Source organism: Leuciscus leuciscus (genome assembly GCF_965113295.1).
Source record: "Leuciscus leuciscus genome assembly, chromosome: 15".
In the NCBI taxonomy this organism is placed as follows: Eukaryota; Metazoa; Chordata; class Actinopteri; order Cypriniformes; family Leuciscidae; genus Leuciscus; species Leuciscus leuciscus.
Genome location: NC_138739.1, coordinates 26,878,697 through 27,000,592, shown reverse-complemented (window position 1 = coordinate 27,000,592; position 121,896 = coordinate 26,878,697). Strand labels below are relative to the sequence as shown.

General features: G+C 36.0%; 9 protein-coding genes and 1 long non-coding RNA gene across 31 annotated transcripts in view; 5 read left to right on the top strand and 5 right to left on the bottom strand.

Annotated features, from left to right (window-relative positions):
• Positions 1 to 4,114: 4,114 nt before the first annotated feature.
• kiaa1614 (KIAA1614 ortholog) lies at positions 4,115 to 20,096 on the bottom strand. 2 transcript variants are annotated; one of them, XM_082137689.1, is made up of 10 exons: positions 19,701 to 20,096; positions 16,189 to 19,284; positions 14,619 to 14,688; positions 13,207 to 13,347; positions 10,242 to 11,431; positions 8,074 to 8,221; positions 7,436 to 7,694; positions 7,143 to 7,267; positions 5,280 to 5,452; positions 4,115 to 5,201 (listed from the first exon to the last, which is right to left on the bottom strand). In XM_082137689.1, the coding sequence occupies exons 2-10, from the start codon at positions 17,060 to 17,062 to the stop codon at positions 5,008 to 5,010; spliced, it is 3,174 nt and encodes a 1,057-aa protein (XP_081993815.1). In that variant the 5' UTR covers positions 17,063 to 19,284; positions 19,701 to 20,096; the 3' UTR covers positions 4,115 to 5,007. The 2 variants fall into 2 exon arrangements, with proteins under 2 accessions (XP_081993815.1, XP_081993814.1); XM_082137688.1 differs by having other exon boundaries at positions 16,189 to 17,096; positions 19,701 to 20,095.
• A 4,601-nt stretch (positions 20,097 to 24,697) lies between these two features.
• Positions 24,698 to 29,432, top strand: plekhb2 (pleckstrin homology domain containing, family B (evectins) member 2). Of its 2 annotated transcripts, XM_082139681.1 has the most exons (9): positions 24,698 to 24,780; positions 25,080 to 25,130; positions 25,484 to 25,520; positions 26,349 to 26,501; positions 26,658 to 26,760; positions 26,845 to 26,884; positions 26,965 to 27,051; positions 27,609 to 27,726; positions 27,805 to 29,432. In XM_082139681.1, the coding sequence occupies exons 4-9, from the start codon at positions 26,438 to 26,440 to the stop codon at positions 27,936 to 27,938; spliced, it is 546 nt and encodes a 181-aa protein (XP_081995807.1). In that variant the 5' UTR covers positions 24,698 to 24,780; positions 25,080 to 25,130; positions 25,484 to 25,520; positions 26,349 to 26,437; the 3' UTR covers positions 27,939 to 29,432. The 2 variants fall into 2 exon arrangements, with proteins under 2 accessions (XP_081995807.1, XP_081995806.1); XM_082139680.1 differs by lacking the exon at positions 25,484 to 25,520 and having other exon boundaries at positions 24,722 to 24,780; positions 25,081 to 25,130.
• Positions 29,433 to 30,078: 646 nt separating this feature from the next.
• LOC309475476 (vacuolar protein sorting-associated protein 4B-like) lies at positions 30,079 to 35,494 on the bottom strand. Its single transcript, XM_082138264.1, has 11 exons — positions 35,336 to 35,494; positions 34,398 to 34,509; positions 33,083 to 33,233; positions 32,943 to 32,998; positions 32,738 to 32,857; positions 32,509 to 32,665; positions 31,634 to 31,782; positions 31,353 to 31,434; positions 31,051 to 31,270; positions 30,833 to 30,973; positions 30,079 to 30,757 (listed from the first exon to the last, which is right to left on the bottom strand). Exons 1-11 carry the CDS (start codon positions 35,354 to 35,356, stop codon positions 30,656 to 30,658), a joined length of 1,311 nt encoding a protein of 436 aa, XP_081994390.1. The 5' UTR covers positions 35,357 to 35,494; the 3' UTR covers positions 30,079 to 30,655.
• A 1,765-nt stretch (positions 35,495 to 37,259) lies between these two features.
• ankrd29 (ankyrin repeat domain 29) lies at positions 37,260 to 44,742 on the bottom strand. 2 transcript variants are annotated; one of them, XM_082138393.1, is made up of 10 exons: positions 44,483 to 44,742; positions 43,581 to 43,691; positions 43,404 to 43,505; positions 42,023 to 42,121; positions 41,845 to 41,943; positions 41,484 to 41,582; positions 41,267 to 41,365; positions 40,579 to 40,674; positions 40,344 to 40,442; positions 37,260 to 38,560 (listed from the first exon to the last, which is right to left on the bottom strand). In XM_082138393.1, the coding sequence occupies exons 1-10, from the start codon at positions 44,492 to 44,494 to the stop codon at positions 38,477 to 38,479; spliced, it is 900 nt and encodes a 299-aa protein (XP_081994519.1). In that variant the 5' UTR covers positions 44,495 to 44,742; the 3' UTR covers positions 37,260 to 38,476. The 2 variants fall into 2 exon arrangements, with proteins under 2 accessions (XP_081994519.1, XP_081994520.1); XM_082138394.1 differs by having other exon boundaries at positions 43,404 to 43,502; positions 44,483 to 44,740.
• A 3,654-nt stretch (positions 44,743 to 48,396) lies between these two features.
• Positions 48,397 to 51,267, top strand: cts12 (cathepsin 12). Its single transcript, XM_082138046.1, has 7 exons — positions 48,397 to 48,523; positions 48,867 to 48,989; positions 49,171 to 49,335; positions 49,742 to 49,963; positions 50,063 to 50,231; positions 50,694 to 50,799; positions 51,030 to 51,267. Exons 1-7 carry the CDS (start codon positions 48,425 to 48,427, stop codon positions 51,127 to 51,129), a joined length of 984 nt encoding a protein of 327 aa, XP_081994172.1. The 5' UTR covers positions 48,397 to 48,424; the 3' UTR covers positions 51,130 to 51,267.
• A 3,237-nt stretch (positions 51,268 to 54,504) lies between these two features.
• On the top strand, positions 54,505 to 65,166 carry LOC309475087 (uncharacterized protein). Of its 5 annotated transcripts, none has more exons than XM_082137703.1 (10): positions 54,505 to 54,900; positions 55,000 to 55,153; positions 56,855 to 56,975; positions 57,187 to 57,420; positions 57,513 to 57,690; positions 63,589 to 63,753; positions 63,891 to 64,050; positions 64,244 to 64,367; positions 64,537 to 64,746; positions 64,839 to 65,161. In XM_082137703.1, the coding sequence occupies exons 1-10, from the start codon at positions 54,846 to 54,848 to the stop codon at positions 65,064 to 65,066; spliced, it is 1,629 nt and encodes a 542-aa protein (XP_081993829.1). In that variant the 5' UTR covers positions 54,505 to 54,845; the 3' UTR covers positions 65,067 to 65,161. The 5 variants fall into 5 exon arrangements, with proteins under 5 accessions (XP_081993829.1, XP_081993826.1, XP_081993827.1 ...); XM_082137700.1 differs by lacking the exons at positions 54,505 to 54,900; positions 55,000 to 55,153; positions 56,855 to 56,975; positions 57,187 to 57,420; positions 57,513 to 57,690 and adding exons at positions 59,666 to 60,785; positions 60,877 to 61,030; positions 61,467 to 61,587; positions 61,799 to 62,032; positions 62,125 to 62,299 and having other exon boundaries at positions 63,460 to 63,753; positions 64,839 to 65,166; XM_082137701.1 differs by lacking the exons at positions 54,505 to 54,900; positions 55,000 to 55,153; positions 56,855 to 56,975; positions 57,187 to 57,420; positions 57,513 to 57,690 and adding exons at positions 59,666 to 61,030; positions 61,467 to 61,587; positions 61,799 to 62,032; positions 62,125 to 62,299 and having other exon boundaries at positions 63,493 to 63,753; positions 64,839 to 65,166.
• A 3,542-nt stretch (positions 65,167 to 68,708) lies between these two features.
• On the top strand, positions 68,709 to 84,093 carry lama3 (laminin, alpha 3). Of its 3 annotated transcripts, none has more exons than XM_082139946.1 (38): positions 68,709 to 69,055; positions 71,471 to 71,584; positions 72,310 to 72,428; positions 72,608 to 72,688; positions 72,779 to 72,876; positions 73,068 to 73,109; positions 73,315 to 73,466; positions 73,568 to 73,678; positions 73,762 to 73,873; positions 73,986 to 74,147; positions 74,439 to 74,635; positions 74,770 to 74,886; positions 74,956 to 75,110; positions 75,191 to 75,332; positions 75,581 to 75,680; positions 76,171 to 76,287; positions 76,382 to 76,552; positions 76,697 to 76,842; positions 76,925 to 77,110; positions 77,344 to 77,492; positions 77,592 to 77,754; positions 77,915 to 78,042; positions 78,138 to 78,276; positions 78,432 to 78,536; positions 78,628 to 78,776; positions 79,204 to 79,318; positions 79,641 to 79,784; positions 80,054 to 80,184; positions 80,260 to 80,391; positions 80,473 to 80,611; positions 81,407 to 81,516; positions 81,588 to 81,765; positions 81,844 to 81,993; positions 82,084 to 82,246; positions 82,330 to 82,460; positions 83,298 to 83,388; positions 83,486 to 83,608; positions 83,682 to 84,093. In XM_082139946.1, exons 1-38 carry the CDS (start codon positions 68,852 to 68,854, stop codon positions 83,840 to 83,842), a joined length of 5,127 nt encoding a protein of 1,708 aa, XP_081996072.1. In that variant the 5' UTR covers positions 68,709 to 68,851; the 3' UTR covers positions 83,843 to 84,093. The 3 variants fall into 3 exon arrangements, with proteins under 3 accessions (XP_081996072.1, XP_081996074.1, XP_081996073.1); XM_082139947.1 differs by having other exon boundaries at positions 68,710 to 69,055; positions 83,703 to 84,093; XM_082139948.1 differs by lacking the exons at positions 81,407 to 81,516; positions 81,588 to 81,765.
• Positions 84,094 to 86,089: 1,996 nt separating this feature from the next.
• ttc39c (tetratricopeptide repeat domain 39C) lies at positions 86,090 to 104,214 on the top strand. 4 transcript variants are annotated; one of them, XM_082138653.1, is made up of 15 exons: positions 86,090 to 86,419; positions 86,566 to 86,717; positions 89,354 to 89,402; positions 91,790 to 91,918; positions 92,023 to 92,134; positions 92,784 to 93,150; positions 94,649 to 94,817; positions 96,023 to 96,116; positions 96,324 to 96,431; positions 96,517 to 96,626; positions 97,474 to 97,597; positions 97,702 to 97,799; positions 98,110 to 98,214; positions 102,170 to 102,208; positions 102,291 to 104,214. In XM_082138653.1, the coding sequence occupies exons 2-15, from the start codon at positions 86,581 to 86,583 to the stop codon at positions 102,378 to 102,380; spliced, it is 1,731 nt and encodes a 576-aa protein (XP_081994779.1). In that variant the 5' UTR covers positions 86,090 to 86,419; positions 86,566 to 86,580; the 3' UTR covers positions 102,381 to 104,214. The 4 variants fall into 4 exon arrangements, with proteins under 4 accessions (XP_081994779.1, XP_081994778.1, XP_081994776.1 ...); XM_082138652.1 differs by having other exon boundaries at positions 86,091 to 86,419; positions 86,541 to 86,717; XM_082138650.1 differs by having other exon boundaries at positions 86,091 to 86,419; positions 86,538 to 86,717.
• LOC309475772 lies at positions 98,241 to 102,163 on the bottom strand. 8 transcript variants are annotated; one of them, XR_014197845.1, is made up of 3 exons: positions 99,617 to 100,172; positions 98,848 to 99,493; positions 98,241 to 98,706 (listed from the first exon to the last, which is right to left on the bottom strand). It is a non-coding gene; the product is annotated as an uncharacterized lncRNA (long non-coding RNA). The 8 variants fall into 8 exon arrangements; XR_014197844.1 differs by lacking the exon at positions 98,241 to 98,706 and adding an exon at positions 101,785 to 102,163 and having other exon boundaries at positions 98,711 to 99,493; positions 99,617 to 99,956; XR_014197847.1 differs by lacking the exon at positions 98,241 to 98,706 and adding an exon at positions 98,711 to 98,749 and having other exon boundaries at positions 98,855 to 99,493.
• Positions 104,215 to 107,211: 2,997 nt separating the features above from the next.
• The window catches only part of osbpl1a (oxysterol binding protein-like 1A), an 18,955-nt gene continuing 4,270 nt past the window's right edge, over positions 107,212 to 121,896 (bottom strand). The window contains exons 7-29 of one of the 3 annotated variants that reach the window (XM_082138388.1): positions 121,692 to 121,836; positions 121,382 to 121,449; positions 121,139 to 121,183; positions 120,635 to 120,708; positions 120,404 to 120,467; positions 120,208 to 120,309; positions 120,004 to 120,126; positions 118,828 to 118,909; positions 118,627 to 118,733; positions 117,901 to 118,063; positions 114,875 to 115,067; positions 113,894 to 113,969; positions 113,664 to 113,798; positions 112,715 to 112,812; positions 112,093 to 112,275; positions 111,519 to 111,626; positions 111,287 to 111,376; positions 111,083 to 111,209; positions 110,840 to 110,956; positions 110,255 to 110,378; positions 110,034 to 110,124; positions 109,298 to 109,318; positions 107,212 to 108,620 (exon numbers count right to left, since the gene is read on the bottom strand). In XM_082138388.1, coding sequence (XP_081994514.1) covers positions 108,518 to 108,620; positions 109,298 to 109,318; positions 110,034 to 110,124; positions 110,255 to 110,378; positions 110,840 to 110,956; positions 111,083 to 111,209; positions 111,287 to 111,376; positions 111,519 to 111,626; positions 112,093 to 112,275; positions 112,715 to 112,812; positions 113,664 to 113,798; positions 113,894 to 113,969; positions 114,875 to 115,067; positions 117,901 to 118,063; positions 118,627 to 118,733; positions 118,828 to 118,909; positions 120,004 to 120,126; positions 120,208 to 120,309; positions 120,404 to 120,467; positions 120,635 to 120,708; positions 121,139 to 121,183; positions 121,382 to 121,449; positions 121,692 to 121,836 — 2,439 coding nt within the window. In that variant the 3' untranslated portion in view covers positions 107,212 to 108,517. Of the gene's footprint in view, positions 108,621 to 109,297; positions 109,319 to 110,012; positions 110,125 to 110,254; positions 110,379 to 110,839; positions 110,957 to 111,082; positions 111,210 to 111,286; positions 111,377 to 111,518; positions 111,627 to 112,092; positions 112,276 to 112,714; positions 112,813 to 113,663; positions 113,799 to 113,893; positions 113,970 to 114,874; positions 115,068 to 117,900; positions 118,064 to 118,626; positions 118,734 to 118,827; positions 118,910 to 120,003; positions 120,127 to 120,207; positions 120,310 to 120,403; positions 120,468 to 120,634; positions 120,709 to 121,138; positions 121,184 to 121,381; positions 121,450 to 121,691; positions 121,837 to 121,896 lie in introns of all 3 variants that reach the window. The other 2 variants (XM_082138389.1, XM_082138390.1) reach the window with 2 other exon arrangements.

The following is a 121,896-nucleotide window of genomic DNA, read 5'->3' as shown; positions in this document are numbered from 1 at the left end:
TATATATTATTACTATTTTCTTATTATATTTATTCTATATGATCTAGTTATACATATACATACGCTAAAATAATACAATCAAAATATTTTATAAATGCATATAGTAGAGCATTACAGGATTATACATTATAAAATGTTTATATTGCTAAACCTTATATTTGGTGTTAAATATGGACTGCCCATTTATAATAATAATATGTTCACGTGTGTATATAGTGTGTGTATATAGTATAATGTTATGATTAATATGACAACATTAATATTTTGTTTGTGTTTTGCATATTATTTAATATTATTTTAATAATATACAAATATTTAGTCAATTATTATGTTACAAAAATATTTCATTTATTATAATACATTTTATATATGTTTATTATTTTGTTATAATATATTTTATTTTAATATTATCAGGGATAATTAATATCTATAAAATGTGTTTGTGTATAGTAAAGCTTTAAAGGATTAATATGGACTCATTTATTAATTAAAAATGTTGTTGTATTATTTTATATTGAATTAATACTAATATTTGCCATAAAATATTTACTGCAGTTTTTATTTTAATAATAGCCAAGGAGAGCTCTAGAATTTTGAGCTCCGAATAGTGGTGATATTTGTGGGTTTGCATAGCTGGAGTGGTTCTAATGATGGATTTAGAGAGTGTGTGTGTGTGTGTGTGTGTGTGGCAGGGAGGCAGCAGGTGCAGGATGCAGGTTCAGCGTTGGGCTTCTTTATCCCGCAGTAAGTGGACAGGACAGCTGAGCCCTCGTACCCGTGGGGAGGTGGGGGCAGGGCTTAGACGTACCCCTCTGCCAGCTGAGCTCATTAGCATCGCTACACACAACACAAACCTGCACTTGAGAGCAGCGATCATGTTTAGAAGGGTGTAGAAAGCCTATAAATCTACCCAGAGTCCTTTTAAACAGATGTCATGGACAATCTTACAGTTATCAGTGACACAGCTATGAATATTGGGTAATGAAGGGTATAATTGCTTAAAAGTGAAGCCTATAAATTCGTATAATGCGTAATGAGTTTGTTCCGCTTGTTTGGAAGAGGTTTGTTAAGTGTTTTGACTTACAATTTTTGTCTTGTGTACAATAAAACAGAGAAAAATGTATCTAGGGAACAGAATTTGATAAGAGACTTGGATGTGGGATCTTTTGACCACCCAGAATACACTCACAACCACTTGGAACACATATCACATGTCATTGCTTCTGTAAATGTAAATGCATCTTCTTTGTTTTTTCGTGTGTGTTTTTGTGTATGTGTGTGTGATGAATGTCGGTGACCAGGATGGAATCAATCATTGTCTAATCAATAAGGAAGGACAGGCGCACACACCTCCAACCTGACAGCTGGAGGAACCAAGACCCCCTTAGCGGCCGATCACACAGAACATGTTTTTCCATTCCGCTTTTCCATTGTTTTTCAGTGTAAACACGCGACAGACAGGCGCCTTTGACCATTGCGTTCGAGTCTTTTGCAGCATCTCACGCGGCATTCAGTGCTGAAGTTAAACTTTTAAAAATCCGTCTCTAGACCTTGCGTTTTTTAACAGCAGAATGTGTTGTGTGAACCAAACACGTTTTTCCATTCCATTTGCGCTACTTTTTCATTGTTTTTCAATGAAAACACACGGACGTCTTTAACCGTTGTGCTCACAACTCATTTCTTTTGCAGCGTCACGCGCATATTAACTCTTTCCCCGCCATTGACGGAAATTTCCAGTAGCACCTCACTGCAGTACACGAGATCCAGGAGGGCGGAGTTGGATCCAGATCTAAGGGGTGGAGATGGGTAGGTTTAGGGGTGGGTTTAGGGATCAGGGGGTGGAGATGGGAAGGTTTAGGGATCAGGGGGTGGAGATGGGTGGGTTTAGGGATCAGGGGGTGGAGATGGGTAGGTTTAGGGGTGGGTTTAGGGATCAGGGGGTGGAGATGGGTGGGTTTAGGGATCAGGGGGTGGAGATGGGTAGGTTTAGGGGTGGGTTTAGGGATCAGGGGGTGGAGATGGGTAGGTTTAGGGGTGGGTTTAGGGATCAGAGGGTAGAGATGGGTAGGTTTAGGGGTGGGTTTAGGGATCAGGGGGTGGAGATGGATAGGTTTAGGGGTGGGTTTAGGGATCAGGGGGTGGAGATGGGTAGGTTTAGGGGTGGGTTTAGGGATCAGGGGGTGGAGATGGATAGGTTTAGGGGTGGGTTTAGGGATCAGGGGGTGGAGATGGGTAGGTTTAGGGGTGGGTTTAGGGATCAGGGGGTGGAGATGGATAGGTTTAGGGGTGGGTTTAGGGATCAGGGGGTGGAGATGGGTGGGTTTAGGGATCAGGGGGTGGAGATGGGTAGGTTTAGGGTGGGTTTAGGGATCAGGGGGTGGAGATGGATAGGTTTAGGGGTGGGTTTAGGGATCAGGGGGTGGAGATGGGTGGGTTTAGGGATCAGGGGGTGGAGATGGGTAGGTTTAGGGGTGGGTTTAGGGATCAGGGGGTGGAGATGGATAGGTTTAGGGGTGGGTTTAGGGATCAGGGGGTGGAGATGGGTGGGTTTAGGGATCAGGGGGTGGAGATGGGTAGGTTTAGGGGTGGGTTTAGGGATCAGGGGGTGGAGATGGGTAGGTTTAGGGGTGGGTTTAGGGATCAGAGGGTAGAGATGGGTAGGTTTAGGGGTGGGTTTAGGGATCAGGGGGTGGAGATGGATAGGTTTAGGGGTGGGTTTAGGGATCAGGGGGTGGAGATGGGTGGGTTTAGGGATCAGGGGGTGGAGATGGGTAGGTTTAGGGTGGGTTTAGGGATCAGGGGGTGGAGATGGATAGGTTTAGGGGTGGGTTTAGGGATCAGGGGGTGGAGATGGGTGGGTTTAGGGATCAGGGGGTGGAGATGGGTAGGTTTAGGGGTGGGTTTAGGGATCAGGGGGTGGAGATGGGTGGGTTTAGGGATCAGGGGGTGGAGATGGGTAGGTTTAGGGGTGGGTTTAGGGATCAGGGGGTGGAGATGGGTAGGTTCAGGTTATATGTAAGGTGGGAGGAGTTGGGTTAGGGTTAGAGAGTTAGGGTTAGTTAGAGTTAGGGTTAGGGTTACAACTCCTCCCCCTGAATTTCGTGTTCTGCAGTGAGGACCATCTCGAAATTTCCGTCATTTGTGAGGGTGCTATTACACCTCTTCTGAACGATTACTGAATCTCCTGATCAACACACAGGCGAAGAAGAAGCAAGCGATAGCATATGTGAGGATATGCATGTTTAAAAAACATGTTTTTGTCAAAGACTACATCCAGATCGGATTCAGAACGATGATCAAAACGCAGATGGAGTAGATTGAGTCGATCAACACCCCCCACAGTCCTATAGCTCGTCCTGGGTCGACATTTCATTCAGTAACATTAGGCAGTTTTGATTTATGTGCAGTTATGCTGTCTAATGATAGCACTTATAACACTTATTTTTAACACTTATTAAACAAATACTGAATGCATTTTTTGCGGATAAATTGCGAATGAAAAGGAAGGTCTAGAAATGTATTTTTTAGCGTTACCTTGTAGCAAACATCGACATCAGGTTTATATAGGAAAAACTATGGAAAAGCAGCGCAGTGGAATGAAAAAAAAAAACGGTCCCTACAAGTTACCGTCTTGTTTTTTATGGAATATTGCAGTATTTATTATAAATAATTTTTTTATGCCCTCGTAATCTTTAATCCAAATAACTTCCCCTCCCTCTTGCAGCGACATCTCTTCTCTTCTCTGGTGACGTTTACTGGTGCGTGGGCGGGACAACCTGTCACTCACATGAGATTGACCAATTGCAATCCACAATCATCCAATCAATTCCCAATGGACAAAATCAAGTCCCGCCCTATATTTTGTCTTGTTCGAGTAGCCCTTTCACTCAGATATAGATCCCAATAGTGAAGAAAAGACAATCGCAACTTCCGTTTCATGTCGACTTTAAAGGGTTATTTCTGGTTCAGTACAAGTTAATCTGAATCCACAGCATTTGAACCACAAAAGTTAATTTCCACTTGCCTCTCGTTTTTTGACAGAGTTACAAACAATGGTTTAAAGTTTATGGTCCTGCTAAAATACTAACAGTATATGAAGGAAAAAAACAAGCTGTCCCACAAAAGCCAGTTGTTTTATTTCATAGGAACACATATAAATAAATGTAACAAAATACATTAGGTTGGTAGCTTTTTGCGCAGCACGTACCATAATACTGATATCCTTCAGGACAGCACGCTAATGGTGTCAGGTTGCACTGTAGAGGCATACCAATGTGCTGCCTCATGGAGAAATATCGAATCAATTTACTAAAGAGCATTTAGAGCTGATGATCAATGCGACTGCAGCGTGTGCACTGAGTTCTAAGAGAGCATATAAGCCTTTTTTTGACCGTGTGCAATATAGATCTGTGTACTTGTTAGCAGCATGGAGAAGGTTTTGTACTAGAACCGACAGTCTGAATGCGAAAACGACGGAGGCTTTGAATGAAACAAAATGTTCAGAAGAAGAATAAACATTGATGTTCATTGGTCTTTTTTGGCAAACACATTTAGACTGTCCTTCATTACAATAATACTTGAGTTTAACTTGCAGTACGTGAAATATCCTTGTCCTTCATACATAATTGTGCCACAGATATATATATAATATTCTGTTACTATACAGTTCAATAGTACCATTCTGATAGGACACAACGATCCAATGAATGTGACTGAATATGGTATTTTTTCGAGGTACCACTGTAAATTAGCCATAACAGAGGCTTTAGGGATGAGTTTGCCCAAAAAATGAAATGGGATTGGAACAAAATACATGAAAAACCTTCATTTTTGGGTAACTATCCCTATAATATGGACCGTCACACCATCATTGCTTAACAGCCCAAAAAAACGTAATGCTGCCGTTTACACAAACTCATCCCTGACTTCATTTCTGACGCTCTTTAGCATAGTGTTCGACTGAAACAAAACGCCATCAGAGTCATTCTGGCTCAGTCTGGTCTTCAGTTAGCGCTGTATGCGTCTATGTCGTAGTACGCGGATTGAAGCCGTACTTTTTTGAGTCATTAAACGGGTCACCAGGTCCAGACTATGTCCAGCCACCTTCTCGCCGTTCACCTCTAAGATCTCGTCCCCGACCCCGAGCAGCCCCGCGTAGAGTTTCTCCATATTGCTGTCGCCCATTTCTTCAACGTACACCCCTTAAACATAAAGCGAGTTAGTCTTAAACGTTTCGATTGCGTCAGAAGGCATGAAAACGAGAGCGAGAGGTCACTCACCTGAGTCTGGCCTGCCTTTTCCTCGTGCGATGAGAAAGCCGAAGGGGCCGTTGGGGGGTCTGGAGAGCTCCAGTAAGATGGTGCCGTCAGGGAAGGCCTGAGCCACGCGTCCCACCGGGCGCACCGCACTGGGCCGCCCCACGTCCTCTACACTCAAGGCACGGTGAAGACCCCTAAAACACACACAGATTTATCAAAACAACCTAAAACAACCTAAGAAATGCAGAAGAAATTTAACTGCCAGATTTTATGGTGAGTTTCTTATTATTTAATAATTATATTATCATTTTGAATTATGCTCATTCAAGCAGTTGGCATATAACAGTGCTAGAACTTATTTTCTTGTGAGTGTTTCTCGATCATTAAAGTTGGATATATTTTTTAATTATATTTATATAATTCATTTTAATTACATTTATATGTTTATTTTTAAATATACTTTTATCTGTAAATATGTAATTTTATATATTAAAATAATATATTAAATATATTATATTAGTAATTATTTTTGATAATCATATTTATAATATAAAAAATGTTTTGACACCCTTATCTGATATTGGGCTATATATCATGGCAGTATCCCATCGAATTCCAAAGAATACCATGTATTTTCAACTGTGAAGGCTGAATTAAACAGGATACAACCAGAACAGATCTATCCTTACTGGCTCTCAAGCAAGATGATGTAAGCTGCAGCTCAGCTCCAGTCACTAAGGCTGGAATTTCCTCTCTGGCTATCTCTCCTTCCCTCAGACACACATTCACACGCTCATAAACACCACACACGCTCACAGGCACTATCGCATCACATCGCAACGCCACTGACACAAACACACTATCTGGCACTGTGAACAACCCAAACACACTTAAAGGGCAGCGTCTAGTAATACACGCAAGAGGCTGAATATAGCAGCAGCATGTAGACAGGTGATCATTCCCGGGATTCCATGTCTTTCTTTGGCAAACACACACCTCTATTTTTATCCTCCCTCCCTCCCTCTTTTTATTGCTGCTGCTGACCCAGTCAATGGAAAATACTAATCCTGTTGCACAACACGACAGCTGTCTGAACATTACAAGAACATGATGCATGCTCCGCAGAACATGTCATGCTTGAAATTGCCATCGTTCATTACACTACAAGGTTACAAAGAGGTAAATGGGATGATTTAATAAGACCAAGCGGTGTACATGTGCATGAAATATTGCTTACAAAATATTACAGGGATGGTATCAGATTTTTTGTGTGTAAATTATTATGGAATTATTTATTTAAAAAATTGTATATTGTTTGTGTGATTTTTTTAATATTTTTATTTTTTCATATTTAGTATATATTAATATATTATGTTTAAATATTATAATAGTAATATTATTATTATATTAATATTAAATGAATATTATAATATAAAACATATTATAAAATGTATATATTATAAATATTAAATGAATATTATATATAATATAAAATAATATATAAAATGTATATATTTTAAATATTATAAAATAACTTTATATATATATTTATATGTGTTATAATTATTTAATATAGTAATATTGTTTTAAATAAAATTGTATATATTGCATATATCAACCCCATATTTTTAAAATAATACAAGTTATGCAATCTTTAAAAAACGTTTCAATATTCATGTCTCGATAATTGCAATATTAGCAAAAGATTTTAACATTTAAAAAAAAAAAATGTTATGAAAATAAACGTCAATACAACAATTACATTTCTTGGAAATTGCATTATTATATCATATAATATTATTATATTATATATTGTTTGGTGTAATTTAAAGTGATGCTTCATATTAGTATGTTATTAATTAGTATATTGTGTAAATGTTGTACCTGGTTAATACAGGGCTGCAGGGCTGTTCTCCTGGAGTGTACGCAGAGGAGCGGTCTGATTTCTTTTTGGGTATTTGGAGATTTTGAGCGGATGAAGATCTCCTCAGCTGGAGAAACGGAGACCCCTAATGGTGAGAAACGATACAGTCAGTGCCACTCACTATATTATCACTTTGAAATTTAAATTTATATCCAAATATCCATTTTTAAGAAACATTTTATTTCTTTAAAACAGTTATAGATGTTTTTGAGGGACTTCTAAAGGTTGTCATACAATAACAAAAGATGCTAACCAGACGTATAGTCTGCAGTGAGGGGGCTTTCTTTAGCTGGTGGTGGTGTCTGTGTGTGGGGCTGGGGGAGGTGGAGGGTGATGTTGACCGAAGGTTTTGGTTCGAGTTTGAGTTGGGTTTGGGGTGCAGGCTGAGCTGATCCATGCTGCTGGATCGTCCCTTTCCCAGCAACCCCACACTGTTCAGCCCCATGGCAGAGAAGAACCGCCGCAGGGAGAGTTTGGGTCGACCCTCCCGATGCTCCGCATCCATCCCCGCTCTAAAAATCAAGTCATAACAGGTCATTTATACATATATGCATACTTTTGTATACGTTTTGTAATGTCTGTATGAATGATTATGCAATTGTGATTCTCAGTCAGTAGGTGGCAGTATTGTAGTAGACAAACATGGAGTCATAAGTAAGTCTGGACCACATCTCTCCTGACCTACTTTGAGCATGAATTGCCAAAGCAATCTGTATGATTCTTGCCCCGGAAATTAAATTGTTCAGCGAAAGGATTGAACATTTTAGTAAAGAATCTGGTTTGATAAAGTCCTAACCAAAAAAGGGGATTACAGAAAAGAGATGTAGCCGTGGGTAAGGGCATAGGGATGATACTCATCATTTCCACCTCATTCTTTCCCCCTTTACTCACTGGGAAAAGTTTGGGCTAGTTGCCCTGTGATGCACTGGTCTGATTGGCCCTCTGACGTGTCCATCAGTGAGATGAGTCTGGGTTGATTCAGCACTGCTGGATGTTGCATCAGATCCTAGTAGTCCTGTAGTCTGGTGCAGTTCCACATCTGAGTAAGAACAGAAAACGTGGCAGTACATATCAAAGGACGATGGATGAAACATTCTGTGTAAATTGTTAAATATTATGATGATTATGTATTATGTTATTTATAACAATATAACATAGTGAAACATCTCATGTTACTGAAACGTAAGTGTCAGAATGCATTTTCAAGTAGCGTCACACAAGATGGAAAAAAGACTGATCGCACTAGCAACTGGCCCACTGTGGGATTACTCCACTAGGACAGTATGGATGTGCTGATCTGGACAATCCCCAGTGGGACAGGAACGCAGTGAAGAGAAGCGCACACACCCAAAGGTGACACCTCGCTGACTGGAGCAGAGCTCACAGGTCTACCTGGAATTGCCACTTCATTCTGGGAAAAGCTTTGATTAATTTTTAGATTACATTACGTAAGCGTGCATCTGCAATGCTAAATATTAGTTTTATCCTTATTGGCGTGAAGCTCAGATATGTAGTAAAAAAAATATTAGATCTATTACAGCTAGTGCTATTAGTGTTTTACTAATTGTAGACTTCATGCTATTATTTATTTTTATGAAAAACGCATTTTTAGCTAAGTGGTTAAAGCTCAGTGCTAGTAACCAGAAGGTTGCAGGTTTGAGTCTGTCAAAGGGCGATAATTATTGTTCACTTAAACATGGCACTTCCTCAATGTTTCTTTTGGGGGCTTTGTATGTGTATGGCAGAGGTGTCTAATACTGCTCCTGGAGAGCCACTGTCTTGCAGACTTTAGATTGAACCCCAATTAGGGTGACCAGATGAGATTGGCTGAAAATCGGGACGGGACAGGACGGGGTGGGGGGGTGGGGTTTGGGGAGGTTTTGGGGTAGTCCTACTATGATATTAGACTACATAGCCTATTATTAAAGATAATGAATTTCAAACCAAATTTTTATTCAAAGATCAACAGTCTGTCATTAGTCTTTAGTCTGCCACAAAAAAACAACATTAAAATCATGAACTCAAATGTCATTGTAAAAAAAAAAAAAGACTGTTGTAACAGTGCGTAAAACAGTGTGTAAACATTTCAGGCACTGAAATTACGACTAAATTGTCGGTAATTAAATAAGAAATAAGAAATAAGAAAACTAAATAATTGTGTAGATGATTTGCTTTGTGTAACCCGACATCAGACTTTAGGCCGAAGTATTTTTTTTGCACACAGTGCCCGCGACCAATCAATCACTCCTTTACGACTGGCACATTCACTGTACTCGCGGCTGCGGCAACTTGCGCTCGCTTATCAATGCATTTAAATTCGCGCCTACAGTATCCTTGTAGAACTTCAAAAAAAGAAAAAAAGATGCTGCAGCCAATGAGCAGCCGGTGGGGGCTGGCTGCAGGATGACTCAACCTCCACGGACAGTTTTTAATGTTTTATCAGACAATAACTACTCAAGAATTTGCTTTAGTATACATTTCGGGACAATTAGGGCCGGATTCGGGATTCGGGACAACAGCTCAGATTTGGGGACTGTCCCGAATTTTTCGGGACGTCTGGTCACCCTAACCTCAATTAAGCATACCTGAACCATCTAGAAATTTCCAAGCAGGCAGTTGTGTTGGGGGGCTTTCGCATCGGAACGTATTTCTTGAAACTAGCCACCAGGGTGGTTCCCCGAGAACTAATGGTTCCCTTAGGAAAATTTTCCTGTTTGCATTTTATTTTGACGGTTTATTTTGGTGTTTCGCGAGCGTTCGGCCAATCAGCGTAAACTAACGTCACTGGTAGTTCCTATAGTGCTGGTTTAGACCCTGCTCTGAAGTAGGAGCTAAATTAGTTCCTCTAAAAGGAGTTCCTAGAACTAAAATCGTTCCTAGGAACTATGAAAAGGTTCCTCCAGTGCGAAAGCCCCTTTGGACTTCTAGGCAAGCTGAAGCTAAACTCTGCAGGACATTGGCCCTCCAGGAGCATGCATAGACACCCCTGGTGTATGATAAGTTGCTTTGGATAAACCTTCTGCTCATTGACTACTATAAGCCCATGTAGTTAAACTAACCTGTTGACCTCTCCTCCCCTTGTATGGGTAGGTTTCGAGCACACAGAACCGGGCTTGTCTTGGGTAAGGGTCCAGGGGTGACCATGACAGATCTGTCCTCCCAGTAACCCAACCCAGAGGGAGCCTGCTCCTGCACAATGCCCCCTGCCTCTGTGGAGTCCAGATGCACCAGGTGATACTCTGGCGAAGACATGAGTGTGACGGTTCGTCGACCAGTAGATCGGTCTTTGGAGCTGGACTTCAGGGCTGATTTTTTCGGTTGGAGAGGAGGAGGCGTTGGCTGGGGAAGGTGGGAACTTGGCGGTTCTCCTTTTGGAGGCAACGGAGGTGCCACAATACCTTTGCTGGATGTAGGGCTGCATGTGTCTGGTATTCTCTGTCCAAGTAAATCAGTGGCATAGGGGTTGAGTGGCAATGCTACTCCATTAGAGAGACACATTTGAGTCCCATTGGGTGTGAGTTTGTTGCAGTCCGGAGGTGTTGGAACCCTAAGGCCATTGACGTACAAGGGTTCCTGCTTACTCTCCAGTTTTCGGACCTTCTTCTTCAGCTTCTGGAATGTTCCTCTACTGCTCACATTATCCGCAGGACTGCAATACGTTCCATCGCTGTGGACAATAGCGGGACTCGTCCCGATGTACGTCTCCTTAATCTGTTCGATCCGGACTAGCCGGTTGGGAAGTGTGGGAGCAACCCAACATGGTACCTTTTTCCCTTCTACTTCCCCGTTAGGTACGGACAGAGTATTTGAGTTCAAGCTAGGATCATGGGGTTCATTTAGAAAGGTCCCACAAGAGTTGCACTGCCTGTTTGCTGTCTCCGAACCTTTGCCATTTAACAAACTCTTCTTGGCTTTTGTCTTCCAGAATATTGAATCCTTCGAGCCATGTCCTGTCTCCGCCTTTCCATTTATGTAAGATGACAAGGTGGGTTTGGACACCAGCAGGCCCTGTGCTCTTTCTCCAGCCCTGCGTCGCTGGCGTAGCCGCTCCAGGTAGCGCACCTCGGCGTCCTTCTCGGATTCGTCTTCGAAACGCACGCGAGTTGGAGAATGGCCGTGTCTCCGCCGGGTTCCACCCACTGAGTCGCCGCTGGAGGAGTCACTGAGGTTTCCCGAGACCACCGCCACGCCCTCCTTCCCGGCAAGAGGAGCCTGGTGTAAGGGTACACCAACCCAGGAGAGCAGCTCCCTGTACACACATATATGAAATTAGTTGCATTCCTGTGCACTTAGATTCACAAAGAAATGGATGCATGCCAAAGTGGCCTGCAGTCTATCTCTCAGCATGGAGACATGGGCAAATTCCTGAGGAAATTTTCCCCCTGCTTTGGCTCCTCTGTGCACATTCCTGACATGCTTTTTACTCCTTTTAGGAAGGTCGTCTTCAACACACCAGACATTTCGATATCATCAGGTCTTTGTTAGATATAAGAAAACCAAAACTAGTGTCTTTCAATATTCCCTGTTTGCTAAGGAATAGAAATCTACAGGTGTGCCGGTATTATTGCGAACTGGGACTTTTTATGCCTGTTAAGCATTGTGCACTGTTCTGAAACCTATGGGACTTTTTACAGCTGTGAGTTTGTCTTAAACATTCAATCTCAGGAGAGGCAGTTAAGTGTTAAGTTTAACCCGAGCAAAACTGACAGCAGTGTAATCAACATCACCGAGCTGTTTTCCCCATAAGGGAGAGGCAGGGAGGGAATTAGGGAGAAGGAAAGTAACAGCTGGCAGACATGACAGGTGTAGCGGAGCAGTACAGCAAAGCAGTTTCATCAAAGCTCCCGTTTAAATAAATAAAAAAGAGATTTTTCTGTCAGTCACTAATTCACTATTATTTGTTTAAATCTAAAGCCAGAAAAATTATATACAATTTATATTTTTATTTGTTTGTTTGTTTTGTTTGTTTGTTTTTGTTTTCTATTCAATTTAAAGGCTTTACCAAATAGAATACACAGAGTACACTAATTTATATGGGATGGGATGGATGGGGGGGGGGGGGGGGGGGGGGAACAACTAATAGCACAGTGCTGAAAATGTAATAATTATTATTCATTTAATATCTTATTTATAAATTTAAGATGATTTATAAGATGATACATTTAAAATGATTTACATGTATTTGTTAAAACATTTTAATATATATTTGTATTTATTATTAATGTTTTTAAAAAACATATTATTCCTCTTTTCTCAGTGCGTGTCAGTTTTTGTTGTGATGTTTAAAATTGCCCTAATCTGTTCCGGATGCTGCCACGCACCGCTTGTCTTCATACCAAACAAGGAGACAGGCGTTTGGGGCGGCTCGCCCATCTGTCTTTGTGTGAAAGTGCTGAGGTAGAGAACAGAGCGCTGGATGGGGAAGTGGGATTTAGAGGCACCAGACGTGTGTACACGTTGTATAATTCAGGTTGTCTTATATAACACGTGCCCGGCAGAAACAGAGAAGAAGAGTTTGAAGGAGGACGCCAGAACACTTAGTTTAGCAGTTTAAATTCAGGCTACCATTAGCTTCCTGCTGTTTCACTGATAGTATTGAATTGGCATCTTTGTTATATTATTATATAATACTTGTATATCAGTTTCATACAAATACGTAGAAGAAACCCTTATTTTAATGTCTTTATAATCCCATAATAAAAGACCAGACCGAAATAGAGAGCAGCACCTGTTGCTTCTGAAAAGAGATTTGCCAAACACTTCCCCCCTTCCCTTTTATCAGCTGCCCGCCTCCAAACAGAGCAAAAGACAATTAAGTCCAGCCCCAAATAATACAGTTTAAGATCTACATCCCCCACACAAATCCTCAAGTGTGAGCAGGCGAAGGTTTCCTTGTTTTGATATGAAGAGAGCCATGTAAACACACTCCCTTCCCATGATGCCTAAGCCTCTAAACCCCAACCCCCCCTCAGCAGAAACCCCAACAAGCCGAAAACTAGAGAAAAAGAGACCGGAGAAACTTACGGGTTGTCCCTCTGGACGGGTAGGATGGTGTGGTCGGCTTTGAGAGGGTTGGACCGGGCCTTCATACGCGCTCTCTCTAGCAGTCGTTTGGCCTGCTCGTGGCGAGGGCTCAGCGGAAGGTCGTCGCCCAACACAAAGGCCCTGTGGGCCGGCCAGAGAGACACAGAGAGAAAGAAACACGTCAGCTCCTGTGCGGTGTGGGGGGGATTAAGTGGAGCAGGCCGTCATCACTAATTAGGCTGACGGTTGTTGAGTGTGTGTTGGGTTTGTACCTGATTATGATGCGCTTGATGGGCTTATGCATATGTTTACATGATCAAAGGCTTGAATATTACTTCAAAATAGAAATATGGCCATACCAAGATATAAAAAGACATAAATCAGAATGTAGCCTATGGGTCATTCTCAGGAACTGGTATGCCTCAGGACTTGCTACTGATGTAATTCAAAGGAAAATGAACTTAGTCTCATTATTTAATAAAGTAAACTCTGTTTAGTGTGTAATGTAAAATACTTGTAAAAAAAAAAAAAAATTGTAATAAGTTTGTTTTTTATAACCAGCCAAGTTTCTAATTTGCCTGTCACTAATTCACTCATTTCTTTTTTTAAATCCAAGAAAAAATATGGATTTACTATTTTTTTTATATATATATATATTTAATTCAAAGGATATTTAAAACTAAAAACATAAAGTTAACAAAAAATAAAAGTGTTTATGAAATGTATGGGTCATTCTCAGGAACTTGTATAACTCTGGAGTTACTACTGATATAATTAAAAGGAAATTGAACTTAGTCTCATTCTTTAAATAGCTTTAAATGTGTTCAGTGTGTAATGTAAAAAAAATAATTTTAATGGGTCATTTTAAATTTGGCCTTATTATAAGTTCAAATATCATAAATAAATTTTTCTTCTATAATGAAAATATGTCTGTTATTCTTTTTCAACACTGTTTTGATGTTTCCCTCTTTTAATGTGTGTGTGTGTGTGTGTGTGTGTGTATATATATATATATATATATATATAATAAAAGAGGGAAACATCATATATATATATGTATATATACACAAGAATTTGTATTAGCTTGAAGAAAAGGGCTGAGCTATTTCCTTTGTTATTCAACTCTTAGGTGGAGTTTGAAGGAGAGGCAGGAAAAGCCAATGATATGATCTCGTTCCTCTGCTTATGAAAAACTTCAGCAGCTGTTTTCTCCTGAGCTCACATTCCCCTTTTTTTGTATGTTCAATATTTAGAGATATGCAGATGCTGTTTTTTTGGGGGGGAGAAATTAAGAAAAACTACTAAGGAGAATCTCAGGCAACTGAAATAATAAATCTCTAATCAGCACTGTGAGAAGCTAAATATACATGGTGTGTGAGAATAATGTGAGAGCATCAATCTGTGCTGCCCACCTTTGGCTGTGTTCACTACCTTGGAGCGATATCCCAGAATCCCAATCACTGTCATTCAGGACACATATATCTGTAGAAACAGATACAGAGACATTTGGGGTGCAAATTACAGGGGGTTCGACCACCATAATTATTTTTGACTTGTTATTAAATTATATGACTTGATATCAATTAGTTGAGTGAACTGCTAAAAGCCAGCTGTTTATCTCTCTTGACATGACAAGGTCATCTTGTTTGTCAAGTGAGAAAAAAGTGAAGCGCCACACCGTCTTTGTTTTTCCCTTTATCACAGTAAGTTGTTTTTAATCAGTGTAATTCTCATTCTTATCCTTCTGTCCTCTCATATCTGGATTATCCAGCTCTCTCGTCTACATGACCTCTGCTTCATTAGAGAGGTCATGTGCGCCTGTTGCGTGTAATCCTTAAACGTGTTAAATGAGACAATGTCATCTCGTCAGACATGCGCTAACGGCATTTAACACCTGTCTGATAGCCTTGGATTAACTCTGCATTATATCGCACATTACATTACATCGGATAAGGCCGATTACATCTTAGCTTCCGGAAACAACCAAGCTGAGTTTGAAACCCCAGGATTGTAAAAATGTGCTCTTTGTATTCATGTTGAATTTATATGGTTTTGAAAATCTTTCATACCACTTTCAAGAGTTTGTTTAATGTAATGTGGTGTCACCATCCAGTAACAATTAATAACATACACTCCTTAAAAAAGTTTCAGTGTAAAAAGATTCAATGTGAAAGTATTTTTTTTATACTTATTGCTTTATATTTAATTAGGAATGCACTGAAATGAACATTTTGGTTGATACCAATAACTGATAATTCTTTATATTTGAAAGGCGACAACCGACATATTAGCCGATAAATCTAAATCCAAATATTTATGTAATTTTTGAGAGCCTGATTACAAAAACAAAAGTCTCACCATTAAAATCCATGTCCCAAGCAAACAATTATAATGTTCTCATTATAACTGTATGTAGCCTGCTAAATTACTAAATGTAAATGTAGCCTATATGAAAGACTTGAGCTGAAAATGTTTTCTTTTTTTCTGCATGTTGGTTGGACCTCATGACTGATTTGCCGATTATTAAGCAACGACAGTCAATCAGTGTTGTTATTAATAAATAATAAATACATTTCATTATATTTCATTATTATTAATTTTTCTTCATTATGATTTCAGGACAGTAGTTATCAACCTGACAAATTCTATTTTAAAATATATAGGGTATTTTAAAGGTATAGCGGAGGATCTTTCCAAATTTTAGATAAGAATTTATAGTTCTCTCCTCTCCACTTTTTGAAAAGTTTGATTGATTCACCAGAATGATTGACAATTAGGAGGACCAATAGTTTAGACTACCCACCAGGAAGTAAAACATCCTCCGCTATACCTTTAAGTCAGAAATAAAGAACCCATCATAGAAGAGGTTTGTTTAAGTCATGTCTGCGTGTCTGAAATGCATTTTTAACATATTTTTGAAGAAATTAATACATTCCAGACAAAAAAATATTGCCCCCCGTTCACTGGGACATGTCTCCTTACCTCTCCCGCCAATGTGCGTCATGTCCTCCAGCCTCTGTCCTGGCACATGGTCTTTGTTCTGGGTTTTCTGCAGCATCTGTTTGAGAAGGCCACGGTTCATCTCGACCCTCTCGGCCAGGGACAGCGTGCTTCCACTGCTGCACATGCTCTCCAAGCTGTCGGCCCGCCAGAGTCCACTTTGTCCCACCTCACCATTGCTGTACCTGCGTAGGTGACTCTCCAGGCTGTCAGACCTTTGGAGTTCCCTCGGAAACTTGTGGCCCATTTTGGAGCCAACGGTCCATGGCCCTCCATTTGGTCCGTCTTTCCCAACCGGCAACTCCGGTCTAATGGACCTCCAGAAATACTTTGGTGGCATCCAAGGTTTATCGGATGGGGAAGCGTCCTCCTGAGTATCGCAAACATCGTTTGAGAGGTTCTCCAGGCTTGCTCCTTCTCCAAGGCCACGGGGAACTGCCAGCAAGGCTTCGGAAGAGATGGGATCATAGTCGGGTTCTACCTGAGGCTTAGGGTCTCCTGTGAGGAACATCAGGGGCTTGTGAGGTTCCCCTTCTTCATCGCTGCTGCTGGAGCCCCAAGCATCAGTGAGGGCATATCCCAGCATGAAGGTCCCAGGAATCACCCTCTTGTCCTGGTTCTTACTTCCAGGTTCTTTCCAGGCAGCTCTGCTGCGCTCAGAGAGAGCCTTGACCTTGGACTGCAGCGCAGATACGGCAGAGCCTTGAGTTTGCTGATCTGAAGGCGAGGACGGGGAGCCGGGCTCTGGGCTGGTGTCAGAAGGACATCCGTCCTCTGGCTCTCTGAGGTGGATGTCAGTGTTTTGAGAGGCAGAAGACAGGGATTCAGCATCCTCAGATGTCACTGCTTCCTCCATGGTGAATCAGAGAGTCAGTGGAACATGATGGTGGCTGAGGGGATGGAAAGAAACAAGAACAAGAGAGAATCACTGACAGTTTCTGCCTATTTCACAAAGGTTGTTCTTAATCTCGTTCTAATGTTAATGAATCTGCAGTGTTTTAATGAGAGACTGCATGAGGTTAGTAATTTGCATAAAACACTGACAAACCATCTCTATATAAAGGCTTTCCGCAAAACCTTTCCTTGTCAGCCTTTTTGAAGTTTTTAGTGAATCATAATTTGTTCGTAAGAACGTTCGTACACAGATTTCACGCACAAACTTGTGCATACGAAATGGTCAGTGAATTAAACCCAATGTTTACATACTTAAATCGAATCTTTTGTTTATGAAATAATCTTTTTTCAAACAATGTTTACTTGAGAAGTAACACTAAAACTCTGCATAAAATATTAAGACTTAAAGTAAAACAAGTTAGTGTTGCTTCTTAAGTAAATGTATCTTTTCTCTATGATTTTTACATATTTTTAAATAAAACAAGATAAATATAATCATTAAAAATAAATGATTTTCAGTGCAAAGGATTCAGTTTAAGCATTTGCATTTTTTTGAGTTTTTGACATTTTGCATAAATTGAGGGAAATAATTGTGTGCAAACAGGCCATTATTAACCAGTATCACTTACTGCATGATATACTGTATTTGGCATTTTAAACTGTCTTTTTAAAGTCATTGGTAACCACAGAGTGTTTCATTGTCCTCAGACCAGTGGAAAGAACATTCTTCATTCAACAATTTTTTTGATAAATCATTTTCTGTTGACAAAAAGAGTTTCACATCTTTCATTCTTTCCAAACAGCTTTGGCTGAGGCTTGACCACATTATCTGAAAAATCTAAAATGTCACATCGACTGCCAGTATGTCATTAAAACTGGATTTTCTCAAGGCTGAGGGAAAGTAATAATGAATATTTTAGAGTGTCACATAAGTTTCACTTGCTCTTCTAACTACTAACGCCACTGATGTAGAACAAATAGTTTCGCCAGTAACCGATACAACACGCTAACCTGTTCTGAGAATAATGTAGGGCTTGTTGACTATAGGCTTAACAGCACTATCCTCCAATTGTCATTTAACAAAACACAATGTTGTCGAACTAAAATCTGAACACTCTTAACTATTAATAATAAACCTAACTAAGGTGTTCAGGTGTTAGAAACATGCACTTGACATCTGATAGCCATTATTTAGGACCAGAATGGGAAAGCAAGTTTCCTCTGAGGTAAGTTTACAAACGAGTGAGTTTTCTGGGAGGTTAATTTGATTTAATTAGTCCTCTCTTAATTAGGACTCGCTCCCGTTGCTCCAGGTATTGGGCGTTTGGATACATAAGACGTTATTCTGTCTGAAAACACACACACACGCACACACACACGCATACACAAGATAAGAAAGAAAATTCTAAAGAATTCACTTATTAGCTTTTAAAAACACTAATAAACCCCTTCATATCTCACCCTTCACAAATATGATTAAAGTGTTCAAGTTGCTATAGTTACAACAAAAATCTAGTAGTTCAATGACTAGAGATGGTAATATATTTTACTGATGATAACTTTGTAATTTTCAAAAAGTAAAGAGAAATTATTATTTTTTTTTTTTTATTTTTTTTTACAACCAATGAGAGACAAAAATATAGTATCAAAGTACAGGACAAAAAAATATAACTTTCCAGTCATGATCTTTTTAAATAAATAAATGTAATAATAATAAATATTATTATATGTATAGTTACTATGCTTACAAAGAGCAATTTATAGGCGTTTAAATATCTTAGAGTAAAAATAAATAAATCACTACACAATTTTGTTACATTACTTTTTTTTTTAAATAAATTAGTCAATAGCGTACATCAATAAAATAATATTATGCTCATAAAGAGCAATTTCCTACCAATTAAACACCTTCTGAGTCAAGCATACATTAAATAGAATATAGAAACATTCACTACAGAATATTCCATAATTTTGTTCCATGGCCTTTTTGATAGATAGATAGATAGATAGATAGATAGATAGATAGATAGATAGATAGATAGATAGATAGATAGATAGATAGATAGATAGATAGATTTTTTTAGGAGTTTGATCATTTCAGTGACTTTTCCAGGCCTGGAAATCTTGATGTTTCCGTGTGCTGTTTTTCATTCCAATGCGGGGAAAATGTTGGAGATGAGAAAACTACAGGAAATGAGACAATTTCAAAGGAGTGAGTAACGTTAATAAAATTCATGCACGATGCTTTCTTGAAGTCTCACTTTGTGCTCAGGTCAACTGCCAAAGTTCTGCGTCTGCAGTGTAAAATCATTTCGCTGCTGGTGTTGAACCTCAAACACACGGAGGGTCACTGTGTCGAACCAGGAATGAAAACAATCATCTCGCGCGGGACCACTTCTCTCATCTGACATTTATTTAACACTGTGGGGCTCAAAGAAAACAAAATACCATCCGAATGCAATGACTCACACACACAGGTGGCCATAAAAGCTGGACAAACATCTTTTAAAGATCACGAGAGCTGTAAATCTGACGAATCACGTCATCGCACTCGTTGAGAAGAAAAGAAAGCAAATAAATATCTTCTTCAAACATCTTACCTCCTTCGTCCTTCTGCTGTCTATCTTCCACAGCAGCCATATGCGCCTTTAAACCCAATTTTTACTTTTTTTTAAATCATATTCGGTTACCAGGAGTCAGCAAAAACTCAAGCGGCCAGTCAAATTCCATCTTGCTCTAACGTTAGTTTCTGCTTTGCTTTCAGTTTTGAGCGTCCCAAATCTTCTCTCTCTCTCTCTCTCTCTCTCTCTCTCTCTCTCTCTCTCTCTCTCTCTCTCTCTCTCTCTGTGTCTCTCTCTCTCTCTCTCGCTCCAGCTGTTTTGGGCAAGCTCAAGAGTGCTAGGCACACTCCCACTTCAAATTTGGCCAACTAAACAAGTACTGGCTATCATTTACTCACTCCTCTCGCGTTACAGAAGAAAGAACAACTGTAAAACTGGACTACATGATGTGGAAAGATTGCTACGTTGCTATGGAGACCGTCGTGGCCACCTTTGAGAGAAACTGACCTGTAAAACGTTCCTATTGGTTGAGGGACTCGCGTAGCTCCGCCCCTATACAGAAGGGGCGTAATCCTACCCTTGAATTTGGGTGGAAAGGAGATGGAAGAATCCTGAAACGCCGAGAGGAAGTTCTCGAGTCTCCAGGCACATGTTCCAGCTGCCAAGGAATTTCCTTTGTTGATTGTGTGCGCGCGCCCGCTGATTTGTGCCCGTCTTTATGTTCAATAACCTCCGTGACCTTCGCGTTAAGAGAACTTTTGGCATCTGGTTTGATTTTTTTTTTTAACACGTATACGGTATACCCATTAGAAGTCACTCGGACTTCATTCGTGATTATTTTTCTTCCAGTAAGCACATAAATCCCTGATCTGAGGCCAGTTCTGAAGCAAAGCCAGATGTAATAGAGAGCACTGGGCTAGGTCTTGAACTTCATGCACGGTTGAGTCCAAGGACGCATAAACTTACAGGACAAAAAAAAAGAAAGAAAAAATAATAGACCTTCTTATTTGTGCATTCCTCTGACACAGACCCAGCCCTGCCTGTAGCGAGAAGTAACCCAGTAATTTTAGCTTGGACAAAATACACTTGCAATCACTGTTGCTGTAAGCTAAAGTCATTATCTGAATTTTTCAATATCCTATCACGCACCTTGTAATTACATGCAAATCAGAGAGAGAGGGGTGTGAGGGGGGAGTTGTGGGATGCTGAAGGGAGACCTCTGAAGGTTTTCCTGGGCCAACTGATGACTTACACAAGGACTTAGCCTACGTCTTATCTCTTGCAAGGCATTTAGTTATTTATTTATTTAAAGGCTTACCGTTCTAATACTTTTATTATAATTAATTATTATGTTATAAATATTATAATAATGTATAATAATTTTATATAGTAAATAAATAAAACAGTTTTATTATATATATATATATATATATATATATATAGTTATCATTAAACTATATTTATTTTTCATTTTATATTATTTACAATATAAAATTATTATACATTTTAATGGTTCAGTTTATTTTTTATTTTAAATAAATAGTAACCATATATATATATATATATATATATATATATTAGTACTGTGAAATCGATTAATCGTGATTAATCACATTTAACAAAAGTTTGTGTATATGTGTGTGTATGTGGATATATATATATATATATATATATATATATATACATATATTCAAAGTTATGCCATTTTTTTCATTTATGCCACTTTACATGTTAAATAATAATTAATTATATAATATTATATAATAGTAATAATATAGTACATAATATAAATTTGTTATATATTTATAGAATTTTTATAGAATTAAATTATATTTTATTATATTTATAAATGAATACAATTTAAAATATTAAATTAAAATCAATACATAATATAATGTAATATAATAAATCATGTAAATGTGTGTGTATATATATATATATACATATACATATAAGCCTATAAAATATTCAATATGAATTATTATATAATATTAATCACTATATAATATTTTACAAAAAATAGTTTGTTATTTAAGTTGTGATTTGATGACACAACTTTATTAGAAACTTTTTTTTAGAAATTTAGCAGATCTACAGAATACTGTAAAAACACCATTGGGTTAGCTATTAGGATTTTATCTGCATATTGTTTGCCGTTTAAATCAGAAACATTATAATTAGTACTCACATATGAAACGTAGCAATAAAGCATTCAAAGACAGTTCAATTAACAGCACAAGCACTAATATCAAGTTCTGTGACACTTACCTGTCAGTCACTGGCATGTGCATAGCTAACCATCACAGTATTTCCAAAAGACCCCATACATTCGCTATACTTCCTCCAAAGCAACATAATCTTCTCTAGATGAAGTTTGCAGTGTTTTGAGTACACAAGTTCCCCACACATTAGTCCCATGGAGGCACACAATTGGTTCGGTCAGTTAATCTGCCCAAAGATTAAGACAAAACAAAATCCGCAACAGCCAACCATTGGTGAGACATTGTTGCGTAAATCACTTCAATCTGGCCTCCACGAGCCTCCCCAGTATGAGTCAATGAGGATCAGATGAGATTATTTCATCCAGCACTGGAATGAGCTCAGCTGTGCCAACCAGTAATAACCAACTGCAGAACCGCAGAGCCACAGGTCACAGCAATGTGAGGCCAGCAGTCTCAGACCGGTGTTGGGGCGGAGTTTATAGCATCATTAAAGAGTTAGTTCACCAAAAAATAAAAATTACCCCATGATTTACTCACCCTGATGTCTTCTTTCAGACGAATACAATTGGAGTTATATTAAAAAAAATTCCTGGTTCTTCCAAGCTTTATAATGGCAATGAATGGCCGTTTCTGTTTTGAAGTCCATAAAAGCGCATCCATCCATGATAAAAATGAATCCACACAGCTCCGGAGGGTTAATAATCAAGTCTTTCTGAAGTGAAGCGATGCATTTGTGTAAGAAAAATATCCATATTTAAAACTTTATCGACTAAAATAACTAGCTTCCGGCAGACGGCCTACGCAAGTCGAAAGAGTAACACTTGACGATGTATGACGTAGAAGTAGCGTAAGCTTTGACGCCTCTCGCGGTTCAAACAAACAGGGCTGGGCAACAAACTCAAGCTCCTCTGACATTTCTCTTTAAAAATGGTCGTTTTAGACTTCTAATTCGTGACTGGTGTTTTGTTTTGCTCTATCCTCTGTGCTTCCGCGTTCATCATTACGTTGTGCCTCAGGTCAAGGGTTAGTCTTTCACCGTAAAACGATACGTACGGCCGTCTGTCGGAAGTTAGTTATTTTAGTCGCTAAAGTTTTTAATATGGATATTTTTCTTACGCAAACACAGGCCTTTATTAACCCTCCGGAGTCGTCTGGAGCACTTTTATCATGGATGGATGCGCTTTTATGCGCTTCAAAACAGAAACGGCCATTCACTGCCATTATAAAGCTTGGAAGAGCCAGGACATTTTTTTATATCTCTCCGATTGTATCCGTCTGAAAGAAGAATGTCATATACGGCAAGGATGGTTTGAGGGCGAGTAAATCATGGGGTAATTTTCATATTTGGGTGAACTATCCCTTTAAGGGGTGGGGTTGGCCATTATGTAGAGCATATAGTAGTGAAGGGTATATGGTTGAGGTGACCATCAGTGCCACCCTAACTTCATATGAGGATGCTGGCCTGGCGCTGCTGTCCACCGACTGCTGTGATGTGTGGTTCTGTGGTTCTACAGTTAGATATATCTCGTGCCAACGACTCATGATGTCACCTGCTCTGATCCCAGCTGTGGAAGTGACAACCGTCCACAGGTTACAGTCGGATTAGATCAGGCCTATCTGTTCTCAGAACAGTAATGTTGCACCATATCACTGTAAACTTATGAACTATAAACTGGATCACAAAATGGTTTGGGTTTGGGTTTGTTGGTGTGAATGGAAATGTGAAGTGTTCAAAGGCAGTCTTGGCTCGTAAACTGGGTTCTGGGTTTAGAGGCTTCGGTAATTCAGTATCATTTCGTTTTGACCCTCATTCACTAAGCCATCAGTGGGAAAGGTCACTGAGGGAAACACTGAGCTGGATAAGGCTTAGGCAAATGCAGTGTGATGTGTAACATGATGACTACAGATGCAAATGCAAATGCAAATGCAAAAAAAAAAACTTCATCTAGTTTCTTATCAGTTAAAAGACATGGGTTTGTGTATAAATGTTAGAACAATGCATGTTTTTCTGTGCCTGAACATTAAATGCGAATATAATTTTCATTAAATGGAAATTACATTTCCAGTGAAACTGCTCCATCTAGTGGTGTCATGTTTGCTCTGATCTGACTGTTTTGTTTAAATGTGGTGTAGTGTTTATGCACTGTTTATGTGCGGCTTTTCAAATTAATGTCACGTATTGGCTTTGAAATGGATTGTTATTATTTATATTATTTTAAATTTCCATGAGATTAATGCAAGCTATTGTCATTTTTTAAGAAAACAGCTACAAAAGACAAAGTAAATTATATTTGTCACTGACATATTCATACAGAAAAAGGGGAACATTTAATGAATTTGTTCAGAAAATGATGTTAAAAATAATATATTTAATACTACAGTTTAATATAAAGTCTTCATTTATGATATTATACTCACACACACACAATACAATATTATTAATATTAGGCTATATTAAAAACAATACGTACAATTTTAGTAGTTAATTGTAATGTAGGCTAATATATTTAATATACTTTATTAAAAAATATAGTCTTTATTCATGATTTTATGTGTGTGTGTGTGTGTGTGTGTGTGTGTGTGTGTGTGTGTGTGTGTGTGTGTGTATTATATAATGTATATTAATACGAATATAAATATGGATATATCGTAAAAGCACCCCTACGTGGTGAATATTATTTGTCCTACAAACGATGTCTACGCTAAAACCTAATTAAAACGAACTGTGTAAAGTTAATAAGAGTCTGTAAAACTTAATAAAAGTCGTGCTGAACTGATCATCTGATACAGTGACATAAGGCATCAGCTGAGCTGAGAGGAGGAGGAGGAGGAGGAGGATGCTATTGATGTCACTTTGCTAGTCGCACACGCTTCAAACATCAACAAACCGATAGAGGGTAGATTTACTCATTTTATCCATTTAATAGAACATAAATATGGCAAATGTAGATTTTAAACGTGTTTCGTTGTTTTTAAACGTCTTAGGATGTTTGTTTTTGTCGGGTTATCGTCGATTTTAGCATTACGGCGCCTCGAGCGCAAGCTAACTCTGAAACTGACAGACGAAGAAGTTCAACCGCTAAACTATCTTTACTGTAAAACAGAGGCAATATCTACATGTATATGGTCTCAGTTTAATATTCAATACCTAAATGGGTCTTAGCAGGCTTTAATGGTATTGTTTTTATTTATTTAGGTAACGTTAGTGGGATGGCGTTTGTGAAGAGCGGATGGCTGCACAGACAGAGTGAGTGTTTACACCACATTTATGGCTTTAAAAAGCCCCATATAACTACAACGAAGAATTTTAATGTCGAATTTAAGCATTTTGGGACGTTTTTGTAATGCATTTACGTACTATATTAAGTTGCACTTATATAATTTAAAGCCTTCTGGGAACTCATGAAATATAAATAAGTTATGGAAAGTGTTTAAGCCTGGAGGTTGAATTGAAAAGCTTTTCAGTTTTTATTCACTTCAGTAAAGCAGTCATGGACGACTAGTTTCTTCCTCTTCTTGACAAGTTGTCTTGGCATGAGTTGTTAGAAGGAAGTTGGAAAAACAGCTGAACTTTGTCTTTGACTGTGTCTCAAAACCTAGTGAGCTGACTATCTAGGCTGCATCTCTTGTTATTCTTGTAAGTGTTTTAAAGCTATTTTTAGATGTTGACTTGATGATTTCTGTTTGATAGGTTTAAAGATAGTTTTGTAGATAGTTTTGATTAGGTAGAACTATAGCGGCCAGATTACATTTACAAGCAGTCTTTTTTTAACTTTGTAATTTAATTAATTTATAATGAATATATAATATAAAAATATAAATACATTTTATACATTAAGTTATTTTATAATATAATTAAAAATATGTTTTATGATAAAAAGTCATTAAAACATGGCTATTAAAATTATTTTGTCAAAAAAAATTATAATTGCAATGATTTTATAATTTAATACATTTATAACAAAATTAATACAACTTATACTTTATTTTTTATAATATAATGTAAAAAATAATTGTATTAAATTAATTTATAATTTATAATAAATGTTTTTTATTCAACTTAAATACAACTAATACTTTATTTTATAATGTAATTAAAAAGTAATTGTATTAAATTAATTTATAATAAATGTATAATATAAAAATGCTATAATATAAAATATTTTATAATATAATTAAAAATAATAATATATAACAAAAATAATTACATTTTAATATAAAAAGTAATCAAAACATGTTTGATATTAAAATAATTTTATCTAAATATGTGTGTGGTAATTTTATAATTTAATACATTTATAACATAAATATATACATAGATATAATATACCTTTTTACTTTAATTATTTAATAATATAATAAAAAATTTTTTTTTTATTAAATTTGATCATTCTAAAAAGTAATTAAACAGCAACGAAAATTAATAAATAAATACAGCCTGTGACTAACTGCTGTCATCTATCAGGCACCATCTTGCGGCGCTGGAAGAGGAACTGGTTTGACCTCTGGTCAGATGGACGTCTGGTCTTCTACGATGACCAGCAGCGGCGGGACATGGAAGACGAGATCCACATGAAGGTGGACTGCATCAACATCCGCAACTCCAGCGCTTGTAGAGGTGGGTGTGATCTATCTTTCCTTCTGCATTTAAACCGCAGGATACGTGAAAGCCCCAAAAGTGCTTTTTCATGTAGTATTTGATCGGTTTTTGTCCAACACAAGATTGAAAGTTCTGATGTGTTGTTGTTCTACATCCTCCATTATTTATTCCCAGATCTGACGCCACCCGAAGGCAAAAGCAAAGACTCCCTCCTGCAGATCGTCTGCCGGGACGGTCGGATCATCAGCATCTGCGCAGACAGTGCAGACGATGCTTTGTGAGTCCAGTTTCTCAGTATTATTTTACAATGTGTGCTTTAAAATGAGATTCCTCAATAGAAACTCAATGTATTTTCTCTCAGGGCTTGGACCATGGCCCTCCAGGATGCCAGACTCAACACTGTGAGTGATACATGTTTGATCTTTCAGATTTCAGAAGTATTACAGAGGCATTTACTGTCATGCATTGGTGTGTTTTGTAGGTTGTGGTTCCCCCTCAGATTGGTTTTGCAGAGGACGTAGTAGCATCAGCGCCTCCACCATATTCTGAATTAAATCCAACTCCACAGGTAATAAATATATCCTCTCATAGATATTTAAAGGAAAATAGCTTATGTCCAGCTAATGTGGTTGAATGTGTTTTAAGGGTGTGTTTACACTTGTACTTCGGTTCTATCACTTGTACTTCGGTTCTCTTGGTTCTTTGGGTCCAGACTAAAAAAGAAAACGATACCTGGTTCACTTAGCGTTCTCATTGTCTTTTTTAACACCGAACCTAAAGATCCTAAAGAAAAACAGAGTCAAAACAGCATCAAGAATCCTTCTGTCACACACACAAAGAGTCTGTGCAAAACTGTGACGGGCAACATTACGATTATGATGAGAAAAAACAGTTATGCTTCAGCATTCTGTCCTTTTTAGGGTCTCAGCTTGTGTCCTGTCTTTGGTCCGTGTTTGCGTTCACATTTCATTCGATTCGCACCAGAGTCCGTTTGGAAGCGGACCGAGACACATGTTTTCAGCGGTCTTGGTCCGCTTGTTTGGTGCGCACCAGGGTTCGGATGACAGTGTTCACACTTATTCAGATGAACCGCACTAACAGCAATCGTACCACTTGTTGATCTAGGTTTTCTATCCTGATGGATATGGCGGTTATGTTCCTCATCCTCCGCCTTACGCCACACAGATGGTCTATTCTGCAGATGGGCAGCAGTATGCAGTTGCTTACCCTTATCATTATCAAGGTAACAGGAAGTTGGTTGGCTTTTGACTAATGACCTTTATGTAGTTTGATTGACCTTTTATTTATTTGTTTCCATCAGGTGGATATGCACCCGGCGTCAACCACGTGATCGTGCAGGAGCGTCGTCGTGACGACACAGGTGATGTTGCTTTGGGGATGTTGGCCGGCGCCGCGACGGGATTGGCCCTCGGTTCTCTATTTTCCGTATTCTAATGTGTTTGCGCGAACCCAGCCCAACCCCTCCTGACCTGCAGCACGGGACACTGTCCCTGTGCTGTTTTAACTTTGCCTTTACGCCTCGTAACGTGCAGGTCTGATAATGTAGCCGGGCTGGGGGTACGTTTGCTTGCTTTTCTGTATTCGTCTTTGTACCAAAGCTTATTATGCACCAAAAAAAGTGTTTGCTTTGCAAATTTAATCTGTAACTTACAAAGATGTACACTAAAGTATTGGCGGCTAGCCTCGAGATAAGGATAATCAGTAAGGTTTAAAGGTCATCCGCTCTTGAATAAGACAGTGTCTATTGTGTCTGTCGTCTTACACTAATGATGCCCTATGAAGAAAAGGAACAGACCCTGATGAAATGAATGATGGGTAACCTGTTTTGTTTTCTGTTAGTTCGTGAAACTGTTTTCAGTGTGTCGCTTGCAGCTGCAAACATTTTGCAAAATTAATATGTTGTGACAGTCTCATTTAAAAATGGGTCACTCAAAAATAAAAATTCGGTCGGAATCTTTTTTTTGTTAGTTTTTGTGTGTGAAAGCCTATAAAATTACTTCTTTGACAAAATTTCTTCAACTTAAAATATTTTTTATTTTCTGAACGTTTTGTTTTAATATCTTTAATTAAAAATGATGTGCGTTTCAAGCTATTTTAGAGCGAGTAAATAATGGCAGAATTTTCATTTTTGAGTGAAATATTCATTTAAAGCTAATTTGACAGGAAAATAATACTAATGATGATACATTATTAATACTGTGACGGTTATTAAGAGTGCGTCCTTAATTCTACCGCACCTTTTCTGGTTACTATTCCTTTCTTTGCCTTTGTTTTGTTTGTGGCGGCCTTCATTTAATTGAGTTTGTTTATTCCCAGTGTTAATATCAAGTGTGCATTTTTCCCCTTTTTTTCCGAAAACTTTACACTTCCTTTATGAGAGAATTTTGGGTTGAAAAATTTCTGTGATTTGATTTTTTTTCTTGACTCCTATTTGTAGCTTTTTCTCTCTTAAGAGTCAATATAAAATATGACATCTTTCCAGTTAACTAGAAAATGATTATTCCCAGTGTTTGTGATGGGATGCGATAAGGGAAACTTCAGGGAAAAGTTGGATCGACTCGTGATTGTTTAGACTTACTGACTGTCACATTTACACAATTATGTGATCGATTTGACTGTTGTGTTTACTTAGCAGGTATAATTATGAAGATATATACGTGATAATATAAGTGATAATAATCATAATTGTTTAATTTCTACAGGATTTATCAGAATGGATTTCAGGTCATGGTTCAGTTTAACACTTTAATGATTTGGAAAAATGACATTTTCATCTGAGATATGCTTATATAATTTCAAATGTTTTCTTTTTCTTTATTGCTATGTTGTTTGGACCTCAAAAGCACAATTTAAATGTTATGTTTTAAAATATACCAACATAATCATCAGTGTGTTATTTATAAACTATTAAAATAAGATGTCCTGTGATTTATTTTGTCAGTTTATTCATTATGAAAGTGAAAGGGAAAGGTGAAAGGGACACGTGACGGCCAAGTATGGTAACCCATACTTGGAATTTGACCTCTGCATTTAACCCATCCAAGTTAATGCACACACATTAGGAGCAGAGTAGTGAGTAGTTAACACACACACACACTGCAAACATGGATACACACACCCAGAGCAGCGGGCAGCCTTGTATCAATTATCAAATGCATTTTACATTAGATACAAACACCCTTTTGGGAATCCTTGGAAATTCTTAAACCAAGCAACTGGATTAGGCACGTTCAAGTTTTTTAATTAAGATTTTTTTTAATTATTTTTTAGATTTTTCTAATGAATAATAATAAAGATGATGTGCACAGATTAATAATAGGGTTAGGGTTAATAAACACTGCAACATTTCATAAAAAATAAAAAAACAATTTTGAAAACAAAACAACACACACTAAGTGCACATAGTAGGGTGACTTTAAAAGAATGACGTCTTCACGCAAATGACGTTACTGGATTGTGCTGCGTCACTGTGTTATAGCGCTCCCTGGCGTTTAGTGTTGGTATTTTTCTTTCAAGCGCTGTATGTAATCATTAGATCAAAGTAAAAACAGAACAAGACGTGAAAATCACACGATCAGAGGTCATTTATACATTTTATTTACAGATGAAAGTAGAAATACAGAGTAGAAAAATAAACTTCAAAGGAGACATCTAAACAAGTCTGATTACCCAAAACATGTATTCACATATTTGTAAACACTTTTTCACAGATCTGTGGTTGTCTTTGATTCTGGTTCAAAGTTTACTAATTTACTGTTAACTTCTTTTTTGTGTTTTTTTTGAGCAAAGGTCTTATTTAGCAATGAGGTACAAAAGTGACTAGCCATTAAGGGACAAGTAGCCAAAATGTTGTTTTAGTCCCCCAAAAGTCTTGGTATAAACACCAGGGTCCATTTGTAACAAACCTCTTAAGTTGAGAATTGTTTTAGTAGTTTTGATTTGTTTCATATGGCTGCTGATGCTTAATCATCTCCAAAATCATAACCACTGATCGGATGTGTTCAGGACAATATAAAGCCAGCTTAGCTCGCAAAAAAAGTTTCACCCCCAGAAAATGCCAAAATGAAGAGTTTGAAAAATAGAAGATGCAGAAAGAGCTTTGTAAACATAATGTGGAAAAATATAAATAAATGCCACAAGAATGCAAAATTTCAGCCCTCCTGGCCGAAGTCCTCGGTGAACTTCTTCAGCTTAACCAGATCCTCCTCGTTCACGGTGGGCTTGGTCTTCTCGAGTGACCTGGACATGTCCTCCTGAGACACAGACCACAAGATCAAAACAAGCTCTGGGATTTTTACACATTATTTTTTTACTTAACTTGAGCTTACCAAGCTAACTATCGGCTCCAGGAGTTTATCGCTCGCCACGTCCACCCAGGTCATCTTGACTGCGTTTGGGTCGTTTGGAGAGCAGGGCGTCAAGAGGTCATCCACGTCATCATCCGGGTTGTTCCATGCCTTTCCTCTGACCTGTTAAAACAGACATGAAGGGATGGAATTGGATCGGTTTCGACCGCTTTACTAGTCGCGCAATTGTCATTTCGTACCTTTTTGAAGTGAGTCGAGGACTGGACTTTGCGAATGGGCTGCATGAGGGCGTCGCGAACGACGATGCTGATGTCGGCACCCGAGTAGCCGTCGGACTTCTTCCCCAGAGTGATGAAATCAGCTTCGTTGAGGCTATTGGGGGTGGAGCCGAGGTGCAGCTTGAACATGGAGGTGCGAGCGGGCTGCTCAGGGAGAGGGATGTAGATGCGCTTTTCAAATCTGTAATAATATAATGATAAACATTAAGTGCCAATAAAGAAATTTAAAACCATCAAAATGTGTATGGATTTCTGTAACGCACCTTCTCCTGATCGCAGAATCCAGAGTCCAGGGGATGTTGGTCGCACCAAGGACCAGAATTCCTTCGTTGTCATTTCCTACACCTGTGAGAATGGGAAAATTAAGGTAATTATCAATAATATAATAAATAAATGAAACAGCAATGAAATTGTTTTTAAACAAAAATACGTCACATTTTCAAAACAATAATAACCCTGCCAAATGAGACCCAGATGACAGTAAAAAAATGTAATTAAATAATAACTTTGCTTGCGACAAAGCTAACGCTAGCTTTGTGTTTACCTTGCATCTGGACCAGAAACTCTGTCTTGATCCTGCGGGCCGCTTCGCTCTCGTTCTCGTTTCTCGAGCCGCACAAGGAATCGATCTCGTCAATGAATATGATTGAAGGCTTGTTTTCCCGAGCCAAACTGAACAGATTCTTCACTAACCTAAAGACAATAACAGTATTACTAATAATGAAGGCAGAAGGAATCAATATGATCAAAACACCGGGACATCAAGGCACAACGAGACGTACTGAGACCATATTGAGATAATAGGACATTACATTTTTTTAATTATTATGAATACACAATATTAATATATTATATTTATATATAAGTATATAATATATATTAAGTAAATTATGTAATGTAAAAAATTATAATTATTTATTTTTATTTATAAGTACAATGAGACTTAAATAAGTATAAATTATAGTCACAATAAAAATCATGAAATCTTTTAATTTTAAAATCTTTATATATCTATATATATATATATCTATATACATATATATATACATACATATATATATAATAGATTTCATGTTGATTTTTATTGTGGTTTACATAAAACATTGTGAAATGCAAGAAAATGTAATGATTAAATCCACTAAATATAGAAATATTTTAATAATATACATCTGCAATTGGCTCAAGAAATCCATGTATAATAATGATTTAAATATTATAGTTAATATTTTAATAATACTATTTAAAAATAAATTATCAATATTTTCACAAATAAATGAATAATATTAAATTATTTATTTGAATACAAATATAATATTAGTTTAAATTGTATTTATATATTACAAGTCCTACTAACCTAATGAATTATGCCAGATGTTAAAATCATTGGCACTCAACATCTGAAGATTCAACATCACTTACTTCTCGCTCTCTCCCAGCCACTTGGACACCAGGTCTGATGATGAGATGGAGAAGAACGTGGAGTTGTTGGCCTCGGTAGCCACAGCTTTGGCCAGGTAGGACTTCCCTGTTCCCGGAGGGCCAAAGAGGAGAATCCCTCTCCATGGAGTCCTTTTCCCTGAGGATAATGATGTTTAGAACACTTCAGACACTTCCATGCATATTTCATTCAGTATGTAACCCGTCATACCAGTGAAAAGATGAGGGAATTTGATTGGCAGGATGACCGCTTCTTTAAGGGCCTCCTTGGCTCCTTCCAAACCAGCAACATCATCCCACTTAATGTCGGGCTTCTCCATGATAATAGCACCTGAAAAGTATGAAAATCCAAGGTTTTTGTCTGTAGATCCCATTATGACTTTAAAAAGACTGTGTCTGAGCACAAAATGTTGTACCCTGAAGTTGATTTTTGAATTTCTTTTTCTCTGCATTGCCATCATCACTGTCGGCCCTGTAAAAACAGAATGTTACATTTCGTTTTCTCTGTTTAACAGGAAGTTCATTAGCCGATTCAGTAGGAAGTAGAGCGTCTCACCCTTTATCATCAGACTGGGGAACTTTGACAGGTTTGGAGGGCGGCGCGCTCTCTTGCTTCTTCAGGTACTGCTTGAGCTGCTCCGCTCGGTCCAGGTACTCGGCACACTTTGCTCTGATGCTCTGCTTGGCCTTTTCCCCTTGAGCATCATCTGCACCATAAAACATCAACATAAGAAAACACACCATCAGTAGCTCGTCACTTTTCTCACTAAATTGCGTTTAATGAGGGATCGAATTGTTTTATATATATCGAATGACAATATATAAAAAATAAAATACAGTGAAAAATAAACAAATCAAATTTAAATATAAAACATCAAAAATAAATAAATAAATAAATAAATAAAACAATTAGTTCATGAATTAATTTAATGCACATTTAATGAGGGATCAAATTACAATATATAAAAATAATCTATTTCAAATTAAAATGAAATAAAACATTTTTTTATATTAAATATACAACAAAAATATACATTTATTATAAGACAACATACTGGCTTATGAAATATATTTATAATAATTGTTTCAATATTATTTAATATTTAAATAATATTATAAAATCAATTATAATCATCTGCACAATAAAACATCAAAAAACATGTGCCTTCATTGGTTCATGTATTTTTCGCTCTATATGTTTTTGGATTAAATTAATTTCATAAATGTAAGATATTAAATTGTATATATAAAAGTACAATTAAACAAACATAATATTTTAGATGTGAATAATAAAAACAATGGAGGGACACAAAAAATATTTTTATAAAATAAACATGTAAATACACTTTAAATTAATAGTATATTATATTAATTACTAATATTAAATATTGTTGTTTTAATAATATTAATGTTTAAATGATCATTATAAATGTATTTCATGAACCAATATGTAGTCTTATATGTATATAGCTATATATTTTACACACACACACACACACACACACACACACACACACACACACACACACACACACACACACACACACACACACACACACACACACACACACACACATCCTGTATATATTAATACAAACACACTCTCACACACACACACACATATATAGAGAGAGTTTTAAATGTATATTAAATATTTATAAAATATATATAGCTATATACATATAAGACTACATATTGGTTCATGAAATAAATTTATAATGATCACTTAAACATTAATATTATAAAACAATATTTTTATTAATATCTAAAAAAAAAAAAATCCAATAAATATAAAATGTTTAAGTAAATATAAATAAACATAGAATATAAATATATTAAAATTGCTTGTAAATTGCTTGAAAAGAGCGTACACTTCACCACATGAAGAAAATACTGGATTGAGTGTTGATAGAGGCGCAGAGCTTCCTGATAGTTTTTCGCCTTGTCCTCCTCCGAGGCTCTGCTGGCCAAATCAATGGCTTTCTATTGCACAGAAGTAAAGATAGATGAGACCTGTCATCTGCCTCATAACGTGTTACAGACGGACATTTCATCATCTACAGGCACTTTTGGCCAGGTCATTTCCACCATATCGAAAATTATGTATTGTATTGTAGTGGAAATGTCATTTTTAACATTAGCGACTCGTTCTAATTTCATTTTATTTTTTATAAATGCACACAATTAAATATTTGTTCACACTTCTTGCATAATTTGATTAATAAAATGACAGCTTGATTGGAAATGAAATAAAATGTTTGATGTTTATTATTCTAATTAATAATATAGTTCAAATCAAAGTCTGAGACAGGAGTAAAACAATAACATAAAATAAAAGTGAAACCTAAAAACCCCTGAAGTAAATGAAATGTTTAAAATCTCGGACTGAAATCTGTTGGACTGTCCGTGTTGTTATAGTGTGGTGTAATGTACGGATAACTGGTTAGACCAGTTTAAGGACAGGCTGAGGAATACACAACAGACACTAGTTAAAAAAAACCTTTACCAAATGTAGCACACAAGTTAATAAGCACCTTCTTACATTTATGAATGTATGTAGTATGTATCGAAAACGTAAACAATTCTCCTAAGTAACAAGAACAAAACGCATATTTACCTGCCAAACCAATATATACGCTAAAACTGAACAATATCATGAATATTTTAGACTTTATTGTGTCATACATTCAACTAGAGCTAAACAAAAAAGACTACAAATGCTAAAAAAATACACATTATATAGCATGGACAATACATGAAAAGCCAGGCCAATTATTATGACTGTCATACCGCTTGTAAAGTCTCTTACCTGTAAATTGGCATTCGTCATTGTTGACGGTGATTTGAAGGCGAAATTATGATTTGTTACGGCTCAAGTTTAAACATTTTTAAATGAATGTAACGCAGAATCGCGGTGTGTTGGTAAATCTGTGCGTCCTCGCGCACTTCCGCATTGAGTGTTTACCGTGACGTCACGGGTGACAGGCGTCGAGCCACACCTTTCCCGCTTATCAGACACGCCTCCACTGCGACGTACCACACATCTAACATTACTAGTTTACTAAAACTATATGCCTATTTAATTTCGTTCACTCCCTCATAAAATACGTTAAAAAGCAGCATTTTCTTTTACATTTATTGTTTTGACGAAAAACATTTCAACCACACTTCTCATATTCAGGGGAGCACATATTTAAGCACCAAGGTTGACATTTTTCCAAGTCCAAAATGCATTTCTATGGAGTCAATATAGGGCCATATATATCTGCAAAATAAAACAATGTTTTGCAAACAAAAAAAATGTTTTGCAAAAAAAAAAATGTTTTGCAAATAAAAATAAGAGTATTGAGAATTTTTTTTGCTTTTTTGCAAGTAAAAAAAAAATTATTGCAAAAGAAAAGTTAACCACTGAGATAAAAAATAAAGTTTAGCAAAGTAAAACTTCAGCAGCATTGACTTTGCAACACATATTTCCCTTTGCGCCGCTCCTTTAAATCCGCGTTTCAGTCATCCGTGCCTCTGCGGCGCAAGCTTTCCTTTGCGCTTCATTTTTCTTTGCGCCTCGCTTTGTGTCCCTGATTTGACGTGGGGGGAGGGGTCAAGAGGTTGGGGTGTGTACAAGGGACGAAGGCGCGTCCCTCTCGTAACGTCATCAGCGCGAGCCCCAGACTATTATTGTCAATGCCATAGTGCCCTTCACTCGCTAACTTCCCTCCGTCTCGTTCACTCGGATGTACGTCATTGCGAGTGCTCACTACTGGCGGAAACTGCAATGGGCTGAAATGGAACGTCCTAAGCCCTTGATCACTTGGAATCAGCTGTGGAGTTGATTTATTATTTACATTTTGTTTCCCTTTAAGAATTTGTTTAATGCAGCATCCAAATGTTTATAGGTGTGTTTGGGTTGTTTTAAATTAAAAATATATATATTAATATATCATAGAGTTGTCTGTTGTGGTGGTGATTAGATGAGATATGTGGTGACGTCACAATCGTACTGCATTGTGGGACATATAGGTGCCTGAAGTGTACATTGAAGCAGACTCGCTCCCTCGGTCAAAATCGAGGGAACGAGGGTCCTCCATATAAACTTCCCTCGTCCACTTCACGAAGTGGAACGCACTTCAAAATGGCGGCAGGGATTCCCCCAAGGGGAAGTGCTTAGGGAAGTTCGCAAGTGCGTGTCTAAAAGTGGACTGGAACGCAGCACAGCATGTCTCTGCTCCGCCATTTCGATCGATCCAGTCGGTCTGGGGCTCGCGCTGATGACGTTACGAGAGGGACGCGCCTTCGTCCCTTGTACACACCCCAACCTCTTGACCCCTCCCCCCACGTCAAATCAGGGACACAAAGCGAGGCGCAAAGAAAAATGAAGCGCAAAGGAAAGCTTGCGCCGCAGAGGCACGGATGACTGAAACGCGGATTTAAAGGAGCGGCGCAAAGGGAAATATGTGTTGCAAAGTCAATGCTGCTGAAGTTTTACTTTGCTAAACTTTATTTTTTTCTCTCAGTGGTTAACTTTTCTTTTGCAATAATTTTTTTTTTACTTGCAAAAAAGCAAAAAAAATTCTCAATACTCTAATTTTATTTGCAAAACATTTTTTTTTTTGCAAAACATTTTTTTTTTTTGCAAAACATTTTTTTTTTTTGCAAAACATTGTTTTATTTTGCAGATATATATGGCCCTATATTGACTCCATACATTTCAACAGAAAATAAATATATAGCAAGAAACCCAACAATTAATTCACACAAAAATAAATAAATAAAATATGGTGCCAGTAATGTTTTTAAAAAAAATTGTGTATGCAATCAAATAAATCTTTTTTTAATAATCATAGAAAGACATTAAAAAGCAACGTTTTCTTTTACATTTATTGATTTGAGAAACATACAGTTTAACACGGTTCTCACACAGACAAAATGGCAAATAAAATGTTAAGAAAACGAACATTTAAGCACCAAGATTTTCTGAAAAATAAATAAAGTCCAAAATGCATTTCAGCAAAAAAATTTGATATGACAAGTAAAGCTACTCATCAAAAAAATATTTTTTATCTAAATAATGAGCTTTTTATTTGGTTGTGACTTTTTGTCCACTGATACATGAAAACATGCTAATAAATAAAATAGGCAACATTTGCAGGCTAAAAGACATTCTAACATTACTAAAATATATTTTTTTAATTAGCATAAACTGCTGTTTCTCATAAAATCTGCAAATTTAAAGGTGCATTACTCAATTTTGACATTTTTTCCGCCATCTCCCCCTCAGACTCGACGCTCAGGCAGGTTGCCAGATTTGAGGACACACAACAGAAACGAGCGTAATTCACAATAGGAAGCCTTGCAGACTGCAGTATAACTTGATCAGCTAATGTATACGTCTGCAATGTTTTTATTGCCGAGACTTTTTATGTCAAGTAGAATTTTCGATCTCTGACCTGGTTTGTTTGCTGGCTTCCATCGCGGTGTTTACCGCCGAATAGCGAACACGGGGTGTCGAAATACTATTGGGTAAACTGGCAGTGGGCGGAGTCACACAGGCCAAAACAAAACCGGACATTCCGACACGGAACTCATATTTCAAAGTAGAATAAATTGGCTGTAGCTTTGTTTTTCAAAGAAACAACTATTTGAACTTAGCATGTTTCCTACATATCTGCAAACATTTGGTATTTTTATGCTTTTGTACAGTCAAAAAATATTACACCGAGCACCTTTAATAAATGCTTTAGACTGAAAACAAAAAGCCAATGACATTAATACAGTATGTCATAACATTTCAAGGATGACGAATAAGCAATTCTGCTTTTCAGTGCATTTGTGTTGTCGATCTGAAGCTTCAAGCATCCACTGAACGAGACTGGAAAGATGTTGCAGGCAGTCTCCTGGGATGGAGAAATAGTGCATTCATTTTTCATGGGCATAAAAACAAACACAGCAGTCATCAACTCCCTCCATTCAGCATCGGCAGTCGCAGGATTCTTAGTATGCGTTCGTTCTTCGTAAGATCCTCAGGCAGTTCATTGTTCTGTAGAGATAATGTGATTCCATCAGAACGTGGTACAATAGTGCCATTAAAGCACAAGATAAAACCTCTATTTTCATTATCTACTATGAACTGAATTTGATTTATTTTTAGCTACTGCCTGCAGAACATTCATAATAGGCCTACTTAAACTATACCACACTGACCAGTAGATGGCAGTGCTAGATATGAACAATATAACAATACCAGAGATATCTGGCCTGGGGCCTGTACCATGATGGTAGTTGAACAAACTCAGGGTTACAGGATTAGTTTCGAGTTGACAAAACCAAACCAGTCCAACCAGGCTTTGTTGGTACCATGATGCTGATCATCAACTTTCTCTGTCAACTCAGGCTTTGATCCTGAGTTTAGGTGTGACATCAGAAGCGAACAGCCAATCACATGCTGAGAAAGAGTGAAACTGCGATTCATTTGCGCGAGAGAAGCTTCTCTCTTCTGCAGAATATTACGAGAATTTAAACAAATTTACACACAGCAAGAAGAAAATAGCTGTCTATGAAAGAGGACAACTAAAAGAAAAAGTCTTTCCTTATCAGTGCAAGTAAAAGTTGTGAAGTTAATTTATACAGTTAATAAAGGTATAGAGAGAATTGAACATTTTAGATCACATGTAGTAATTTTATAGCTTTATCTATTGATTCTATAGTGTATTTATATTACCTTCATATATTTCTTCATTTAAACGGCATAATAATAATTGATTAACTAAAATTGTACATGTGTGATTGATTAAGGGTAAATCATACACAATTATTATTCTAAATAAGCATTAGTAAAAGCCAGAGGATTTTGTCTTTAAAAATCATTTGCCATAGTGACGTTTAATTTGGAGTAGAAACAGAGTGACTTTATCCTTTGCTCACAGCTGATCTCTTACCTGGAACATAACCTGCCCCGGACCAGGTTAGCCGTGGAGCGTAAGCACTGCTAAAAGCCAAACCACTTTCATGGTGCCTTAAACCCAGGGTTGGCGCAAACTAAACTGAAACATAGCTGGCTAGCCACCTAAACCGGCTTCATGGTATAGGCCCCTGGTTTCACAGACAGGGCTTAGATTAAGCCAGGATTAGGCATTAGTTCAATTAGGGCATTTAAGTATCTTTTATAAACATGCCTTAGAAAAAAAAAAACATTACTGGTGTGCATCTTGAGACAAAACAATGACACTGACATATTTTAAGATATATCAGTGCAAGTATGCTCAAACATGCATTTTAGTCTGAGACTAGCTTAAGCCTTGTCTGTGAAACTGGGGGTTGAAATAAACTGGAATAAGGTGAAGTACTAAAATAAAAATAAATGAAAACTAAATAGCGATATTTAAATAAAAAAATATATAAAAAATGACAAAAACACATAACGAAATGAACAATTAAACTAACATTAACATGAAAATTAAAAATATAAAAATAAAAGCTAATTCAAAACATTAATAAAACTATAATAAAGCTCAAATAAAAACTAAAATAACACTGGCCTGTGTAGAGATATGGAGAAAATATTGTGGATAATAAAATAAAATCATTAAAAAAATCTAAATATATATAAAATAATACATGTATTTCTCAAAAAAAAGTGTATATATATATATATAACATTTATTTTATTTTATTATTCACAATATTTTCTCATTATCTCTACCCAGGCTTTATTTAAATTCTTCAAAACAACCCCATATATAACTTGCAGTATTCATTTGCTTGGACAACTGGCATAATTATTAATTAATTGAAATATGTATATCCACGAGTCTGAAACTGACCTTGTTGGGTAAAGCTGGATCGGCATTTGCCTTCAGCAACAGTGCAACTGTTTTGGGATTCCCGCCCATGACGGCGGCATGAAGAGCTGTAGAACCGTTCTAGATTACACCACAAAACACACACAGTTCAAATGCAGGGTAAAGACTTGCTTGAAGACCAAATGGAGGAGGAAGGAAACACATGCGGTCACAAATTGAATCACTTTTTACTGATGTCAGATGATGTCTCTCGTACCTTCAGAAGGCCAAGTGAGGGAGAGAACTTGAGCAGTTCCTCAATGACGTTACAGTATCCTTTATGTGCAGCCTTGAACAGAGCCGTGGAACCATCCTTCAGTCGGAAACACAAGCCATTACAGCCATGAGAGACTCAGCATAATAGAATAAATGAGGCATTTGTCAAACATTTCATGCATTTTTAATAAGCTTCTTTTCCACCTGACTGAACTGTTTGATTCAAGCTTGGGTAGAGATATGAAGAAAATGTTGTGGAAAACAACTTTAATTAAATAATAATTAATTAAATAAAAATAACAGTAAAATACAATAAAATAATAATAAATATTGAATTAAATACAAATAATTAAGCCGTAATTAATTTTAAAAAACTATAAAATTAAAAGATTATTTAAATAATAAAAAATATTGACAAAACATTACTTTAAATAACAAAACAATAAATAATAAATAAAAACATTAAATTGAATAAATAGTAAATAATTATATAAATAATTATTCTATTAAATAATAAAACACAACATTGATTATAAAATAATAAAATACATTGAAATAATAAATAAAATTTACTTGAGCTAAAAATGTAAGAAATATAACAAATATTAAAATAAAACAAAATATTTGGAGCTACTGCAAACTGGAATTTTGCAAAAAGAGAGAATAATTCAATAAAGTTCTCAACATACTTTTCTATCTGCATCACGGTCCGCACCTCGTAGCAGCAGAACCTTTACCACCTCGTCATGTCCCATCTGGGCTGCCATCCAGAGCGGAGCTGTGCCATCCTGCCGCCCAAAAAACACAATCAACATAGAAAACAAAATGAAAAATCATAATAGCATACCAAACACCACTTATGACAAACAGAAAGTACAATGCGTGAGCCATGATCATAAATCAGACCTCTCGAGGTTGATTGACTTTAGCCCCAGTTGACATAAGCTGACGTATTACAGTCACATGACCCTCTTGGGAAGCCAAAAATAAGGCCGTTGCACCATCCTGAAACAGAGAAGATGGTTCATTTCATTTATAAAGTTTGACAGATACATTCAACTGCTAAAACAAATATTTCTACCAAATGATCTCCCAAAGATATGTTTGGGCTATAAGGTAAAAATCAATCCAACTGTGTCCTATCCCATTCCTAAGAGCACTGAATCAGCAGAAACCCTAGAGGAACTGGCACAAACATGAGCAGCTACGGCTTTTAAAGAGCAACAGCGCGGCCCGCCTCATGGGAGAGAGAGACGTGTTGACTAACATTGAGCTGGTCGTGGACATTGGCGCCGTTCTTCAGAAGGGTGTCCACCACTTTGGAGTGACCGTATTGGCAGGCTGCGGAGAGTGCTGTGCCGCCATCCTGTAGATCACAAACCGTCAGTTCTGAATGATCACATTTATTATAAGTCACAGATTTCTTCCATAATAACATACCGCACCTTTGTCCGAAACTCAGTGGACGCTCCAAATTCGAACAGGAGCTTGACAATTTCATTATGGCCCTGTTGTGAAGCAAAGAAGAGGGCGGTGGAACCTGTCTGGGGGAACAGTGACATCATCTGCGTCATCATCAGTACACAAACACACTTCAGATGTTATCAGCAGCACTTACACACCCGTTTGAGGAAGAGTAATATTACCACACATTACTGCACTATTAACAACCTGTCACTATATTTAGGTCTGACAAAAATAACACTCACTGCAGCTTATTGCTGGGTAGATGTCAACAGAAATGTTAGGGAGGATAAAAAATAATAATAATACTTTTTTTTTTTTATTAAAACAGCTTTAACAAATACAAAATTAGTACATTAGCTTAATTATTAATTATTTTTTAATTTAATGCTATTTTAATCTAATGGGTTTGTTTATTTTATTATTTTATAAAATGTTTTGTAATGTTACTTTAATCTAATGTAATCTTTTCATCTCTTTATTTATTCCTTTATTTTATTCCTTTATTTTTTTATCTTAATAAATGTATTATATTTATTAATTTTATTTCTATTTTTATTTAATGTAATGTTATTTGAAGCTAAATAAATAATTATTAATAAATGATTAAATACATAAGTGAAATTAAATAAAAAGAATACATTATATTAAAGTAACATTACAAAAAATAATTAAAAAATAATTAAAAAGAACTAAATTAATAAATATAAGAAAGCATATAATTCAATTAAACATAAAAATAAATAAAATAATAAAATAAACAATCCCAGATTACATTACATTCAATTAAAAATGAAAAAGAAATGAATAAATATGATAAATATAATATAATGAACAATTATATTATATAGCAAAATAAAATTAAGATACATAAATAATAAATAAAATAAATAAATATGACTTTAGATTAAAATAAAATAACATGAAATGAAAAATAAAAATAATATAATAAAAATCGAAGTAAATAAAAATACAACAATATAAAATCAAACAAACAAATATATATTACACTAGATTAAAATAACATTATAATAAATGAAAATAAATTAACAAAAAAAATCGAATAAAAAAATACAAATAATAATAATAATAAATTTTATAACAATAAAATAAAAGCATCCAATTAAATTATTAATAAAATAAAATCTTATAGTTGTATTTAGACAGATATTTTCCTGTAGCTTAAGAAGTTAAGATGTATAATATCTTCATATCTACTAATACGAGACTTAAATTAAGACTGTCACAGACTGCATCCCCTTGAATCACTACAAAAACAGCCTAGAAATATTATTGAGGAATAAAACAGTTACATAAAATTGTCCATTATTATACCAATGTAAGCATGCTGGAGATGCATACCTCTCTTTGCAGATTAATATCTGCACCTTGCAGGATGAGTTCCCGAACACACTCATAATGCCCGCTGTAAGATGCCACCATCAGTGCAGAGGTGCCGTACTGCTGAAACACACCATAAAGCATTATCCTATGGCAATGCTGATTGCATTGTGAAACATTCAAGAAAGTAGTTCATACACAATCTTTGCAGTCTACATCCACTCGCCCGCTGTTCAACAACAGCTGAAGCAAAGCCAAGTTTCCTTTCCTTGCTGCCCAAAACACAGCGTTGGCAAGAGGAGTCTCCTTCTGTCAGACACATAAACAAGCAGAATCAGACACAAACAAACACGTACAATCTTCATACAGAGAGAGATCACACTATTAAACCTCAGGTGGATGTTAAATGCAGGTTATTTACTCATTATTATATTACTGAAGGACTGTCAAATCAATATCAGCATAAATCCTCTTTCGTGCCCTTAGTCAACATTAGGAAAGTAATGTTGCTGAATAAAATATCATCAAAAAGAAAAGAAAAGAAAAGAATAAAAGCACTAAATGAATGTAAATAAAACATTTATTTAAAAATGAGTGCTGTCAAATCGATTGTGTGTGTATAGTATAGACACACACAGATGTATATATATATATATATATATATATATATATATATATATATATATATATATATATATATATATATATATATATATAGGCTACAAACTTTTATGTTAGATGCGATTAATCGATTTGACAGTACTATTTCATTAATATAAATGACTTTGAAATAAAATATATTAATTCAGAAGTGTAGAATATGAACCTGTTACAGTAATTTTACAAAACTACAGTAAAGAAAGTAGATTCCAAAATAATGTACCATAATTAGTATACGATATTTTAGCGTAAGCTACGGTTACCATGGTGAATTTTGGAAGGGCGAGGTGGGCGAACCCTCGTCATCAGGCCATAAAGACGCTCGTGACTGATAGAAAAACTCTTAATTCGTTATTCGGTGACACGTTTATTAGTATTCATCTTAAGACATATTTAGATTAAATAAATCATGTTTTACCCAAGTAAATATTCATGTTTACCTTGAAAGACATCCTAGGAATCTCATTCGTGCTTCATCTTGCTGGTTTGCGCGGTGTCCCTTTTATAATGTCCGTCCGCAGCGCCCATTCATCCCCAGTGAAGAACTGAATGAACGGGGATTAACGGTCTTGTTTACCGCAGTGAGTGTTACACGGAAACGAGCCAGCACGAACATGAGCGAGCAGCTTTTGCATCAACTGCGAATTCACTTGTATGCCCCCTCCTCACACACACTCTCTCTCTCTCTCTCTCTCTCTCTCTCTCTCTCTCTCACACACACACACACACACACACACACACATAGCCTACTACACAGACAGAAGGTAGATGTGTTCGATTCCTGAATGAATTGTTCTTATGAGTCGGATCTTTCATATGAATCAGTTGACAAAACCGACTCATTAAACCGAGAATCATTTTTTTGTGAAAAAGTACGACTCGTGCTGAGCCGAAAACTGATAATTGAGCAGATATAATAAAGTAAACCGAGGATTAAACTGGTGAGGCGAAACTGAGACTGGAGTTACTTTAATAGCCAAATAACGTGTTGCAAGAAATGTTACAAATAAAACAGTGAAAAAAGCCAACGGCAAGTTTCTTCATAGTCTTGTTAAGAACGACGCAGGCTAATGATGACGCAATTGCTTCAGGACGTAAAAGAATCGCTGAAACTGTTCGGATGATCCGACTTGAAATTATATATATATATTTTTTTTTTTTCAGTTATATAAAATAGAGACCCCCTAATGTTAGATCATTTTAAAAGATATAGCTAGTTAGCCATTGTCAGAGGGGATTTTGATTTGTTATTTTATTATAAAAGGCAAAAAAGGATGTTTATTTACATAAAGCGTTTTATTAAATGTTTTGATAATTGTTACAAAAGGGTCTGGTATTTAGATACCACAGTGTTGTTTGTCCCATAAAAAAAACGAACATTGTTAATTTTTGGGGGGGTCTGTATCACTTTTAATATATTATGCTACAAATTGTATATTTAATTAAATTCTCATATTTTCAAGTCAAGTCATTATACAAAAGATAAAAATAACTTTTGTATTTATTATTTTTATTCAATATGGCAAAGTAATCTGTGAGGAAAATGTAAGATAATAAATACATATAATATACAATTATTACAAAGTAATAAAAATATAACCTATAGTAATGAAATATATATGTATATATTTTTTGATCCAACAAAGTATTCTTTTTAAGGAGAATTGTAAGTAAATTCTATTTACTTATAATATAATATACTATAATATACTATAATATAATATAATATAGAAGAAATATATAGGCTATGGTAAAAAATATTTTATTTTATTTATTTTTATTTAATACAGTTTGTAAGGAAAATTGTAAGGTTATGCACTACAGTATAAAAATATAATATAACAATATAATATAATAATTATTTTTATTTTTATGTAATACAGCAAAGTATAAGGAAAATCGTAATGCTATTCACTATAATATAAAAATAGTCTAGTAAAAATAAAGGATATACATATAATAAGCTACAATAGGCTATAATATAATAATAATATAATATGTAATGTAATGTAATATAATAGGCTATAATAAAAAAAAAAGTCTAAACCTTTTCATTTCATACGGCAAAGTAATTTTGTAAGGCAAATCGTAATTCTGTTCACCTGTACCTGCCCTTCAACACAGACTGTTTATAATGAAAAGCCCCAAAATATGCCCTGCAGAGGCAATCATGGGATGAACCGTAATAATGGGGCTAAATTATGACAGCACTGAAGAACACACAGCCTGACTGCAGAACAAGAAAGACAGATGACTCAGCATTCACCCCCGTAATAAAGGCCTTGGGGTGGCTGGACTATACTTTAAGGATATAATGTCTGTAGTAGTACGTTCATTATATTCCAAACAAGAATCAGGTCAGACAAAACACGTCAGGCATTCAAACATCGCTGACTCAGTCCTCAGTCCGTATGAAGGTATATAATGCAGAAGACATGCTGCAGTTTCATCTGAACAAAACTCCAGACGCTCAGACAGCCACTTTTTGCAGAGCCTGTGCATCAACATGTTCGGTAAGATAAGGAACTTTGGATATGGTGTAAATACGACTTAGTTCCGTTGTTTAAATATTTTGTTATAAATATGTATTTAAATTGAATTGTTGAACCAAAAATGTGACGTAAATTGTGCTCATTGTTTATTATATTTTAGTTATAATTATAGTATATATTATAGTATAGTATAGTATAGTAGTATAGTATAGTATAGTATAGTATAGTAAAGTATAGTATTATAGTATATTATATTATATTATATTATATTATATTATATTATATTATAGTATAGTATAGTATAGTATAGTATAGTATAGTATAACAATTATATATTGTTAGTTTGTTTGAATCAGTCTTAGAATAAAAACTCAAAAATATTATAAACAAATACAGTCGTGTTAACATTTATGTTATATATTTAGTTTTAAATATTTATTTAAACTGAATTGTTGAACCAAAAATGCAACCTGAATTGTGCTCAGTATTTTTATTTATTTGTTTATTTGTTTGTTTGTTTGTGTTTTTATTGTAAAAGTGAATCAGTTTAAGAATAGGAACTGAAAAAAGTATCCAGTTGTTTAAATATTTATGTTAAATATTTAGTTATAAATGTTTATTTAAATTAAATTGCTGAACCAATTTTTTTTTAAACTAAACTATGCTCAGTATTTCTATATTACACACACACACTACTGGTCAAAAGTTTTAAATCGGTAAGATTTTTTATGTTTTTAAAAGAATTATCTTATGCTCACCAAGGCTGCATTTATTTGATAAAAATTTTTTTTTAAAATGACTGTTTTCTATTTTAATATATTTTAAAATATAATTTATTCCTCAGATGAAAGCTGAATTTTCAACATCATTACTCCAGTCTTCAGTGTCACATGATCCTTCAGAAATCATTCTAATATGATGATTTATCCTCAAAAAACATTCATTATTATTTTCAATGTTGAAAACAGTTGTGTACCATTTTTTTTCAAAATTCTTTGATGAATAGAAAGTTCAAAAGAACAGCATTTATTTAAAATAGAATATTTTCTAACATTATAAATGTCTTTACTGTAACTTTTGATCAGTTTAACTCATTCTTGATGAATAAAAGTATTGATTTATTTGATTTCTTTCCCCCAAAAATAAAATTGTAATTCTTACTGACCCCAAACTTTTGAACGGTAGTGTTTAATGTCACAAAAGCTTTAGATTTCAGATAAATGCTGTTCTTTTGAACTTTCTATTCATCATAGCATCATGAAATAAAAATGTAAAAAACTGTTTTCAACATTGCTAATAATCATAAATGTTTCTTGAGCATCAAACATCATATTAGAATGATTTCTGAAGGATCATGTGACACTGAAGACTGGAGTTATGATGCTGAAAATTCAGCTTTGATCACAGGAATAAATTATACTTTACTATATATTCACATAGACATTTTTTTTTTTTCAGTTTATATTCACTGTTTTAAATTGTAATAATATTTCACAATATGTTTTTGTTTGTATTTTTAATCAAATAAATGCAGCAGGTTGTGTATATGAAGAGTTCAGATGCAAAAGCCTCTAAGTGCCATCTGAAATTTTCTTCTAGAATGATTATTTTTATCAAGCTCGTATATTTAAGTTCAGTAAATTCACTTAAATGGCAATGAAAATTACCTATTAATTGTCATTTAAGTGAAATTTCTGAACTTACATATATGAGCTTGATAAAAATAATCATTCTAGAAGAAAATTTCAGATGGCACTTAGAGGCTTTTGCATCTGAACTCTTCATATATATTATTTAAAAAATGTTTAAATGTAATGTGTCTTTTGCATAGATACCTATCAAGCACACTGGGTGGCGCTGTTCAGTCGAGCGGCTGTGTTTGCGCTCCTGATGTGGGCGCCTCTGCAGGGGGCAGCAGATTCAGAAGAGGAGGTCGTCTCAGAGTGGACGCTGTGGAAAAAGGTCCATGAAATATCCTATGATGAAAAGGTCAGTTATGGTCATTCGTGTGTGGCTTAAAGAGACAGTTCACCCCCCAACATTTTAATTCAGTTATCATTCACTCATGTTGCAATACAACAGGAGACATTTTGAAGACATGAGGGCGAGTGAATAAAGCCTGAATTTTCAGTTTTGGGCAAACTGTACCTTTAAAAACTCATTTAATTGAAAAGTTTGAACCACTATTGTGCTTTTGAGGCACTTAACTCTGTATAAACATGTATTTAAGTCACTTAGTTACTGTGTTGTTAAGATTATTATATGTTATACTGTCCATTATGCACTGCATTTGTGTTTGTATTTCTTATGATGTTTCACTTTATAACTGTAGAGGGATGACAATCAGAGACAGACCATCTGGGAGACAAACATGAGGATGATTGAGAAAAACAACAATGATTTTCATTTCGGATTGTCAACGTTTAGCATGGCAATGAACAAATACGGTGACCTCGTAAGTAAAAAAACGACTGAAAAAACTACACTATTGAAATCATAAACAATATGAGAAACATTATGGGTTTTATTAGCTTTGTTAAAGGTGGTCTTATACTGACACCTAGTGGTGTGGATGTCATCATGTACAATAATGTGGTCCAAGATGATATCTGACCTGATTTTTGTGTTCTCTTCAGACCAGTATGGAGTTTAACCGCTTGCTGGGTGCCAAAATTAATGGCCCGATAGACAGAAGAGGAAAGATTGCATCCGCTCAGACGCTCAGTTTAAATGCTAACAGACTGGGATTGACCAATGTTGACTATCGAGCACAGGGATATGTGACTGAAGTCAAAGACCAGGTGGGATTCTCTTGTATTTCCTTAGTTGATCATCATTCATATGCTTATTTTTATTCCAAAGTGTCATCCCAGCTAGCAAAAATATAAGCTAGCTTTTGCTAACGTTGCCATTAAGTTATGAAAACGTTATTTCTGAATGTTCTCTGAAGTCCAACTAAACATTTCAGGGAAAAATATTCCATGAATGATGTATAATAACGTTTTTGTGCTAACATTTTGAGAACATTTTTAAAGACCAGATAACTTTGAACAAACGTTCTATTAACGTTACCATAATAACGTTTGTTCTAAACAATGAGAGAACCTTCCCAAAACGTTAGCCAAAGCTCTGAGAATGTTCTCTGTTAGCTGGGATTATTCTACTGTATGTTTGGTGCTAAAAAGACTGATTTGTCCTTTTTTTCAGGGATACTGTGGGTCTTGCTGGGCCTTTAGCACTACTGGTGCCATCGAAGGCCAAGTGTTCAAGAGGACGGGACAGTTGGTGTCCCTCAGCGAGCAGCAGCTGGTGGACTGCTCCAGGTCTTATGGCACGTACGGCTGCAGCGGAGCCTGGATGGCCAACGCCTATGATTATGTGATCTATAAAGGGTTGGAGAGCTCTAACACTTACCCCTATACGTCAGCGGTGAGAGAACTTGTTCGTTTGAATTAGAGAAGTAGACTGTATGATTTTTTCTGAGATGGCCAAACTGAATGTATCTTTTTTTGGTTATGGTTTTACCAGGATGTTCAGCCCTGTTTCTATGACAGAAGTTCAGTTGTTGCCAGAATCAGTGATTACATGTTCATCCCGGCCGGAGATGAGCAGGCATTGGCTGACGCCGTGGCAACCGTCGGTCCAATCACCGTCGCTATAGATGCAGATCATCCAAGCTTCCTATTCTACAGTTCAGGTAAGATTTCACTTCTATTGATTCTATTTCCATTCCAAAAAGAAAAGAAGAAAATAATATATAAAATAATAATTTACTAATAATTTCTGTTTTATTGTTGTTGTTTTTTTTTTTTTACTATTTGCACTATTTGTATTATATATATTTTAAATATCATATTAACTATTTTACAATTTCTTTATTTTTTATATATAATATTATACACAAATATATATATATAATTTATTTATTTCATGTTGAAATAAAACAATCATTTATTGATTTTTCATAGACTTATCATTGACTTTTTAAAATATTTTATATATATATATATATATATATATATATATATATATATATATAAATGATACATAGATTCATGTTTTGTGACTTTATTTAACTATTATATAACAATTCAAACGATTCTTTCTTGTATATAATGTATTATCATTTATATTATATTATATCACATTATATTTATAGGAATCTACAAGGAATCTAACTGTAACCCTAACAACCTCAACCATGCTGTGCTTGTGGTTGGTTATGGCTCAGAGGAGGGCAAAGATTACTGGATAATCAAAAACAGGTAAGAGAACACCCATCATTTAGGTTTATAACTACATTAACACCTCGTACACTTCTGGCAACACAACACAACAAACTAAACACACCTATTTAAATGTTGTGCATCTGTAGTGAAGATTACTTTAACAAAAAGTTACTTCATTGAATACCATGTTTCAGGACAGATGTCCAAAAAAAGCACGGTCATTCCTTCCTAGGTGTGTGACCTCGTCTTTTCCTTTCTTTTCTCAGTTGGGGTACAGGATGGGGAGAAGGAGGCTACATGAGAATGATACGCAATGGCAAAAACACTTGCGGGATCGCCAGCTATGCTCTTTATCCCATCATGTGAGACATTTTCCAATAAAGACTTTTGAAGTCAGAATTGCGTCAGAAATCAGTTCATTTAGGGCACTAGTACAACTTACACTACAGAGCTGTACTTTATTCTTGCCACAGATCATGTTTTCAGCCCATCTTAAGGTGTGTTTTGTCAGATTTTTTCACACAACCTCTCCTACTGTTTTTTTTATTTTTTTTATGTGTTTTTTTGAAACTATAATACTTTCGTTCCCTATCAGTCAGTCAAATTCAATGTTACATTGACAGACTGATGTAGTGGGATCTCACTTGGGAGCCCAATCGCTAAAACAAGACATTGGCGAGTGAGGTTTGCATGACAAGCCACTACCTCGGACATATGGGTATATAAGCTTGCGTGCAACTCACTCATTCAGCTTTTTGCTTCGAAGCTGGGCAGCGGTGTGTGTCACAGAAAGAGCAAACATCAGCTATAGATGCTGAAAATCCAGGCTTCCTCTTTTATTATATATTTCTGTAGGGGAGACCGGGGACATTTGCAACAGGGGATGGTTGCAACATGTCATTTTTCTCCAATCAGAAACAAGCTAGAGTGATGTCACTCATACTGTACATGCACAGTTAGACCCTCCACCCACCAAGAAGACAGTAGACATATTCAACCTCTGCTGCTGCATTTATTGAACAAAACTTGTTTTGGAGGTATGAAAGTAAATTTTTTCATGAGATATATTTTTGTCATACTGTCCTGAAATTTTGTATGAATTAATCAAAACTTACTTCGTTTGAATTATTGTTTTCTTGACTTCTAAGTGACATGGTTAGCATGTGTCAAAGTCAGTGTGTCTAGCAGGCACATTATGTTCTGTCATGGCTGATAGGGTTGGGGACGGTTGCAACATGTTATAAATTGCATGTTTAATAAAAGTTTGTTGCATTGCAAATTGTTAAATTCTTCCTGTCTGACACTGAAATATGGAGAGATTGAATAGCATCTGTAACATCTGCACACTGAATCTATGTAGGCCTGTTCTACACATGAGCAAACAAAACTCAATAACTGTTATTTGATAAATATGACTAAATAAATAAATAATAGGCTACAATAATTATTGAAATAAATAATACTATAATATTATAGCAGGCCTAAAACAGTTCATATTTTCAGAATTCTTTGCTCATTGAGACAAAAAGCTTAAGTTAATTAATGAAATTTAAGGTATTTTTAACATGTTGCAACCGTCCCTGGGTTGTGTTGCAACTGTCCCCTGGGTCGGGGTCAGTTGCAACATCTGACTTCTTCCATTCAAATAAATACTGTGAACGATATGTCATATATAATCATCTTTAAATGGTATGGGTAATTAGCAGACAGATGCATGTTTAATATATACAAATTTGGTTGGTCTAGTCCAAATAGTCTCTGAGTAATTGAGAGAAATGCAAAAAGTGGTGCAACTGTCCCCGGTCTCCCCCTATGTGTTGCCTCCTTGCCTTATGGTTGCAGTTTAAAGGAACACTCCACCGTTTTTTGAAATAGGGCTTATTCACCTTCTTTCCTACATTTAGATAGGTGGGCAAATGCATTTTTGTCTCAGTGCATGCATTGTTTTAGTTTGACAGGGTTGGCGCTAGCTTAGCTTAGCATAATGAATGGAATCCTTTGTTGCCAGCTAGCATGTCCTGAGTAAAAGTGATATAAAAAAAAAAAAAAACCCCACCTAATTACTTCTTGTGGCCTGCGTATTCACAACAAGTACAAATAGCGATGCAGATTAACACTAGGCGATTTCCTATGCAGATTTTGACTTGGGACTATATTAGGGGGAAGCACAGGCGAAGCACTGCTACTTGGGCGCAGATATCACGCCCTAGTAGCAGTGCTTCGCCTGTGCTTCCCCCTAATATAGTTCTTAATATATAAGTCAATATCTGCCTAGGAAATCGCCTAGTGTTAATCTGCATCGCTATTTGTACTTGTTGTGAATACGCAGGCCACAAGAAGTAATTAGGTAGGTTTTTTTTTTATATATATCACTTTTATTCAGGACATGCTAGCTGGCAACAAAGGATTCCATTCATTATGCTAAGCTAAGCTCACGCCGACCCTGTCAAACTAAAACAATCCATGCACTGAGACAAAAATGCATTTGCCCACCTATCTAAATGTGGGAAAGAAGGTGAATAAGCCCTATTTCAAAAAACGGTGGAGTGTTCCTTTAACACACAAATGTTTGTTTTATTACTGATACCACAGCAATAAATATCTTTATTTAATATTATTAAATTTTATATTTTTGTAAAAAAAAAAATATATATATATATATATATATACACGTAAAATTATCTTAAATATGACCACAGAAAAAAAAAAAAAAAAAAAAAAACGGTTTAGGGCACCTTCGCATTTTAAAACTATAAAACTATATGACAACAACCTCCCAAGAACGAGGAAGAAACGCAGAAGAACATTTTAAAAGGTTTAATAATATTTTCATTACATTTACAAGCACTACAGTCTCTGAACAAACAGTTTAGCACAGAAAGAATACTTTTTTGTCCATCCTTCTTTGAATTCTTGGTCTACATCATTGTTTTCTGGGGCCAGTTGTTCAAAAGTAATCTGACTGGATTTCTGATTTATAGGATTGGATTAAATCTTGAAAATGGGTTGTAAAAAAAGAAAAGAAAAAAAGGAGGATTCTGAAGTCAAATTAGGTCACAAAATCCAATCTTGGTTTTGATCTCGATCAAATCATCAGTTTGTGTTATAAAAAAAAAAGAATACGCAACGTAACTGACGTGCTACACCCAGTAATGATGTTCAATATGGGCCACTATGATCAGAAGTAAGGAACGTCTACTGGAGGGAGGAATGATGCAACAGGTAAGTGAATAGTCGACAATTTTGTCCTAATTCAGATAAAAGATTATATTGAAAGGAAGAAATTGTTCTCTTTGTAGTTTGTTTCAATTAGATTTATCATATGAACAATTAATCAATGATAGTCACTCAGTAAATCAAAAACATTGTCATCAACTCTTCTGTTGTTTCTTCTAGGATGAAAGATTCAACAGCTTAACAGCTTCAATTCAATTTGATGAAGTTTCACACTTTTCATTCAATGTGTGAATAAAGTAAACTCACAAAAACCCATTAGCCTACTGTGTGTTTCGCTTTCACCTTGACCAAAATAAATTACAATAATAAAAGAAAATGTTACATTCAATAACCCAAATGTACAAAAATTAAATGTAATTATATATTCAATTTGACGAAACACAGATGACCAATGACCCACTTTTCTTTTCAAAACAAACAGTATGCTCAACAATATGAATTGGAAACCAACGAATTGATTCAGTTGAACAAAATTCATGAGTTCGCGAATCAAATGTCTCAATTCAAAGAGTTGTGCAACTCTCTTTCGATCAGTTCAAGTTCCAAAAAATAACGTCTCTCCTTTTCGAAGGCAAAAATCAAACAAATTCGAGGAAATAGAGTCTTTTCGTAATAAATGAACTTGAGAACTGGCTGACTAAAATCAGTTTGAAAATGCTATCTCATGAAATAAAGGCGTGAAGATAATCGTGACTGAAAGCTGCAATAGATTTTTTATTGGTTAAAACCAATGGAGAATATCTCGTATTTTTCCGTGGGTGCTCGACCATTTCCGTGCTCTGTATAAAAGCAGGAGGCAATATTTCTGTGGTGCATACTGACTGAGTTTGACTGAGCTGTCAACAATGAGCTTCCTTTGGCATATAGCTAGTCTGCTACTGCTGCACTCCTGCACTCCAGGTGATCACATCTAATCTACTTATAATGTATTATGTATACAAAAGTTTGTTTCTCAGAATATGCTGTTGAATTGTTTCATAGAACTAAACTCTTTCTTAGGTTTGATGGTAGATGGTATTGTTGGCGGGAAAGTCTCCATTCCACACAGTCGACCCTACATGGTCTACATTCATGACTCTAAATCCGAAGCATTATGTGGTGGTTTTTTGGTAAGAGAGGATTATGTGATGACAGCCGCCAGCTGTAAAGGAAGGTTGGTGAAATTAATGATCATATTTTGGAATTAGAAAGGTGACTTTTGATATCCAAAGTGGCAATATCTTTGTATTGAAATATGGTAACACTTTACAATAAGGTTCATATTAGTTAACAACCTTAGTTAACATGAACTAAGAATGAACAATATTCTTCAGCATTTATTAATCTTAGTTAATATTAATTTCAACATGCACTAATACATTATTAAAATCAAAGGTTGTACTAGTAAACATTAGTAAATGTATTAACTAACATAAACAACGAACAGCTGTATTTTTATTAACCCTCTGGGCTTCTTTGTCTTCTTCTTCGAAGCCTTAAAATTTAACTTAATTTTTTCCCAGGATAACCAATCAAATATATTTTTGTTCTATAATATTTTCTGATTATTATTTAGAGTTTTTTATGATACTTTGCATTAATTATATAATTTTTATGAGCTATTTTTTCCATTAGAATGAATATTTTTTATTTTATTTTATTTATTCATGAAAATATTCATTACCATATTTTTCAAAAATCTTGCCTTGATTAACACAAAGTTGATGTCATTTGAAAGCTTAGAGTCTGAACTTTACAGTGAATGTATCCACTTTGAAAAACTCGTAAGTATTACTGAGTTATTTGCTGATAAATAGAATTTCTTTTTTTTCATAATCTATAAAATAATGTACTGCAATGTGTCAAAAACATCATACAGCTCATGAAACATTCACAGATCATTGAAAATGGCACTTCATTTTTTACAGCATATTATTACAATTAAAATGAGCCCAAAATTAACATAATCTATTGCTTTTATGACAAGATATTCTTCATGGAGAAAAAATTGCCCATGAGGGGGTGTCAAAGACTGTACAAAAAGGAAAATCTCTTTTCCAAATGCTGTAACTTTTGATTCCTTCCTGAGTTATTCCATGACAAATAAGAAAGATATGCAAAATCATAATAAAAATTATATATATATTTTTGTCTTTTATCAGCCATTTCTCGGCAGGACAATGTCCAAATGTAATCTAATTTATATTTAAAAAAAAAATTAAAAAGAGTTCTTTCAAATGATACCTACCTTTTGACTCTTCTTGCTACAGTTTTGGAGTTATGATTATATAGTTTTTATATAGTTTGGAGCATCATTTGTTTGTTGTGTGTTTGTGTGTGTGGGTGTGTGTGTGGGGGGGGGGGGGCTCATATTTGCACTCTTGATGTTTTAGAGTGTCACCCCTTTATTGCTGTGCACTTTTTTTCTGCACAGTGGCTGATTTGTAGTTTGTACCACCAAAAGTTTCTCTGAGTTTTCGTATTTCCCATTCATTTCCTATGTCGGTCATTTTTGACCGGGAGGAAGCTAAGTGTGACTATTTTTTTTTTTATGACCCTTTAACATATCCGAATCATGTCCATGATTTTTTTTGTGTGTTCACATAGCTAATACAACAAAAGTTACCAAGTGTCATCCCATTCCGATGAAGCAAAAAAATTCAAAAATTCAAAATGTAAAGGTTTTCGGTCATTTTCGGATGAAGAAGCCCAGAGGGTTAACTAATATTAACAAAGATGAATAAATACTGTAACACGTGTATTGCGCATTGTTAGTTCATATATTTACTAATGTTAACTAATGAACCTTATTGTAAAGTGTTACCTGAAATGTATATTTGTGTAAATCTGTTTTTTGTTTGTTTGTCACCTTTAGTCATCTTAAGGTGTATTTAGGCGTCATTGACACCAACTTTTTACCTGACGGTGTAGCTGTTCATCCATTTCCACATCCACAATTCAGCAATAAACCAGGTCATGACATCATGCTTCTGAAGGTAATATATAACATTGAACCATTTATAATTGGAATCACGCCTTTGAAAAATGGCCTTTCATAACAGGAAATCTGATGTTTGTAGAATATCATTTAGCTAAATCTAATTAACTTGTATCTAATCAAATGAATACTAAAAATCTAATGAATACATTCTTTAAAATACAGAAAAACATAGAAAGAAATGTAGAACTTTGCACCTTTCCTTTCAGCTTAAAACCCCTGCAACTTTGAACAAAACTGTGAAGACTATCGCCTTGCCAAAAAAAGAGAATCCCAAAAATGCAATCTTAAAGGATTGCATGGTCTCGGGTTGGGGCTTGCAGGATTACGGTCGTGGGTCTCCATCAAGGGTCCTCAAAGAAGCAAATGTCACGCTATTGGACTCTAAAAACTGTGGGACACCCGACACTCTGTGCAGCGAAGGAACGACTGGACCAGCAGAGGTATTTCAAGTGGCATCACTTACAAATTATTATCCATGGTGTATTGTTAGTGGATTCTGGATATACTAATAATCAAAAGATATCATCCACAGGGAGACTCTGGGGGTCCTCTTGTTTGTGGAGATGTTGCTCATGGAATTGTATCTTATTACAAAAAGGAGTCAAATGGAGAGCACCGCACAAGATACACTGACATTTCCCAATACCTTCCATGGATTCATTGTGTAATGGGCACCCATCCTCCCCCCCCCATCCAGGAAAATGAAGCAAGTAAGAGCAAGCTCAATGTTCAATGTTAAATCTATTTATAAAGCAAATATTAATACAACGAAGGTTGACCACAGTGCTGTACATAGGAAAAAGTAAAAGAATCATAAAATCACATTCAAATTCTATAACATTGCCACAGACAATCACAAAATAAAACCTCAAATTCAATGCAGCATTAATAGTGTTGTAAAGTTTTCTTACTTCGACGCAAGACCAGGAGACAGTTGGGATCGCGTTCAACAGAAGTTATTCTTTATTGAGAACTCCGCTGTACGTGGCTGCAGTACTTCCAACATTATCTGACTAAGGGAACTTTACATGGTATCTTATAGGCAATTCAGTGGGCTGTCCTTAAAGGTGCTGAACTTACACACAGCCTTTAGGGATGACTACTGAATCTAATCATCTAAAGACAATAGAGGCAATTACCCCCAACTGAGATAATGGTACCCTCCAAATGGTATAAACAACAAATGGTCATGAGAACTAAGACTATGAAACATTCACACATAGTTCATCTCTTAGTAGGAAGATTAAAGACTAACAAAACCCCTTCAAAGGAAACTGTTAAATATAATCAGTAAATGTATGCCCTCATGTTCACCTTGAATGCCCAATACAGTATAGTTCATCTTAGTTTTTTATGTGATGTTATGTAAGGAAATAGGATCAGCAGATCTTAAACATCTATCTATAAATTACAGAAACGTCTGTCTGTCTGTGTGTGTGTATTACAGAAACGTCTGTCTGTCTGTGTGTGTGTATTACAGAAACGTCTGTCTGTCTGTGTGTGTGTATGTCTGTTAACCACATATCTCTCGAACCGTTAGTCCGATGGATTTGAAATTTGACAGGTGTCTTGCCACGGGAACGAGAAAGTGCAGTGCCAAGTTTGACGTTGTTTGGGTGAGAAATGCTAAAGATATCGTTAAATATATCATTTTTAAAAGGTTGTGGTTTAAAAATAAACATTCTGACATAATGGGCTGTGGTTTAAAAATAAACAAACACACACTCTCTGGATGTTAACTGAATCGGTAAGTCACACTGTTTACTTCTTAATAATGTTTATTTAAAGCTACGCTGTTTACTTCTTTATTACTGTGCCATGCGCGCTGAAGTTAGCCTGTGACTATGTGATGTTTAATATGTTAAATAGTAGTAGTAACGTTAGTAGGACTAGGAATGGCTATGCAGGCTTAAACGAGGTTAACTATCTTACCGATCGAACGGCAAATCTCCATCAGCTCAGCTGCGTGGCGTGTCCGTTTTTATTTCGGCTCCCATGTGAACAGGTTAGAGTTTGCACACTGCCTGCGTGAGACGCGGCTCGAGACAAATGCAGATAATATTATCGATTTTCAAAATATTGCACCTGTCAATACAAAACGAAATATTCTGTAGCCTTTTGCCGTCAATGCCGACGTTGTCTTTGCTGCTATAAGTTATATTTATGTGTTTAACATGAAGTATAGGCCTTCCACAACTCTCTACCCATATGTCGAATATATAACCAATGAGGCTTATCACGAAGCTTTATCATTATCTTATTACATAATAATAATTATAGATATTCAAATATTGCACCTGTCAATACAGAATGAAATATTCTGTAGCCTATTTTGTCAATACTGCCGACGTAGTCTTTGCTGTATCAGTAGGCTATATATTTATGTTTAACATGAATTATAGGCCTCCACAACTCTCTCCCCTATATTCCTAACACTCCTATATTTCTATATTTCTAACTCTATATTTCGACCAACTCCCGAAATAGCCCTCATTGTAGCAGCACCGCATTAGACACGCTTCTGTGCAAAGACATAGAAAACGCCACGCAGACGCGCATATCTCTCGCATATCTCTCGAACCATTAGTCCGATGGATTTCAAACTTGACAGGTGTCAAATTCTTATCTATAGTGTATTGTTAGTGCATTCTGGATATACTAGTAATCAAATGATATCATCCACAGTGAGCCTCTGGGAGTCCACTTGTTTGTGGAGATGTTGCTCAGGGAATTTTATCTTATTACAAACAGGAGTCAAATGGAGAGCACCGCACAAGATACACTGACATTTCCCAATACCTTCCATGGATTCATCATGTAATGAGCCCCCAAAAATATGAATATCTTCGTGAGTCTGCTGTCAACCACAGGCATAAACCAGTTATGGTACAAAAACACAATCAGTAAAATATCATCTAATTATTATCAACAAAACTTTGAAAATATCGAGATATATTTTTGTCAATATTGAGTACCCCCCAATGTACGGTATTAATTTTAATTTCTTCAGGTCTTAAAAAGCCTTAAATTTGACTTTAAATCGTGTGCAGTAAACATTAGCAACAAGGAACCAAGAACATCCAGTGCATAAAGCATTCACACATGCTCAAGAGGTTCAGTGAACTCTGATGTCTCAAGATCTCAAAAGAGTACCTTTGGAATATGAAGAAAGGGAAGATTCACATCACAAATGCGCAGTTTGGTTGATGCTAGCATATAAACAGAGACTTGATTTCTATAAAAATTCACAAGGTAGCAGAAGTTGCTCAAATTACAGATAATTTATCTGTGTGAAATACTCACAACTTTTAAAACTGATAGTGTGTGCTTTCTGATATTATCACCAAAGTATGGGTTGTCTAATAGCGAGAGCTGATGATAATTACTGATCTGTGGTCATAACAAGACTGAATAACATTTAAGAATGCTGATACATCAGTGAAACTGATCTGGATACAGTGGTGAGGACCAAATCAACATGGCAAAAAAGACTTAACTCAAAAATAACTATTAAATAATAAATGATCTTGAGAACTGGCTGACTAAAATCAGTTTGAAAATGCTATCTCATGAAATAAAGGCGTGAAGATAATCGTGACTGAAAGCTGCAATAGATTTTTTATTGGTTAAAACCAATGGAGAATATCTCGTATTTTTCCGTGGGTGCTCGACCATTTCCATGCTCTGTATAAAAGCAGGAGGCAATATTTCTGTGGTGCATACTGACTGAGTTTGACTGAGCTGTCAACAATGAGCTTCCTTTGGCATATAGCTAGTCTGCTACTGCTACACTCCTGCACTCCAGGTGATCACATCTAATCTACTTATGTATTTACAAAAGTTTGTTTCTCAGAATATGCTGTTGAATTGTTTCATAGAACTAAACTCTTTCTTAGGTTTGATGGTAGATGGTATTGTTGGCGGGAGAGTCTCCATTCCACACAGTCGACCCTACATGGTCTACATTCATGACTCTAAATCCGAAGCATTATGTGGTGGTTTTTTGGTAGGAGAGGATTATGTGATGACAGCCGCCCACTGTAAAGGAAGGTTGGTGAAATGAATTATCATATTTTGGAATTAGAAAGGTGACTTTTGATATCCAAAGTGGCAATATCTTTGTATTGAAATATGGTAACACTTTACAATAAGGTTCATATTAGTTAACAACCTTAGTTAACATAAACTAAGAATGAACAATATTCTTCAGCATTTATTAATCTTAGTTAATATTAATTTCAGCATGCACTAATACATTATTAAAATCAAAGGTTGTACTAGTAAACATTAGTAAATGTATTAACTAACATGAACAGCTGTATTTTTTATTAACTAATATTAACAAAGATGAATAAATACTGTAACACGTGTATTGCGCATTGTTAGTTCATATATTTACTAATGTTAACTAATGATCCTTATTGTAAAGTGTTACCTGAAATATATATTTGTGTAAATCTGTTTTTTGTTTGTTTGTCACCTTTAGTCATCTTAAGGTGTATTTGGGCGTCCATGACACCAACTTTTTACCTGACGGTGTAGCTGTTCATCCATTTCCACATCCACAATTCAGCAATAAACCAGGTCATGACATCATGCTTCTGAAGGTAATATATAACATTGAACCATTTATAATTGGAATCACGCCTTTGAAAAATGGCCTTTCATAACAGGAAATCTGATGTTTGCAGAATATCATTTAGCTAAATCTAATTAACTTGTATCTAATCAAATGAATACTAAAAATCTAATGAATACATTCTTTAAAATACAGAAAAACATAGAAAGAAATGTAGAACTTTGCACCTTGCCTTTCAGCTTAAAACCCCTGCAACTTTGAACAAAACTGTGAAGACTATCGCCTTGCCAAAAAAAGAGAATCCCAAACATGCAGTCTTAAAGGATTGCATGGTCTCGGGTTGGGGCTTGCAGGATTACGGTCGTGGGTCTCCATCAAGCGTCCTCAAAGAAGCAAATGTCACGCTATTGGACTCTAAAAACTGTGGGACACCCGACACTCTGTGCAGCGAAGGAACGACTGGACCAGCAGGGGTATTTCAAGTGGCATCACTTACAAATTATTATCCATGGTGTATTGTTTGTGCATTCTGGATATACTAATAATTAAATGATATCATCCACAGGGAGACGGTGGGGGTCCTCTTGTTTGTGGAGATGTTGCTCATGGAATTGTATCTTATTACAAAAAGGAGACAAATGGAGAGCACCGCACAAGATACACTGACATTTCCCAATACCTTCCATGGATTCATTCAAGGGGCGACCTTCTTCCCCCCCCCATCCAGGAAAATGAAGCAAGTAAAGGCAAGCTTTATCTTTTCTATTATTCGAATCGAATTGAATTGGAATGTTAGAATTTGACATAAAAGGTGATGCTTTTACCCCTAAATAAGTTTAGAAAAAATGTACATATAGGGGAAAATGCCCCTGGAAATCAATTTAAGGTGGCAAATATTGCCCCTTAATAAAAATTTTAATTTCTGTCACTGCTGTGAACTGACCACTGCATAGAATATGAAAAATATGAATATCTTCGTGAGTCTGCTGTCAGGCCTAAACAAGTCATGGTACCAGTACAAAAACACAATCAGTTAAATATCATCTAATTATTATCAACAAAACTTTGAAAATATCAAGATATATTTTTGTCAATATTGCGCACCCCCCAATGTACGGTATTAATTTTAATTTCTTCAGGTCTTAAAAAGGTCTTAAAAATCCTTAAATTTGACTTTAAATCGTGTGCAGCAACCCTGCTTTAGCAACAAGGAAACACCAAGAACATCCAGTGCATAAAGCATTCACACATGCTCAAGAGGTTCAGTGAACTCCGATGTCTCAAGATCTCAAAAGAGTACCTTTGGAATATGAAGAAAGGGAAGATTCACATCACAAATGTGCAGTTTGGTTGATGCTAGCATATAAACAGAGACTAGAATTTCTAAAGAGATTCACCAGAAAAGAAAGGTACCAGAAGTGGCTCAAATTACAGATACTGAAATAAACAACTTTTAAAACTGATAGTGTGTGCTTTCTGATATTATCACCAAAGTATGGGTTGTCTAATAGCGAGAGCTGATGATAATTACTGATCTGTGGTCATAACAAGCTTAAATGCTGATACATCAGTGAAACTGATCTGGATACAGTGGTGAGGACAAAATCAACATGGCAAAAAAGACTTAACTCAAAAATAACTATTAAATAATAAATGAACTTGAGAACTGGCTGACTAAAATCAGTTTGAAAATGCTATCTCATGAAATAAAGGCGTGAAGATAATCGTGACTGAAAGCTGCAATAGATTTTTTATTGGTTAAAACCAATGGAGAATATCTCGTATTTTTCCGTGGGTGCTCGACCATTTCCGAGCTCTGTATAAAAGCAGGAGGGAATATTTCTGTGGTGCATACTGAGTTTGACTGAGCTGTCAACAATGAGCTTCCTTTGGCATATAGCTAGTCTGCTACTGCTGCACTCCTGCACTCCAGGGAAGGTCGGATTTACCACTGGGCCGATTGGGCCGGTGCCCGGGGGTGATGCTAGCAAAGAGGAGTTTAGCACAACATCCAGCCTTGCTATTTCAGATGAACCTGAGCATCAGCACCAGCCTGACAAGACAGAGAACCCCAGCCAAGACACCTATTCAAGTGCCCCCCCCCCACCACCACCGTCTCCGACTCCGCTTGAGACCGAAACCGAAGCAGGTGCTTCGGAAGCCGCTGAAGGCGGCAGAGACCCGGCGGTGACGGGTAGGTTAACGTACATTATCTATTACTTTTTCTCTCTAAATCCGTGCCTGACTCCAGGTGATCACATCTAATCTACTTATGTAATTACAAAAGGTTGTTGCTGTTGAATTTTTTCATAGAACTAAACTCTTCCTTAGGTTTCTCCGTCGTGCAAGATGGTATTGTTGACAGTGATGTCTCCATTCCACACAGTCGACCCTACATGGTCTACATTCGTGACTCTAAATCCAAAGCAGTATGTGGTGGTTTTTTGGTAAGAGAGGATTTTGTGATGACAGCCGCCAGCTGTAAAACAAGGTAGGTGAAATGAATTACCGTATTTTGGAATTTTATTAAAAAAAGGGTATACAAATTGACTCAAAATCCACAATTCTATGGGAAAAAACAGACACAAAAAGATAACAAAAAAGTGGCAGTATTTTTTCATTGTTAATATATATATATATGTAAATATGGCCTCTAAATCTGTATTTTTTTTGGTCATCTTTAGTCATCTTAAGGTGTATTTGGGCGTCAATGACACCAACTTTTTACCTGACGGTGTAGCTGTTCTTCCATTTCCACATCCACAATTCAAGAGCAATACACCAGGTCATGACATCATGCTTCTGAAGGTAATATATAACATTGAACCGTTGGATGCCTTGATAAAATAGCCTTTTGTAAAAGGACATAGTTGATGTTTACAGAATTGGCAAAACCTAATCACTTGTACTGAATGCATTCTTTAAAATTCAGGGGAAAAAACATAGAAGGGAAATGTACTTTCACCTTTCCTTTCAGCTTGAAACACCGACAAATTTGAACAAAACCGTGCATACCATCACCTTGCCAAAAAATAGCAGTGAAAACATCTCAAAGGATTGCATGGTTATGGGTTGGGGTTTGCAGGAATCAAATGTTCTCAAAGAAGCAAATGTAACTCTGTTAGACTCTAAAAACTGTGGGACACCCGACACTCTGTGCAGCGAGGGAACAACTAGACCAGCAGAGGTATTTCAAGTGACACCACTTACAAATTTTTATCTATAGTGTATTGTTAGTGGATTCTGGATATACTAGTAATCAAATGATCTCATCCACAGGGAGCCTCTGGGAGTCTACTTGTTTGTGGAGATGTTGCTCAGGGAATTTCATCTTATTACAAAAAGGAGTCAAATGGAGTGTACTGCACAAGATACACTGACATTTCCCAATACCTTCCATGGATTCATCATGTAATGAACACTCATCCTCTGCAGAAAAATGAAATAAGTAAGGGCAAGCTGGAAGAGCATGAAGTCATTAAGTTCAATACAATTTGTTTGGCTTAATATAAATTTAATTATCCATGTTTTACTGCAACATTTAGCAAATGTAACATTAAATGTGCTATTTTAAAATAAAGGCTAACTGTTTTACAAAAGTCTTTGTCTAAAATGTATATACTAAGCATCCATGCTGTAGTTCAGTGGTTCTAAAGCAATAGTATAAATAAAAAAAAAAAAGAATAATAAAAAAAAAAATATATATATATATAATTATTATAATTATTATTATTATTATTTATTTTATTTATTTATTTTCAACTTTTTCTTAAAAAGCTGGAAAATGGTTTAAATGAATAAAATCCTATAACTCTTTTTTTTCTAGTTATAAGCTCTAAAATACTTTCAGGTAATAATCTGGTATAGTTCTATAAAAATGTGAATGGGATACTGAACAAAATAGTGTAAACAAACTTTATTGAATTCTTTTGCCATTCTCACAAGACTTTAAAATGAAAGGCTTTCTACATAACCACCACTTTACCACTTTCAGATAAATACAGCACAAACTTAAATCTAGACGCCAGATCGATTATTCATCTCTAGCAAAAACCATTTGAGAATAAAGATCACACATCAGAAAGAGAAACTAGCCAATTAAAGCAACTCAAACTATGTCAAATGCCAAATGTACATAGCTCAAACTAATATTTAAATCAACCACAACCACATGAATTTTTTTTTTTTTTAAAGGGGAAGATGTGGAACAGGATTGACTAGATTCTGTAGACGTAATAAAACATGAAAACATGGACAATGAGAACTGTTAGATGCGTAAAGGATAGCAAAAGTTTTTACCTCACATCACAGGCCTATCTACACAAAAAAGCGCAATAAATGTTACATTTCTCAACCAATTTCAACGGTTTATGATAAAAAGGCCTACGAAAAAGTCACCGCAGGGGGCAGCAGATTCAGAAGAGGAGGTCGTCTCAGAGTGGACGCTGTGGAAAAAGGTCCATGAAATATCCTATGATGAAAAGGTCAGTTATGGTCATTCGTGTGTGGCTTAAAGAGACAGTTCACCCCAAAAATTTTAATTCAGTTATCATTCACTCATGTTGGAATACAACAGGAGACATTTTAAAGACATGAGGGCGAGTGAATAAAGCCTGAATTTTCATTTCTGGGCAAACCGTTCCTTTAAATAGGAATTGAATTGAAAGGTTTGAACCACTATTGTGCTTTTGTGGCACTTAACCCTGTATAAACTTGTAGTTTAAGTCACTTAGTGTGTTGTTAAGATCATTATATTTTGTACTGTACATAATGCACTGCATTTTTGTGTGTATTTCTTATGAAGTTTTACTTAATAACTGTAGAGTGAAAAGAATCAGAGACAGACCATCTGGGAGACAAACATGAGGATGGTTGCGAAAAACAACTATGATTTTCGTTTCGGATTGTGACCTTGTAAGTAAAACTACTGAAAAAAAAAAAAACTACCCTATTGAAATCATAAACATTATAAGAAACTGTTTTATTAGCTGTTAAAGGTGGTCTTATACTGACACCTAGTGGTGTGGATGTCATCATGTACAAAATGTGGTCCAAGATGATATCTGACCTGATTTTTGTCTTCTCTTCAGACCAGTATGGAGTACAACCGCTTGCTGGGTGCCAAAATTAATGGCCCAATAGATAGAAGAGGAACGACTGCATCCGCTCAGTTTAAATGCTAACAGACTGGGATTGACCAATGTTGACTATCGAGCACAGGGATATGTGACTGAAGTCAAAGTCCAGGTGGGATTCCCTTATATTTTCTTAGTTGATCATTATTCATATGCTTCAAGGAATCTAACTGTAACCCTAACAACCTCAACCATGCTGTGCTTGTGGTTGGTTATGGCTCAGAGGAGGGCAAAGATTACTGGATAATCAAAAACAGGTAAGAGAACACCCATCATTTAGGTTTATGACTACATTAACACCTCGTACACTTCTGGCAACACAACACTACAAACTAAACACACCTATTTAAATGTTGTGCACCTGTAGTGAAGATTACGTTGACAAAATATAGAAAAGTTACTTCATTGAATACCATGTTTCAGGACACATGTCCAAAAAAAGCAGGGGAATTCCTTTCTAGGTGTGTGACCTCGTCTTTTCCTTTCTTTTCTCAGTTGGGGTACAGGATGGGGAGAAGGAGGCTACATGAGAATGATACGCAATGGCAAAAACACTTGCGGGATCGCCAGCTATGCTCTTTAATAATAATAATAATTCATTACATTTATATAGCGCTTTTCTCGGCACTCAAAGCGCTTTACATAGAAGGGGGAATCTCCTCAACCACCACCAATGTGCAGCATCCACTTGGATGATGCGACGGCAGCCATATTGCGCCAGAACGCCCACCACACACCAGCTTAATGGTGGAGAGGAGACAGTGATGAAGCCAATCAGTATATGGGGATGATTAGGAGGCCATGATGGACAGAGGCCACTGGGCAAATTTGGCCAGGATGCCGGGGTTACACCCCTACTCTTTCGAAAGACATCCTGGGATTTTTAATGACCACAGAGAGTCAGGACCTCGGTTTTACGTCTCATCCGAAGGACGGTGCTCTTTTGGCAGTATAGTGTCCCCATCACTATACTGGGGCGTTAGGACCCACACAGACCACAGGGTGAGCGCCCCCTGCTGGCCTCACTAACACCTCTTCCAGCAGCAACCTGGTTTTCTCAGGAGGTCTCCCATCCAGGTACTAACCAGGCTCAGCCCTGCTTAGCTTCAGTGGGCAACCAGTCTTGGGCTACAGGGTGACATGGCTGCTTTATCCCATCATGTGAGACATTTTCCAATAAAGACTTATGAAGTCAGAATTTTGTGTCAGAAATCAGTTCATTTAGGGCACTAGTACAACTATTACACTACAGAGCTGTACTTTATTCTTGCCACAGATCATGTTTTCAGTCCATCTTACGGTGTGTTTTCTCAAGATATTTTCACACAATCTCTCCCACTGTGTAAACACACGTGTGTTTTTCCCAGGTGTGTTTTGAAGCTATATGACTTTAGTTCTCACAATAGGCTACTAATGGAGACAAGGTCATGCTTAAATGTTATGTCTAGTTACAGTAAGTGTGTCGATTAACCTGCACTGTCAACAACAGGTTTGTTGCTATTGTTGTGCAGTGTTGCGTAAACGGTATTTAACCAGTGCTTTTCATACATGACAGATTAAAGATAAAATGTAAAAAATTGTGAGGATGTTAAATGAAAAGAAATATCAATAACATTGATAATAAAATAGTTTTGACCATTTAAAAAAAATGCAAAATATTACAACAAATAGTAATTGCTAAAAATGCTGCAAAGATAATAATTCTATTATAATTTATAATGATCAGAAAAAGTATTCTATTTGTAATGATTTAACTAACATACATTTCTACATTGTAACTTTTTTTATAAAAAAGTTTTTGACAAATAAATAAATAGGCCTACATCTAAAAAAAATTTAAAAAATCAATCAACCAATAAATAAAATAAACACATGTAAAAAGTAGACATTGTTAGGGCTGAAACATAAAAAGTTAATAATTTCTGAAGTTCCTTGAGGTCACAGATATTCCTTGACTTGACTATTGGTGGTGCAAGCAGGTGTGTAAAAATCACTGCCCTCCCTCTCTCTGTACACACTGCTATCACACACCTGGAGAGAAAAACAGGAAGAAGAGGGGATTTTTTAACTTTGCCAAGAGTAAAGAGCGCACGTTGTTCAAGAGAATATAGAGTTGTAGTCTTGCAGTACATGCATATATGGCATGTACATTTATAAATGGCTAAGTTCTTATTCTTGGGAGTCCAAATGATGTGGACTGGAGTATTGGTGCTCTTTTCTCTGGATCTCTGGGTATCTGCTGATGAGCTGGGACGTCCTACAACGTTCTGGTGGGACAATGATATCCATGTCAAAAACAACAACAATCAAGAATCATGGAGGCATATTTTCAGAAAGTATTGTGATTCCACACACATTAAGGTAAGATGTTGCCAAAAAAAAAAAAAAGTTATAAAAAAAGGGTAAAAACTCTCAAACCAGCCTAATCTGGTCTTTGCTTAGCAGGGGGTACTTTTCAGCTGTGCTAAAACCATCTTAAACCAACTAGCAAGGTAGCTTATTGGCTGATTTAAGATGTGTATTTCAACAGTGAAAAAAACAATGTATCATTACAAAAGTTCACAATGCTGTTACAGATGAAATCTAATGTGGATAACATTGAATAAATATCTTTTAATTATAGGTTAGATACTCTTAATCACTCAAACCCCTTTATCTAAACCTCTACTCAAACCCCTTTATCTAAACCTCTAAAAACCTTGGATTTTTTTTTTTAAAGACTTTTTATTCGTGTTTGTAGTTCTAATCGAATTCTCTCGTCCAACGCGATGTGAATTAAAATAAACAATACCGGTAGGCTTTGTAACACTTTTTTATATACAAACTGTAATACAAAAATATGTGTCTTCATAGACTGTAAAAAGATCTACATATGGACCGCGCGATGAAGTAAGAGAACCACTGAATAATTTTTGAGCATGTGTCGAAATGTCGATTAAACAACAAAAGCTGTGCTATATTCGGCTCACAAATTGCACGACTCGATTTCGATCACAATTCAGTATCGATTCATTTGGATATAAGCCTATACATGGATATATTTCTTTCTATGAAAGCGTGAGAGTTGGTAGTCCTGCATGCATGGAAGTTTGTTTCGGCCACAGAATAAAAAATAAAAAGGTAATTTTAACTTTTTATCTCACAATTATGACTTTTTTTTTCAATGCAATTGAGAGTTATAAAGTCAGAATTGCGAGATAGGCTATAAACCATAGCTATAAACGGGCTATTTCTAGCCTGGTTAAAACCAGACCATTCTCAGTAGTAACTGAGTTATGGTCTGGCAAAGCTCCATAGACAAATCATTTCCAAAGGTGCGCTTCACCAACGGAGTGGACGTCAAATGCCTCTGGGCACAATTGGATAGGCTAGACCTAAAACCAATCAGAGCGATCGTCATCGTGTAAAGCCCGCCTCAACGTTTCTGATTGGTGCCGCGATTTCCACGGCATGGAAATGGCCTTGAATGAGCTCTTTGCCAGACTTACTTGCAGAGCAAATCTAAATTTGCCGGAAGTTGTCTGGGTTTTCCCAGGCTAGGCTATTTCGAGAAAAAAAGTCAAAATTACGAATTGATTAAACTCGCAATTGGGTGTTATAAAGTCAAATTTGCGGCATAGGCTAGGCTACTGTAAAGTCGCAATTGCGAGAAATAAATTCATAATTGTGATATAAACTCGAATTGTAAGATAAAAAGTCACAATTATCTTTTAAATTGTTTAATTCCGTCGCAGAAACAAGCTTCCATAGCCCCGAGTCCCAAACTAATTTAGTATTTTTAGGAATCAAGGCCCCCCGACCAAGCAGGTTCAAGCATGTTTTTATTTAGGTATGTCAGATAACAGATTTGCCATGAACACACTGGCATGCAGCCAAAATAAACAATCGAAAACTACACACACTGTTGTGCAGGTGCGTAGCACAAGATCCCGGGCCCTATGCATAGGCAGTCCTGATGGGCCCCCATATCCCTCATTTTGTTTTCTTTCCTTCTCCTGCCTTTCCTTTCTTTTTTGGTGGCCTGATTTGGCTTTCTTTGAGAAAGACATTTCTATAGCTGAAGTTTGCGCTCCACCAGATGCTCAACTAACATAAACAAAATGCGTGCAGATGGACTAAACCATTTGGCATTAGCAAGGGGTGGGACTGTGAGACCTTAGATAGTCTTTACTTTTTTGCATACAAAATGTAGTCAGTCAGTCAACCAAGTTATTCAGCCAATACACTAACATTCACAGACATTTCATCTGACATTCGTTATGAAATTTAATTAGGAAATGAAAATATCCAGGTAAAATAAAATATATTCCAGACTTTTCAAGGGCCCTATCTCCCTTTGGGGCCCTGGTAATCAGTAGGCCTACTGGTTTTACCCCCAGTCCAACGCCCCTGCTGTTGTGTTTAGAAAAGGAATACATTAATCCTAATTTTCTGTGTGGATCTGCCTGCATGTTGCTAGCTGTCTTTTTGACAATACATGTCAAATTTGTAAAGTATACCATACCTTAATGGCTAAAGTTCAGATTCCCAGCCACACACATACTGCATAGAGACAATGAAATAAACAACTCCATTGTGATTCACTGTTCTTAGAACTATTTCAGTGCCTTGATTTCCTCTTTTTTGGTCACCCGGAACATGGTAAATGTTTTTACCATAGTTAGTGTTTTTGACTAAAATAATGCCTGTATACCTTTGTAGGGTTTTCCAAAATGTCCACACAGCATGCCTGGATCTCATATAATGACCTTGTCCTCTGCATTTGCTCCATTACAGGAGTGTGATCGTGGTTATTACAGGGAGAGAAGTGGACCGCATAAGGGACGGTGTGTACCTTGCAACTGCAATGGCCTGTCCTATGACTGCGAACCACATACTGGAAGATGTCTGGTATGATTTCATCTTTTATTTCATTCATCTTTTTTTTACTTTTAAAACCCCTCATTGAACCCCTATTTGTGTTAAAGGGATACTCCACTTTTTTGGAAATAGGCTCATTTTACAACTCCCCGAGAGTTAAACGGTCGAGTTTTACCGTTTTTGAATCCATTCAGCCGATCTCTAGGCGCTATTTTCAGGCGCTGCGTCATATCATTACGCCTGCTGGACTCATGGTACGGCAGCAAAGTTTCTTGATTATTACGTAGGAATGAGAGTATAGTTCCTAGCCATATCAGCCTAGAAAATCGCAACTTTACATTTTCCGTCGGTCTTAGTACACGATGTAACTACAGAAGAGTCAAGTTTTAAATAGGAAAAATATCGAATCTCTTTGGTCATTTTTTTGAGAGAGATGCTAATGGTCCTGTCCGATTCAATGATCTATGCTAAGCTATGCTAAAAGTGGGACCGCCAGACCCAGAGATCGGCTGAATGGATTCGAAAATGGTAAAACTCAACTGTTTAACTCAGGGGGAGTTGTAAAATGAGCCTATTTCCAAAAAGAGGTGGAGTATCCCTTTAAGTCAACCCTTACATGATAAGATCAATAAGGTCAGCTTTTATGAGTAATGTATTTCCACTTTATAGTTGTGTACTCAATGCATCTTTTGCCGTGTCACATTGTGGTCCTGTCATATTGAATTAATGCTGTTTTTTTTGTTTGTTTTTTGCAGAACTGCCAGTTCAATACAGCAGGCGACCACTGCGAGCGTTGTATGGAGGGTTACTATGGCAGCGCCTCTCTGAGAACCTGTCGTATGTGTCCCTGCCCCTTAACAGACCCATCGAACAGGTGCGATGTCATAGAATCATAAAAATACATACCTGAAAGTTTGCTTTGTTCATTTAATTTTATTGATTGTTTAAAATGTTTTCATTATTATTTATCGTTTAATTATTTGTATTGCTTATTTTAAAAAGATTTTTTTATTTTTTTTATGTATTTAGTTATTTATTAATTTGTTTGCGCAGTTTTGCGATTGGATGTCTCTGGGTTGGAGATAAGTTTGAATGTTTGTGCAAACCTGGTTACTCTGGGGTTCGATGTGAAAGGTGTGTATTGTTTTTAAAATATGTAAATATGCAAATAATTGTGCATGAATGTTTTTGAAGAGATAGTTTCTCATTTACTTCATATTTTAGGTGTGCGCTTGGATATTACGGCAGCCCTTTAGTAGAAAGCGGTAACTGTCAGCCATGTGACTGTGACCACGGTTATGTATGTGACCCGCAAACAGGCGGTAAGCAGGCTCTCATGATTTACATATTAATAGTAATAATAATATAAAAATTGTATTAATAATAATATAAAAGTTTAGGCTGCTTGAATAAAAAAATAAATCAAATAATATTTAAAAAAGTATAATTAATGTTTTTTAAAACCCTAAAAATGACATTATAGTGGAAACATTTGTTTTCTTTGTTCTCATAGATTGTTATGAGGCTGATGACCCACACACTGGCGACTGCTATGGTTTGCGCTCACAATCCTCAAAGATTTCTTACAAATTACTTAAAAATAATTTTTATAATATTCTGGGCCTATAGGCCTACATGGAGCTTCTTTACAATTTTTATATTCCAGTGATCATGTGATATTTATTCATATGCAGATGTGACAATGCATGACTGAGATGTGGATTGACTAGGATTGACTAACTCCAGGTTTTTCCTGTTAGAGTGCGATATCTGTGTCATTAAGTTAATGGATGATCTTGACGTGATGGATGATGAGTTCTCCACACTGAACAATCAACTTGAGTCATTTAGTCGGAATGTTACTTCATACACGAGGCTGGACAAACTTGAATATGCCATTCCTGGTACAAAGGTCCCTACAACAATTTCCTACAACAGCATTTTGGAATGCTAATGTATTTTCATCAGTTTTTGGAAAACATCGTTTTTTGAAACCCATTTCCCCTTCTTTAGGTTTTGGTCCACAAGTATACTAAATCTGTCTTCGCATTGCAACCAAAGATTTTGGAGCTTGAATCTGATCTCGAAAGTGTCAAAGATGACCTAACTGTACTCTGTGACAAGGTACTGTTACGGCTACTTTGTTTATGGTGGTTTATCTTTATGACATCCATCCAACTAATTACAACTTGTGTTTGTTTCTACAGGCAATTGAGATGTCCTGTACTGCAGTTCAGTTGCTAAAGACTTTGGACAAAACCTATCAAAGGGGGGACAACCTACGATCTGAGAGTGTGAACCTCTTACGAAAGATACAAGGTGAACCCACTAGATCCAACTGAGCTTTTCATAGCCAATTTCTTTTTTTAAATGTCTTCTTCCAACTTGCTGGAAGGTCACCAGTTGCACTTTTACTTCTTGACCCCTGTAGAGTTCTTGGACGAGTTGAAGCGATCAAACCACACGGGTGGGAACACAGAGGAGGCCATCAGGATGTTAAAAGAAGCCCGATGGATGTTGGAGAAGATGCGAAGACAGAGCTGCAGGGTTCAGAGAGAGCTGGCTAACCAGGAGCTCAGAAAAGCATTAACACGTGGGTCAATCGCTTACGAATTACACCAGCTAGGACAGGAGTGTCCACTCCTGCTCCTGGTGGGCCAACGTTCCTGCAGAGTTTAGCTCCAACTTGCCTGGATTTTTTTGGTAATAAGGAAGACCTTAATTAGCTGGTTCATGTGTGTTTAATTGGGGTTGGTGTTAAACTCTGCAGGACAGTTGTCCTCTAGGAGTAGGAATGGACACCCCTGATTAGGACTGTGCTTTAGTGGCCAAGTAGTGAGAAAGCTCTTTTTTGGGTCTGAAAGCATGCTTGTTTCTCTCACAGTACTCAACCTCATCTTGAATGACCTGATGATTCCTCTAAATGGCTCCTTGGCTGTAGCTGATGGTATTGGACAGAATCTCATGGATTGGATGGAAGATCTTCGAGATATACAAGAGGCTCTTATAGACGCACAGCTTGATGTGATCAAGTCCAATAGCGTGAATAAACTCAACGAGGAACAGCTGAAAAATGTTTTGGTAAAAAGCTAATAATAGAATATTAAGAATGTTCTTAATAATGTAAAACAGTGACTTTGAGAACCACTGTAAGATAAGATCTGCATTTGTTCACATATGTCATTAAACACTTCCATCGATTGTTTGTTTAACAGACGCAGTTGAAAGTATTGAGGAAAAATCAAGGAAATATCCTAGCCAATGTGAACATGACCAAAAGGACACTAAAAGAGACAAAGGATCTTCATGAAATGATGGATGACCTAACAGAGGTGACAAATAATGAAATTCTTTTGTGAAACATTCACCAGTTTGGATACTTACGTTTTGTTCTCTGCCAGGAAATGTCTCATCTTGCAGCTTTGATTGACGGAGCAAAAACCGATCTAGATGCAAAACTCGAGCTACTCTCCAACGCAACTGCTAAGCGGGGAATTGTGATACGGGCTGAGGAGCACGCCAAGGAACTTATGAAGCTGGCTATGGACTTTCAAATGTACATCATGAGTCCTCCAAACATACCGAAACCTTATTTTTGTTTCTAATGAAGTTTTAATGATTACACGTGTCTTGTAGGGTCATAGTGAGCATCACCAACTCAACCGCTGTTCAGAAAGCAATTGAAGCCATCAGAGCATTCACAGACATCACTAATGCCATAAAGGAGGCGGAAGCTGCCGCCAAACGTGCCAAAGAAGCGGCTGACCAGGCTTTCGAAGTATGTCAGATAATAAATTAAAACATTAGAATATTTTTTCTAAATAAACTAAAAGTAAAAGTGAGCATTAGATCATGGTAAATGTAATGAGTATGAACAATATCGTATATAAAAATATCGTCCTATAACCGATATTATACAGATATATTTTGCATTCTTGGTTGCGCTCCACTTATAACCATCATAAAAGGAAAGGAATCTTTCATTGTTCTAGAATCAAACATTGTTCTATTAATTTCATTCCCCAGGATGTGCGAGGACAAGATCTACAAAATAAAGCCAAGGATCTGAAAAATGATGCAAATATTCTTCTGGTGAAATCCAAGGAAGCAGAGATACAGCTAGAAGGTTGCCATTTTCACCTTTTAATGCATCTACAATAAACCATAAAATAGCATCCAGCAATAATATCTGTAGCGACAAATGACCATCTTGTCACTTAGAGGTGTTTGCAGGGCTATCTGACGCGTGGTTCCAAACAAATACACTTCCAGTCCAGTACTGCATTTATCTTCTTTATTTGTCTCAGTTCTGATGCTCAAACACATTGCAATCACCAGTTAGCATGTCCTTACATGATCCTGACACGGTCAAAAATTGTTGCTTCCCCATTACACCTAACGTCTCTTGCTCTCTGATTACCTATATACCCTAAACCCATTCTCCACCCAGTGTTCTCCAGTGGAACTACAACAGACATTTAAATAGAGCATAATGGCTCTTACAATATCAACCAAACAAGATAAACTTTTAAGAATAACACAGTCTTAATCATATTATTTAATGTTTTTTTTCGTGGACATGTTGTGATGTGTAGTAACAAAACTTTCATCTACAGATGTCACACAGAAATGTGAAGCTTACAAGAACCTGATCCAACAGGCCGAAAACAAACAGAACGGGCTGAAGCAAGTCATGCGAGATGTGTTGGAGAAGATGAACAACATCAAAAGAGGTTAGAAGCTCCATTTTGCTCAATCATTTTCCCACAATAAATATTGTAATGGTCTTGTCAGATGAACACTTTGGTGGTTTCATTTTTTTTTTAGACGATATTGGCGATCTCATTATCCAAGCCAAGGAAGGTGCTTCGGATGTGAACGCAACAGCAAGTGATGCAATAACCAGAATGCAGAACATCAGCGAAGAACTGAACAAAATTAACATTTCCCCTCAAGATTCAAACCTGGACGACTTACTCGATGGTGTCAACAAAACATGTGAGTCTTCTCAGCTCTTCTTTCCTTGAGTTGATCTAATGAAAATTATTCGGTACTATTCAGTTCAAAGATATCTAAATAGAAAGCCTGAGCGTTTACGTTACTTTAATTCTGAGGAGCATCACTGAATTATCTTCTTTACAGTAACACAACTGGATCAGTCTTTCCCTTCACTAATTGACAAACTGCACGAAGTGGAGAACCAAAGTGAGCAGAAAGTGAGCAACATATCCAGCAGTATCCAGAGAATCAAAGACTTGATCGAACAGGCCAGAGACGCGGCCAACAGAGTGAGTGCTCATGGAAGAAGAGATGTTTCTCCAACCGCCTCCAGATGTTAAATACTCTTGCTTTTCTCTCCTATGTTCCTAGATCAGGGGGCCGATCTTGTTCTCCGGTGATGCTCACATCGAACTTCGACCTCCTAAAGACCTGGAAGACTTCCGAGCCTTCACGGTTCTTAATCTTACGCTGCACCAACCAAAATCTCGAGGCGACGGAAGGCGTAGACGCCAGCTGGGTGATGACCAGTTTGTTCTTTACCTTGGAAATAAACATGTGAGAAGACCTTTCGTTATTTAATATATTAGGGATGCACGATATATCGGTACCGATATTAACATTAGATATTTCATGCTAATTTATTTATTATTCTCTAAATTTATTTTTAGCTTTTAAAATAGTTTTTAGTGAGGGCGGGGGGGGGGAATAAGGGGGGGATGGGTTAATTAAGAGAAAATAATATACATTTTATTTAACATCTTTTTATTTGTTACTCTCCGGACCAATAGGCAGTCAAAGATTTCATTGGCCTGGTTGTGAGGAATAGTGTCCTATTTTGTGTCTACAAACTGGGCGGCCATATTCATGAGATAGAGACCAGCGAAATTACCAAGTCCACGAGTGCCAGCGCCTTTATGGATAGGGTGGATTTCCGCAGGTAAACATCATTCATCACAGTAGAGCTTTGCAAATTGCGTACATTTGCATTTCTGAAAACCATTTGTCCATCTTTTAATTTCCTTTGTTCCCAAATCAGAATTTATCAAGACGCACAGGTCATATACACACAGACTTTCACATCAACTGAACCCAAAGAACTGCCGGCCATGATTAATCAGCCCCTATCCAGGATTGGATTGCTCGATCTGGATCCCAATGAGGTCGTTTTATACGTGGGCGGATACCCAAGCAATTTTACGGTAAATAAGTCAGCAAAACTATTAAAAATGGACTAATGGCTCTCCTCAGAGATTTTGAGTACACATGCTCATGCAGTTTGAAATCTGCAACATTTCTATTCAGTTTTTTTCCCCTATATTTTTGTCAAACTATCCAAAAAACTATCCATTTTGCTTTCAGCCACCTGCAGAGCTTAGGTACCCAGGATTCAAGGGCTGTATTGAGTTTTCTACTCTAAATGATCATATCCTCGGCTTGTACAACTTTCAACGTGCTGCCAACATCACAAAAAACGACTTCTGTCAAAGGTACCTTATGATGTTAAGATGATCTTAAGTCGTCAGAAGTTGTTTCTCTTTTTGCTTCAAAGTTTTTAGTCATTTCTTTGATATTCCGTCACTAGGGGAAAGGTCAGCACATTGGGGTATTATTTTGATGGCACAGGCTACGGAAAGGTTGATGTATCAAGCTCGAACTCTGTAATTAAGTTCTTTGTTCTGAGTCATCAAATGGATGTTGTGCTTTTTCACATGGGAGACGAGGTAAAGAAATTGTTATAAAAGCTTTGATTTGATTCACACTTCCAAATCATAAAAATTTAGCATTTTAAATCCAGATATGAAAAATGACAACAATTGTTTGATATTTAATATCACAAGATTTTAATAAAATGTAAGTGTTTTTTGTTTGCTTACAGAACTCTTACTTCTTTGTTACATTGGAAGGAGGGTATATTGTTTTGCGAGGAGAAAAAAATGGCACAATAATTTCTGAAAAGTCCAAAGTAAAAGTATTTCCAAAAGTAAGTTTTCCTGTAACCTCTTAATTTATTATTATATTATATTATATTATATTATATTATATTTTATATTATATTATATTCCTCCCTTTAGACAAACTTCATCCAGATCAGACTGATTATGAACATTGATAGAGCAATAACAATACTTGTCAAAGATTACATCAACATTTTTTTGGGATTCGTCAAAGGGCTCTTCAAAGAGGCCTACATTGGGGGTGTTCCAACTGCAGTCCGGGAAAAGTATTTATATTCTCTTTTGTTTATGTTTATTGGTACATTTCTTCAGCTTTTTATCTTTATGGTTATTGGTTAGGGATCAGGAAAACATGGGTACTATACGGTTATCCGGACCACATGTGATGACCTACCCCAACCCCGCCCCTAAACCTACCCGTCACTGGGGTTACGACCAACCAAGAGCGGTTGTGGTCACAGGTGTGGTCCGGATAACCGTATAGTACCAAAACATGTTAAATGAAAGTTAAATCTTGCGAAAAATGTCAAGAGTATTGGTCATATAAGAAATAATATTTTTGATTTAAAGGAAATTGACCCCTGAACGGGAGCAGCTGTGTGAGAAATTAAGCACATTTAATTTCCAATTGTCCTAAAAGAGACTCAATTTTCTAGCCAAATATAAATTTTTTCATCATTTTTCTCCCTCCAGATATAATATTGTTCTTCCATCACTTAGAGGGTGTGTCAATAACATCCAGGTAGATATCACTTCTAGTTTTACAGAGGAAGTTGGGATTGTCCAAGGTTGTCCAAATCCTTTACTGGTAAGACAGTTTTTGTGGACAAGTAGTGATTGGAGAAACAAAGCTTTTCGAAACTTTCAATCAACTGAACAAATTGCTTCACAAAATAAATCATCGTACCCCTAGCGGCGTAACATTAAAGTTCAATTTCGAAACAGTTATGACGTAACAAAGCCTCGTTTACTGACTTTGGAAGTTTGGTACATGCTCCGAATCACTGGTTCGAAACAATTGAGTCGCAAAGGTTTGAAAGCTTCACAAAGCAGTGTTTCCATCACTACTTGACGGTGTATGTGCATGAGGAGAAAATTCATCTGAACTGTTTCTGGTTGGTTGTTTTCAGGGTTCCCGAGAGGCTACTTTGGAATTTGGAAGTTCTTTGTCGGTGTTACCCACTAATAAAGAGACAGACTCTGAGACAATGGTTTCACTTGGATTTAAGACATCCCAGGAAAATATTCCAGTCTTAGTACAGACTGGTGGAATGGTTAGTTCATCAATAACGTTTTTTTCCATATTAAGGGTTGCGAGTTGGCTGTATGTTTTTTGATGGTTCTAATTTCAACATTCATTTTTGTAGTTCTTTATACATTTATATTTTATTTAACTATATATATATATATACTTTTATGTAATACATTTTATATAATTATTTACAATATAACTATACATTTTATTTATTTAATTTAATATTAATTCCAACTTAAATTAAATAAATAATGAAGAGATTTACTGATGTTTTCCTTTGGTCTGCAGAATAATGACATTTTGCTGTCTCTGAAAGACGGCTTTGTCGAAATGAGTGATCGTAAGGAAAAATTAACATCCAATAACAAATGCGAAATTGGAAAATGGCACTACATAACAGCCTACAGAAGCAGTGGGGGGTAAGAAAAAAATATCTTGGTAAACTTACTTGCAGAGATGCTTTTTAATACTTCATGTTGAATATTTCCCATCAGGATGCAGCTAAACGTTGACAACACAGACATTGTAGGTCCACCATCGTCATCCACGTTCGATGAACTCGAAGAAAATTTTATTTTGGGGGATGGTTTATTTGAAGGCTGTTTGAGGAACTTGTATTTACGGAGGTTTGATTTTATGATTTACTCTTATTGCGTTATCATGACATATAACAGAAATAAGCCACTCATAATGTCCTTATGATCCAGTCCACAGAGCGGCTACATTCCAGCCGACTTGAGCAGATTCAATCAGACTGGAACTGTATCTTTGGGATTCTGTAAAGCAGAGCGCCCCCCTCTGGAAACCATTAAGAAGCGTAGTAGTGTGTTTAAACTCCCAGTTTTGGTAAGGGGCGTGACATTTTCCCAAACACGCTTAAAGAACTTGACCAATCACAACACATTGGTCCAGCTGACCAATCACAGTGCTCTTTTCAGAAGGAGGGAGCATAACATAAACTAAACAGAGCGTTACTGACAGACTGGGAAGAGAGGTGGGGGGTTAACGTTTACATTAAAGCATGAAAAACTATTCTAGTAGACCCCAAAGACAAAATAAAAGCATAATAGGTACCCTTAAAAACACTTTTACTCCTGAAGAGATGATTAGTGCCAGAGACATTATAAGGAACGCAGCCGGTCCACTTAAATAAGAGAAGCACTCAAAATGGCATCCGTGAGACAAAATTACATTTTTGATAGAGGTTTTGCTTGTTTGATTGCTCTAAAATGCCTTTTTAGCTACACAAATACATATATTTCAGCATAAATCAGGACCCCCTTATGGTGGCTGCCATGTTGATATCACATGACTAGTTGAACTGCACTGACTTTAGCACTGCACCGCACTGACTTTAGCACCCCCCAATTATCAAACACTTTCGGTTGCAAAAAAAGTCATGATGGGCTTGCCTACCAATATTTTTAAAATGGCAGTGAAAACTGAAAAGTTTTGTTGTTGTATAAGGCGGCCTCCACACCACTAGGTGTCACTATTGAGTTAATAGACTGTTAACAGAAAAATATAGTGCACCTTTAAACATTTTGCACTGAGATCATTATACAAATACACATTTTAAGTGGCAATACAAATGTGACATTTAATGTCATTTGTCAGGCTATGTTTTGTTGTTTTTAAAAGGGAAGCTTTGAACAAGGCTGCAGAAACACTAAATCTGTCAAACACACCTACCACCTTGGATCCAACAGCCAAATGCAGTTTAAAATAGATCCGGAGGAGCTCAATAACTGGTAAATTACATTAATTACGTATTAATATTTCATTTTGTAGCATTTTTACGAGATCTTTCTTTGTCTTACAGGCCCCATTTCTCCCTAGACATCCGCACCACATCATCTGAAGGACTTTTACTCCATATCTCAGGGACAAATGGTGTTCCTCTTGTGATTCTGTATTTGGATGATGGAAAAGTCAAACTCTATGTTGGGGCAGATAAAGTGATTTCCTCTCAGGAGATCAGTGATGGTGACTGGCACAAGGTATGTAGCAAAATGCCAAAATAGTGCATTTTCATAACTGCGAAATCTTTAGTTTTAGTTCATGTTGTGTGTGTACAGATCAAGTTCGGAGTGAAGAAACACAACTTTCGTTTAGCTGTGGATGGTGTTAAAACACCCGATGGACAGCAGTTGAAAAGATTCACACATGATCTGCAGTCTCCTGTCTATGTGGGACACGGACATCTTCAGACGCTTCACAAAACATATGTACGAATGTGCAACTTCCTTATTTCAGCATGTAGCTCAACCGCAAGTCTTGTGTTCTTGTCAAAAGGCATCACACAGTTTTTTTCACAGGGAGAAGTCCCTCAGAAGAGTATAGTCGGATGCATCCGTGACCTCAGGGTTTCCAAGGTTCTCTTTGCGGATCCAGCTGTCAATCATGGGGTCATGCCCTGTTTTAAAGGAGTGACTGAAAAGGGGGCGTATTTTGCTGGAAATGGCGCACATTTAGTCTTAGGTTTGGCCCTTCATGTTGATACAAATGTGTATTGTGACAGAAAAATAGGTTCAAGAAATTAAATAAATGTTTTTGTTTGGCAGAAAAGTACCATATCTCTGGTCCTACGTATTACTTGGCTTTTGAAATTCGACCCAGGAACCTCACCGGCCTTGTTTTCCACAAAAGCGATGACCATGGACGGACGCTCACTCTTTTTCTCAGGAGAGGAAAGGTGAATAAGAATATAGTTTAGGAGTATTTAAAAACATTTTATTTTGGCTGTATTATTGATAAAAACAGGATTTGGAAGGAAGATAAGACTAAAAAGTATGTGGAATGCTAATACTTAGCATGCATAGATAATGTACTTGCATGTTTTTGTGCTTCTGTGCTGGTTACAAACCTCATTATAAAGTAAAAATGTATTATCGTAACCTTAAACACATTGGTTTGTGGCGCATACAGTTTTAATGTTTACTGTACTTATAGTTTACAGTCTTATAGTTTTTTACCTATAGCGGCTAATGAATCAGAAGTCTCGCACATTCTATACGCTAATGCTAACTTTCACGTTGAAAAATACTGTGGGCATTTCTTGCTAACAATCACTAAGATTCTCATCAAAATGTTGACGTAGAAGAAGAAAGTGGGTCTCGTTCACTAAGCGTGTGTACGCAAAAAAATATTGCGAAATCTGCATACGAAAATTTTCACAAAACAAATCATGACTATACTAAAATGGAATCTTTACGTAAAATGACAGTATATTTATATGCGCATGCTGGGAATTAGGCTGAATTTTTCTGTGAGAACTTCTCCTGTGTGTATTAAAAATATGAATTATTAACACAATTATTAGTGAATGACCCCCAGGGTGCGCTAATGACCGCTAGCGCCCCTTGTGGACACTTTAGAATACAATAGTGTCTGTAATCAAGATTTTGTAGTTTGCATTTGTGTTAATGTACTGGCATAACGTACATTTTGGGCCTGTTTCTGGACTTTAACGCAATAATTACGTTAAATATCACATAAAGTATGCAATCTGTGTGGAATTTTGATTCATTAGGTGGTGGTGAAAGCAAACGACGGAGAGCACCGCTATGGCACCGCATTGACCCCAACACGACCCCTCTGTGGTGCGTTTCACCATGTGGCAGGTACTGCTTTTTTTCCCTTATCAAGGTAGATTATAAAAGACAATTTTAACAGGAAACGTAAGTGAGGTTTCATTCATTTAAATGACGTATCCCACAGTTTCCTTACGGCGGAAAACTATCGAGCTGAGAGTAGATGAAGCAACATCACGAGTCAGACTGCGTTCTGTATCACGTAGGTCTACTACAGAGCAAGAAACGATCTACATCGGTGGCGTTTCAGGTAAAGCCCGCATTCATGTAGCAAAAACGTCTCTTCTTGCATGAAAGGCCTTTCAATGCATAGTAATTTACAGTTCTGTCTCTTGTTAATGCAGAGAACGTGAGAGAAGGAGTGGAGATGTGGACATCTTATGTGGGGTGTTTGCGGAACTTAAGGCTTAATAAAAATTCTGTCTCATTTGAGGATGTGAGTGTATTCGGCCCCATAAACACTGGCGAGTGCCCGGCGGAATAATGGAAGGATGAAACACAACACAAACACTGAATAAAAAAATTAAAATGAATTGTTTCGGGAATTGGATTGGAAATTGACCTTAAAAATAGACTTGCTACACAAATATACAAAATGCAGGGGTTGTTTTGAGTGCCTTAATAGAAAGGACTTGCAAGCAGATTTCCTCAACTATGAAAATGGTAAGAATCAATGTATATGACAGTTAAAAATTAAATAAAAAGTGTATGGAAATAAAAATATATTTAAAATTACTTGGTTGACTGTGCTTGCTCTTGCCATCCGGGTGGCTTCTTCTTGTGTAAATAAATGTATTTACACAGCTTGTACGTCTTCTGTTCGATGCACTACACACCAAGTAGTTCAGGGCAGAAAGACTGAGATGTCTGCCTGCACTTTCATCATTTATTCATAACGTGCATAATGTGTGAATATATGTTCTTCCACATTCAGGCCATTCAGAAAGCTTTCTTCCTCGTTTCTTTTTGTCTCTTTCGCTTTCTGTCTTATGTTATGCACGTGAGTGCGGTGAATATGGAATTATAGTTGGCTGTATGTGAAGGCGTATTTCATTGGCCGAAACTAATGAACAGATATTAGACATTTGACTTCACTGATCAAATCGTTAGTTTCACACTAAAAAGTAACTATATCCAGACGACAATTTCATATTAAAATGTAATCTAAATTTACGTAAAAATGTTGTGATTAGGCTGAATTTTTTTTTTTTTTTTTGATAAATTCTCCTGTGTGTATAAATAGGCTACGGATTATTCACACAATTATTAGTGAGTGAGACCCAGGGTGTGCTAATGACCGCTAGCGCCCCTTGTGGACACTTTAGGATTCAAGAGTGTCTGTAATCAAGTAGATTGCGTTTGTGTTAACGTACTTGCATAAAGGATGTTTTTGGCCCATTTCTGGACTTTAAGGCTATAATTATGTTCAATATCACATATAGTATCAGATCTGTGTGGGATTATGCTTCATTACGTACGTGCACTGTGAATTTATTTATTTCATTTTTTTTGTTATCACAACTTTCTACCTTTAGTCAAATCAACTTAGACAATGAATGTGGTTCAGATAACATAATATTTTGAGTTTCTATTGATTAAATCAATCTCCTTCATTGCATTAACTAAAATTTTCAATTTCAATTAACTCAAAATTTTAAGGCAACCAGGTAAATTTTTTACGCTGAACCAACAATCATTTTTTACAGTGTTAAATGCAAACAACGGAGAGCACTAGCCATACAGAAAGCTTTCTTCCTCATTTCTTTTTGTCTCTTTCGCTTTCTGTCTTATCTTATGCACATGAGTGCGGTGAATGTGGAGTTATTGTCTGGCTAACTGTGAAGGCACATTTCATTGGCTGAAACTAATGAACAGACACGAATTAGTTAATCGAATTAGTTTCATACTAAAATGTAAATATATCCAGACAACAATTTGTTTTCAATCCCTCCACTGAATTGTTAGTTGGGTCCCAAATGATGCACTAGGCCTATACACTATGTACTTATGCACTATGTAGCCTACTCAACCATGTTGTGTGTGAATTTTATAAGGTTATTTTGTCATTCAGCATCAGAATCTGATAGCCCCTCCCCCTTCCACAAAATAATTAAAGCTGTGGATTTGTAGATACCCAAATTTCAAAGAAAACTTATTTTGGTGTCAGTGTTACAGAATCGTGAATTTTTCAATGAATCAGTAGTCTTGTCACCTACAGACATTCAGAAAACGGATCAGTGAACACATCGGCTGCGTCCGAAATCGCATACTCTCTTGAGTAGGTACTTATTTTGAATAAGTAATTGCTTCATGACTGCTTTAAAAAAGTCAGTTCTATATAGTATGAATGTGTGTATAAAATGTAATCTGGACGTGCTAAATTGTTGCCCTTATCATATGACCTATCAGCATAGCTTCACTACCATTCACAAATGCTCTCCCGTGGCCTCATGGGATAGAAAGGTGTCCATCATATGCACACTTCAGAATCTCGCCCTAAGTAGTAGACCAGGTACTTTCTGCCTACTCTTTTATACTGTGAATTCGGACATACGTCTTTAGTCACATGCTGTTTTTGTTGTTGTGTGCCTATTATATGTTATGGAAGTATGCGATTCTGGACGCACCCTTCTTCTTGGTGAACCGATTCAAAATATTCGAGTTATGATGAATCCAAAAATCAGGCAGAGAAACTGCAAGGGTTAACGTGCTAGTCGTTTCCTGGTTGGAGGCAAAGGGCGTGTTATTGTCTAGACTCCAGAGGAAGCTGTCAAGCTTCTCTTACAAAGCAGCATCAGCTCAATCACCTACAACACCTCAGTGTGGGGTGAATGAGAAGCGCACACGGGACAATAACGTCACTGCTCTCTGACTGTTGCGCCTTTAATATTGCGTAACGCGCGATGCTGCTATGCGAACGACCAGCTGATATTTCATAGCTAACGGCGGCCTGATGGAGGGGACGAATGCGGATCTGAAAACATCTTAGCACCGCAGATCGGACACGGAAGGGATCAAGCTATATCCAGACGACATTTCACCAGCGGTTTGCTCTGCAGTGGTAAGGGAAATATAGTTTCATTTCGCACGGCGTCGCGCCTGTGGTGATTGTTGTTTACTCGGCGCGTTTCTCGTGCGAACAAAACAACAAGACTGTCTTTTCCTTGGTTAATTTACAGCAGAACGAGGTTTTTTTTGCGTGCAAAGGAGTAAACTGAGAGGATGGCAGGCCCTGATTCCCCGCAGCAGGTTGAAGAGAGCGCCGAGCAGATCGATGACGCCGAGCTGGCGTTTCAAGGCATCAACATGCTGCTCAATAATGGCTTCAAAGAAAGCGACGAGCTCTTCAAGAGATACAGGTGAGATTAATATGAACTATGATTTTATCATGCATGTTATAAAATGGGCCTTGTTTGCATTAATGGGAGACAAATCATTTGGCCTCCCTGTCTTTTTTTTTCTATTCATTTTAATATAACCAAAATATTGGACATGCTTCAATAGGCTACAAATGAACACAGATTTTTTCCAGCTATAAACATCATCATCATCAATTAAGCAATTATTTATCCCACACACACACACACACACACACACACACACACACACACACACACACACACACACACACACACACACACACATATACATATATATATATATGTATATGTATATGTATGTATGTATGTATATATATAAGCTTCCATAAAATTAAGTCAAATATATCCCTCCTGGATTTTCTGTTTTTGTTACAATTATTTGGAACATGTCTCACTTTCTGTACATTGAATAAATACCTAAATTCATAGATTTATTTATTTAAAATAAAGACAGAATGGGTAATTGATGCAACTCAGTCGGGACCAAATGTTGGTTTCTACATATTGATGAACGTTTATTTCCCATTAAAAAATGTCTTACAATAAGTCGGGTAACAGGGTTGAATGGTTGTGCTTCTTGAATTAATTCAACTTTAAATATAAAGTTTCAAGAAAATACAAGAGTTATTATAGGTAACTAAAAGTAAAACCATAAAAAATGTCAACTGAGATAAAATAAAAACAAACTCAGCTTTATTTCAATATTTCTCAATACTAAAAAGGAAATAATAATGAATAAAAATTATATATAGACAAAAAAAAAAGCTACTAAAACTGACAAATAAACTAATATAAAAAAAAAAATAATAATAAAAAATTAATAGGAACCATAATAGTATCTCAATTATAATAAAATAACACTGGTAAATACTTAGAATAGCTTCTTATTACAATGATATGAATATCAATTCAATATATTGTTAATAGTTTTGTGATTATAATTGTTGGATACAGTCAAGGTGGAACGATCCAAAATCTCCATTTTAAAGGGGATACTGACTTTTGACCGTTGTTCATTGAACGTTGTTAATTTTTGTTACAGAATAGTTTATCAAACATATTTAATATGTCTCACAACAAAAATCATGGGATTTGTACCTCAAATGCTTTTAAAAAATAAGGAGAATGTAGCCAAACCTTCTCGTGAGAACATAGACAACTCTTTGTCTACATCAAATAAATAAAATGAAGGGTACATACTAGATGAATGGCTGTTTGCCTGGTTGATGTAGCCCTAGGCATGGGCGCCAACTTGCACAATAACACGGACTGATAATATACACGCATAGAGATGGAAAGATACAAATAAAAGTCACCTTTTTGAGTGGAATAGGGCCTATTTTTTGTACCTCTTTGACTTGTTGCTGATTTGCGGATGGTTAATAGTAAATCAAATGTTAATAATACATTTATTTTATATAGCGCCTTTAAAAGTTGCTTTCTCAAAGCGCTTTACAGGCAACTACACACTTTAAATACAAAAATAAACACAAAAAATGAAAATCAAGTAAAAGCAATCCAAAAATAAAATGTTTTAAGAAGAGATTTAAAAGTCACTAATGTATTTGCTTCCCTGATGTCGGCCGGGAGAGAATTCCAAAGCTTTGGAGCATAGAAAGAAAATGCTCGATCACCCCTAGAACGAAGCCGTGTCTTGGGAACAACCAAAAGACCACTCTGAGGGGAACGCAGATTACGACGTGGAGCGTAAGGCATTAATAAATCAGTCAAGTACTGAGGAGCCAGATTGTGAAAAGCTTTATATGCCAACATAAGGATTTTAAAATCAATACGGTACCTGACAGGTAGCCAGTGCAAAGACTCCAAGACAGGGGTGATATGATTCCTAGCCCTGACCCCAGACAATACTCTAGCAGCAGAATTTTGTGGATATTGCAGTTTGTCAATTGATGATTTAGATACCCCAGCTAGAAGACCATTACAGTAGTCAATACGTGAAAAGACTAAAGAGTTTATCAACCACTCAGCAACTGAGAAGGACAACATGGGACGTAAACGTGCTATAATTCTGAGGTGATAAAAGGATGTCTTAACCGTATTCTGCACGAAAGGCTCAAATGACAGTGGCATCAAATATGACACCAAGATTTTTTATGTTAAACGAATGCATTAAAATTGAAGAAATATGGTACATAATTATTTGTGAAGCCTGAGGGTTTATATATCATACGAAACTGTTACTTAAGACATTCTGAAGGATACAGATAATCATGGATATTAGGTTTAATGCTATTAGGAGCTTAGCGCTTTGGCTTTATATGCGGTAATTCCTTGTTTAGTGTGAAATATAATCTTATGAGCAGGGTTACGTATCATTCAACAAAGTTCTACACATCCCTGCCACTTGTATAAAATGTATATATTTATTCAATATTAATTAATTCATATGAACTAGTATTCATTTTTGTTTTGCTTTGTCACCAAAACAAATATATATTGCCCTCAGCTCTATAATGCATTTTACCATGTATTTTTAATTTTTGTCTGGAATATCCAGACAAAAAACATTTCCTGTTTTTTGAGAGGCTAAATTTGTTAGTGTGTTTCATCACCTAAGGTTTGCGATATCCCATGATTCCTTATTTTGTCTGCAGGACCCACAGTCCTCTGATGAGCTTCGGTGCCAGTTTTGTCAGTTTCTTGGTAAGTGAACTCCATTAAAAGACTTTTAGGGGCTATTTACATAAAAATGTGGGGAAAAAATGATGCGTTTTGTCCATTAATTTACACGACAACTGCGTTTTGGGGGCCTGAAGATGCAAACTTTTGAAAACGGGTTTCAAAGTGCACGTTTGTGAAAACGATACCGGTATTGTCTCCGTTTAAACTACAAAAACGTGAATTTGTGAAAATGGTGACATCATATGTGCATGGGTATTACATGGTCAGTCTATAGGCGAGTAGTGTTTCTTTACAAAGTGACATCGCCACCTACTGGCCTGGCATGAATAATACAGCATTTTTAGCAGTTTTTTGCCGATCCATGTGATCATTTCGACAATGTTGTCGTCTGTACGCGAAAAGAAAAAAAAGAAAGAAAAACGTTTCCATTTTTAGTACATCGTTGTCGTGTAAACGTACTTCCAGTACGCTTGGCAAAGAATTGGCTGAAAGTAATACTAGCAACTTGGCAGTTTGTGAAACTCCTTTTTGAGTTTGAACCTCAAGCTCATACTTGCCCAGAACATTAGCCACTAAGCTAGTTTTACCGCTAACCCTGTATGCATTGGGGCAAGTAGCCAGCTGTTTAACAAAGCATGCTGAGAAAAACAGAATAGCTGTGGTGGTAACATTAGCTGGACAGCCCAAGGTCGTTTTCTTGTCTAATTAGTTTGACATCAGCCCATCATTCCTAGTCCATCTCTGTTATATGACACAGTCAGCAAATGCTCTCATTCATACTCTAACCGCGGTGCTGTTTCCTGCAGCGCTGCTCTCGTTTCATTCTGCCCATTAATAGGAGAGAGAGGACAGGAAGTGAAATCCTGGCAAGAAAATTAGACTATGCTCAGAATAATGATTTTTTTAATTTTATTTTATTCAACATTTATATCACGACTATATAGCAATGTTTTTTTTTAATTAATCTGTTTCATAAGATATGGTTTTTCCCGAAGTGATTTTATAGGAGAATAGCAAATATTGTTTTTTATTTGAATCTACATTTTTATAGGATATTTTTCCCTGAAATTAAATTATTTTATTATTTTATTTTGTTTTGTGTGAGAGTAGCATGTAATTTTTTTTATTTATTTTTATTCTACATTTGTAGATATTTTGAAGGGAAATTGTATTTTTATTCATATATTTATTTATTTTATAGGAGTAGAGCAAATAATTGTTTAAAATGTTATTCTATATTTTTATAGGATATTAAATCCCTAAAGTTAATTTTTTATTCTATTGTTTTTTTTTTTGATGGGAGAGTAGCAAATAAGTGTTTTATTTTCTTGAAGTGATTTTTTTTTTCTAGGAATAGCAAATATATATATATTTATTATTATATATATTTTTTTTATAGGATATTTTTCCCTGAAGTAAAATGAGAATTTTTTTATTTATTCAAATTTTTATTTTATTTTGTATGAGAATAGCAAATAAACATTATATGTTTGTATAGGATATTTTTAAAGGAATTTTTTTATTATTATTTTGAGCATAGCACATAATTGTTTTCAATTTTATTAATTTTATTTTTTGTTTTTATAGGATATTTTTCCCCGAAAGTGAAATTCTATTCTATTGCAGTGCCCTTAATGTAATGATGGTAATAATGTGTGGAATAGCACACTATACTATACAGTTTACATAACATGCATGGAATACCCAAAAGGCTAAATGTTTATTGTCGTTTAATGCTTACTGTTTCACATTCTATTGTTTAAAAAGGTATTAGGCGGTGTTCAGTGTTTTCTGTGCAGTGTGCAGTATACTGTACAAACAAAGCATGAGTTTCTCCTCAAGAGTTTAGGAACAGACCTTGTCACAACCTCTTATGTCAAGGCCGGTGCCTCAGGTTGTGAATTGTGATTTTGTCATTATGATGTCACTTTTGACCGGTAGTGTACGTCACAAAACGGAAAAAAAGGATCTGTCACGACCGTTCCACCAAGACTTTAAGAAAAGGCCCTTTGTTGGGACTGTCTGTTCTGTATTTTCAAATGACTTCCAACAATGATATTACCATTTTTGTCATGTTTAAGAAGTAACGGTATAACTATTGAGGGGTGTGTACAGATTTTGGTGTCCTCAATCTTCTCATTTAGATTTACTTCAAAATTTGTGACACATCTGTTCCTCGATTATTGGTGTCATTTTTTTCTGAAGATGAAAGAGGTTTAAGTTGGTTCTTGTAAAGAGTTATGTTAGAAGGAAGACCCACTGTCTCTGACTTTGAAAACCCCTGTTTTAGTATGATTCATTCTTTCCAAATATAGCTATTCAGGCCATCTGGTCAAAATTATTGCAAATATGGCAACAAATATTGTTTTTTCCAACATTGTGCAGCCCTAATATATGTATGATCATAGAACGCCATGATGACATTCGAGGAGGAAAAAATGCAGATGGCCAGCGATGACCTGAGGACCACTGAAAAGCTCTGCGAGAGCGACAACACCGGCGTCATCGAGACCATCCGCAACAAAATCAAGAAGAGCGTGAGTTTGTTTGTTTGAGTGTGTGGCAGCAGCAGGAGCGGATGGAATGCAGATTCCTCACATTAAAATTCTTCACATTTTCGTGCTTTTTATCTCCCTGCCAGATGGACTCGCAGAGATCAGTGGCTATTGTGGATCGTCTTCAGAGACAGATCATCGTGGCTGACTGCCAGGTTTATCTCGCCGTGCTGTCCTTCGTCAAACAGGAACTCTCAGGTGGATTCTGCATGTTTAAGTTTTACATTCGAAAAACCAGCTTGAAACGTCATTTGCTTGCCAACATGTAGAGTTGTTTTTTTTTGTTGGGATGAACAAACTTGAAATATTAGAGAGTATAGAAGTGCAGATGTGATGTCCCATTTTATTTTTTTTAAACCGTAGAACATTTTAATCATTTATTTATGTAATAATTGTTTTACATTATATTTGAAAATTATTTATTATAATACTCATAATTATTATTGAGATATGAATACTAAGAAAATTATGATTTAATTTTATTTTAAATGTACTTTTTTTATTTTGTATTACTTTAAGTGTGCACAGATTTGGATTATTAAAAACAATTCAGCATGTCACCAAAATATTAGAAGGCTCAATCATGCAATTACTATTATTTTTTTTTTATTGTACATAATTTAATTTCCTTAATTTTTTACTTGGGAGATTAATATTAAGAAAATATATTTTTATTTCCTTACATTTTTTTAATTAATTTAACTATACACAGATTAACATTATTAAAAACGATTCAGCTTGTCACCAGAAATAATAAAAAGGCTTAATAATCCTGTAGAACATTGTGTTTTAGAGTTGGAAACACATTTTCTTTAATTTAACGTCGTTATGACCTGTCGCCCATCAGCATACATCAAAGGAGGCTGGATCCTCCGTAAGGCCTGGAAAATGTACAACAAATGCTACAGCGACATCAGCCAACTGCAGGAAGCCTGCCGGAGACGGCCCTCCGACCAGGAGGGGGCGCTGGCCTCTGATCAGGCCAACCAAAACACATCAACTGAGAGTGGCGGCCGGGTAACAGAAGAGGTTCTGGATCGCCTGAAGGGTTCGGTCAGCTTTGGCTATGGGCTCTTTCACTTGTGTATTTCGATGGTGCCTCCACACCTGCTCAAAATCGTCAACCTGCTGGGCTTCCCTGGAGACCGTCACCAAGGTCTTGCCTCCTTAGCATACGCCAGCGAGAGCAAAGATATGAAAGCACCACTCGCCACGTAAGCAAACATATTTTGGTATTTTCACACCTTACCGTTGACAATCCTGCTTTTAACGTGATTTTATGCTTGCTTATTAGCATTTGTGGAAATGTTTTGCGCGTGTATGGTCGTCCTTGATGTGCTGTGCAGTGAAGTGTATTCATGAGCACATGCTGTCACACCGCTGAACTGGTTTCACACTGGGGTTACATAATTGATGGCATCTGAAAGGTCAATTAGAGATAAAGGGCATTAGAGGGTAAGGCCATCTGAGTATGTGCAAGCAAATGCTAGCACAGACTCATTTACTCATTACTACTGAACATAAGTATGGCTTTTTTAAAGAATTGAACAGGAAAACGATTTAATTTTGAATTCAAATATTATCAAAACGCAGATGATACTGTGTTGTCAAGCCAGTTATCAACAGACTTTTAAAATGGGTGAAAAAAAGCCCTATAGACTTTCAGGTCTTCCATAAAGTCCATCGTTAAGCACCACCATCCATAACACCTCAGTAATGGCCTAGCAACTGCCTAGCAACCACTCAGAAAAATCTAGCTACCACATCGCAACATCCTTGCAACCATCCACAACACCCTAGCATAATGACAGTGAGACTATCCATATCACCTTAATCACTTAGCCTGTCAACTACCCAGAACACCCTAACAAGCACATAGCAACGCCCTGGCAACCATCCACAACACCCTAGCATTATTAGTAGCAAGACCATCCATAACACCTTATTAACCACCTAGCAACAGCCTAGCATAATGACAGTGAGACTATCCATATTACCATAATCACTTAGCCTATCAACTACCCAGAACACCCTAACAAGCACATAGCAACGCCCTGGCAACCATCCACAACACTCTAGCATTATTAGTAGCAAGACCATCCATAACACCTTATTAACCACCTAGCAACAGCCTAGCATTATTAGTAGCAAGACATTCAATAACACCTTATCAACAACCTAGCAACAGCCTAGCAACAACCTAGAACACCCTAGAAATGGCTTAAAAACCTCCCAGAACAATCTAGCTTCCTCAAAGCAATGCACTGGCAACCAGTTTTTCTAACACCCTAGAAATATGGCAATTCGTACAGTAAAATTTTCATAAAATCGAAGAAACTTGTTAATTTCGATTTGTTTTTAAGAGTTTAGATTTTATTCATGAACTACTATTAACTATATTGAACTGAATTGCTCTTAAGCCTTTTCACTTCTCTGAGATGCATTGTTCTCAGTTGTTGTTCATAGCCAGGGGCTGACAGATTGCGGAGCAGCTCTAATAATAGAGATGAATTTAAGCATACTTAATCCAGCCTGGGACAAACCCTCCCAAATTGCTCTTCAGATGAATAGAAACTGCTTTTTTCGAATCTACGTCGCTGTAGTATTTGTGCAGTTTGTACAAACCAAATATATTAGCAAACACAACTAATAAACATCCAAACTGTGTTGTTATATATACTTTCACTTCTTTTCTCATGTTATCTCTCTCAGTTTGGCTCTCTTGTGGTACCACACCGTAGTGCAGCCCTTCTTTGCCCTGGACGGCTCTGATTCGCACGCGGGGCTCCTGGAGGCTAAAGCCATTCTGCAGAAGAAGGCAATGGTCTACCCAAACTCCTCTCTCTTCATCTTCTTCAGGGGACGGGTGCAGAGATTAGAGGTGGGCATTTAGGGCTTTCGCATCTCGGTTTCATCAGAGCAGATGCTTGATAATCCATTGACATGATCAAATCATTGAAATAATAGTGTGGTTTATTCTTCCAGGATATTTAATTACTTTGCAACCACCGCAATTACTTTCTTTTAGGGGCTGTGTTTGATGCAGTGGAAGGCATCCAAAGCCAACCGTTAATATTAAACATCTCGAATACAAAGAGAAAAACAAAATTCTATTGATACAAGATGATACAGTGTTTCATGTGTCACGAGTTAAATCAGGGCACAGGAACATGGTCTTAAAAAAAAGAGAAGAAAATCAAGTAAAAGGAAATCAAGTCAACATATATTTATTATATGTTTATTTATTATAGTTTATAATTATAATAATATAATATTAAAATAATTTATATGTATTATAATATTATAATTTTATATTAAATACTCGTATAGATGATACACTGTATTCTGTATTCTATCTATCTATCTATCTATCTATCTATCTATCTATATATATATACCGGTATATATATATATATATATATATATATATATATATATATATATATATATAATATTGTACAATATATTATAATATATACATATTCTGTATATATATATATATATATATATATATATATATATATGTATATGTGTGTGTGTGTGTGTGTGTGTGTATATATATATATATATATATATATATATGTGTGTGTGTATATATATTTTGATTATATATTATATATGAAGAGTTCAGATGCAAAAGTCTCTAAGTGCCATCTGAAATTTTCTTCTAGAATGATCATTTTTAACAAGCTTGTATATTTAAGTTCAGTAATTTCACTTAAATGGCAATGAAAATTACTTATTAGTTGTCACTTAAGTGAAATGACTGAACTTAAATATACGAGCTTGTTAAAAATGATCATTCTAGAAGAAAATTTCAGATGGCACTTAGAGGCTTTTGCATCTGAACTCTTCATATATATATTAGTGCTGTCAAATCGATTAACATAAGTTTGTAAATATATAATGTGTGTGTGTATATATATGTATGTGTGTGAATATGTATACAGTACATGCATACACACACACACACACACACACACAAATACATATATATATATATACACATACATACATATACAACTTTTATGATAGATGCGATTAATCGATTTGATACTATATGTATCTTTTTCTTTTCTTTTTCAGTGCCAAATCAACAGTGCGCTGGCGTCATTTCAGGATGCTCTGGAGTTCGCCTCAGACCAAAGAGAGATTCAACACGTGTGCCTCTATGAAATAGGTACAAATTCAAAGTTGTCTTACTTTTTAGATGAAACAGAATCGGTGCTCGGAAAGTATAGTCGTTTAATTAAATAATATGATTGAATTTCGAACTGCCATTTTAGAAAAAAAAAAAAGAATTTAGAAAAACATATGCACTTAATCGTATGTACAAAGATTCCGACCAATTAATATTTCAGTTTTTCTTGCATCATTCCATTTGCAGGCTGGTGCAGCATGATAGAGATGAACTTTGAAGATGCCTTCAGGTCTTTTGAGCGACTGAAGAATGAATCCCGATGGTCGCAGTGTTACTATGCTTACCTCACTGGAGGTCAGATTATGTTCTCTGTCAAACTCTCTCAAACGTATCTTTAAAATAACCGTTTTAATGACAGCTTTTATGTCTCAACCCAAAGTGTGTCAGGGGGCTTCTGGTGATCTAGAGGGAGCCAAAGCTGTTTTTCGAGATGTCCAGAAGCTTTTTAAACGCAAGAACAATCAGATTGAGCAGTTTGCACTGAAAAGAGTGAGTTATTTTCTATTATATCAAGCCTTTTTCCAATAATTTATTAATTATAATAATATTTTAAATAAAGTTATTATGTGCAAAAAAATTTATATATAAACTCAAACTCATAATTACTATAATTTACTATACATTTTATATATATATATATATATATAAATATAAATAATTGTAATTAATGCAATTTATAATATACAAATAATTATATGAATATGAAATTATGCTAAGCTTATGTAAATATATTGAATGTATGAACCATTTTTACTTGCGTATTAATCTGTTTATTATATAGTATTTTCTAATAATAATTTTTTATATATATTAAAAATAGATTATATTTTTTAGATTATAAATAGATTAAATAAAGATTGAATGTGTGTGTGTGTGTATTATATATATATATATATATATATATATATATATATATATATATATATATATATACTGTATGTATATATTTATTATTATATTATCATTTATTATTAAATTATACAATTTTGATTGTTTATTATATAGTATTTTGTAATTCTTTATTTATTTTTGTATAATAACCATACAACAATAATTTTAATTTATAAATAGTATGTTTCTCTCACACACACACATAAATGTATGCATAATTAATTATGCTTATGTAAATATATTGAATGTATAAAAAAATTGTATAGAGAGAGAGAGAGAGAGAGATGTATGTGTATGTGTATATTAATTTTTTTTACAATCATAGTTATTTTGAATTTTTAACTCATAACTAATTATTTTTATATTAGTTATTATGTAAGTATTGTATAACCATTTTTATTTTATTTTATTATTAGTTATTTCTAAACCTTTTTTGTCCCACTAGGCAGAGAAACTGAGGAAAGTCCCCCTTACTCGAGAGCTTTGCATTCTGGGTATTGTGGAGGTGCTATACTTATGGAAAGCTCTTCCAAACTGCTCTTCCTCCAAACTCCAGCTTATGAACCAAGGTAAAGAGAACCGTGACTTAAAAGCGAGATGCAATGCATCCTGTCAGTCAGCTCTGAGCGCCTCTCTTCCCTCATTATAACCCTGATCTTTCTGCTTTATTCAGTGCTACAGGGGCTGGATGACCCCTCGAGCCTGGGACTAAAACACCTGCTGCTTGGTGCTATTCAGAAATGTCTTGGAAATATTAAAGATGCTGTTCAGGTTTGTTCAGTCACATCAGGTTTGTTGTTACTTGTTGTGCATGCAAACTAAGGTCATTTACATGTCTTAAAGGTACAGTAACAGAACAGACATATTTGATGCTGAGGATCAATGAGAGGGAGGAAAATGTCTTAAAATAGTTTCTTAGTACCCAAAAACAGTTTACAAATAGATTTCAGGGGACAAATGTTACAAAATGCAGAATATGGCAAGCTTAAATTTTTTTTCGGAATGATCTGGCACAGGTTTAATCTTGTTTATCCACTCACATAGAGTGCTTAATACTGATTTGGTTTGATTTTGTTCGTAGTCGTTCCAGCTGGCAGCACAGGATGAATACGGCCGTCTGAATAACAGTTATGTGCAGCCATATTCCTGCTATGAGCTGGGCTGTGTGTTACTGGCTAAACCTGAGGTAAATGACATTCAGAATCAATTTATACTATATTTAAGTATTTCTGCATCTCTCAGTTTACAGTATACTTTATTTTAACCTTGACACTCTTTACGTGCAATCAGAAGTGTCTTTTAGAAACATTTGCGTGGTATTATTTTTTTTAAATCACACCAAAACCACATGAATCTCATGGTGTGGTTCTTGTATGTTCTTTATTAACTTGCTAGAATTATTAATTAAGAAATTATAATAATAATATATTTATTGGATTTTTCTATTTCGTAATATGCTTAATATTTTGTATTGTAATTTATAATATACAAATAATTATTTTATATTAATTTATAATATAATTATTTGTATTTCTATATCTATCAGCATTTTTCTATCTGAAACATGCTAGCAATATGATAATATGTTCTAGCAAAACTCTAGCAACCATCTGGTACAACCTAGCAACCATACAATTCCTACTGAAAACCTTCAAACCGAGGTATCGGTCTATCCCTACTGAAAACCTTTAAACCGATATTGATGCATCCCTACTGAAAACCTTTAAACCGATATTGATACATCCCTACTAAAAACCTTTAAACCGATATTGATACATCCCTACTGAAAACCTTTAAACCGATATTGATGCATCCCTACTGAAAACACTTAAACCGATATCGATACTGGTATTGGTATTGGTGCATCCCTTCTGAAAACCTTTAAACTGATATTGATACATCCCTACTGAAAACCTTTAAACCGATATTGATACATCTCTACTGAAAACCTTTAAACAGATATCGATACTGGTATTGATGCATCCCTACTGAAAACCTTTAAACCGATATTGATGCATCCCTACTGAAAACACTTAAACCATTATCGATACTGGTATTGGTGTTGGTGCATCCCTTCTGAAAACCTTTAAACCGATATTGATACATCCCTACTGAAAACCTTTAAACCGATATCGATATTGGTATTGGTGCATCCCTACTGAAAACCTTTAAACCGATATTGATGCATCCCTACTGAAAACACTTAAACCGATATCGATACTGGTATTGGTGTTGGTGCATCTCTACTGAAAACCTTTAAACCGATATCGATATTGGTATTGGTGCATCCCTACTGAAAACCTTTAAACCGATATTGATGCATCCCTACTGAAAACACTTAAACCGATATCGATACTGGTATTGGTGCATCCCTTCTGAAAACCTTTAAACCGATATTGATGCATCCCTACTGAAAACACTTAAACCGATATCGATACTGGTATTGGTGCATCCCTACTGAAAACCTTTAAACCGATATTGATGCATCCCTACTGAAAACACTTAAACCGATATCGATACTGGTATTGGCATTGATAAATCCCTACTGAAATCATTTAAACCGATATTGATACATCTCTACTGAAAACCTTTAAACAGATATCGATTCTGGTATTGGTATTGATACATCCCTACTGAAAACCTTAAAACCGATATTGATACATCCCTACTGAAAACCTTTAAACCGATATTGATGCATCCCTACTGAAAACACTTAAACCGATATCGATACTGGTATTGGTGCATCCCTTCTGAAAATCTTTAAACCGATATTGATGCATCCCTACTGAAAACACTTAAACCGATATCAATACTGGTATTGGTGCATCCCTTCTGAAAACCTTTAAACCGATATTGATACATCCCTACTGAAAACCTTTAAACCGATATCGATACTGGTATTGGTATTGGTGCATCCCTACTGAAAACCTTTAAACCGATATTGATGCATCCCTACTGAAAACACTTAAACCGATATCGATATTGGTATTGGTGCATCCCTTCTGAAAACCTTTAAACCGATATTGATACATCCCTACTGAAAACCTTTAAACCGATATTGATGCATCCCTACTGAAAACACTTAAACCGATATCGATATTGGTATTGGTGCATCCCTTCTGAAAACCTTTAAACCGATATTGATACATCCCTTCTGAAAACCTTTAAACCGATATTGATACATCCCTACTGAAAACCTTTAAACTAGAGCTGCACAATTAATCGTTAAAAGATCGCGATCTCGATTCAACCCCCACGCGATCTTAATCCTGCATTTCTACGATTCTGCCAATGATATTCAACGAGATAACGCGCTAGGGGTGGAACGGATTGCACTAGATTCGGTGCGGCACGCATGTGATTCGCGGATTAAATGCTAAATTTAACCATCATAGAGTGAAAGTTCATAATTTGGACGTGTATTGACTTGCCAATTTACACATTCAAACAATTTTAATCGCGGAAGAAGAGCCGACAACCGGGACTCGCGCGTTATATGTGCGCACAGCCACACACACTCGAAGCGCAGTGAAAGAGAGGCGCGTTTCAGACAGCGCTCGAATATGCAGAATTGATTCCTCTTTCGCGTTTCCTTGCCCTTGAACGGACACATAAACACAAAATTGTCAACATACCGGTCTAAATGACCATCTCGACAAGCTTTCTCTCGTTTATGTCATATGTGAACAGCTGAGAAAGAAACGGCTATTTGTCCGTTTTTTTCGGTCCGTGCAGTCGGTCTTAAAGTGACAGCACACACTTAATATTATGTATACTGTTTTCTGTCATTGATTTAAATAAAACAATAAAATACAGTTTTAACAAAGATTAAACTATATTCAATTTATACAATGACAAATGGTGTTATTTTACATTTAGGCTTAATTATTAATTTATGTACCTGAATATACTGTTAGACTTTGTAAACTTTGTTATTTAGTATTCATGTTATGTAATTTGTGTATTTGTTCTTATTTTATTACTGACTGTTCACTTGTTTTAAATAATGTGTGAACTTTATCAGTTAGGCTAGTAGTTTTTAATGTAGTAGCTATCGAAAAACTTCAACAGAGCTTTAAGTAATAAATGAAAAGCAAAGTTATTATAAACTTATCTCAATTAAACTACCGTATGAGATGGTAAAAAACAAAACTGCTCAATCACAAAGTAACGTTACCAGCGGCCAGTCGAAACAAACGTCTATAAAAGCAACGCTATTCAACGCAACACCATACCCAAAAATGTTGATAGTGTTTCTTGCTAAGAATCTTTAATAGGTCTAGCCTGGCGTAATACCTTTGAATGTTTAATTGTCATTTTTTATTTATTTAAATATTACATTCTTTTTGTTTACTGCATTTATTTAAATTTGACTGAAGCAAGCGTTTTATGTCTTATTTTGTTTCTATCTTGTTTGGTAACCTAATGTTCAGGATTTGTAGATCTTTAAAATAATAAAGCTTTTCAGAATCGTGAGAGAATCGTGATCTTGATTCCAAGCAAAAAAATCGCGATTCTCATTTTAGCCAGAATCGTGCAGCTCTACTTTAAACCGATATTGATACATCTCTACTGAAAACCTTTAAACAGATATCGATACTGGTATTGGTATTGATACATCCCTACTGAAAACCTTTAAAACGATATTGATGCATCCCTACTGAAAACATTTAAACAGATATCGATACTGGTATTGGCATTGATAAATCCCTACTGAAATCATTTAAACCGATATTGATACATCCCTACTGAAAACCTTTAAACCGATATTGATACATCCCTACTGAAAACCTTCTGAAAACCTTTAAACCGATATTGATACTGATATCGGTATCAGTGCATCCCTTTTGGAAACCTTTAAACTTTAGTCTTTTAAAACCACTTTCTGGTCTGTCTCTCTCCTGCCAACATCTAAGTTTGTCCTGATTAAATTTTATCTAGTTTTTTATTTTATTTTTATAACCGCTCTAACATGAATGAATCTCATGATGTGTCTTTTATATATTCTTTATTAAACAGCTAGAAGTTTAATAAAATATAGTAAAATTTAAATTCAATCAGGATTGATATTATGCATTTGTGATTTATATTATGAAATATATCTTTTCTAAATATACTTACTATTGTTTTTTCGCCCTAAGACTCTGAGTAAAGGAAGATCATTACTGCTTCAGGCCAAGGTAAGTCCATGACTGTCTGCGATTTTAGTATCTTGAATACATCAGTAAATTGAGATTAAATGGTGACTACCTTTGCTTGCAGGAGAACTACACCGGGTACGACTTTGAGAACAGACTGCATGTCCGTATCCATTCTGCCCTGGCTTCCATAAAGGAAGTGGTCCCTCACTGACCAAGTCCGACCTCCAAGTGCACCGTACTTTGACCACTCCTGTCCAGCACTTTTCGAAACGAAAGCCATTTAAAGTAATGCTTTTCTGGAGGGAGAAACCAAAAGTCAGTGGACTTCAGCTGACAGAGGACGTGTTCGCCAATATTTTTCCGCCTAGTATTGAATCACTGTTGATGTAGCTGTTAATCCCAATGATATTGAATTTTCACGTTCACATTTACACCCACATCATAGTACAGATACACAGATTTTGTGTGTTCAGGATTGATAGGAAGTGCAGAAAAACGTAACTCACAAAGAAACACGATAAATTGAGTAGACCAACTGGTTAGATCCTTTCCCATAGCTTGCGCTATCATACAAAATACATTAGCATGGGATAGAACATAGATAACATTAACACATAAAATTAAAAATGTATTGTGTAACGCTTTAACCCTTTAATAAATAAGAGTATCCAACCTTACCTATATGTCAAATCAAGATTGTATGCACCATTATGAAGTCAAGTGATCGACCGATATGAGACTGAAATGGCCAGTGCTCGGATTTTACTGAAATGTGTAATTATGTTTATTTATTATTATTTTTGAGCCCAATTTTTGTAAAATCTAAAAATTGATTTTACATTTATTTTACTCAAAAATTTGTAATAATTAATTATTTATTTGTTTATTTTTTCTACCGGTCAAGTTTGGAATCTTTTTTTTTTTAAAGAATGTTCATCAAGGCTGCATTTGATCAAAAAAATAAAAAATACAGTAAAAACATTAATATTGTGAAATATTACAATTGAAAATAACTTTTCTATTTGAATCAATTTAAAAATATAATTTATTTCTGAGATGCAAAGCTGAATTTTCAGCATTATTACTATCAGCATCTTCAGTTTCACTTGATCCTTCAAAAATCATTCTAATATGCTGCTCAAGAAACATTTCGTGTCATTTCTTATCAAAACATTTTTTTTTCTTCCAAGCATGCCAAAATGGTCAAATATTGGTTGTTGAATAGGTCTGGCATATATATTATATAGCGGTTTGTCACTAGTCTAGTCTAGTCTACTCACTAGTCTACTTTTACAGGTTAAAATGCATTACATTCAAAGTTGGCTGTTTTCATTGTATTTATTGCAAAGTTTTAACACTAGGGTTGACGATTACAAAGGGGTCACAAGGTCTAAAGTACGTCAGGGTTCCTCTGGTGATGCTAGAACATAAATTTGACTAATTTCATCTCATCTGTACCTCTGTGTATTAAGTTTGAGAACAGCAGCATCTTTGCCATAACTTTCGATCTCTTGTCCTCTGCTGGACAGCAGACATTTTCTGAAGTGAAAACCATGCACAACTACCTACCGGTCTTCCTCTGGGCCAGAGGAGGTCATTTCATTTTGGACCTTGGTTTTGACAAACTGTATGTTGTATTTGGGTTTTTGTGCCAGATGTTCTGTAATAATATTCTTGGCCCAAGCTTATTTTTTGTAGACTTTTAACAGCACATCAGTATCTCCTTTTGATGATGTCGCCTCTAAATAACTTGAAATAATTTTGAGTGTGTATATATTGTGAAATTGTTGTGAAATTTGCACCACCTTATTTTCTTGGCCCCATAGATGTAATATGTCTGTCCCTTCAGTGGACTTAATTCACTACTGTACATGATTCTCTATGGAAAAATCCCCTCTGGTCTCTCTCTCAGTAACTCGATCTGAAGCTCAAAACATGTCTTCACTGTGAAACGTGTCAATATTGGATGTTCAGGGTATTTATACCTTGTGAGGACAAAAGAATTAGGAAATTTCAATAATAAAATAACGAAACTTGCCATCAAACACTGTACGAGTTTATGTGTGTTTATTGACATGATGTTTGAGACAGGAGTTTGTAGAGCTCAAATGGTAAGTTCTATTCCAATTCTATTTTCCTGAAATATATATATTTTTTCAGCTATTAATTAGACGCCTTTACTGATGCATTAGTAAAAAAAATAAAAACATAACTACAATAAGGATCTGAATAGTCTTATGTCAGAATAATCTCATCTTAAACTGTTTTTTGTCACTTATCTTACTTTTTTTTTTAGACATTTTGTCACTTTTATTTCTGTTTGAAGTACCAGAAAAGCATATCATTTTCAGGTTTTTAGACTATTTGATGCCATGGACCCAAAAATGACTCGCTTCCTGAAACAAAGCCTGTTATATGTTTTATGACTCCTATGTGTGAAAAATAGTAAGTTGTGTTTATGTTCCTCCAGTGAATCTTGACCATTTCCACCACTGGTGATGGTAGTTATATTTTAGTAAAAGAACCAGGATCGTCACTAGGTCATTTTTAACTTTTACCCAAATAAAATACAGCTGTATTTAACCTCAGTAAAATATTATTGATAAACCTTTGTATTTGATCTGATAATCATTTTGTGTGTGGACTACTGTTGCTAAACTCTGTCTCGCAGATCTTTATTCCTGCCCATTTCTTGGAATCGAATATTAATCGAAGCGAATGTGAATCAAATGTGAATCAAATGTGAATTTAATCGAATCAAATGTAAATCTAATGTGAATAATTGAATGTGAATCGAATGTCAAGTCAAGTATATTTGTATAGCGCTTTTCACAATACAGATTGTATCAAAGCAGCTTCACAGTATTAAATTAAAATAATACAACAAGGTTTGTTTCAAGTGGAATTTATTGATTGATAAAATTAAATTAAATATCCCCAAAATATCCCCAACTGAGCAAGCCAAAGGCAACAGTGGCAAGGAACCGAAAAAACTCCAAGTGACCTAATGGTGTCCTAAAACTCCATCAGGTGACCTAATGGAGAAAAAAAACCTTGGGAGAACCCAGGCTCAGTCGGGGGCCAGTTCTCCTCTGGCATTTATGAGCTAGAGGCCGGATTGTAGTTTGAACTGTAGGATTATATGAATGCCTGGCTGAAGAGATGCGACTTTAATCTAGTTTTAAACTGGGAGAGCGAGTCTGAGCAACGAACAGTATCAGGAAGACTATTCCAGAGTTTTGGAGACAAATGTGAAAATGCTCTTCCTCCTTTAGTGGTTCTGGATATCCTAGGTATGACCAAAAGCCTTGAATTTAGTGATCTTAAAGAGCGCGATGGATTATAGGGTGATAGAAGATCCGTTAAATAGACTGGAGCTAAGCCGTTTAGGGCTTTATAAGTCAGTAGCAATACCTTGTAATTAATACGGAACTTTATAGGTAACCAATGCAGTGATGATAAAATCGGTGAATGTGAATGTAATAAAATGTGACTCGAATGTGAATCCAATGTGAATCTAATTGAATGTGAAGCGAATAGAATGTGAATTGAATCGAATGTGAATGGAATGGAATCGAATGTAAATCGAATAGAATGTGAAGGGGAGGATTCTGGAATCCACTGCAGCTTCAATGTATATAATGAGTGATTATAATCAAAGTATTAAGCAATATTTTTCCTTCTAAATATCACATGAGTTGTATGACTTTCTCTAGGCTTATGAGATTTTACCTTGTTATATAAGTTACTATTGTGATTATTGAAATGTTCTTTTCATGTATTTTCTAATGTCTGTATTTGATATCATGGAGGTGACTGCATGTCTGGCCCATGCTAGGAAATAATACAGCAACAGTGCTTGCTTATTTAGCCCAGCTTCCAGAAATGAAATATGGAATCAGTTTGTTTTTGAGAAAGGTCTTCAACGTGTTAAAACATATATATGTTCTTCTAGCTCACCATGACGACTTTAGGTCACAAGGGTCATTGGAACCAATAGATTTAGTGACCATTTCTTAGCTAAAGCCGAATAGAATGTGCTACCAGTTTTGAATATACATTACGAATAGATAGAAAAAGTAGCGATTCATTTTGGGAAGAAAAGTCTACTGTTAGATTAAAGTGTCCTCTCATTGAGAGAAAGATCATGTTATCTTGATATTTTGAAAAGACTCCCGTTTATAGTTAGAGCCTGGCCAAATCCAGCCTTGAAGAGGTGTTTGTGTTAGTATTCTTGGTTTCAGCTTGAAGGGATAGTTCACTTTGAAATTATTTTTTGGTATGTTTTAGCTTACCTCAAGGGCATCCAAGATGTAGGTGTCTTTGTTTCCGCAGTAGTTTCAATTTTGATATTTTTAAGTCAAACCGTTCTTGTCTGTCAGTCATAATGCAGGTCTATGGTCACCACCTCGAAGAGCATGCACAGAGTCCAAATTAAAACAATTCCCCGTCGTAAGTACACATTGATGGCCTAAGACACGAAACGAGCGGTTTGTGTGAGAAAATGAACAGTATTTATATTGCTAGGAAAGTTTTTTCTTCGTGGAAGTTTTGCATTTGGTGAGCTAATAAATTATTCAAACTCAGTCGAACCAATATTTTGTGTAGTTTTTTAATTATGCCATCCAGTATTGTGGACTCGCTCTCTCTTGTTTCATACAAACACAGCTGATGCCATTTTGTGACTATTGTTTTGTACACAAGTGTAGGAACCAGACCTTGGAGCAGTGGAAGAAGGTCGCATTGCCTGATGTGAATGCTCTGCTGGGAAACCCTGGGTCCGGCCGTTCATGCAGACGTAAATTTGACACGTGCCACCTACCTAATTGTAGGTGACCATTGTTGTGCCTGTACACCCCTTCATGACAATTGTGGTCCTGGTGGAAGTGACCTCTTTAAGCAGTATAATGCACCCTGCCACAAATTGTTCAGGAATGGATTGTTGCTTGGCGCGGTTTTGGTAGCACAACAGCGTATTAGGCAGGTGGTCATATTGTTTTGGTTCATTATTCTCTGTATTTTCATATTGCATGAAATGATCATACACTTTTTTTCCATTTTTATTTAGATGTGATGTAAATATAATCTTTAATACCTTTTAAATAATTCTGTGCATTACTTATGTATACAGACATTTTTTGACAAGATAAATCTCTAAAAAAATATGCACACAAAAACATGTAACACACCCACACAAAATAAATGGATATGGGGTTAAAGGTTGTATCAGCGATTGTGGTGACGTCACTTCTGTTTGTGTTTGAAGCGAGATCCCAAACAAACCAAGTTAGCTCGCCCCTCCCTCCCGTTTCGTGCAATGTGCATCATGAAAAAAACCTCACAACACCCATCCCTGTCGGTGATTGGTTGGAACACTATTTATTTTGGTTCTGAGTGGTTGGTGAAACCAATTGTTTTTGTGTGCAGATCTCAGAGCCTAGGCTGCCTACAGAGACGCGTTTTTTTGACGGTCTGCTTATGGGTCGGGCAGCTAGCGGATCGTTAGGAAAGATTAGATGAATGTGATCATTTATGTTTGGGCTTTTTTTGGGCCTGAAATCGCTGATACAACCTTTAAAAGTAGACTGCACTACAGATCCATGTTCCTGTCACTGACCAACTTTAAAAATTAAAATCAGAAGAATAACTAACTCATGATAAATACATAATTAAAATAAGATTGTTATATTATAAAATAATATGACAAGACATTAGTCAATATATTAGTGACACCATAGAGGCATCCTTCTAAATAAAAATCAACATCACAACAGAAAGAGCAGCAGAAATAGACTCACTGTCCTAATACTGTATTGTGAGTGGAAAATATGAATTTGCAGATTAAAAAGTTCTAAACCAAACGTAACAGTCATTTTCAAAATAATTTGTGTTTTATAACACATTCCACACTCAACACAGTGGGCATGTTACCAGCTTTTAGAAATGACAAGTGGATTGTTTCATGTTGTTTCCCAAATAACAGAAAACAAAACAGACTCCGACTTGAACCTTGAGGGACACCCAAATTTACCAGTTAAAAATTTTCCTGTGGAAAAATCCTTTTTTGCAGGACTAAAATAGCCCATTATTGCTATTACAGTACACTGATATTACTATATCAAGGCCAGCTTGTTACTATATCAAAAGCCTTGATTGTTGCATATGCATCTTAAATATGAAACTGTGAAAACTCTAAATTCAGCTATACAGAGCAGTGAGTTTAAAAAAGTATTGCATATATAATATTTAAAATATTCACCTGGCCAACAAGCCCAAGGTACATGTTTTTTAGTTACATTCGGGGTAGTTTTAACTATACATTTATCAATGACAGTGAATTCCTGTGGATCAGTATATGTCCGGTACTTGGGAATAATCACGGTCCCAGTAACCACTGGAGAACAGCCAGTCCTGAGAGCCATTGTGTGGATTTGGACCTTGATGAAACCACCTGTTTTGGACAATGAGAAAAGGTTCAGATCAGAAAACACATAAAACCACTGATAGTTGATTATAACAGACCGTTTTGCCACATTGAGTCTCTTGGGGTCAGTCAACTCAACAGCCAAACATGCTTAAGAAAATGTTTCTTTGACCCCCTATTACAATAATCTCTTTCCTTATTTAAGAGATTCAGTGGAGCATTTGGCTGTAACACTTAAACCGGGTGTAAAGTTTCACCCTGCTCTCGCAGTGGAAGGCCAGGGAGCTCTGTTTACATTGTCTTATTCCACATTAAAAATAGATTGTCTAAGGGGACATAAAACAACATTCATTCCTTTGGTGTGAAGTCCCATTTACATATGTTAATCTAAAAAAAGACTGTAGAAGTGACTTACTATATGAATACATTTGGTGTAATACAAATCGTAAAAAAAATTGCATCACAAATAGTCAATAACTATTTGCGGTTACATTTTTCTTTTTTTAAATCATAATGGCCCACACACAAAACAAACGTTTTACTATAATTGTGTTGTTACAAATTGTTGCAAATGTTATTCTACCATAAAAAACCCTAATTGTGCAATAATTACAGACTGTGGTTACAAAGATCCCAGGAGTGATTCAGGAGTGAAACAGCAGCAGTTGAATGAAAAGGACAGAGCAACAAAGCAAGCGTCAAACCTGGGGCCCGAGGCGACGTTTCTGTTCACCGCAGTCACAGGATGGATGATAATGCCAAAAGAAACAAAAGGGAAAATGGGGTTAAATGCAAAGGACAGTGTTCAGTTAACCAGGACTAAGAGTGCTGTTAAACATCAAGGAGTTACTTAAGTAGATACTGTTAAGATATGGATAGAAAAATGGTGTAATAAAGTAAAATAAATGACTAAATTTAGTGTGCATAATAGAATTTGTTACACTGTAAAAAGTGATCAGTTGACAATGTAAAAAAGTGAGGAAACCTGTTGCCTTAAAATGAAGTAATAAACTTCATGTGCAATTGAAAAAATTAAGTAATGTAAACTTAATTCCACAAAACTGATTTTTTTTTTCAATTACGCATGAAGAATGAGTTTCCTCACTTTCTTTAAGTTGTCAACGGATCAATTTTTACAGTGAATGCAGTTAGTCACAAGCAAACCCTAATTTTACAACAACAAAAAAAACAGTGTTTACATGTGCATAGCATCTGCAGTTATTTTTTACAACATTTTACATAGTATTTGCCAACACTTTCATCAAAAAATCATGAAAATCATTTCATCTCAATGAGATTCTGAAAAACAATGTTTGAAGGAGATCCCATTTTTTATTGAATATGATTTGAGTACTAACAATAACTGTAGTAACTTTTGGAAAAAGCGAACAGCAAAATGATTGTGTGAAAATAAAAAACTGTAATATAATATTTCTGCACCTCGTCTTCCAATCATCATCCGACTTGGAGCGATTCTTACGTGCCGCCCTCTGTTTCTCCTCCAATCGCTTCTTCTCCTCACTAGCCAGGTCTGGGATGATCAAAAAAGAAACTTTATATTTCAATGTTGCTGGTTTGCGAGAAGTTCTACAGATATGTAATATGACATCATAAGCACATCATCAGCAATGGCACAAAGATGCACACAGGAAAACGCATACCGATGTCTCCGTTCTCCATGGCTCGGATGTCCGGCCTCAGTCGGCTGTCCGATTTTGGGATGACCGTTTCAATCTCTTTGACCAGCTCATTGAGTTGCATTGCGAATGTAGTGAAGTTGTACATCTTTTTATATGCAAATAAAACCAAAATATAAAAAAAAATTGAAGATAATAAGAAACAAATGTAGAAAAAAAGCTCAAATGACAGCATTTGTGGCATAATTCTGATTACCACAAAAATTAATTCCGACTCGTCCCTTCTTTAAAAAAAAAAAAAAGAAAGAAAAAGAAAAAAGAAGCAAAAATCAAGGTTACATTGAGGCACTTAGAAAGGAAGTTAGTTTTTGGAGATTTTAAAAGCTCATAATTAAAACTGGATATAGTTTTACACTGAAAAGTGTAGTATACATTTTCTTAAGTCTAAAATCACATCAACACTCATATTGTTCACTTCTTGCGACTATACTATTGAAACCATGATTATTTGAACATTTACAAATTGACCCCATTCACTTCAACTGTTTTATTTTTTAAAGAAAAGGAGCGACAACTATTTCTCAGAGCGACAACTATTCTGGAACAGACCTGGGTAGAGTTTGCTGGTCTAGGTGGTATTCTCCAGAGCAACTGACTTCCTGGGATCACATCCAGTGAATCTCCACCTGGTTGAGGTGTTTCTTCTGAGTCTGATGTCTGAGATAGCTGAGAAACAACAAGAAAACAGTTATAAAACATGTAGTGCATCTCTTACATTTAGCCTTATTAGTCTGGCACTATTACAATAGACTGGTATCTTGACGAATGTTGAATGAAAACGTTCAGAAACACCTGTTTACTGCTTTTCTTGTCTTCCGACGCTTTTTTATCATTCTTCTTCTGAGTTTCAAACAGAACTGGGTCGACTATGTACATGCACTCCGTCCATTTCCCGTAAAGGATGAAAACCTTCTTTTTGCTATGTGGAATTAACAAATAATCAATGTAAAATGACGTGAACATTTACCATGGAAATTAAAAACTCAAACCACTGACCTCTTGTCCAGGATGTAGCCTTCAACCTTATGCAATTCTTTCCCAAAAAGGCCACACGGTTTGAAAGTCAAGCAGCATTTTTCACCAGTTCTATTGGCAAATATCAGTCAAAATGATCCGTCAAGGGTCAGCATTAATAGAGTTTGTAAATTGAAACCAGAACTAGTACATTTAATAAACTTTGTAAAGTGAAACCAGAACTAGTACATCTACAGAAGAGTCTAGTTGATACCTGTGGTTGATAACCTCCATACTGCCATACTGTTCGATCCACAGCTGTCCCACGATGATGTTGTGGACACAACACGTGGGGTTCGTCCATGTGTAAGCCTCATTATGCCTGTAACAAGTTTAATATATGACAGTTACTAAATCAATGGGTGTCTGTGCGACAACTCGTGACGTTCTTATTGGACTTATGGAATTATGTGTTTTTAAGTCAAAACTATACTATCAATGTCAAAATGTATCTGCAGTGGTCAGGTAGTACAGCAGTCACATGGTACAAGTCGGAGCTCTCTGAAAAATTCTGAGTTTTCAAGTCGTAATTACGAGTTCTACAAAGACGTGAACACTTTTTACAAATCAGAATTTCGAAATTACAATTCCATCATGGTGTGAACTCGCTTGTTGGAACAAGGTTAAGAACAATTTCATGTGCTGTCAAGTTCACATGTTGTGAATTAGGTGAACATTTTTCATAAAAAGTTGAAATACATGTGCATACAAATACTAAATAGTCCACGCAATTATTAACAAATGAGAACCAATGTGAATATTAGTAAAGCTCTATCGCACACGCTTACTTAGGAAGTTCTAGAGTGATGATGCCCTTAGGTTCGGCCTCCACGCTTTTGCCCCAGAACTTCAGTTTGGGGTAGATGGAGCCATGAAACACAAAGTCCTTCTGCAATCCCTCGGCATGGAAGGCGCTGACAGGAGGATGGTGGCTCACTTGTTCCGATATCAGCCGGAAACCAAGATCATCCCTGAAGGTTGAGGAAAAAACATGGTAATTATCCCTGATATATTGATATTCACACACACACAAAGTTACAGTTGCAATGCTAATGTTAATGCTAACATGAATGCTAACAAATTAACACTCAAAAAAAGCAAAAGTCACATTTGAAATGCTTGCGCTAAAAGTGCGGTCACATTAACAAAATTTTGTGGGTCCATTGCCTATTCTCATTAGTGTAGCAATGTATGATCCACGGCTCACACACAAGTTACTCTTAAACCAAACAACTTTTGCTGGTCGGCGTGACGAATTTACTTTGAATTGTTTGTGAAATCTTTCGTCCCTGTGTGAAATTCCAGATCGAGTGGATTCATATTGAAATGACTGATTCACCGAACAATGGTAAACGTGACTGCACCGCAATGCTAACGTCAATGCTAATAAACTAACATTCAATCTCTCACCTGACTAGCTCGTATGTTTCTCCTAGCAAGGGGTTAAAGGGTTTACCCGTCCTTTCCCACTGAGACGCCACGGCTGATACTGCAAACGCTGCCACACACTGGATAGAAAACACATGAATTCATTTACTTAGATAAGAATCTATAGGTATGACGAATCTGTAGGTACAATACAGGATGTAGTGTAACGACGAATTATATTTTTTTCCGAAGTGTTGACAACTTAGTGTTAACTAATAGTTCACGAGTTCATACTTGAATACAAATAGAGGGGGTAAAGTTTAAAGCGTATTTGGCGTGCTGTCCGGGGGGAGGGCTCCGAGCTTGGAGTTTGGCCCTCGTATGTAAGTGGTTGGGACTAGAAGTGTGGAGGAGGGGCTTATGCATCACTTTCTGCCAGGACTTTAACGTGCTTTTCCCAAATCACGGAAGTGACCTCGACGTCCGGGTTAGCCGTAGCATAAGCCATCAGGCAAGTGTTATTTAAATAAACTCCTGATGTACTTACAAACTTTCCAATGCCTCATTTTATGAGTAGTATTTGTACTACTGTAGAAGTTTGGTACCATTCTGGGCATTATTAGTGGGGTAATTTACGAGATACAACCTTGGATCCATTAGCGCCTGCACTAAGCCATTCGGCTGATATCTCTAAATAAGCTCTTTATACTTTACTTTAATAATGTTCGACCAAGGGAGAAAAGGCTTCTGGGGGGGTGTTTGGCTCGAGGTCATGGTGCAAAGGACCCTAGGTTGAAATTACTCCGAACCATCCCTTTAACTAATTTTTATGTGAGAAAATTAGAAAATTGGCCAAAGATGATGGAGAGTTGGCTGATAAATTGGCCATTAGTCATATTTCATAGTTATTTAGCATGTTAGGGCCTGTAAGAGTTTTTCCTTGTGTTTTCAGACAAATAGAGGGTAATGTATATTGTTTTGTTTTTTTCACCTTCATTCTCTCAATAGAGTCGTCTAACGCATTGGCCTGGTGGATGAGGTACGTGTGCTCCATATATTCTGTTAGCCTTTGTAAAAAGCTTAGCGGCTCATTAAAAATAACCGGCATGGTGATCTTAGACAGCTCCTGAAAGAGAGATGGAGAGATGGCTTAATTTGAGTGTTTTGAATGAAAAAGATATTGTCTTAAAGTTAAAGATTACATGATAGTAAAAACCTCACCATCCCGATACACTTCCTCAGTATGCTCCAGATACTGAAGTCATTTCTGGAGAACATGGGAGCTGGTAAACTTGTCCTGTGGAATAATTAAAAGGAACTGAACTGTGCCTTATCAGCTTCTGAAAAATGGCCATTTACATTTAGAAACAACTAAAATAATGAAAAACAGACTAGTTAGCTGTTTTCATGGTAACTACTGTTGTCATGCAGACAGAAAACGTCTAGACTGGTGTTATCAGACAGGTAACGGAAGCTTTATATCTTATTCAGCAAAGCAAGGCCAGTGTCCCGATCAGTTTCAGAGTGCTCAAGATACTCCAAAACTTTCTATTTTATATCGTACCTTCTGAATGTAAATGTAATAATAAAGAAATGTAGTGTGTGGTTAATCTTTGTTAAAGCAAAAAGTTAATATTGTGAGCAATATGAGAAGTCTCTAAAAAAGAGGGTATACATCAAAGTATAATGGACAACAAGAAAATCAATTACAACAACGTGTGTGTGAGTATATATATTTAGAACAATGTTCCAAATACATTATTATAAAATAGAGGCATTCAGAGACATCCAATAAAAATACTCAACGATCAGATGCAAAGTCAGTCAACTATCCGTCAACATGCCATCAGTCAACATGCCGAGCCTTAAAAGTTCAAATTACGGCGTTAAACTCGGCTACCTCATCAATCTTTTACTGTTTCATTATGAGCGCCTCTTCTGGCCTTGGCTCGCTAAATTATTTACCACAAGATACAAAACAAAACAAAACAAAACAGAGAAGTTGCATCTAAGAAACCAGACAAATAACAACAAAGTGACATTAAAAAGCAAACTGGGCTGAATGTTACGTCTAAGATCACATTTATTTTTATATGAATTGTATAAGTTTGTTTTGATATAAAATGTCCAGTTACTTTGAACTTAAAAAAAATAACATTTTGCTAAATATTTATGCAATAATGCAATTTTTTGCATTCCTACCTGTGTTTCCTCACTCCATTAACTCTGGCCACCTCATCTTCATCCTCTTCCTCTCCACGACGGTCTTCCTGGGACATCCTGCCGCCGAGATGAGTTGGGACGCTGCAGTAGAGCTCGGACTTTAAGTCCTCTCCGTCTTCGTACGAGTGGCCGGCCGCCTCAAAACAGCTCAGCACGGTCTCAGTGTCCGAATCTGTGGCAACCGAACACAAACATACATGGCTCAGTGGGACAATGCCTGGCCGACAGCAACAAGCTCTCTGAGGAAACCTGAGCAGGGGATCAGGTGACATTTAATGGAACCGGAAATAACCGGACACATCACTGAGAAAGGTGGCTCATGATTAAGAAGCTGATTCTGAAGATTTACTTGTTACTGTAACAGTTGCTGACTGAAAGTATTAAATGGGCTCATGGTCTTTAGTGATATTGTAAATCATGGATTTCACATGATTAAGTGATAAGGGATGTAGGAATCATGACGTAATCTTTAATCTATGCACTTATTAACTTGAGAAAACGTATAAGACTCATTGTCATAAAAGCAGATGTTGTTGAGCCTTGGTGCTCATGTGGGAAATGCAGGTTTGAATTCAGTCTGCGCAGTTTCACGATTCCATTCCTTGTACAGCATCTCCTCCTAATACATTTCTGTCACTCAACTATTTTATTCAATAAAAGAGGCAAAAACATACACCTGAAAACGTTACAGAAACGCATAGTGCATATTTACGATTCAAATAATAAAAAAAATAAGACAATATATGGGATGCTATTTATAGTAACTGTTCTCCAGTCACTCCATACTACTACATTATGTGCAAAACATAAAATATATTTTTGGCAAAATTATTCACAAAAGTGCACTAGGGGTGCACAGATTAGCAGATAATTATTTTTTATATTATAGCCAATGAGCAATAAACGGGCGATATTATACACTATAAGGCGAGACACTACAGGTGAATACGGTAAAAATGTTAACTAGCAGATATCACCATAAAACTTTCCCAGTTGATTACCTACATTAAGATGAGAAAAAAATGTATTACAAGTTTTCTGTAATTTAATGTTTAAATATGCAAATTATGCATTATTTAATTAAATATGCGCTAATTTGCATATATTTTAAAAAACGAAATCTGAGTATTGGATAAAGCCAGGTTCAAAATAATTTTTTTTCATTGTGTTCACATATTAGATGGGGAAAAAATTACCGAGGGATTTATGGATATCAACTTTTGTTATCCTGTAAATCAGAATACAGGCCTTAAAATAGCCTTAAAGAAATTATTTTCGCCATGTTTTTTGGAATAAAATGTTATATAAATCAGGCTAGGAATAATATATTTACAAATCCCTCTCTTAATGTCTTCATAATATAACTAGGTACAAGACTGGAAAGTTTGGTGTACATAGGGGCTACTGAAGTGGAGATTTCGAACAGGGCCGGCCCGAGGCATAAGCGAACTCCCGAGTTTTTTATTTTATTTTTTACATTAATTAACTTAAACAAGTGACATAAATGAATGAATGAATGAATAATTCAAGACAAGAAAATTCTGATTTCTTGATCAATATACCTGCCTACAACTGCTGCTGTGTCTGCCAGTGTTTGAGTCATGCGCCATAACCTCGCGTGCATAGACAATTCGTGCGCAAAGTCACGGTAATGTTAAGCCATGTCACAAAAATTTGATTTGATCAATGATTGATGATTGACATTTAAATCAATGATTTATCCTTTAAATTTAATGATATTCAGAACAGAACAAGAATAAAAAATAACTAGAAACCAGCCAAAACGAAATAATTTAAAGCGAAAGTGAAAGTAAGCGGCGTTGGGCTCACGTATCTCTCTCATTAGAATAAAAAAGTTTCAACATTTGCAATGTATTTGGATGGTAAACTATTCTTTATTATAGGCTTCTCTGTATTTTCACTCACGTTCCAATATCGACGAAAAAAAAATCATCCTCTTCACATGCGCAAATATGTGCTTGGAAACATCACAGTTGAACGGTGCTTACGCTGAATGGCACGAATTGTACTAGCCTACTGACTATTTAAACAGAGCAGTGTAATTTTTATATGTTTGGTTGACTATTTTATTATTATATATTTATTATGGCTAAAATGAACAGGCTGCAATGTCAAGATTGCAATGCTGGAATATGGTGTGTGTGTGTGTGTGTGAGGCGCGGGCGCGATCGAACAGTGGAAACATAAAAACATACTCCGTCATGTTCATAAAAGACATCATTCAAACTGCAAAGTGTTGCAAAACGTTGGTGGATATTTTGCAAATAATTTATTTTATATGTTTTGTGACAGTTTGTTTTCAGAAGTTTCAAAGAGTTAAAACTTTTTTATTTAAGTATCTATTTTTTATTAAGTATTTATTTTGTATTAATACATAACCTCATTGTATTAATTTATAATGTAACATTTTTGCGTGACATTTGTGTCAATAATCGTCAAGCACAGGTGACTCCGCGTGGTGGGAGGGGGCCCCAAATCAAATTCTGAGAGAAAAGTAATTTTGAGAAAACAGGCTTTAAAGATTTAAATCAGCCAAGGAGATTGCGCATTTAGAGTTAAATCCTCCCTTTTACTTTCACGATTGGTTGCTGATAAAAAGAAAATGACCATATTTGGATCCGACAGCATTGTATAGGAGAGAGAGAGCTTTCTAACGGTGTGTGTGATGACAGTGTGCAGACTGCGATCGCAGAGCAGCGGGATGATTTAGAACGCCAACTTTTGTTGAATTTATGAGAAATCTACAGACGCAAACAGACAAAGTGTAGTAAAATAAAGACCTAAATGTGTATTTCTGACTTTTTTTCCACCACAAGTCTGAAAAAAGACAAATCACAAAATCTCAAAATTGACCAGTGAAAAAAAAAACAACGATGTTTTTGCCTGCCGTGTCTCGCCTTAAATAATACAAGTAATCCAAAAACATTTAAATGTGTGACAAGTGTGTAATAAGTAAATTAGGCATAAGATTAAAACGTACGCACCAGACAGAGCGTCGTAGAACTCGTCTTCACTGCGGACGCTGCGGGGCGACGATCCTTTGACCAGCGACTGCTCCAGCTCATGATGTTCAGTGGCCAGCGTCTGCAGAGCCTCTGACAGGATTTTATTCTTCTCCACCTCGTGCTCCAGTTTCGAACTGCGTGCCTGAACAAACACACACACTTAGAAATCCACTATGCAGGAATATAATCTAGCGTTTTACATGTCTGACCTGCCAAAAACAGACTTGATGAATAACCCTTAACTTGCCCCATACATGGAATACATGATACACCCATGCTCATGTTTTATATTTTCGATGTATTTGTGATCATTAACAACAACTTTGCTTGGAGTTTTTTTTTTTTATGTTATTTGGGGTTTTTTAGTATCTTTATTTGACAAATAGGGACGTACAATTGTTTGACCGAATTCAAACTAGTGTAGTCCAAGCTAGCACCAAGGCTCAAAAGAATCACGAAAACACCACTCTGCCGTGGCTCCGTTTTTTAGCACGCACTTATTATAACCTGCTTTTTTTTTTTCTTTTTTTTTTTTTATAATTTGATGGTGATTTATAAACATTTAAAGATAGACCTGTTGTGAGCTCCAAGGTTGTTAATCAATGGTATATGCTTCTGTTAAAGTCATCTGTTCACATTATTTCAACCTATTTCATGGCTAATATGAAGACTGTTATAATCACTAATCACACAGTAGATACATACTCCTTCCTGTCTGGAAAAAAGCCCCAGGCACTGGTGCAGTGAGGAGCAGGTTTCACTGGAGGCTTCGCAGACCTCCTTCAGCTTCTGAACGACTGTCACAGGCAATCCTGCAAGGATATAAAGAAGCTGTGGCTTTAAAAATACAGATCTACACATGCGGTCGAGGCCAATCAAAAAGCAGCAGATGATTTAAGCTCTTACGTTCCACCAGGTCATCCTCTTTCACCATGGACAGGAGCACCAACAGCTCAGTCTCCAGTCTCTGATGGCAAAACTCGGCCCGCTGCCACACAAAAGAGGAACAAGACAACAAAAATAATTGTTAGAAAAAGGATATTAGGAAGAGAAAGGTTATGACTGTAAGAAAAGGTATGGGTCAACTTTACCACTTCCTGTGGTTAGAGTGAAAAAGGGAAGTCAGAATAAATGTTCCTGGCACTGTAGAAATATATGAGCATGGGATCATATCTATTTATAGTTCAATATAGTTCAAATAAAACCAAATAAACGGAACAATTTAAACTTTTAATTTATTTGTATTTTATTTTGTTCATTTAAATGTACTAACTATTTAAATGTATTAGTATGAATAAATAAATAAAAAATAAATAAATACGAAAAAGAATAAATTAATAATAATAACAGAACAAACGGAAAGAACAAAATAAATAAAGAATAATAAAGAATAAATGAATACATAAAGAATAATATTAACAGAAAAAATAAATATGAATAAAAAAATAAAATAAGCAAATACAGAAAGAATAATACAGAATGAATAAATAAGAAATATAGAAAGAATTATGACAATTGTTGTCATATATTAGAAATAATACATATATATATATATATTTAGTTATTTATTTTTTAAATATATATATTCATTTAAATTTACTAGCGACATAAAATCTTTAGAATATATGCACATTTTTTGTTTGAGGTTGTCTGTACCAACTAAACACAAACTTCTTTTGTTACATATACATACGTATATATAGACAAACACCTGTACATATAAATACACATATATACACATATATTTATGTACACACCCAGGTACATACATGCATATATACATACATATATGTGTGTGTGTGTGCGCATGTGTGTGTGTGTATAGGTGTATGTACTGTATATATACACACACACATATATATTGTTTTCACTGCCAGTCATCTTTGTCATACTCAATGTCTGTAAAAAAAACACACACACACACACACACAACCTTTTACAGTTTATAGATAAGGTTGTCATATGATGAAGGTTTCAGAACAGCTACATGTGCTTGTAGAAGAGGAAGAAAGGGCAGTCATGTGCATTTTATCAGCTGATGTGATTGTTAGGTATGTACAATATGCAGAGGACATTTCTCACCTGAAGTGAGTCAGAAAGCTCATTTACAGACACAACATCATCTTCCTCTTCCTCACTGTCAGGGTCCTGTGAGCAGTAATGTGTGCTAAAAGCTGAATGTTCCTCTATGGCCTCCAGCCACCTCTGAAAAATAAAACAAATTCACACAAACTCACATAATGCTCTCCGCTCTAGATTAAACAAGGAAGCAGAAAGGAATCTCACTTTTCTGGTGTCTTCGGGGTTGTTCTTCTGTGACACTTTGAAATGGTGAACGCTGTCATCAAAGTATTTGACAGTGAAATAGCAGTCATCTTTCGCTTTAATCTGAAAGATGCAAAGAGAAGGAGTCTTGCAAGTCATTCAAAACCCCATTAAACATGAATCAGCATCTTATGACAAATCATAAAATTAATCTTACCATGCACTGTGCTTGTGTTAGTGGTTTGCAAACTTGCCGACGTGTGTTTGAATCTACATCTGACCTTGACGAGTTAAAAAAAGGATAAAAAAGTATAGTTTTCAAATATTTTTTTCTGCAACTTAAAATACGTCTTTTAATTCCAGCAATTTTGCTATCATTTAATTGTATTATATATTACAATTTCTATTAAAATAGCATTACATTTTGGAAATAGAGGCAGATACTCACTGTTTAGGGTACCATGACAAGACTCCATCTTGAAGAACTACCCAGTAGGAGCGCCAGCCAAAGAATCTAGAGCTCTGAAACAATAAATCAAATAAACAAGAAAATGAATTCAAGAAAAACAGAAAGAATAAGTAAAAAATAAATAAAATATATAATAAAAATAAGTACATAAATATGAGAGAAATAAATAAATAAAAATAATAAATGAATAATAACAGAATAAATAAAGAATAAATAAATACATAAAGAATAAATAATAACAGAAAAAATCAAAATAAATACGAATAAAAAAATAAATAAAAAATATGTAATAAACAAATGAATAATTACAGAAAAGGCAGAAAGAATAAATAAATAATAAATGAATACATAAAGAATAAATAATAACAGAAAAAATAAACATATATACAAACAAATATATAAATAAGAAAAATAAATAAGCAAATACAGAAAGAGTAAATAATACAGAATAAACAATGCAAAAAGAATGAATAATAAATATACCTTCCAAAGAGGCCCCTCAAATGTTTTAACGTGCCGCGTCATGCCCTGTGGGATCAAACAAAACCAAATTCACAACACAGTACACTGATTTCACTGATTGTAAATGAGTGTAAATTATGCTAAATATTATGATATATGGAGATGGACAAGGTATTTTTGAAACAAGCCGCACAAGTTATTACAAAAATATTGCATACTTTTGTGACACTCTTACATCAGAAGTGTTCAGTTAAATGAACCTACTTTCAAAACATTTCCTGCAATGATCTGCTTCATTTCCGCATCATTAGCCAAGTCAAAAACAGTCTGGTCTGAAAACAAATATGCAAAAATAAACATCAGCATGTTTCGGGTGACCACAATATATCCTTATAAAATACAAATATTTAATCAATTTAATGATTCATATAAATTTGTAGACGTACTGATAAAGTAAAAAAATTTGACTATGACAAAACTGAAACAATAAGAATGTTAATTGAGCATATATTGAGTTTTAACACATGATGCTACAAAAAAAAAAAAAAAAGATTAATAAGTTGGCGCTGGGTACCGTTTTTGTTCTTGACGTTAGGGTTGGCCTTGTGCTGCAGGAGTTTGATGGCACACTGTTTCTGCCCCCTGTAAGCGGCGCAGTGCAGCGGTGTGTTTCCCAGCAGGTCCGTGCAGTTTATGTCCGGGGGTTTCTTCATGTTTAGCTACGCGAGTAACTAGAGTTATCATCAACGTTTGAACAATGTTACATGATGTAGACGTCT

Excerpts from the sequence above, each read along its gene's own strand:
- ankrd29 (XM_082138393.1), bottom strand. Across the intron at positions 41,944-42,022 it reads CCACTGAGTTTCGGACAAAG|GATGGCGGCACAGCACTCTC; the intron begins GTGCGGTATGTT and ends TGTGATCTACAG. Across the intron at positions 40,675-41,266 it reads ACCGTGATGCAGATAGAAAA|GATGGTTCCACGGCTCTGTT; the intron begins GTATGTTGAGAA and ends TTCCGACTGAAG.
- kiaa1614 (XM_082137689.1), bottom strand. The coding sequence starts at position 17,062 with ATGGAGGAAGCAGTGACATCTGAGGATGCTGAATCCCTGTCTTCTGCC. Across the intron at positions 7,268-7,435 it reads CACTGCAGACTATACGTCTG|GGGTCTCCGTTTCTCCAGCT; the intron begins GTTAGCATCTTT and ends TCTCACCATTAG. Across the intron at positions 5,202-5,279 it reads AAAAGGCAGGCCAGACTCAG|GGGTGTACGTTGAAGAAATG; the intron begins GTGAGTGACCTC and ends TTTATGTTTAAG.
- LOC309475476 (XM_082138264.1), bottom strand. The coding sequence starts at position 35,356 with ATGACGAATGCCAATTTACAG. Across the intron at positions 33,234-34,397 it reads TTTTCTTCATGTGGTGAAGT|ATGATGCTCAAGGGGAAAAG; the intron begins GTACGCTCTTTT and ends TTTATGGTGCAG. Across the intron at positions 32,858-32,942 it reads ATTCAAAAATCAACTTCAGG|GTGCTATTATCATGGAGAAG; the intron begins GTACAACATTTT and ends CATACTTTTCAG.
- lama3 (XM_082139946.1), top strand. The coding sequence starts at position 68,852 with ATGGCTAAGTTCTTATTCTTGGGAGTCCAAATGATGTGGACTGGAGTA. Across the intron at positions 72,877-73,067 it reads ATGTGACCCGCAAACAGGCG|ATTGTTATGAGGCTGATGAC; the intron begins GTAAGCAGGCTC and ends TTGTTCTCATAG. Across the intron at positions 81,517-81,587 it reads CCGGAGGAGCTCAATAACTG|GCCCCATTTCTCCCTAGACA; the intron begins GTAAATTACATT and ends TTTGTCTTACAG.
- plekhb2 (XM_082139680.1), top strand. The coding sequence starts at position 25,094 with ATGGCGTTTGTGAAGAGCGGATGGCTGCACAGACAGA. Across the intron at positions 26,502-26,657 it reads CAACTCCAGCGCTTGTAGAG|ATCTGACGCCACCCGAAGGC; the intron begins GTGGGTGTGATC and ends ATTTATTCCCAG. Across the intron at positions 26,885-26,964 it reads AGGATGCCAGACTCAACACT|GTTGTGGTTCCCCCTCAGAT; the intron begins GTGAGTGATACA and ends TGTGTTTTGTAG.
- ttc39c (XM_082138653.1), top strand. The coding sequence starts at position 86,581 with ATGGCAGGCCCTGATTCCCCGCAGCAGGTTGAAGAGAGCGCCGAGCAG. Across the intron at positions 96,117-96,323 it reads CGTGTGCCTCTATGAAATAG|GCTGGTGCAGCATGATAGAG; the intron begins GTACAAATTCAA and ends TTCCATTTGCAG. Across the intron at positions 102,209-102,290 it reads CATTACTGCTTCAGGCCAAG|GAGAACTACACCGGGTACGA; the intron begins GTAAGTCCATGA and ends CTTTGCTTGCAG.
- cts12 (XM_082138046.1), top strand. The coding sequence starts at position 48,425 with ATGTGGGCGCCTCTGCAGGGGGCAGCAGATTCAGAAGAGGAGGTCGTC. Across the intron at positions 48,990-49,170 it reads TGAACAAATACGGTGACCTC|ACCAGTATGGAGTTTAACCG; the intron begins GTAAGTAAAAAA and ends TGTTCTCTTCAG. Across the intron at positions 50,800-51,029 it reads TACTGGATAATCAAAAACAG|TTGGGGTACAGGATGGGGAG; the intron begins GTAAGAGAACAC and ends TTCTTTTCTCAG.
- LOC309475087 (XM_082137699.1), top strand. The coding sequence starts at position 60,807 with ATGTATTTACAAAAGTTTGTTTCTCAGAATATGCTGTTGAATTGTTTC. Across the intron at positions 61,031-61,466 it reads GCCGCCCACTGTAAAGGAAG|TCATCTTAAGGTGTATTTGG; the intron begins GTTGGTGAAATG and ends TGTCACCTTTAG. Across the intron at positions 64,368-64,536 it reads ATGACATCATGCTTCTGAAG|CTTGAAACACCGACAAATTT; the intron begins GTAATATATAAC and ends CTTTCCTTTCAG.